This window comes from Sarcophilus harrisii, chromosome 6 (genome assembly GCF_902635505.1).
Source record: "Sarcophilus harrisii chromosome 6, mSarHar1.11, whole genome shotgun sequence".
In the NCBI taxonomy this organism is placed as follows: Eukaryota; Metazoa; Chordata; class Mammalia; order Dasyuromorphia; family Dasyuridae; genus Sarcophilus; species Sarcophilus harrisii.
In genome coordinates, this window is record NC_045431.1 from 175,507,817 (window position 1) to 175,651,995 (window position 144,179).

The 144,179-nt window shown below is 41.0% G+C and overlaps 2 protein-coding genes across 8 annotated transcripts; one reads left to right on the top strand and one right to left on the bottom strand.

The window, feature by feature from the left end:
• Window positions 1-2,342: 2,342 nt before the first annotated feature.
• WRN (WRN RecQ like helicase) lies at window positions 2,343-94,629 on the bottom strand. Of its 5 annotated transcripts, none has more exons than XM_023505646.2 (32): window positions 91,701-92,096; window positions 84,040-84,153; window positions 80,279-80,379; window positions 78,784-78,929; window positions 78,099-78,244; window positions 77,144-77,293; window positions 76,086-76,155; window positions 73,574-73,688; window positions 69,557-69,962; window positions 67,154-67,234; window positions 66,544-66,673; window positions 65,257-65,332; window positions 63,886-63,953; window positions 63,508-63,616; window positions 62,084-62,152; window positions 58,202-58,284; window positions 55,471-55,577; window positions 53,687-53,874; window positions 50,602-50,776; window positions 45,642-45,823; window positions 45,136-45,237; window positions 44,785-44,877; window positions 42,755-42,896; window positions 37,985-38,155; window positions 37,645-37,742; window positions 24,654-24,756; window positions 23,841-23,953; window positions 22,353-22,467; window positions 16,751-16,882; window positions 14,484-14,646; window positions 6,152-6,342; window positions 2,343-3,118 (listed from the first exon to the last, which is right to left on the bottom strand). In XM_023505646.2, the coding sequence occupies exons 1-32, from the start codon at window positions 91,938-91,940 to the stop codon at window positions 2,996-2,998; spliced, it is 4,302 nt and encodes a 1,433-aa protein (XP_023361414.1). In that variant the 5' UTR covers window positions 91,941-92,096; the 3' UTR covers window positions 2,343-2,995. The 5 variants fall into 5 exon arrangements, with proteins under 5 accessions (XP_023361414.1, XP_023361417.1, XP_023361416.1 ...); XM_023505648.2 differs by lacking the exon at window positions 91,701-92,096 and adding an exon at window positions 94,555-94,629 and having other exon boundaries at window positions 2,996-3,118; XM_012551920.3 differs by lacking the exon at window positions 91,701-92,096 and adding an exon at window positions 94,391-94,527 and having other exon boundaries at window positions 2,996-3,118.
• A 41-nt stretch (window positions 94,630-94,670) lies between these two features.
• PURG (purine rich element binding protein G) lies at window positions 94,671-121,144 on the top strand. 3 transcript variants are annotated; one of them, XR_004230039.1, is made up of 4 exons: window positions 94,671-95,052; window positions 96,776-97,642; window positions 108,112-108,207; window positions 113,869-113,957. XR_004230039.1 is itself a non-coding variant. In XM_031941658.1 (3 exons), the coding sequence occupies exons 2-3, from the start codon at window positions 96,782-96,784 to the stop codon at window positions 113,962-113,964; spliced, it is 957 nt and encodes a 318-aa protein (XP_031797518.1). In that variant the 5' UTR covers window positions 94,671-95,052; window positions 96,776-96,781; the 3' UTR covers window positions 113,965-121,144. The 3 variants fall into 3 exon arrangements, 2 of the variants coding, with proteins under 2 accessions (XP_031797518.1, XP_031797517.1); XM_031941658.1 differs by lacking the exon at window positions 108,112-108,207 and having other exon boundaries at window positions 113,869-121,144; XM_031941657.1 differs by lacking the exons at window positions 108,112-108,207; window positions 113,869-113,957 and having other exon boundaries at window positions 96,776-103,515.
• The last annotated feature ends 23,035 nt before the right edge of the window (window positions 121,145-144,179 follow it).

Below are 144,179 nucleotides of genomic sequence, written 5' to 3' on the forward strand. Positions count from 1 at the left end.
CTTCCCCCCTTCAGGTGCTCCCTCTCACTGAGTGTCTTTAAGGCAGAAGCTGAAAAAGGTCCTCTTGTCCAGGCAGACCTACAAAAAAAGCCAGGTAATATGATTCAGTGTCTGCATGAGATGAACTGATGGAGCTGTTAGGCCTGGAGATCCAATGATCAATAGGCGGACTAATGGACACAAGGCAAAGAAGCCTTTCTGAAGGCCCCTTTAAAAAGTTGCTTTCCCTAAGGTCATCTCCATTGCCCAAAGTACTGGTGTGCTGTCACACTTTGAGTTATGGGTGGGTAGGGGCTGTCTTCTGCCTTTCTTAGCACAGGCCCTGGCACACAGTAGGTGCTTGAGGAATGCTTGTTGACTACAGTGCAAAGTCACTCTGAGGACTGGAGCACAAAGGTTTACTTTACATTCCATCCCTGTCTGGCTGGCACTTTTCTTGCATCGTTTATACAATTCGCTATTGACAATTATCACTATTTCTCCATCAAACTTTTCTTTTTCTTTTGCCATTCTGGGCTGCTTGCTGCTTCTTCCATGCAAGGCCCCACTTGCTAGCCCTATGTACAGTCTATCTGGCCACACTTAGCCTAGGCCAGGTCTAAGCTCTCTCCTCCCATCTGCCTACTGGAATCCAGTAGGACTCCTAAGGCTTCCAGTGGAAGCCGGGAAGGGAACACCAGCCTAAAATTACCTGTATCTCTTTCATATAGATTGTCAACTGTTGTTTCCAATTGAACAAGTGAATCGAACTATAACAAAACCAAGAATCAACAAAAGGTAGAAGCAGCATTAGGATTAAAGTTGGAAGATCCAGATTAAAACCCCACCAGCTGCTTGTTGAGGTTGGTCACCTGGGGCTTAGTGCCTTCATCTCTAAATGAGAGAGCTGATCCAAAGTGGGGCTTCAAGAGGGGGAAGCCCTGGGCCTCCTTTCAGAATGATATTTGCAAAGGGATAAAATACATGGCTGAAATTACTGAGTACCAGTTCTACCTAAAACAGACCTCCAGTGATGTGCAGCCCATTGCATTTTTGGACAGTTCTAGCTGGAAGGGAAGTGTCCCTCCCATCAAGCTGAAAATCTGCCTCTCCAACTAACACACACACTACTGCTTCAATGTTATCTGTTCCTGTGCAAGTCTATTCGTTATTTACCCAAAATTTTCTGGAACATCATCTTAGGATTGTAAGACCATGATCACTTTAAGATAGCAGGCCAAAATGGATTTGTCATAAAACCCACAGAGGCCCAGAGAGGTTACTTAGCAGTCCAGCATCACAGAGGCACCAGGTAGAAAGACCAAGGAAATCCAAGCATTGATCTCCTGACTTCGTATTTAGCATGTTTCTCAAGCTACCACACTGATTCTTTGAGACCAGAGTGGTAAGGCAACTAGTTTACAGTCACATTAGCAGAGAGAGCTGGAGACCGTCATCAAAACTGCCTACTTCCTCAACATCAAGCGGATTCCCTTCCAAAACTAAATTCACAGTCTTTGGGCTATTCTCCATGATTACAAAGCCTTATCTATAAGACAGAATTGATTTCTTGAGAAAACTGTCTGGAGAGTAAGGTACAAGAAGCATTGGAGGAAGGATGGATGGTCATAGAGGCATCGCACCTCAAGCTATTAACAGAAGAAGCCAAGGGAGAACTGGCAGGCGTACTCTGGTAACTGAACCTTGAGCCCTGCTCTGAGGCCTGGGAACTTCTGTGTAAGGAAATCCCATTCACCATGTGGTAAAATAGAGATAACAAAGACGGTAATAGTAACAGATTCAGCATTTAGCAGTATCAGGCCTGAAAGTCTGTAAAAACATTTTCCTTATTATCTCACTGAATCTTCAAAAATAATTCCTTTCCCTCCTTACCCCACAGATTATTATGAGCAAAGTGTTTGGTAAATGGTAAAATAGGAACACTTATCAGTAGCTAATTCCCCAGCTTTTTCTAGAGAGAATCTATTATGACAGAGAATTAGTAAAAAGTTTCCCTCCTCAAGCTACTATCCTGAACTATGGCATCTTCAGCTTAACCATAATAATAAATAGCACTGCCATCACACTTGAGCAAAGGTATTATCCTCCCCATTCTATAAACAGGAAAACCAAGGCTAAGAGAACTGGATGAATCCAAATCAACTACCTCAAACTTTTTTCAAACTTTTTCACTCCAGAGGACTAAGACACAGGGTAAACCCAGAATGCACCAGTGAGGGCTATGTGGCCAAAATGGACTGGGCAAAGAGACAGTGAGGGCTGAAGCGGCGAGGGTCTGGGAGGTCAGGCAGAAGCAGCACAACCCCCCAAGCCCAGGAGGCTCAATATAAAACAATGGAACATTCAGAAACAAATAGGCATTTATTTTATGAAAAACTACCAAACAGCCTAAGTACTAAATGACCCTTTGAGGAATGAGACTGAACAGCCATAATGAGCAATTCCATCCTTGGACAATGTACGCCACACATCTGGAAGCTAATACCGAAGGGGGATAGTCCCCGAGCCCTCTGCACTGGCAGCAGTAAACAGGAGGGCAGCCTCATAGAAAATGAGGAAATCACAATGTTGGGTCCAATGGGTCCCAAAGAAACAATCTTCTTTAAAAATAAAAAAAAACTCTTGATCACTGCAGTTCCAATAGCAGCTCCAATAGAAAGTGCCTGTGTTGTCAGTGCCTCTGTGGCCAGAAGCAGCTTACAGACTTGCTCACCAGGCCAACAAGATACACTTTCTGGCTGGGTAAGGACCTGTTTCCACTTAAAAGAGAAACAAGAGGCCTTCCTCTTCCCTTTAATGCCTCAGAGATCCAGGTTGAGGCTATTGAATAAACAAAGGTCTTGGGAAATTCCCCTAAAAACTCTTCCCAAGGCAAGCTGGAAGGGAAGCAGTACAACCATGACATCCTAGAAAACATCCATGTGTCTGATGAGAATTCCTCCCCAATCACAAAAAATTAACAAATGCCCAAGCGAGATGGGGTGTGAACACCAGCTCAAGTAAAAAGCCCCTTCCTGGCTCCAGGCTTTGCTTTCTTGGAGGTGCCTCCTGGAGGCATGGGCCCCTGGACTGAAGAGAACCAGCCTGGGAACTTCCTCTTGGAGGTCTCTGTCACTGGCTGTGGGAAAAAGAAAGAGATACTGAGCAAAGAACACCTCAGGACATGCCCGTGTACACAAAAACCTCAAGCCACCCATTGTCTATACTGTGAACACCCTCCCTCCCTCCTTCTCTCTCTCTCTCTCTCACACACACACACACATACGCGCACGTGCATGCATGAACATACCTCCTGCCAGGCATTGCACTCATACACACAGGTGCTAGGGGTCAGTCAGGGCACTGGCAGAGGTTTGATGCAAGAACTAAAGGTCTCAAGAGGTACATCAGCAATGTGGACAAAGAAAACCCCCAGGGAGTCTGCAGAGTGCTCTCCCCATGTCACCTCATTCGGTCCACACAACCACCTCAGGAAGTAGGCATTCTTAGTACTCCCATTTTACAAATGAGGAAACTGAGGCAAACAAGAGTTAAAGCAACTTGTCCAGGGTCACATAGCTATTTGGTGCCCAAGGCCTGCAGGACTTAACATCTGATGTGGTCTTCCTGATTTCAAGTCCCCCAATCACGTGCTATCTCGAGAGTAATTTTCTGTCCAAGGGATTCTACTTATAAGTTCAAAATCATTTAGAGTAATGTGAATAACTAATTAATGTTATATTAGGGAACTATGTTTCCCCACTTCTATCCTGGTTAACAAAAGGGAGCCTGAATGTTGGGAAAGTGTAGCCATATGCTGAGCCATAAGGGTACCAGGGAGAGCACAGCTCCCCCAGCCCCACCTCATCCCTGAACCTATAAGTTCACGATGTAGAGGGAGAGTACGCCCAGGAGGAGAGAAGGTGAAAAACTCAGTTTATATTTAATTTGCTCAATAATTGGGAGTCTCTAAGGAAGTCTGTGTAGAAAAAACACATAAGCAAGTGCCTCTAATAGCCAGACTAAGTTAAAGAAGTGCAACTGTCAAAAAAAAAAAAAAAAAAAAAAAGATTAACCAATGAAATCTCATGTTGGAAGGTCATAGCTTTAAAAGGAGAACAAGGAAATCTTCCTGGATAAAGAATGAGAAAGCCCACTGGGGCAAAAAGCAGAGAAGGGTTTGTTAAAGGCTGTGGGTGTGATGAGAGAGCACTGTGGTCCTGAACTGATCTCCCTAGGTCAGACCACACAGACTAGATGAGGGCTTTCACTCAAAGAGGCACAGAAACTCTCCTTGAGAGGTGACCGGCTCAGGGTCACTTCACAGAGGTCACATATCCTTTTCTAGGAGCTCATCTCCCCCATTAGCAGGTCAGATCCTTAGAATAGGGGTTATTCCCTTCTTGGTACCAGTATACCTAGCACCTGGCCAGAGGAGTGGCTTAATAATTATAAGGGGATAGACTAAGGTTTTGGACTGTGGCCTGAGAGCATGACCAAATGGCCCAACAGCATGTATCTCAAGTAAAAATTGTCCTCCTCCTTTAACCCTCCTTTCATTTCCCTACTAGACCTTAATCCAGCAAGAGACAAGGCTGAGTCAGAAGCAGCCAGCGAGCCAAGAAACAGAATGAATAAAAAGCCAAGGAGGGAGAGTGGGTTGAGAAGCACTATGTATTACTTCCCTTAGAGTAGAATAGGTGACCCAGTGTGGGAGAGGGTGAAGCTATATAAATGAAGAAAGGAGTGATTCTGAGAGGGGGCATCTCACCCCCAATCAGGGTACAAAGTAGTAGGGATGCCCATGAGAGCCAGCAGTGGTGGTGGCGATGATGGTGGTACTCCTGAGGTCTCTACTTGCCCTAACCCTGTCATTCTCTACTTTCTAGAGAAGTCCCAGGATGGAGGGCAACAGCTCCTGGTTACAAGCAGTGCCCATACAACAAGAGGAGGAGGTAGTAGCATCAAGCCTGAGCTCCAGAGTTAGATGGATTCAGTAAAACTCACTGGGGCCACTTGGAAGTCATTCTCAGTGCTAACCCCATCACAATTTACCACAACAGTTAAGGTTTTCATTCTTTGTCGCGGAAAAGAAGGCCATGTAGAACCAACGCCAAAGAGAAAGAAAGTAAAAAAGAAGAGCCAGGTTTCATTAGAAATCTCCAATCCCAATAAGAAGGATCATGCTGGCCAGTTCCACTGCTTTGCTGAGTTGCAGAATTGGAAGGAATATCATTTCTTTGGATTAAATCAGAGGAATACTGTTCAACAGCAGGCAGAGCTAACCTGACTGAGCTCTTAAACCCAACAGTCTTCAGAGTTAGGGCTTTTCATCTTTGGGGGCCACAGACCCCTTGGATAATAATCATTCTGGTGAAGCCAGAACCATGTTTTTAAATGCATAAAACATAATTATAAAGGATGCCAATTAACCTGGAAAACAATGATAAAAAAAATTTTTTTAAAGAGTTGATGGACTCTACATTAAGAAGTCCTGCTTAGGGAAAAAGGGACTCCTTTGCCCACCTTAAAAGCATTAAGGTCCACTATGTGGACATCATAAATAGCTTTGAACTGGAATGGAAACATAGCCCCTAACTATCCTGTTGTCCATCCCTAGGATGACCTAAGAATGCAGCTCCAGTGACTTGGATTCACATACTAGAGGTACCCTCAAGAAGGAAGTCCAGATGGGCCAACTGAGAGTATGCAACCTTTATAGATACCTTGAATGCTGTTATACAGCCCCACAGGGACCAGAGCCAAGATGGACAGAGCTTCTATACACTCTACCATAGCCCTCATCTTTCCATCAGAGGCAAGCAGAGGGCACACTGAAGCTCCAGTTTCTTGAGGGAAGCCAATTGTGTGACAGGAAGTTTTCATTTGGGCCTTTAACAAGATGCTTTGTTCTGCTATAAAGTTTCCTCATATGAGCAGAGGATGCCTAGTGTGCTGATAAAGTCACTTTATATCAGAATTCATAGATGCTCAGGGTTAAAACTAAACACTAGTTATCAATCATTAATATTGAAAGCGACCTTGGAAATGACCCTGCTTAACCATTCCCTTGCCCACTGATATGACAACCATATTAGCACAAATGGTTTAGGCCTGTACCTGACCCCCTGCTGGGAAGGGGGAGGTCACATCCTGTGACTTGACTACTTACCTTTTTGGTACCCACACAGGGCTTCGAAGTGCTAGGCACAACACTCTCCACTTTGGACTCTTTTGGGGATGGGTCAGGGAGTGTGGTTTCTGGCTTCCTTTCCTTTTCTACCAGTGCCACCGCTATCTGGATGAGGTAGGTTTCAACTTCTGAAGGAACCAGTGTCCTGATGGCCTTTATTTTAGAAGTATCTGAAAAGAAATGCTGCTAAGTGACAGTGGAGGAAAATATCAAAGTTTTGAATCACATGCAACAGAACCCCAGACATGGGCATCCCCAGTGAGAAGGTCACGTCACATTAGAGAGAGCGTGTGAGGCACAAAACAGCGGAAGGAACAGCAGCATCCTTAGGTATCTTAGAAAGAAGCCATTAAGTACAAGCTTCTCCCTGAGACTCACTACCGCGCCTCATTTACAGGTGGTAGAAAAATTTACCTCAACCTTTACTAAAGTACACAGAAATAAGGCATCCCCTGACTCCCAAGTAACCTTCCCTGACCTCTACTGTTCTGAAGTGCCTGTCCCCATGCCCCACTTCTTTTTTTTTTTTAATTATAATAACTTTTTATTGACAGAACCCATGCCAGGGTAATTTTTTTACAACATTATCCCTTGCACTCACTTCTGTTCCGATTTTTCCCCTCTCTCCCTCCACCCACTCCCCTGGATGGCAAGCAGTCCTATATATGTTGAATATGTTGCAGTATATCCTAGATACAATATATGTGTGCAGAACCGAACAGTTCTCTTGTTGCTCAGGGAGAATTGGATTCAGAAGATAAAAATAACCCGGGAAGAAAAACAAAAATGCAAGCAGTTTACATTCATTTCCCAGTATTCTTTCTTTGGGTGTAGCTACTTCTGTCCATCCTTGATCAATTGAAACTAAGTTAGATCTTCTCTTTGTCAAAGAAATCCACTTCCATCAGAATACATCTTCATACAGCATCGTTGTTGAAGTATATAATGACCTCCTGGTTCTGCTCATTTCCCTTAGCATCAGTTCATGTAAGTCTCTCCAAGCCTCTCTGTATTCATCCTGCTGGTCATTTCTTACAGAACAATAATATTCCATAACATTCATATAACACAATTTACCCAACCATTCTCCAACTGATGGGCATCCATTCATTTTCCAGTTTCTAGCCACTACAAACAGCCCATGCCCCACTTCTAATGGGATGAATCATGGGGGAAACATAGAAGAGCCTGAGGGATAAAAGGTATGGAATTTAATTTAATTTAATAATTTATTTAAAAATACAGAATTTAAAAGGAACTTACTGATGCTTGCAGGACTCCTTGTGAATCTTGTCTCCCATTTTACCTACCTTATCTTCCCCTTTCACTGTTTCCTCCTTCATGGCTACCCAGTCATCCACCAAGATCATTCTACTATCTGTCCTATCATCTGCCTTCCCCCCTGTCCTGAATCTCCCTACCTGGACCACCAACATCCATGCCTCAAGTCCCTGGGGAAGCAAATCCACTGATCTTTGAAGCATCTCCCAGGACCCAATACAAGTGGTAAGTGAGTGTATACCAACAAAACTTGGACAATATATCTCCTGGCTAGCCCCAAATCAGACCATGGGGACCAAGTTTCCCCTTCACAATCTATGCAATCTTCTTCCTAGGTCAACTCCCTTCCCTAGACATAATAATCAAATCTACAGCACTACCACTTCTGGAAAGGACATGTCACTGGGAATATTAACCCACTCTCCAGATAAAAAACTACCTCTCTGACCACCACTTCCCTCCATATGGCATCTCCCTTATTAAAACAGAAGGTCCTTGAAGGAAGGGATCATTCAGCAGGATGATTTCAGAAAGGCCTGGTGAGAGTTACATGAACTGATGCTAAATGAAGTGAGTAGAACCAAGAGAACATTGTACATGGCAACAAGAAGATTATGAGATGATCAATTGGGATGGACTTGGCTCTTTTCAACAATGAAGTGATTCAGGACAGTTCCAATAGACCTGTAATAGAGAGCCATCTGCATCCATAAAAAGGACTGTAGTTCACAATATACCATTTCACTATTTTTGTAGTTATTTGCTTACTTTTTGTTTTCTTTATCATTTTGTTTCTTTTTGATTGGATTTTTTTTTGTGCAGCATGATATTTGTGGAAATATGTATATAAGAACTGCACTATTTAACATACATACATTGAATTATTTATGGAGGGCATGGGGAGAAGGGAGGGAGAAAAAATTTGGGACACAACATTTTGAAGTTATGAGTTGAAAACTATCTTTGCATATATTTTGAAAATAAAAAGCTATTATTTAAAAAATTAGAAAAAGAAGGAAAGGATCATTTCACTTTCTGTAGAACCCAGGTTTAACAAATGTGTTTTCATTCATCCTATAATAGAGTGGTGACTTTTTCCAAGCAGCTATTTGACATCATTAATGGGCTTCCAAGCACTGCCAGGCCAATGCTGAGGGCACTCTGGGTCTGAAAGGTCTGGAATTGATGCCCTCTAAACTCCTTTCCAATTTACAATTTATGATTCTCTGAAGCCACATAGGTGAATGGCCTCAGGCTAAATGACTGAGAGCTTGGAGATCTAGAACAGTGAAGTCATTTCAGAAATGTTTGCTTATTGACTTGACAAACAAGCAAGAAAGGTTTGGAATAGTTGGTGTGAGAATTAAGAGTAGATGACAAGAATGTTAGAGCGTCAAGAAAGATTCATAATTAAATCTTCATTTTAAACCCTCTTCTTTGGACAAACACAAACAATTGGAGACATTTTAATTAGTTTATGTAATGAGTCAAAAGGGAGGATGTACATCTAGTAATATAGTGGACAAAGGAAAGGCGCCAAGTGGGGAAGGGTTTTCGAAACAAACAGAAGAAAAGCCAAAGGAAGCCCTAGAACTTACTCATAGGGAGAGGAATGTGGTCAGACTTGGGCTTCACTGATGACAGTTTTTTGTTTTGAGCTCCAGAGGATCCCTATAACTTCTAGAAGCAAACACACCTTCCTCACTGGATCAATCAATTATTTCACAATTTGACTCTAACTTCCCTTCCCTAACTAATCTTCCATCACTCCCCTGCATTCTTTCTACAGCTAAGTTGGTTTACTGCTTCATAACTGGAACCTTGTCTGAAATACTCCTTCCCCTTCACTGTGCTTCTGGGGCAGCTGGTGGGGTTGTGCTGGGTCTGGAGGCAGAAAATCAGAGTTCAAATCCACCCTCAGATACTGTGTAACGTTGGGCACATTACTTAACCTATATTTGCTTCAGTATCTTCATGTGTAAAATAGTGGTTGAAAAGGTAGAGATATTCGCAAAGCACTTTAAAAACCATAAAGTCTAGATACATGCTACTAGTAACATTCTCTCTCATTCCTTTAAACCTCTGCTTACACTAGACCTGTCCCCACCCCTCAGCTACTGGCACCTCCTCTGCCAAATGACCCTGTATGTGCACTTGCAAAATAAATACAAGAGAATGTGAGCTGGGGCTCACTTTCATTCTGAGAGCAGGAACTCCCTTTGTCTTTGCACAGTGCTTTAAAACAAATACCATGTCCCACTCAAAAGTTTTTTCTTCTACCTAAACAATCTAAATTCTCTCAACCCCTTAGTAATTGACTTCTTAAGACCAGAGACACTAATAATTCTCATTAAAAAAAAAAAAAAAAAAAAAACCAGCAAAGAGGAAAGAAACTAACCATAGAAATGTACTATGGGCACAGGGAAAATCAGGGTTCATCTTCAGAAGAGGACACTGAAGTGAAAAAAGCTTCTTCCACTCCAAAGAATAACATTAGATGGCTCCCTGCCCAGAGAGAATTTATAGAAGAACTCAAAAATGAATTTAAAAGTCAAAAGAAATACACTGACAAAAAACTAAAAAATAAATAAAAATAAAAACCATCCAAGAAAAACAAGATTATAATAATAATAATAAAGGTTAACCAACCAGAAAAGGAAAGAGAGTCTTAAAGATGAAAATAATTCTTTGAAAATTAGAATTGGGCAAGGGAAAGCCAGTGAAGCTATAAGGGAAATAAAACAGAATATAAAGAATGAAAAAAAGAGAACAGAATGTGAAACATATTATAAGAAAAAACAACAGATCTAGAGATCAGATAAGAAGAGAAAAACATAAGAATTAAGTACCTGAAAGTTGTGACTAAAAAAAGAACCTTGACATAATAATCAAGAAACGATCTAAGAAAATTGTCCTGGAATGATAGAACATAAGTGAAAAATAGAAATAGAAAGCATCTACTGATTGCCACTTCAAAGTGATTCTTTGTGAATAACACATAGGAATATTATTGCCAAATTTCAAAACCCCCAGATCAAAAAGAAAATTCTGCAGGAAACAAGAAAAATACAATTCAAATATGCTGGAGCTACAATTAGAATTGTACAGGACTTAGTAGCAGCTACAATAAAAGACTGCAGGTCCTGGAATAATATATACCAACAATCAAAATAAGTAGGCCTACATCCCAAAATATCATGTTCCAGCAAAATTATGCAGAATATTGGACATTCAGCAAACTTGCAGATTTTCAGGACTTTCAACCAAAACTGAAATCAACAGAAAACTTAACATATAAGAGCCAATATCAAAAATCAATTTCAAGGAATTTAATATTGACAAGTTGTTTGTTTTTTATATGGAAATATGTTTAAGATTGATATCAGCAATTGGATTGTTCAAAAGAAAGATTGGGACAAAGTTGAGTATAATCTGATTCCAAAAAGCAAAACTGTCTTAAAAAGGTAAAAACGGTAATTATGTTAGACAAATGAGGTGGAGAGGAACCATAGACACAGAGGCAGTAGAGGTAGAAAAGGGGCTCATACCTGTGAAAACCTTGGGAATGGGTTAAATAGACAACCAACATATATACTATGAAGGGTACAGCACCCTCCAAAATCTATAAATAAATAAGGGAGGAGAGATAGGTGGAAGGGGAAGCAAAAAGTGGTGGAAGAAGACAAGAGAGGGATCCCTGGGTGGGGGGAGGTTAAGTAATAGCAAAGCAAGTTAAGGAGCAGAATTAAAGAAGAGATGGCAGGGACAGGAAAGAACTATACACAAACACTACAAGGATCAGGAGTAGAATTTATTAAGAAAAAAAGTATGGCTAGTAATCACTGATCTTAGACAAAGTCAAACTTAAAGATTCAATCAAGAGAGAAGTCTAAATTATGTCAGCCATCCTAATATTGTAAATGCGTGTATATGTGTTTGTGAGTTTGAATATATACGTATGCATGTTTCTCTGTGTGTGTGTATAGAAATTTGTATAAGTGAGTGGGTCTGTGGGTAGGTATGAATGTATATGTATATATAAATATATCTGTGCTTAACTGTAGCCTGCTTGAGGAAGGTGGGAGGTATTAAAGGGGGAAAAAAGAATAAAATAAAAAAAGTACACAGCAGAGAACAAAAGAATAACCTGGAAGGATGCAAAGATGGATACTCATGAATATAATTTCTTCTACTGTTACAGATCCTTTTCTGAACTAGTAATTTATTGTTATATGTTCTGAATTGTTCAACATTGTGTTGTCTGCTGGGCACATGACAATGTTCTATTCTGTTCTATTTTCCTTTTCTGTTTTCTTTTTTTTATTATTCTGCTTTTTTTAATAAAATTTTTTTAACAGCTCTGAAGAACTTTTACTAAAATGCAACTCGGCCTTCTGGTATCATCTCTTCAGGGCCTCCTGATCCCAAAGGGCTGATGAGAACATTATACAACTGTTAAAAGAGCAATGGGACTCAACGGCCTGCTTCACAGGTACAATTGATTCTTACACCTATATAAAGTCTGTTTAAACAACACAGAAAATTGTAACATTTTTAAAGGAGGACAGCAAATGAAATGTAGCCTGTTTTTAGAGACCTGACACTCGTGCAAAATTCAGCTTGGGCAAAGGAGAAATGAAAGTTTTCTCTATCCTGTTCTAGTCCATGCAAATCTGGTATGTCTGTCAGGAGGATACTAGAAAAACAGCAACCCAAGGAACACATAAGTACCTCTTTTAAGATGCAAAGAGATTGTTTTTACAAAAGTTCATTATCTTGAGTAACCCAGAAAATTAAACTAGACAACTTTAACTGTCTTAAATGAATGTGTACAGAGGAGACTCAAGGGGGATCAATCTCAGGAAGACAACATAATATTGAATTACTGTTTGTTGACTATAAAAACCCATTTGACTTGACAGGGGAATAAGCTACCCACGAGAGTCTCCCCTCCCCAAGGAGTCTCTCATGAGCACCTGAAGCTCACCAAAGAGTCAATGAAGGAGGTAACAAAGTGATCCTGGAGGTTAAAATTAACTAAGTCATAAAACAAGACAAAGGGACCTATCACTGTCAGAGAGGGTGCCCAGTGCTGAGTATCACTCACCCAAAGGAGAAGGGAATCACTATGGAGTAGAAGGGAAGTAGGAAGGAGTGGGGGGTCTTCTATAAGACTGTTAGTGGATCAAATAATAGACTACCAGTCACAAGCCCAAGAAGACAGGTCTCAGCAGAGATACCAACACACATGACCTAACTACTCAGTGAATGAAGAACATGTGCTACCCACACTAGGCTGCCCAACCAGCAGGCACCTCTCTTAGGGACTGGGCCCAAGAGATCAACTGGACAATGTTTGGGAATCTGAGCCCCACTTTTCTGAAACAAAAACCCATTTTTGTCTGCCCAACCTTTCCTTGGTAAGGGTTGAGATTTACAAAATCATCATTACAATAGCTAACATGTCTAACACTTTAAGGGTTACAAGAGTAATTTACAGCCATGATCTCATGTGATTCTCACAATCACAATCACTCTGTGAAATACGTGCATTTTACAGTCAAGAAGATAAAAGACTAAGCCAGTCTCTGGATTCCCCGACCCAGAGACATGTGATGTATTGGGAAGTAGAGAAAAGAGGGCCATCCAACCCACTGGCAGGTTGGGCAAAGCCTAAGAAAGACAGGGACACAACTGGCCTCAGATAAGAAGGGCTGAGGGAGCTAGGAAAGGAAGGGAGGAATACAAGCTGTCTGCTAACAAAAACTGAATACTTACTCTAACTAGTTTCATTCTTTCTATTTGCTACAGCATTCTAGGACAATTTAAGACATAAGCATTTTGTGCTTATGATGTCACTGACTTTAATGAATGTAAAAAATTATTCTAAGAACATCCAATTTGAAAAAATTTATTGATCTAGACAGACACTGAGGAGGCCACAAAGGAAAGTTTGAAAGAGAACATGGCCAGAAGAAAGGAAAGGCTTGGATCTACATCATATCAGTGACAATCATAGCTGACTCCCAAAGAACCAAGCCCTCAACGTGCATGGTTTGGTGTGGGGCAAGGGGATATCCAGCATCAACCATAAGAAAAGTTATGTGATTGTGACCTCCAAATGAAGAAATGCACCCAAGTTGCACTCAAATGCACCAAATGCACTCAAAATGGCTAGTCTATACTGTAAGGACATGGATAAACAGGAGGCTGCCCTGGAGAGTGAGGACAAACCCACATACTAGAAGCACATACAGCATCTCAGGCAATCCTGCCTGCAGCCTTCCAGTGTGAGCCTGCCTCCCCCAGAGGCCTGTGGCTCGGTGAACAAGCTGCCCACATAACCAAATAAGCTAAGGGCAGAATGCTTAGGCAGTGAATTAGCTCAATTTGATTGAAATGTTTTGGCCCAGAGCTGTAACATCACCAGTGCATCAAACTCTCAGGGAAGGTCATTCCTTCTACACCTGTTCTGTCCCTTGTTGTCTCTGAGAGTGGCCTGGGACACAGAGGGGAGGCCACTTGTCCACAGTCAGCCAGAAAGGAGGGCGTTGGGCCCAGGCCTCCCTCTGGACCTTCCTAGAGGCCCGTTCCTGACACTCTGGCCTCCCTGGCTGCCCCCATCAGTACTGAGCAAGGGCCTGTGACATGATCTCATGAGAAATCAGTACAAACGGGAGCCCTAAGAGAAAGAGCCCTGGACTGGGGGCAGGAGGACTTAGCTGCAGATCCTGACTTCCTCCTGCACTCCTGGAGCTGCCTCAGACAAAGCACTGCCCTCCTGCGCCCAGCTGATTAATGTGTAGACAAAGAGCCCACAACAGCTGCCGCCCTCTTGCTCTCTGTTCCATGCTTTATCCAGTGATGCGGTGGGAGCCCTTTCAGGCCCGGAGAAGGGCAGTGAGGGTCCCTTCTCCCAAGCCGCAGGGGGCGCCACTGCCTCTTCCTGAAGCACCACAGCCAGCAAGGCTGGCCTCTATGGCAGCAGGTGGGCAAAGGCGGGGGGGGGGGAGGGGAGGAGGGGGCTCACCTGAGTTGATGGGAGGTTTCTGGATCACGTCAGTGATCATCTTCCGGACGTGGGGAGTCAGGCCGGCTCGCTCGAGGTCCAGAGGGTAGCCCGCCTTCACTGCCTGGGATAAGTGACTGCCGACCACAGGGAGAGGCATCGTCCTGCTCTCAGCGATGCTCCACTGGGAAGACAAGCACAAAGATCTGCCACGGCTGAAGCACCGCCTGGGAAAAGAGCAGCCCGCGGGGGAACTGGGGAAGGGGCCCAGGCTCATGCTCTGGGCAACTTGAGTTCTGCTCTGCCCCAACAGTGATGGGAGACAGGGCTCAACAACGGCCAGGGCTGAAGACCAGACAGCCCCAGGTCCGTGCCCTCCTCTCCTGGGACCGCCTGTGGCCCGCCACACAAGGGTGAGCCAGCTGTTGGCCTGTCCTGCCTACAAGTGGTGGTCTTGGGGACTCAGGGTACACGGGACTCCATCACCACAGATTCTGAAAAGTTTCTGCGATCTATCACACCAGAAACTCTATGCTGGTGCTAAGAAGGGAAACAAGCCGTCTTGTGCCCATCTTAGTGCCCATCTTAGAAAGCCTGCCACTGCTTTCTACTGCCCACGTTGTTTACATGCTGGTGGTCCTTGGTCACGTGCAGGCTGTAACACGACGTACCGCCCTGGCCGTTTGCATCAGGAAATTAGGGGAATATTCTTTAGATAAGTTCGCTGGGTGACAGCTTCTCTCCCAGGGTCTTCTTTCACCCTACCTTGACCTGCTGACCTCACAAGGTCTTGGAAGATCCTGAAGTGGACTTACTGCTCATGGGAAAGCTGCTATACTCCCAGAAGAGGCAAGAGAAACCTTCAAAGGGAGGTTTTAAATTACTTCCATAAACTTTTCACCCTTCCCTGCTAGACAGGGCACCATGTGTGTGAGTCATAATACCAGGGTTATTTGATACAGGGCATCAAGTTACCTCACACTAATTGCACCACTGCTCCTAAGTAATCAGTCCTTGGACATTTTTAATTTTGTGATTAACTGACAAGTCCCCTTATTTCAGTCTCCTGGGAAGGAAAGCTAATTACACAGCCAAATATACCAAAAATAATAACAAAGAGCACTACAATGAAGGCCACACCCACTGAGCATGGAGAACCAACTGCCTCTGAAAGGCCGCAGGTCCATGAGAGGAAAGTGTTTTGGAAACCTTCCAGCTACCCTGGCATGGCTGGGACTGTGGTTGTCATGTTCCACACAACTGCTCAAGTCCACATATTTGATTTTTCAATGGCAATTCTTGGTTCCTATTTTTAACAGATTTCATCCTTTCTAAATGGCTTCCTGGGGCACAATGGCTAAAGTCTCAGATATTTACTAGCTATGTGACTCTGAGCAAGTCATATACTCTCTATCTGCCTCAGTTTTCTCATCTGTGAAATTAGGAAAATAACCCTGTGTCCCTCCATAAAGCATTATGAACTCTTAAAGTGCTCTGTAATTGCTAATTATTCATAATCAACAAAAAGGATGACTGGAACAAATCTTGACAAATTGTAGAGCTGTTCAGCTCTGTCTACACTAAGCCTTACCAGCACATAGTATCTGAAATAGTCAGAAAAAAGACTTTAACATATTTAACATGTATTGGTATACCTGCCATCTAGGGGAAGGGGTAGGGGGAAGGAGGGAAAAAGTTGGAACAGAAGGTTTTGCAAGGGTCAATGCTGAAAAATTACTCATGCATATATCTTGTAAATAAAAAGCTATAATTAAAAATAATAATAATAAAGTATTTAAAAAAAAAAAAAAAAAAAAGGACAGTCAGACCAGGGTCAGCAATAAAATCACTTTAAGGCACACAATGCCTCCTTTCCAAAAAGACTTAGGAAAGTACATCATTCTTTTGGAGGGACACACTCCCATGAAAGCAAGGAGGAATGAAAGTCTTTGAACGGAAAAGGATTTTGAAATTGCATTTAATTCTTTAATCTATGAGTTTCCATAAGTCTCTGCTTTGAACAAGGACCTTGACGAAGCTGTACTCTGGGGCATCTGCTTGTCTCAACAGCATGATGTCCATCTACATATGGTAGTTAGAAAGGCCGGTGATACTAACACAAGGAATCCAACCAACGCTGAACTTAGCAAAAATCAAAGACACAAGAAACCACAAATAAGACCAAAAGAGCAGCTGCCCAAATGACAGCTTGGAACCTTCAACATTGTCATGACATAAAGGGGCATGAAGCTTGGCAACAACCCCTCAGGATCAAAGGTAACACTCACCAAAGACATGTTCTTTTCCTGGAACAAAGAGTAAGTGATGGAAACCGACTTGGGAAGTGGAATGTGCTCACATTTCTTTGCTGAACTATTCTTCTCTTTCAATCCAGGTGAAGGGCTGGAAAACAAGTCTGTCTACAAAAGAAAAGAGAGAGTAGAGTCTGTGTTTTTTTGGAGGCAAACCAAGAGCTTCCCAAGTTTGTCCAGAAACAAAGACAATGTCATGGACGGCAAAGGGATTCTGGAAAGTAGGACTATGCAAGAAAGGGATAGATTCAGGTCAACCCATGTAAAATGCTCATGGGTGCATATGGATGTGGGAGCAAGTTTGCAGACTCACAAATGCAGAGATGGGCATCTACTCCAAATCCCTCATGATAAGGAAACAGGCCTCCAAGAGAAGAAATAATGGTTCCAAAATCCCAAAGGAGAGAAGAATTTGAACAGAAGTCCTGAGACTCCAAACTTTTCTTCAGTAGACTACACTGCCTCCCTAGAAAGTCTGAGTCTTCCCTCTGGCCAGGAAAGGCATGCCAAAAGACTTTTGGCTGTTCTCCTTGCTGTTAATCTAAATGCTAAAAAGCAACACAATTTTAGAAGGTTCAAAAATTGCAAACTTCCACTACTTATAATGGAACTTTTAAAACAGGAAGACTTGTGGAATGGAAAGGAAAACAAACTCCCTAAAGGGAAGCACCATCTTATTTCCACCTTTGTGTAACACAGGCACCTCACTCACAGTACTTATACTTCCCTCAGCTCATCTTTTTTTCAGATTTATTATTGTTATTCTTTTTTTCCCCAAAGGAGAACACATCTACAAGCAGGAAGGCCTCTTGGAGGTCATTAAAGTCAACATTTTACAGATGAGGAAGCTAAAGTCCAGAGAGTGAAGGCACTTATCCCACAGTCCAGATCATTTAGTGAATGACAGAGGCTGCATTCAGGAAGACCTACTCTTGGGGGCAATTAGGTGGCACAGTAGATAGAGCACCAGCCCTTTAGTCAGGAGGACCTGAGTTCAAATGTGACCTCAGTCACTTAACTCCAAATGCCTCAGCAAAAAAAAAAAAAATAATAATAATAATAATAAAATTAAAATCTAGTCTCAGACACCTTATAGCTGTGTAAACCTTGTTCAGTCCCTTCATTTCTCCCTGACTCAATAATCCCCATATCTACAATGGAGAGCATAGTACCTGGTGTATAACAATGACCTGGTACTTAATACACATTTGTTTTATGCCTTTTTCCTTCTTTGACTTGCATTACATCCTAATTTGTTTCCCATTTTTATTCTCCTTCATTTGTCACCTCCAATGGCGAATTACAATCCTTTGCCTTCATGTACTGGTGGGTCCATTCTCTAGTGGTTACATAGTGAAGGAAACCTCCGATGACATGAAAAACAGGGCTGGGATAATAGTAAGTTATCAGAAAGTGCTTGAAGGTATACAAAGCACTTTACAAACATTATTTCAAATATCAAAGGATTATTACTTGAACCATCCTGGGAGGTAAGTACTATAATGACTCCCAATGTAGAGATGGGGATCACCAAGGCAGGCAAAAGCTAAATGATGTGGCCAGAGCCAGAAAGGATTTAAATTCAGGTCTTCCTGACTCCTGGTCCACCATACCACTTAGTGAAACAATGATCCATGAGGATCTGTATCTCAATATATAGCTAAAGTCCATCTGGAGGGTCAGGTCAGATGTCTGAATTTAAGGTAGGAAGAAAAGGATGACAGTGGAACTGATTCTATACTCTCAGACTATGCCTAGATCCAAAACTCATGAACTTAAGGTTCATGAATCTTCATGAAAACATCCATCCAAAACTCATGAACCTAAGATTCATGAATTCATGAAAACTCATGAATCTAAGGTAAAGCTCAGGGCTTTTTTATCAGACAGAAGTATCTGCATTGGGAGAAAAAAAAAATTAGGGAAGACCATAAAACACAACCACTGCAGAAATGTGGAAGCCACAGCCCTTGTTGGCTGGAAGAAAAGGTCTCAAAGGAGGAGGGAGTGAGTAGCTCTTCCCACACATGCACATCTTCCCCCAACCTCACCACTTGGGCTTCTTGATGTTCCCACAAAAATCCTTAGTGTTAGATCTGTTCCAGTCCCCTTCTGGAATCTATTATGTTTATCTATTGCTCCCTCCAGCTGGGGGTCTCTAGGAATCCAAGCTGCTATTTGCACATTGGCAGAGAAAAGAACAATACCCTCTCTAGAGCATCTGAGGCATGCCCAGACTATTTAAGAAACTGACCCTGTTGAAAAAGGAAAAGAACCACACTTTGCAAGAGAACCTAGAATCATGATCTATACCTAGAGTCTTCAGGCTTGAAGGCACACTGAGGCTAGAGAGGAGAATCAAAAGCATTATGAGTAAAGGGTTCAGAGTCTAAGCCCCTGGGGTGGCACTTGATCAGGCCTTGACCCAATTCACCTATAGGGAACTTTCCAAGGTGTCAGTCTTAGGTCCTCTGGCAAGCATACCAAGTTGGTTCCAAATTTCACACTCCCTCTCTTCCCCTATCCACCTCCTCCCCCTCACCCCTGCAATGACTATCCAGAGTTAATCTTACAAGAGTTGAAGAGGAAATTCAACCTTGAAAAAACGTCATGAGTGAAACAATGGAGTTAACCCTTCTGTTTAGTGAAGCGCAATATAATGTCATTCTGACAGTCTTATGAATTAAAAATAATTCTCCTCAGGCTCTTCAAAGTTTTGGTCAGAAATACTAGTACATTCAATAATTTTGTCAGGCTTTCTTATGTTTGAGGATCTGCATTTCAATGAGCATCACATACAATGAAAAACACTATTTCTGCCTCACAGGAAGCTCTTTCAGGCCCCTAAAACTATGGAATTAGAATCTGCTTCCAGAGCTGGAGCTTATTTGAAAAGATTCTTTGCATTTACATTCATGAAATTCAATCAAACTATTTCCTCCTAATTCCTCCCTAAGACTTTGTAACCAGGCTTGTGCTCCTATCTTCAGCTACAGAATTGTGATTAGAAACAGAAGCACAAATGCTGTCATGAGGTTTTTCTATATATCTGCCCCTCCTTTTCCCTACTTCCATAAAAGAAATTTGGACAAACAATGAAATCTCATTTATAATGCCTTTAAAAACTCCTATTTTTGAAAAGAAAAAGCATCAAAGTTGTTATTTGTGCCCTTGGAGATATGATTGGTGAGGAAAGATCAGCCCTAATATGTAAACTAACTATCCCCAACCTATGCAGAAAATTCAACTCTAAATTAGATACTCATGAAACTCTCCAAACCCTATTTCCCTTCAAGATGGAGAAAACACAGTCTTTTAGAGGCATCTGGGACTAAATAGGGTTTTTTCCCCCTAGCATTATTTATAATTACAAATTTCTGAAATGAAGTATGTAGAGGGAGGAAAAGGGAACATGCTCTTCTTTAAAGGAAAAAAAATCACCATGAAAATATAACTTGGACTCTAGCTATTCTCAAATTCAATCAATCAATAAGCAGCATGTGCCAAGTATTATATTAAGCACTGGGTATACAAAGACAAAAGTGAATTAGTCCCTGTCCTGAAAAGAGATGACACCAATAGTACCTATAGCAATTAGTCCACAGAGAAGAGCTCCCAACAAAGATGAGGGTAATAGGGAGGGAGAATGCTCCCAGCTCCTGCAGGAATTTGCTCCTGAATCAAGTTTGAGGCACAGAGACGGAGGAGGTAGTGTCCTGTATGAGAGGGACCACAGGCCACAATGGTTTGGACTACAGCGCACATGAAGGGAACATCAAGAGAGTGATAAATAAGAACCAGGGAAAAGTGAGATAAGGACAAGCACAATTGGGGAGTTTATGTTTAATCCCAGAAGCAATGGGAAGCCGTAGAAGTTTACTGATCACGGGAGGACTATGCAGAGATTACTTTGTAAAGCAATCTGGAAGCAGGGAGTCCAGAAGAAGGGTGACATGGTCCTGAATCAGGGAAGATGACAAGAAGATTCTCCAAGACCAAACAGCTGATGGTACTAGCAGAGTGAGTGGAAGAAATCAAGACTAGAAAGGCCAGTGGTATCTCAGAGAGGCTCAGAGGGGAAAGACCCTGAGCTCTGCCAAGAGGACAACCAGTTCTAAATGCCCAGTAGGCACTGGCAGTGATCAAAGACTGGTACAAAGATATGTACCTGGAATCATCAGAGGCGATATGAATACTCACGGGGGCTAATGAGGTTACCTGCCTCATAGAGAAGTTAAAGTCCCTGGACCCCTGCTCAGGACAAGGCTTTTATATGACAAAAAATAAAATGCAGACAATTCCAAAGGAAAACAATTATCTTGAAATACAGTTATCAAAATATTTTAAAAGCAAGTTCACTAAGGTGAAACAGCCCTGGAGTAGAGGGAAAAGAAGATAATCCAGTTGATTCTTGATGAACAGTCAATTAATAAATAAGCATTTATTAAGTACCTACTATGTGCCAGGCACTGAGAACATAAAAAGTGACAAAAGACGGTCTCTGACTTCAGGGAAATTAAAATCTAATGGGGGAAACAACAAGCAAACAAATACACACAAATAACCTCTAGACCAGGGGTCCTCAAACTTTTTAAAAAGGGGGCCAGTTAATTGTCCCTCACACTGTTGGAGGGCCAGACAATAGTAAAAACAAAAACTTTGTTTTGTGGGCCTTTAAATAAAGAAACTTCATAGCCCTGGGTGAGGGGGATAATCGTCCTCAGCTGTCACCTCTGGCCCACGTCATAGTTTGAGGACCCCTGCTCTAGATAGAATAAACTCTCTTTTTAGAAAGAAGACCCTGGAATTAAGAGGGGTTAGGGAAAGCTTCCTGTAGAAGGGGGGATTTTAGTAAGGACTTAATGGCAGTCCAAGAGATCAGCAGTTGGAGCAGAGGAGGGAGAACATGGCAGATCTGGGGGCCAACCAGAGAAAATGCCCAGAACTAAGCAAGGGCAGGTTGTGTTTAAGGAACATCCAGGTGGCTAGAATCTCTGAACTGGAGAGTACGTTTTTTGGGACCAAAGTATAAAAAGATTGGGCAGGTCATAAAGAGCTTTGGAAACCAAAAAAAAAAATATTCTGTATTTGATCCTGGAAGTGATTGGAAGCCACTGAAGTTACGTGAGTAGGAAAGACAATATGATCAGACCTGGGCTTTAAGAAAATCACTTTGTTGACTGAAAGGAGGATGGACTGGAGAGAAGAGATACCTGCGACAGGCAAATCCACCATCAGCCATTGCACTAGTCCAGCATGAGGTGATGAGAGTCTGAACCAGGGCAAGGACAACATCAAAGAAGGAAGAGGGAAGTATTTAAGAGATGGTGCAGAAGTGACATGGACAAGGTAGAGAATGAGCAGTCCATGACCTTTTTGCAGAGGAAATACACCTATCAAGGAGAGCCCACCACACATCTGCCAACGTATGAGAAACCCAGTGTCCACCACAAAGGGCCACAGGTCATTTCTGTTAGGAGCACATTTGACTGCAAGAGCACTTGTTAGATGGCAAAGAGAGGCTGGAGTAAAGAGCAGGCCATAAGTGGGGAGGTCCCTTGCCTCCACTGCATCTTACCGGAAGGTTGTTTGTCTGGCTGAAGGCTCGGATAACCTCCACAAGAGGGGCTAACATGGTGCATTTGGCCTCTGACACACCATCAATGTTTTTCAGACTTTCCAGGGTACTTGGCCTGTTGAAAAAGATGAGATCTACATGAAAAAGGCACTCTACACACATCTAGGTAGGAATTGACTGACAATGGTTCCATTCTGATTCTCAACAAATTAAGGGGAAAAGGGGCCCAAATGATGAAACTCCTTTTTCCTAGAGATGACAGGTTAACTTGGGCTCTGCTATCACTTTTGGGCTATGTGAGGACCCAGGGTATAGTGTTGGCATTGAAGTCAGGTAGACCTGAGTTCGAAACTACCCTCACTCCCTAACAAGTCCTGGGACCTCTGCCTCAGTGTGCCCACTCTGTAAAATGGGGATAATAATGGCATCTACCTCCTAGTGTACTTGTGGGGATCAGATGAGTTAACATCTGTAAAAATCTTAGCAAACTTTAAAGCACAATATAAATGTCAGCTGTTATCATTAAGTAAACTCCACAAAGAATACATGATAGTTTCACTCGAAATATATCCAACAAATTAACAGGCAAGCAGCATGGGTCAACAATCTGAGAAATGTCTCCTTACCAGGAATCTTGATTTTATGAGGAATATCACTAAGGGACAGTATTTGGTCAAATGCTGTAATGACGCAACCCTTGCTCTGGAGCCCATTCAATCTGAGGGGACACAAGCATGGAAGCAAAGGAGCTGTGGAAAGAAGGGAAGGGCTTCCAGGCAATGATGAGAAGGGTAAACCAGTCTAGGCATGGATGCCCATCTGCAAATGGCCCCCAAACCAAGCAATAAAGGAAGTTGTCTAATATATCTACATCATTAGGTGAAAAATCTGGAACTGGCAGGGTCCCAAGAAGTTCCTCTAGATACCTCACTTTAGCAAGGAGCAAACCAGGTTCAGACAGGAGCAATGACTCACCCCCAGTACTCCGCTTGGGTCTGGGGACCCAGTCATATTCACACTCACTGATGCCCTGACTGTGCCAAAACTATACTGGGGACTTGGGGATGGGGAGACAACCCAGAGGGGAAAAATGGCAGATAGAGCTAGGGGCAAGGCAAAGGTCAAGGTTTCATAACAAATGGGGATAGGAGACAAGGACATCTAAGGCCCCACTGGGGTTTTCCAGCCAGGAGATTGGGAGGTTGACAGCACAATAGGGAGTAATAAAGAAGCTAGAAGAGTGAGCTGTAAGTGGAATGATCTCAGGTAGTGAATAAATCCTATTCTTAGCTCCAGAAAGAAAAAGTATCTACTGGATCTCAGGTAGGCAGGCTGGAGACCCAGCTATGGAAATTCCTTTCAGAAGTGGATCAAGGAAGTCAGAGGAACAAGCAAGGGATGAAATGCATCATATACTGTGGTCTAGGAGGAAAAGGAATTGATATATATAAGCATCCCTGACACTCATGTGGTAGTGCGCAGACTCACCTCATCTTGGCCATATCTACCAGCACCTTGTTGGTAGCCAATAAAGCTGGAGGGATGTCCTTTTCGCTGGCCTGCTTTTGCCTCGCTTCCATCAATTTGCAATATAGTGCAGTCTGGACAAAAGAAAATCACAAGCCCTACAAGTCTCAAAAAAGTACACTCAAATAAAAAAAAGTCTGCCCATAGAGTTGGGCCTCAGCCAGCACATGATTCCAGAATATGGACAGATAATGCAATAAATGAAGTTGTCTGATGTGTCTATATCATTAGGAGAAAATTTTGGAGCTGGCAGGGTCCCAAGAAGTTCCTCTAAATACCCCACTTTAGCAAGGGACAAACCAGGCTGAGACAGGAGCAGTGAATCTCAGATTTCCAAAGGGTATACGTGGGCCACTCCATGCAGAGCAATCTCTAGTCCACTTGAAAAAGAGTCACCCAGTCCTTGCCCAAAAATCTAGAGCAAGGACCCCAGCCCCCTCACATACTGACATGGTGGGATTGCAGAAACACCAATATCACATGGGCATAATCATGGACACATTTTGGTGAACACTGACATAATACTTTCCATATTGACAGTGGACCAGTCCCCTGACCCCTTCACACCTGTCTCCTCTAAATTATAAAATGAAAGGTTTGACTTTTTTATGACTCTTTAGACAATGATAGAAAATAGCAATGCAAATATTAGCAATCCTTTTTATTACAGATGATCCAATAGGCTCAAGGATTGTCCAATGTCACCAAGCCAGTCACAGCGGGACACAGATATTCTGTCCCAAGGAACAGCCTCCCTTCCTCACCCTGATTTACCTGAAACTGCTGCTCTTTAGATGAAATGGATTCTGGGGAGTCACAGGAACCAGGAAGAGGAAGAGGAAGAGGAAGAGGCTTCGCTGGTGATGTTGGCCAAACCCTACATGATTCAAAGGAAAAAAAAAAAACTTGAGGTGAGAGCAAGGTGAGGCTTTCATTTGTTTGGCAGCTATTTTCCTACCAATTCCATTAATCAAAGCTCCCTGTTTAGATACCACTGCTTTTTTGTGACTATGGAAATCCAGCAGGCAGGCATGTGGCTGACATTCAAAATCATGTCACCAAAAAGCAGGCTTTTCTATTAACGAATGATGAGCATTTCATTGTCAACTCCCTCACAGAGGAAAGAAAATGATGCCTTAGCAAAAGTCAAAGGAGGAGTAGAGAAATGAAGACCCAAAGCACTCAGGAAGAAATAAGGAAGAAGCTCAACATGAGTATTTAAATAAGATTCGCATACTTGAATTATCCTCTAGTCTGACATTTCAAGCAATTTGCTAAGCACTCAAGTCCATTAATTTACTCAATCTTCCAAAAAAAAAAAAAAAAAAAAAAAAAAAACCCTGGGAACTGATCTCTCTCTACAGAAAGGAATGTCTCCATTTTATAGAGGAAGAGTCTCAGAAGTAACTTTATATTATAGTGTGGAGACAAATAGAGTGAAGTCAAAATATACAATTCATGAACTTTAAATTTATGTAGACTTAGGGTCTTGAACTTGAGGAAAAAGTAATTCAATTTAAGGAATTCTGGGGTGTTACAGTACTATCACAGTCTACTAAGCGAAACCCAGGGACAACTAAAAATGAATTCAAACAGCAATTTTGTTCAGTGTGAGATTTGATTCTGATTGACTCTACTCCTTCTTCCCCTTGATATTCTAGCCTTTTTGTCCCTTTGGATGAATGTTATCCTTCCTTCTAACTCTGCATAGTCTGCAAGGTATTGCACAGATAAAGAAATGCATCTAGGCCCCATGGCCACAGGGCCTGGTCAAGAGGATGGCCTCTTGTTCCAATGATTCTGTAGGGCAGTTGTCCCATGATTCTTGACCTCTAAATGTAGGCTAATTTCCTTGGCCTTGAGACACGGCTCACTCCCAATTCTCTTCCCTTTATCATCTCCTTCACTAACTTCCTCCAAGAGAAGGCCTTTGGGTTCCTTGTCTAATCTCTCCACATTGCCCTGGTAATCTTGTTCCATCTATCCAACTATCTCTTAACCACTCTACACTCCCTCCCCTCCATCTTCCCCCAATCATCCATCTCACAGCTTCAAATGAAGGGTAGCCTGGAGCCCTCTAACCGGACATCCCAGCCGCACCTCACACCATAAAGAACTCATCATTTCCCCGCTAAGTTAGTCTCCTCCCACTTTCCTCACAGTTGGCAGGGATGCCAACATGCTTCCAGGTACACAGTCCTCTTAAGGGGAGAGAAGAGAAGGGCATGCTGTGGAGTCCTGGCCTCCTCCCTCCCATCAGCTGCCAGGGCATAACTTTAGGCTTCATTCACTCCCTCTTTCCTGGATGACTATAACAAGTGGTGACCCTGGCTCTCATCTCTCCTCTCTACAATCATCCTCTCTGCTGATGTCTCATCTGAACTTCCCAGATCTGGAGGGAAGCTGCCCCAGGCTTCCTAGGCCAGCCACTGAATTGTGTTCCCTCCCAAGACCCTCAGCTGTTTCCCACAACTCCACCTCTCCCAGCTGTCTTCCCTGGTTCTGCCCCCACACGTAGCCCAAACCCAACACTGCCATGACCCTGGTGCAAGCCTTCATTACTGAGTGCCTGAGGGTTGGTCTCCCTGCTTCAAGTCTGTCCATCCTTCACTCAGTGATCTTCCAAAAACATAGGCCTGGCTACTCAGTGAACTCTAGTGGGTCCCTGTTATCTCCAGAAGCAAACCTAAAATCCTCTCTTGGGCTTTTAAAGCAGTTCATATTCGGGCCCCTTTCTATCTTTCCAATCTTTTTACACCTTACTCCCTCCTTCCATATACTCTGCAACCTAGTGCTGTTCCTTGAAAAGGACCTTCCATTTCCTAACCCCTGCCATTTTCACAGGCCACCTCTCTGACCTGGAAGTTTCTGCCTCCTCATCACCCATTGCTAGCTTCCCTCAAGTCCCAGTTAAATACCACCTTCTGTAAGAAACATTCCCAACTCCTCCTCAACCTCAGTGCTTTTTCCCTCTGAAACTATTTCCAATTAACTTGCCTGTATCTTGTTTCTATGCAGTTGTTGGCAGGCTGTCTCCCCCATTAGTTTCTGAATGCCTCGAGGGCAGAGACTATCATCTGCTTTTCTTGTAACCCCAGAACTTAGAATTCTGCCTAGCATGTAGCAGGGATTCATAAATGTCAGCTTACTTGACATTAAAATCATTTTCCCAAGTCACAGGTTTGCCATCAACGTCACCCTATCCTCATAAAAACATCAGCTGTTTCCTCTTAGATAAAGACTAGAATTTGCCCCTCTCTCACTTGGTCTTCCAGCCATGCTTATACTGTGCTGCCGCCCCTTTCCCCATCTGCCCATACTAAATCAGAAGCTCATGAAGGACTCAAACAGCTTTCTATTCCTGCTTTTTGTTTCACAGTGTCCAGCAAAGTATTCTATTAAATTGAAAAACACTAAGTTAGTCAGAATAGGATAAGGTCAATCAAGAGACATCAGTGGTCCCATGATCAAAACCAGTAAAGGAGAACAGCTTTGACTGAAGTAGAATTTGACCTATTTATTTTAAAATGTTTATTCAATTCTTCTCAAATTAATTCGTCAACAGAAATGACTCAGCTACAGAACAAACACTGATTGCAGGATCTCCACCAAGTGAGACACTGCTCACAAAATCACAGACAGTCTGAAGGCTTCTCAGAGGCCTTCTAGTGCAGCCTCCTAATTTTACAGAAGAGAAAACTGAGACATAGGAAGTCAGGTGTCTGCCCAAGACTATACAGGAAACAAAGGGGGGAAACCAAGATTTGAAATCTAGTCCTCTAGTCCCCAATTCAGTGCTGGTACACTGCACCACCCCATGAAGGAAATTAGACCAGGGCAAGACCTTGCCCCTCATTTCAGTTTCTGATGGGTTCACAAGAAAGGAAGGGGAAAAGAAATGGTTATGTGAGAAAGAAAAAGTCACTGTGAATTTGGTGCTAAATAACTGAAAGTCGCACCTAACCAAAGAGTGATCTGTGAAATTGTCAAATCCCTCATATCAAGTCAGCAAGCAGTTATTAAGCATCTACTCTGTGCCAGGCCCTGAGATAAGTACAGGGGATACAAAGAAAGGCAGAATATACTTCCTGTAGTCAAAGAGCTCAAATTCAAATGAAAAAGACAACATACCAACAGCCATGAACAAATAAGCTATAGACAAGATAAACTGATAATCATGCACAGAGGAAAAGCGTTAGAATTAAGGGGATCACAAAACTACTCTGAAGGATTTATGATTAAAAATGCTGTCCATATCCAGAGAAAAACTGAATGTGTCTGAATTCAGACTAAAGCATACTCTTTTTTTTTACTTTATTTTTCTTGAGATTTTTTTTTGGGGGGGTGGGGGTGGGAGAAGACTATGTTTTCTTTTGCAATGGAAAATGTTTTGCATAACTTCACATGGTGCTTTCTCAATGAGGGAGGAGGAGGTGAGAAAGAAAGGAGAGAATCTGGAACTCAATGTTTTAAAAAGCAAAAGTAAAAAATTGTTTTACATGTAACCAGGGAAAATAAAAATCTTAAAACATAAAATTAAGATGGCTCCCAATACTCCTATAGAAGATGGAATTTTACCTGGGACCTGAAGGAAGGAACAGGGCAGAGAGGAGAAGAAAGAGCAGCGATGGGGGAACAACCAGAAAAAAATATGCCAGGAATCAAGAGATAAGAAGGTCTGGTGAGATGAGCAAGGTCAGTGCTACTGGATCATGAGTATTGGGGCAAAGAAAAGTGGGGGAAAGGGGAGAGGGGCAAAGTATAAGAAAATTGGAAAGGTGAGATGGGGGCAGGCTGTGAAGAGCTTTAAAAGCCAAAGAAGCATTTCATTTTTGATTCTAGGGGTCAATGGAGTTAAGTGAGATGGGAGTCTTAAACTACGATTGGTCAGACATTTGCTTGAAGGTTAATTTACCCAAATAGAGAATGGACTGAAGTGGGGAGAAGCCTGAGGTAGGCAGATTTCCAGCAGCTAGTACAATGATGCAGATATAGCAGCATCAGGAGAGCAGGGTATACATATGAGAGATGCTACAGAGGTGAACTCAACAGATCTTGGCTACAACTTGGATATTGGGGCAGATGGGGAGGGGAAGAATCTTTTTAATTGTCAAATAACGTGACTAATACTAGACCTTGGAAGCTGTTCAGTTAGGGATTCGTCTCTTAAACTCTGAGCATTAGTTTCTCATGTAAAATAGGACTTTATCTTACATAGTCTTTTATAGTTTGGGACTAACTGAACAGCTTCCAAGGTCTAGTATTAGTCACGTTATTTGACAATTAAAAAGATTCTGTCTCCAGACTTCAGCACCAAGGATCCTTCAAGATCCACAACTCCAAGAGAATAGGGTTTCTCAGCCCTGGAACCTTCCACTCCAATCCACCCCCTTTCCCCAAACACCTCCACCATAGTCACTGGACCCAGATCTGCCTGGCCTGGTATCATTAGCCCAGGAGCATTCACAGCCAGATTTGGACCTTCCTTCTCTGACTGAGAAGTCATCTCCTCAGTCTGTCTCATCCCTCACATTGCTGATGAGGTGATGGACCAAGAACCAAAAGAAAATTCCATCTTGACCTGAGACATGCCTTTGGATCATGACCCCAGGCTCCAACTCTCCATCATCTGTAGGCTCTCACTTGGTACTGCTGAAGGGATAGCCTACTCCAGATGCCAAAGCTAATGCTATCAGAGCGTTATCACAGGATCCCAGAAGGCAGGGGGTCAGTCTCAACCTAATAAGACTTTCCCCAGTCTACAGCTAATCAAATTCCATTTCATGGTCCCTCAGTCCTTAAGTTTCAGAGACCCTGTGCAACCAGGCCAAAATGTAGACCGAAGGCCCTGAGGAAAAAGGCTTGGAGACTTTTCTTCCCATGGATAAAGCTCTCTCTGGTGGTCCCTGCTCTGCAGCCAGCCCTCTGCCCCTTAGAGCATTTGACCATTTGATGGAACCTCAATTATTCCAGAGGTCCTGGTCCCAGTGCTTTGTCCCATTGGGGACCATAAGGCCTGAATAGAGTGGCCTCCTTGTCTCTGAATTTGCAGCCCTCCATTTACCCAGTATCTAGATCAGAGGAATGGTGTCTAAGCTTAACAAAGTGGACACTTCATCAAAAGGTTCCTGAATTAAGTATATCCAGTTTTCTGGCTTTCCAGTAGAACTTTACCAAACACAATTTTCATCAAAAACAATGCAGGTCCAGAACAAGGCATTCCCATTTGCCTATTTCCTAAATACAATGACCTCTTTAACATAATCCTAAAATTGGGAGCTTCCAGTTCTCTCTTATATAGTTTTTATGGAAAGAATGACAGAAGAAAGAAAAGATGGAAGGGAGAAAGAGAAGGAGAGAGGAAGAAGGGAAAGAAGGAGGAAAGAAAGGAGGGAAGGAGGGAGGGAGGGAAGAAAAGGAGGGAAGGAGAGAGAGAGGAAAGAAAAGAAAAAAAATTTTGATTACATTAAATTAAAAATTTTCAGACCACAATGCAATAAAAATTACATTCAACAAAAAGCCAGGGGTAGACCAAAAAATAATTGGAAACTAAATAATCTCATATTAAAGAATGATTGGGTGAAACAGCAAATCATAGACATAATTAATAACTTCACCCAAGAAAATGACAATAATGAGATATCATACCAAAATGTGTGGGATGCAGCCAAAGGTAATATGGGAAATTTATATCCTAGAGACCTTCTTGCATAAAATAGAGAAAGAGAAGGTCAATGAATTGGCTTGCAAACTAAAAAATGCTAGAAAAGGAACAAATTAAAAACCCCAGTCAAACACTAAACTTGAAATTCTAAAATAAAAGGAGAGATCAATAAAATTGAAAGTAAAAAACTATTGAATTAATTAATAAACTAAGAGTTGGTTCTATGAAAAAACCAACAAAATAGACAAACCCTTAGTAAATCTGATTAAAAAAAGGAAAGAGGAAAATCAAATTGTTAGTCTTAAAAATGAAAAGGGAGAACTCGCCACTCACAAAGAGGAAATTAGAGCAATAATTAGGAATTACTTTGCCCAACTTTATGGCAATAAATTCGACAACTTAATTGAAATGGGAGAATACCTTCAAAAATATAGCTTGCCCAGATTAACAGAGGAAGAAGTAAATATCCTAAACAGTCCCATCTTAGAAAAAGAAATAGAACAAGTTTATTAACTAACTCCCTAAGAAAAACTCCCCAGGACCAGATGGATTTATATGTGAATTCTACCAAACATTTAAAGAACAATTAACTCCAATGCTATATAAACTATTTGAAAAAATAGGGATTGAAGGAGTCCTACCAAACTCCTTTTACGACACAGACATGGTACTGATACCTAAACCAGGTAGGCTGAAAACAGAAAAAGAAAATTATAGACCAATCTCCTTAATGAATATCGATGCTAAAATTTTAAATAAAATATTAGCAAAAAGATTACAGAAAATCATTCCCAGGATAATATACTATGATCAAGCAGGATTTATACCAGGAATGCAGGGCTGGTTCAATATTAGGAAAACTATTAGCATAATTGGCTATATCAATAACCAAACTAACAAAAAACATATGATCATCTCAATAGATGCAGAAAAAGCTTTTGATAAAATCCAACATCCATTCCTAATAAAAACACTTGAGAGTATAGGAATAAATGGACTTTCTCTTAAAATAGTCAGGAGCATATATTTAAAACCATCAGTAAGCATCATATGCAATGGGGAAAAACTGGAACCTTTCCCAGTAAGATCTGTAGTGAAGAAACAAGGTTGCCCACTGTCACCATTATTATTCAATATTGTATTACAAACACTAGCCTTGGCAATAAGAGTTGAGAAAGAGATTAAAGGAATTAAAGTAGGTAATGAGGAAACCAAACTATCACTCTTTGCAGATGATATGATGGTACACTTAGGGGACCCCAGAGATTCTACTAAAAAGCTATTAGAAATAATTCATAACTTTAGCAAAGTTACAGGATACAAAATAAATCCCCATAAATCCTCAGCATTTTTATACATCACCAACAAAATCCAACAAATACAAAGAGAAATTCCATTCAAAATAACTGTCGATAGCATAAAATATTTGGGAATCTATCTACCAAAGGAAAGTCGGGAATTATATGAGCAAAATTACAAAACACTTTTCACACAAATAAAATCAGATTTAAATAACTGGAAAAATGTTAAGTGCTCTTGGATAGGCCGAGCGAATATAATAAAGATGACAATACTCCCTAAACTAATCTATTTATTTAGTGTTGTACCAATCAGACTTCCAAGAAAATATTTTAATGATCTAGAAAAAATAACAACAAAATTCATATGGAATAATAAAAGGTCAAGAATCTCAAAAGAATTAATGAAAAAAAAGCAAATGAAGGTGGCCTAGCTGTACCTGATCTAAAACTATATTATAAAGCAGCAGTCACCAAAACCATTTGGTATTGGCTAAGAAATAGATTAGTTGATCAGTGGAACAGGTTAGGTTCACAAGACAGAATAGTCAACTATAGTAATCTAGTGTTTGACAAACCCAAAGATCCTAACTTTTGGGATAAGAATTCATTATTTGACAAAACCTGCTGGGATAACTGGAAATTAGTATGGCAGAAATTAGGCATGAACCCACACTTAACACCGTATACCAAGATAAGATCAAAATGGGTCCATGATTTAGACATAAAGAACGAGATTATAAATAAATTAGAGGAATATAGGATAGTTGATCTCTCAGACTTGTGGAGGAGGAAGAAATTTGTGACCAAAGGCGAACTAGAGACCATTATTGATCACAAAATAGAAAATTTTGATTATATCAAATTAAAAAGCTTCTGTACAAACAAAACTAATGCAAACAAGATTAGAAGGGAAGCAACAAACTGGGAAAACATCTTCACAGTTAAAATTCTGATAAAGGCCTCATTTCCAAAATATATAGAGAACTGACTAATTTATAAGAAACCAAGCCATTCTCCAATTGATAAATGGTCAAAGGATATGAACAGACAATTTTCAGACGATGAAATTGAAACTATTACCACTCATATGAAAGAGGGTTCCAAATCATTATTAATCAGAGAAATGCAAAGACAACTCTGAGATACCACTACACACCTGTCAGATTGGCTAAGATGACAGGAAAAAATAATGATTGTTGGAGGGGATGCGGGAAAACTGGGACACTGATACATTGTTGGTGGAGTTGTGAACGAATCCAACCATTCTGGAGAGCCATCTGGAATTATGCCCAAAAAGTTATCAAACTGTGCATACCCTTTGACCCAGCAGTGTGTCTATTGGGCTTATACCCCAAGGAGATACTAAAAGAAGGGAAAGGGACCTGTATGTGCCAAAATGTTTGTGGCAGCCCTGTTTGTAGTGGCTAGAAACTGGAAAATGAATGGATGTCCATCAATTGGAGAATGGTTGGGTAAATTGTGGTATATCAATGTTATGGAATATTATTATTCTGTAAGAAATGACCAGCGGGATGAATACAGAGAGGATTGGCGAGACTTACATGAACTGATGCTGAGCGAAATGAGCAGAACCAAGAGATCATTATATGCATCAACAATGATACTGTATGAAGATGTAATCTGATGGAAGTAGATTTCTTTGACAAAGAGACCTAATTCAGTTTCAACTGATAAATGATGGAAAGAAGCAGCTACACCCAAAGAAAAAAACACTGGGAAATGAATGTAAACTGTTTGCATTTTTGTTTTTCTTCCCGGGTTATTTTTACCTTCTGAATCCAATTCGCCCTGGGCAACAAGAAAATTATTTGGTTCTACACACATATATTGTATCTAGGATATACTGTGACATATTCAACATATATAAGACTGCTTGCCATCTAGGGGAGGGTGTGGAGGGTGGGAGGGAAAAATCAGAACAGAAGTGAGTGCAAGGGATAATGTTGTAAAAAAAAAAATTACCCTGGCATGGGTTCTGTCAATAAAAAGTTATTATAATAAAAAAAAAAAAAAGAAAGAAAAGAAAAGAAAAACGATGCAGGTCCAGAACAAGGCATTCCCATTTGCCTATTTCCTAAGTACAATGACCTCTTTAACATAATCCTAAAATTGGGAGCTTCCAGTTGTCTCTTATACAGTTTTTATGGAAAGAAGGACAGAAGAAAGAAAGGATGGAAGGAAGGAAGAGAAGGAGAGAGGAAGGAAGGAAGGAAGGAAGGAAGGAAGGAAGGAAGGAAGGAGGGAGGGAGGGAAGGAAGGAAGGAGGGAGGAAGGGAAGGAGGGAGGGAGGGAAGGAAGGAGGGAAGGAGGGAAGGAAGGAGGAAGGGAAGGAAGGAGGGAGGGAGGGAAGGAAGGAAGGAGGGAGGAAGGGAAGGAGGGAGGAAGGGAAGGAAGGAGGGAGGAAGGGAAGGAAGGAAGGAAAGAAGGAAGGAAGGAAGGAAGGAGGGAAGGAAGGGAAGGAAGGAAGGAAAGAAGGAAGGAAGGGAAGGAAGGAGGGAAGGAAGGGAAGGAAGGAAGGAAAGAAGGAAGGAAGGGAAGGAGGGAAGGAAGGGAAGGAAGGAAGGAAAGAAGGAAGGAGGAAGGGAAGGAAGGAAGGAGGGGAAGGAGGAAGGAAGGAAGGAAGGAAGGAAGGAAGGAAGGAAGGAAGGAAGGAAGGAAGGAAGGAAGGAAGGGGAAGGAAAGAAGGAAGGAAGGAAGGAAGGAAGGAAGGAAGGAAGGAAGGAAGGGAAGGAAAGAGGAAGGAAGGAAGGAAGGAAGAAGGGGAAGGAAGGAAGGAAGGAAGGAGGGGAAGGAAGGAGGGAAGGAAGGAAGGAAGGATAATTTTGATTACATTACGTTAAAAAGGTTTTGCACAAACAAAACCAATGCAGCCCAGATTAGAAGGGAAGCAGAAAACTGGGAAACAATTTTTACAACTAATGTTTCTGATAAAGGCCTCATTTCTAAAATATATAGAAAACTGAGCCAAATTAAGAATACAAGTCATTCCCTAATTAATAAATGGACAAAGGATATGAACAGACAATTTTTAGGTAAAAAAATTAAAGCCATTTTTAGTTATATAAAGAAATGCTCTAAATCACTATTGATTAAAGAAATGCAAATTAAGATAACTCTTGATATACCACTTCACACCTTCCAGTTTGTTTAAGATGACAAGAAAAGATAATGATAAACGTTGAAAAACTGGGGCACAAATACATTGTTGGTGAAGTTGGATCTCCAGATCCAACCATTCTGGAGAGCAATTTGAAACTATGTCCAAAGGATTATCAAACTGTGCATACTCTTTGATTCGTCATGATCAGGTCTGTATCCCAAAGAGATCAAAAGAGGGGAAAAGACTCACATATGCAAAAATGTTTGTAGCACCTCTTTTCATAGTGGCAAGGAAGTGGAAATTAAGTGGATACCCATCAATTGTGAAGTGATTGAATAAATTATGGTATATGAAAATAATGGAATTGCCTATGGTCACAGTTAGAAAGAGTTAAGTGCCTGAGCCTTGATTTGAAATCAGATCCTCCTGACTTCAGGTACTCTATCCACTGCACCATCTAGCTGCCCCAGTTTTTCTGATTTTTCTTGAATAACATGACAAATATGGAAATATATTTTAAAATATTATACATGTTTAACCCATACCAGACAGCTTGCTTATCTGGGATAGTAGAAAAAGTAAAGTAAAGGAGGGAGAAAAAATTTGGAACACAGAATATTAAAAAAATGAATGCTGAAAACTATCATGTATTTGGGAAAAATAAAATATTATTGAGAATAAAAAGACTATTATCTCTTATTTGGATTATTTTTTCCCAGACAAAATATTATCAGTAGTTTTACAAGAATACATACTCTACAAGATTTCCTGGTTTAAATATGTTCAAATCCCATAAAAATATAAATTATGAAAGTATGAAGAAAATAACTAAAAAAAATTTTTAAATGCATTTAGAAACACACACACACACACACACACACACACACACACACACACCCAGTACCAGTTAACTATGAAGAATAACAGCCCACAACACTGGAACTCCAACTGTTTGAAACTTTGAATCATTTAGATACCCTTTCCTTACTCACTGCTCACCACCTCCATTCCCCAAGAAAAGCTTTTTCTGTTGTTTCAACTTTCTATGTATAAAAAAGCAGAAAAATCAATACTTTACTCAGGAGAGCTCCTATCAGCCTGACCTCTCCAAGACTGGCCCAACCATGAAAACTGATGCCACCAGCCTTGGGAACAAACTCAACTAATCAAAGTCTCTAAAAATAATTTCAAACAGGATAAAACATAATAGAGTTCTAATGAAGAATAAATTGAGCAAAAGAATTCACTGATTCCACATTTAAGTTAATCAAGGCTAAGGCTGTAATTAAACGTAGAATATATTAATGAATTTATTAAGTATTACTAAAATTAACCTCTAAAAATTATAACAAAAAAACTCAATGCCAAGAGGCAAAATGTGTATATAGCTTCTCAAAAAAAAGTGTAATTTGTATAACCTGCCTATCTATAGCTTTTTACCATGTAAATATGTTGAAGCTTTAAAGCAATTTATGTTCTAATTAACTTTAATTAATAAGACACTTCTAAACTTTTATTCAGCCTGAGACTTCTGATAACAGTATAGAACTGGAAGGAACTTTAGACATCACGTCTTCCCAAAGCCCAGATTACAATTGATGGAAACAAAAAACAGGGTGGGAGGCAGTACTGCAGAAGACTACACAGGAAGCAAGCAGCAAAACCAGCACTTGAAGCCAAGTCCTGTTTTTCCAAATCCTGAACTGCCGCATTCCATGACAACAGACTTCCCCTCTTGTATTTCCTCAAGAAACAGTGGGCCACCAACACCCCACAAGACTCCAAGAGAAGGAGAAGACATGCTCTGATGCACCTGCTTCAAATCACTACTACTCTACTTCCACCCCATTCGTTCTCCTCCTTGGAGAAAATCCCAGATCACAGAAATACAAATTTAGAGAATGTTCCCTCTGGATTTCAAACTTGGTTCTTTCATGTCACTTTTCTCCAATCAAGACGAATTACAAGTTTTGTTCCAGAGCTAATTTTCTCAATGGATACAAAGAAAGCGCCAAAGAGAGAAAAACCTCCCTCTGACCCCTTTAAATAAACTTCCTTCAAGGAAGTTGACCTTCTAATAGAGGAACTATGAATTCTATGAATGCAAATCTTATTGTAAGATTATTCACAATAAAACCTGTTAGGTTAAGTGTTAAAATAATTCTGATTTCAGACAATCAGCTTTGAGCACTTCACAAACTCAACAAAACCCAAACTTCAATATCATCTTCACAGATGACAGCTTATACTCTCCTCTCAAGGATAATACTTGCTTTTTTTTTTTTTTAAGCCTATTCAGCCAAATCTCTGAAGAGCTCAAGAAGGAATTGAATGAATTATTACAACTGATAAAAATGGTTAAAAAGTGACACCAAATGGTCTCCCTTTCACCATATGAAAAAGAGAAATATATGACTTCCCCACCATCTGAGTCTTTTTTAATGGGAAGATGTTGGTATCAGCACTATACTCAGCCATTTGTCATGCTATCGATAGCTTCATCCAACTACCTCTCCCAACCTATATCTTGCTTTCCCATCCCTTGCAGTCTTATTTAATAAGTATACAGGTTACAACCTAAACATAGCAAAAATAGGCATTTCACAAACTGTGAAATGATAATGTTGAAATGACTTATTAACAAGAAAACTAATGAAAATTTATTTTTAAAAAATGAACCTTAGTTTTAGTAATTTCCTTGGACACAGGTCTTCATTGGCATGAAGGAGAAGCGTCTGGGATGACTTATCAGTGGCTTTATCCAGCCAGATTCTACCCTATAAAACAAAATCTCCAGTCAGACAATAAATATTTAGTATATGCCTGTTGTTTGTAAGGTTTTGACAATAAGCGTGTATTGTATGCCTACTATACATAGTGTTCTGTATTAAGTAAACAAAGATTAAAAACAGTCTCTGCCATCAAGGTGCTCATATTCTAATAGAAGAGGTCCATTTAATATATTTTTGTGTGAATATAACATAAGTATAACAGAAAGGTCAACTTCTATCCTTCTTACCTTCTTTGTAAGAACACAAATTTTGGCAAATTTCTTGGATCCTGACTTTTCTTCTAAAAAACCCTCTGAAATCAGCTGCCGAGCCAAAGCCTTCCACCAGCTCTCCAAATGGTCCTTGCCACCACCAAAGAGACAATGATGGCGGAAGTTATCAGGAAGACGTTGAGAATTCTGAAATTAGGAGGAAAAAATCAACATCTACACATTTTTCTTTACTTACAGTAGACAAAGTACTTATTTCCTCAAGTAGACAAGAGAAGCGGCTAAAATTCTCTTGGGGTAGGTGACTTGTCTTAAGTGGCTTGTGCTCACTTGTGACTCTGGCAGATTCCAAGAGTATACTCCCAGCACTACTGTACATCACCTCCAAGCCAGTTTTCTGACACATAAAGGAAAGATGATTGAAACCCACCATCTGGCCAAAGTCAAGAAGTTTAAAGTTCACTCCCATAATATTTTATTTCTATTTTCCTTTGTGTTCAGAAGTTAAACAGTTAAACTGACCAAGCCCTATAAGCAGTGAGGGCTCCACATAAGCCAGCTTAGAATAGTGAAATATAAGATACCAAGAATAACCAAACAAAGTTCTAAACTACTCCAAGAGAAGGATGGGGGCAATGACCAAGGAAGGCAAACAGAAACCAGAATGCCCAAACTCATATTTTTCTTCTGTCTTCCATGCCAAGGAGAATAACCTTTGGACCACAAAGTATAGGATAAAAAGGGCTGAGAAGAAAATTCACAGCCAGCAAGGAGATAATATAAGCATACCTAGTTGTCCTGAATGAAATCAAGTCATCAGCCCCAGACTGTTGACTGCTAAAACACCCGTGGTTAATGATCTCAAAAAGACTGGGAGACAAGAACTCAAAAAGCAAAATGTTGTCCCCAAGACTCCACCATCACCTGCCTTCCCCATCAGGCAGGACAGGGGACATAAACCTTCTGCCCAGCCAGCTGCAGCTTGACCTCTCCATGATCTCACACGGTCCTTGTTACCGCTCACCTGGACTATTAATGAATTGCTTGCTCTCCTTTCATCACATCTCTTTATTCTCTAATTCATCCTTTCCCAGCTAGTAAATAAAATTTCCTAAGACAGAGAGCTAACTAGGTCATTCTCCTCAAAAAGATCCAGCTACTCCCTAGTGCCTCTACTTAATAACACAGTAGTATTAAAATTCCTTCACCTTCACTTAGTATTTAAAATTCCTCTTAAGTCTGATTCATCCTCCTATTCACCATTCACATTATTCCTCTTCGTATACTGGGTACTTTAGCCAACCTGCCTCACCAGCTTTTCCCTAACCATGATAGTCTATCCTATTTCCACACCATTTACATGGAGGAGGGGTCCTGTTCCTATCCCCCTGTCCCCTGTGCAATACCTTCTCCTTTTTGCCTCTTACAATCTTACTTCAGGTTTCAGTTCAAGCCAGTTCAAGCTGATGCCCTCAGTTCACGCCAGTGCTCAGTTGCACTCCAATAACCTTGAGCTTACTCACTGGCTATATTCCTCAAGGGCAAGGTTGCTCTGCTCCCAGAGCTCTGTGCAGAAGACCTCCTCCAGGCTACAGCTCCCAGCCTGGGTGACAGGCCATCTTAAGGAAGGCTCTTGTGGATTCCTAGAATTGTAGGTTCTTCTATTATCTTTAGTTCTGCTTGGCCCAGCTCAGTACCATTCTGATCCCAGACTGATCCAGTCTCCTGCAGTGATTGCTATGTCTCCTTGACCCACTGAGTAAATCTCTTAGCAAGCATCCAGATAGACTGCTGATGAGACCATGTTTTTGTTTTTGCTTTTTTTTAAAGCACCACTTTCTCTTTCCTTTTATTCTTTCTTCCAAGGTGCACAGACATCAGGAGTCACCAGCATTAGGAGCATCAAATGGGAAAGAGCACTGCACTCTAAACTAGATGATCCAATCCTAGAGTTCCAATCAAGCTAACTAGCTGTTGTGATCATTCACATATTCCTAAACTTCTCTAGTCAAGTTTCATCATCTGTCAAATGAGGCTTATGAAGTACCTCAAATTCTCCCATACCTACTGACCGTGGGCAACCATCTTTATCTCAATTTCTTCTTCTGTAAAGTGAGAGGGAAATGGAAATGACAAATCACTTCAGTATCTTTGTCAAGAAAATCTCAAATGGGATCACAGAGTCAACCCTGATTAATCATCTGAACAACCACTACCACCACCCAGAGGTTTTTCTAAGCAATATTCAGCAAAAGGCTACAACTTCACCCACCATCTCACAGTTGAATGAAAGAGGACAAGAACAGAAGAACTCTATTGGCTAATTATTTATGGACTATGAAAAAGCTTATGATTCTACAGCAGAAAACTCTCCCAAAGACAGAAATAAAAACTGAGATATATCCCTCAATTTATTCATCACAGTTCCAAAGTTCTTTCTGCATCCTAATTCTGTCATTCAGCATATTGGTGATTCTTCCACAATTTGGGTCATCTATCAGTTTGATCAACAGGCCAATTAAGCATTCATCCATATCTTTGATAAGATTGAACCAAGCAGGATCACAGACCAAAGCCTGCAGCAATCTACCAGAACTGGGGTTCATGAACTTTGTTTTGTTTGTTAAACAGCATTTTAATATATATGATTGGTTTCCTTCATAAGCCTATGTATTTTGACTTATGCATTTAAAAACATTATTTGAAGTTGAAAAGACAACAAAAGTAACCCAAGAAAAACAGGTTAAGAATTGTACTTCAAAAAAGTTTCCTCTAATTGTCTGGGGCAGTATATGAAGCAGATTTGTTTCAATTTAATTGTACTAATAGAGGGTTTCTGTACAAGCCAAAAATGAATAATACTTAAAAGAAAGAAAAGAAAGGAATTCACACAGTTGGCAAATTATTTAAATCCTGAGGAAAAAGGCAAACAGAGTTCACAACATCAAACAATTTTATTTATCTAAGGAGGTGGAATGTGCACTATTGGAATCATAGTGGACACTTGGTATCATCCTCATAAGGTATAAACAAATATAAAAGATTTGACAATTAACTTATGTTTCACCATTAATAATAGTCTACAAAGACAGGTGTGGTCTTATCTATCAAAATAATACATGTATACACTCAGATTTATTCTAATTAGGAAGACAATTTCTTGAATTCCCAAAGAATTAAAAGTTAAAATTTTAAAATAACCATCCAAGCTATTATGGCAATACTTTCCAGAGAAATCAAACTTGCCTTGGTTTTGCAGCAAACAGTGGGTTGCTGCTGATGTGACATTTGCCTTAGTTATTAAGTGGCTTTTTAAAAAAGATTTTAAATGTCTAGCAAGGGTGGTATAAAATTTCACAGAGGATAACTTTTTAAATTGATGACTCCCAAAAGGACTTGTCTGACTCCGTTTTCAAATAACAGGTGAAATCTGATCTCTCCTGGGAGCCCTTTCAGTTTTGTCTAGGAGCCCACTTACATTCATCAAGGACACAATCAGATTATACCAAATTAAAACCAAGATAATTTAACATGTCATACTCCATCTAGGCTATGTGGATTTTAAGTGTAAAATGGACAAGTGGGCCATTTAATAGGATTTTTCAAAGACACCAAAATCTTCTCAAATCTTAATGGTATTTCAGAGACAGAATAAATTTCACATAAATTAAAATGAAAACTAGAAAGCTACAAATCTGTGACACTCCCACCCTGTTCATCCCCTCATATAGTTCCCTGGATTACCACCCAAATAGACCTGGACTAGGACATCCAGCGCCCATTCCTGCAGACTGTAAGCAGAAAAAACTCTGAAGGCAAGTCAGCCTCAAATTAAAAGAAATTCTTGTTCAAATGTTTAAGAAGGTGGTATGCATTCAGAGCAAATGCTTATAAATATATAATTTTTCTAAAACACAAACAAAAACCTATTGCCTTGCATGACCTCATGTTAGGTTCTCTTTCCCACTTTCTTGAGAAGAAAAGGAAAAGGAAACACGCATGTGTTAAGTTTCAAATGTGTGCCAGGCATTGCTTTACAGCTATTATCTCACTTGATCTTCACAAAAACTTGAGAGGGAGAAGCATTATATACCTAAGTGACTTTTATAGCTAAGTGACTTGCCCAGGGTCAGATGGCTACTAAGTGTGAGAGGCTGGATTTGAATCTAGAGCATCTTCCTGACTCCAGGTGCAGTACTCTATCCACTGCATCACTTGGCAGTCTAACATTAAAATAATCCAGTTAACAAGGACTACAAAATGTTCACTTAGTAAAAATGAAGAATAACTCTGACGTTACATAACAAGGAGAACTAACTGTCTCCGAGTTGCCAAAGAGTGCAAAATTACATTGGATAGGATCAAGTTTTTGCTAAAAAGTGCCAGGTACATACTTACATATTACTGACCTGACTAACATATCCATTAATTACTACCTTTCAACAAAACACACCCAATAGTTCTCAATCTAACAGTGCAGATTGCACCAGTCCCTGGACATCCTGAGAGTGAACTTTTCTTAATAGTCCCAAGGAGATTGGCTCTGGGGATTCCTCCATCAGCCAGAGATCAAGGTGGCAGGAAAGGCCCCAGGTGGGGGCAGAGACTGAAATCTCCTTGGCGATGAGTCACAGGAGCACATGTGCCAGGGAAAAGCAGGGGCCTGGCCAGAAAGACAAGCCCTCCCTCGCCAAGAATAGGCCGAATGACAACATGCCAAGCCCCTCCAGGGATGCTGAGGGATGGTAAACAGCACATGTGATGGTGACCCAAGAGGCAGGTACTCACCGATCCCCGAAGAAATAAAACTGGGACCCCAATTCCAAACTTCTCTCCTAAGCTGTACACTGCAAACAGCAGTTTGTAGGCCTGTGGCCCAAAGTCCTGCAAGTGTTCCTCAGAGTCATCACTGGAATGAGGATCATTCAGTCTGAAGACAGAGACACTTAGTGAATTCACACATCTAAGACATCCAAAACTAGATTCAAACTGAATTAGGGAGGACAACAGAAATTTTAGCAACTGCCAAGGGAACATGGTAGCACATGTCATATGACCAAGGAACAACAATGATGATGAAGACAGTGATATTGATGATAATGATGATGATGATAGAACTCTCATAGAAAATTCTGAGGCTTTCAGAGACCTATCAGATGACCATGATGTGAGGGAGGCTGCCCCATCACTGTAGTCCCATTTTCAGATGAAAAAATTAAGGCTATGTGATAGTGGCAAGTACCCAGAAGTAACAGCCAGAGCTTAGAGAGCATGTTGGCAGTTTGGGGACAATCATTTTATTTGATTCTCACAAGAGTCAGACAAATTTTGGCTATGAGCCTTCCCATTTTATAGAGGATAAAACTGAAGCTTGGAGAGGTCACACAGTGAGTGACATTAGCTAGGGTCACACCCAAGCTCACAATTCAGCTCCTGCACTCCCACAGGTTTGCCTTCAGCATCACCTCATGATCACTCCTGATGTATCCTTGATCTCCCAGATGCTGCTCTGTAACCAGGAGGCAAACTCCTGTGCATGCCCCACACTGGCACCAGTGAGGTTCTCCTGGGTTCAAATAGTCTCATCAGAGAAAAGTACTCAAACTGGTCCAGGCTTTTATGGCTGCCATAGTTCCTTAGTTTCCACTGTCTCAGACAGCTCTGAAAAAGTCCTCACTGGCATTCTACAGGATCTACCCACAGCATTTGAACCAAGCAGAAATAGGCTGCAAGGAGAAAATGTGCCTGCCTGGCAGGAATGGGAGCCAATGGGCAGGCAAGAAGCAATTTAGGGCTTCACTGGTTTTGCTGAACTACTGTCCCTTTAGTACATGGGACAGGTCTCTAGAAAGTAAAAGGGATATGTTTATAAATGAAGGTGAAAACCAAAGAAAGTTAAAATTATAGAAAAAAATATCCTTTTCTAACTACTCCCAGTCCTATGGGTGTCTCTGCTCAGAGCAGGGTCAACCTCCAATCTTCCTACAACTCCTTGGCCTTATTGATGGATGGCAGAGTGAGACTTAGCACCGCCTACCACCAGAGAGGACAAAGGCTTGTAATCAGAAAATATGGACTAGAGATTGAGCCCCTGCTAACTACCACCTCTGTGAGGCGCAGGAAATCAAGTCCTCTCTTTAACTCAGATTTTTCATCTGTTAAATATAAGAATCAAGTTCCATGTTCTCTCAGATCCCTTCTTCTGCAATAATAATTTTATCCTGCTCAAACGGCAAAAAGAACAGCTAGAGTCACTTTACACAACATAAGGTTTTCCTGAAAAGTAAGGAGATTTTAAATTGCCCCAAAGGGCTAAAGGAGTCTAATGGCCAACCTTCGAGAGACAGAAAAGCAAAAGGAATCATGACCAAGAAAGCTGGCTTTTTACAAGCAACATGCTGACTTGGAATGTTTTTTGTTTTTTTTTTAAATAGGCTATTTCATGTTCAATCCTCCTTCTGATCTACGATGAATATGGAAAAAATTCTCATCACATCTGGTGTTTATGAAGTCTAGAGTGGTTTTTATGAAGTGAAAGAGCTTAGGAAGGAAAAATCTGGGTTTCCAAATAAGCATTTATATACTACTCTAAGGTTTACAAAGCATATTCTGTCACTGCATCTGTGTTTTCAAAAGCTACATTTGTTTATTTTGAGAGTTAAAGGAGTTTAGATGTTTTTTAAGGAAATGAAAATGAACATTATGTTAAAGAGAGCCAGCAAGCCAACCAGCAATCATTAATGCCTTATTTCTTACTAAGCAGGTGATACTGGGACATGGGGATAGTATTTTCCAAACTGGCCAAGAGAAGCGCTCACCTGGCCTGACAGTTGTCACAACACTGCTCTGTTCCCATAATGCCCAAGGAGGCCTTTCGGAGTTGTCTATCTTCAAAATGAGACAAGATGATTCTACCCAAGAGGAAATAGAGAATTCAATGAATGAACCAAAACTGACATGTTGAATTCATTACTAAAAATGAGGTGAAATCACCACTGATTGACTCACAGGGGAGGTCATTATACAGCTCTGATTCACTAATAAATCAGTAAACCAGCTTAAGACTCTGATATACACAGAAGCATGACAACAATAATTCAGTGCAGCATCAAGGCTTATCCTCGTACATGCTGAGCACAGTGACCTTCGATATAACCCCACCCACTTACTTCCGCCTGCATCTGCTGGACTGAAGGTACTTCTCTAATTTTCTCATCATCTTCAATTTGTACTGTCGAAAGTCAACATTCTGTATTTCACCAATGAGGTGCCTGTCAGTTAGAAATAAAGGATGAGGACAAAAGAATGAAACCTGACCATTAATTTATAATGACAGGCAGATTCTATTCAGAGGGAAAAAGGAAATTTCTTTCAGAGTGTGCACTAAGTGATAATTGTCAAATCTAGTTAGATTATTCAAAAGGAGAGCCTTCATTTTATTTTTTTATCATCAATTGTGCCACCACCTGAAATGGGTTTCTATTTTTTGGAGGCAGTCAGGGAGGCAGTATGCCTTGAGTCATATTTAAATTTAAGTCCTCCTGATTCTGGGGCAGCCCCCATCCACTATACCACTTAGCTGCCCCATGGGTTTCCTCTTATAGACTTTATATGGCCCTTCAGGAAAAATATACAGCATGAAATCCATCAAACACACACACATCCTGCCCTTTACCTGTTGAAGTTTATGTCTGCAGGAGCCCAGAGTACATGGCAAGCACTGGGCAGGCCATCACGGCCAGCCCTACCCATCTCCTGGTAGTAAGATTCCATTTCCTTGGGAGCGCCATAGTGGATGACTTTGCGGATGTCTGCTTTGTTAATCCCCATGCCAAAGGCAACTGTTGCTATGACACACTGAGAAAAAGAACACCATAGCAATTAGTTTAATGCTGCTAACCTCACACAGGAAGGCTTCTGGGTCAACATGTTCGTGAACAGAAATGAAAGGGTTAATAATAAACCTAAAATCACCCATTTAAACTTCCTGCCTAGATGTCAGAGAGTTTCTGTACAATGGACAGCTCAAAGGCCAAACTGGAGGCTGCTCTTCCTGGCCCTCAACCCGTGTCAGATGGGCAGGTGAAAGACTTCTCAGGAACACAGACACCCTGTCCAGACAAGGACTGCCCTGGGCATGCCACTGACTCACTGGCCTGAATCAAACAGATGAACCTGTGCCCATCGAAAACTGGAATTAAGCTAATTATGATGCAGTATGGCCTGAGTAGTTCCGAGGAGGGTCCTACCAAGGAATGAAATGAGTTAGAAAGAAGAGAAAAAACTATGCAAGGGAACAACAAATGAACAAGTGGGGCCCAAAAAGCATATGGAAATGAGGAGAGGGTCTAGAAAAGGAGCCAAGATTTTTGCCTAGGCAAAGGCACATGTGGATTCATACGACACTTCATATTGCTCCAAAGTAGATACTGGATGACTGAGAGATAAGTGCTAAAGCATGCCATTACAGAATGGACAAATGGCTTTTTCTTGACTTCTCTTTTTTTTCTTAAATCCAATGCATTTAATGTTAACATCTGAGTGTTGAATCCTTGGGATACTTTCTTCAACAAAATGCAAAATTCATTTTAAACACATCCGGCTCGCAGCTCATACGTAATGACCACAGGATCTTTCCATCTAACCTTCCTATATGGGATGTTTCACAACATCATAAGGTGAGCTCCCTTACAACAGAGGCTGTCCTTTTCTCCTTAAATTCCCAGCACTTGGCAAATAGTGTTCCATTAAGGCTTTTTAATCTATTCTTGTTGTATTGTTATAACTCTCATTTCAACTAAACATAACCATAAACAAAATGTGGGTCCCTGATCACTGTCAGATTTTGGATATAAGTAATAAATATGCACACAAAAGGAAGAGGTGCTAACAACAGCAAGGATAGAAGAAATTTTTTTAAACAAAGGAGAGCTACAGATCAAAGGCAAATAAAAACAACCAAGTAGAATTACTTTATTAAAAGACAAGTTAATATAATCTTTCTAAAACTAAAACTTTGAGCACCTCAGCTTCCTCTCTGGCTTTGTAGAGCCTAAATGATGAAAAAAAAATTTAACCAGCTCTAATGAGTAAGCTCCAGAGAAGGCAACAGGAACCAAAGTAATTATGACCCAAGAGCACTCAGAGCTCTGCAAGCCCTGGAGTAACAGGCAGCCCATCCTGCCGCAGGGACAAGGGAAAAGAATGCACTGCCCAAAGAAGGACCCACAGGCCTCAACTGTCTTTCGCTGCCCCCAGGAGACAATTCTGCTTTCATGTGTTTCATTTTGTCCTCCAGAAAGGACTTCACCCAGAAATCCAGGGAAGGCTGGATACCTACTGTCCAAGGACCTGCCTTATTAACTCAGTCCAGAGGAACTCTTCTCCAGGGGGGCTACTCGGGAATTTCTCCACCATAGAAGTTCTCCAAATCCCTTCTTTGTTTCACAGGGATTGCAATCTGCAATGGAGGAGGAAGAGGAGCAAGTCTCCTACTAAAGTGATAAATCCTTGAAGCAAGAGAGTCAAGAATCTCCCCAAAAGTGCAACCTTAACTCCTAAAGGAAAATAATGGAAGCCCTAACTTCCCCCAAATAAGGAAGTTATCATGAAGGCAGGATTTATCTGGAAATATAAAGAGAACAAACAATTGCTATATTGGACCAAATACCAGAACCCTAATGACAGTCTTAAACCTATCCCATGACATCTTTGAGTACCAAGAGCCAAGAGGCACTTTGGACAAAGGATACCCCAAACCTTTTCACTTAACTAAGGAAGAAACTGAGGGACACAGACCCTAAACATTCTACCCAATATCCAGTATGCCAGTATGTAGCAGCACCTATCCTGGAAGCCACAAGGAGCAAGCTGGGCCAAGAGGTACAAACTCCTAATCAAAGCAGTTTTTAGTGAAATCAGGGTGGAGAATAGGGCACCAAAAGAAAGGAAGACACACAGCATAAAACTTGCAAGAGGAGGAAAATAAAAAAGAAAAAGACCAGAGCTACCAAGAATCAAACCAACCCTTAGCCAATCCAAAAGGTCCATTTCTGGTTGTTACATGCATTATAACTAGGCTTAGGAAGAGCCTTTCATCTGGGAGAAGTTAACATAATCCTAAGGTCCCCAACTCCACACCTGCAATCTCCACAGCCAACAAATCCTCACTCTCCAAGTAAGGAATATTTGCTTACAACAAGTGCTTAGGAGGCCATGCTCCAGTTCCCAAGACACTTTTGAAATGAGGGTGTCATAAAAACAGAAGGAAAGCCAGATTTCTGACACCTGTTCACATAGAGCTCTTGGCTAAGAGAGTAAAGAGTACTTAATACCCAAAGGTCTAGGTCACCTGCCTAAAGTGCAGGAGTTCAGTAGACCCCATCTCAGAGCCTCCACTTTTCCACCTTGTCCCCAGGATCTCAGAGGAAGGGGGGAATCAGGAGTGGAGCTGGGATTTCACTGACCTTGACCTTGATCCTAATTCCCCTTACCAGTGTCTATCAGCCTCTTCCAAGAGGTCAGGATAACATGGCAGGTCTTTGTCAAAGGCAGGACCTCTAAGTGAAACTAGAGTCAAGTTTCAAATATACTTCCTGGTGAAACTCAAGAAGAACATAATATGGTCACTCACATATTGACAGAAGGTTGGGGTTCCCCTCCTGGACAAGCCCTTCAGCTTATCAAGCTGGATGCCAGCCTCTCTAAACCCATTCTCAAGAGAAGAGGTAAGCAAAAACTGGACATCAAGGCCAGGAGCTACTCCATGGGCCAATCATGAGCATACACAAACAAAAGCAAGGCTGACCACCCTGACAACTTCTGGTTAGGAGACTTTTCCATAGGGGGCTACACCCTCTCCAGGAGGGATGGCAGTGTTGATCTGATGGTTATACCAGGCAGTGGGCAAGAAGATGGACACAGGCAAAGTATTAGAAATTGAGGAAATGCCCTTCAACTGGCGAACGGCTAAACAAGTTGTGATATATGAATGTAATGGAATACTATTGTGCTATTAAAAATGCTATAAGTAGGTAGATTTCAGAAAAACCTGGAAAGACATAAGTCTTGAACTGATGCAAAGTAAAGTGAGTAAAACTAAGAGAACACTGTACCAGAAGAATAGTAACACTGAACTATGATCAAGTATGATTGACTTAGATCATCTCAGCAACACAATGATCCCAGACAAGACAAAGGACCCATGACGAAAAATGAAAGAAAGAACTAATGAGTCTGAATGCAAATCAAAGCATACTATTCTAACTTTATTTTTTCAAAAGTTTTTCCTTTTGTTCTATTGTTTCTTATACTTATGTCTTATATGGAAATATGCTTTACAAGACTGCACATATATAAACTATATAAAATTGCTTACTGTCTTCGGAAAGGAGGAAAGGAAGGAGGAAGAAAATATGGAATTCAAAATTTTCTAAAATGTGAATAATAAAAATTGTCTTTACATGTAACTGGAAAAAATAAAATGTCATTTAAAAAAGGGAAAAAAGAGGAAGATGGCCATTGAAATTCTGGGTCACTGGAAGGGCTATTCAATTAGACTGGGTGGGGGGGATGTCATCCCCAGGGCAGGAGTTCAGAAAATGAAGAACAAGTTAATACAGATCAAAGACCTAGTCAACTCCCCACTTGAAAATTTGGAAACTTCTATTCAACTAAGCTTTATCCAAGAGGCTCAAGACAGAATTTAAAATTGAGAGATGAAATGAAGCTATAATAAACAACACAAGAATGGAATCAAAACTTAAAAAAAAAAATTCGAAGTCAAGAGTAAGAAGAAAACATCAAACAAGGAAAGATAAAATGATCAGGCTAAAACAACAAAAGTGAGCTAATGCCCTGTCTGTCAGACTCACAGTCTCTCCCTGAGAGAAGAGTTAGCCAAGGGATAGATACAGAACAGTGAAGTGAGAGTCTCCATAAACCCTATAGCTATCCAAAGCATCTTTAAACTGCATGACACCAAGAAACAGCACAAGTCCTCATTGAAGCTAGTCACAAAGCACTAAGACCTGAGAGCGGCTGCCTCTGCTGCTGCTTGGCTTCCCAGTTCCCTGGATATATAGGTGGATCTGTCCACTGAGGGTCGGGGGGATGACTGCGTCTCACCATTTTCCCCAGTTCTTCAAAAAATAAAAACATGACCTGAACAGAGAACCTAAGAAGTAAACCCTAAAATCTTGGCCCAAGAGACCTTTCTCAGGCCTCTGGTTAGGCCTGAAACAGAGAGAGACATGTAAGATAGGAGCAGTGTGATAGGCTAAACTACAAAGGAACAGAGGGGCCAGTGCCAGAGGGCAAACCCCCTCAGATGACATTGCCTCTCACCACTCCCAAATGCTCCAAGCAGAAAGGCAGTAGAGATAAGCAGACACACCAAAGACCATGGACCAGTCCAAGAATGGGCCAAATCAATTCCCTGGCTTCTCACCGAGGACTACTTTCTAGCTAAACAACATCAGAATTATGTAAATTAGTAAATTAGTAAAAAGTCTCATTCAAATTTTAACTGGAGATGATGGGAAAGGACAAGATCAGCTCAAACAACCAAATGACACGTGTGTTATATGTTTCCCCATCTGGCTTTTTCTCAGAGGAACAGGATCCAGCTTACACACCTGAATTTCATCACGCATGAACTTGTGGTGGATCTCTCGCCTCAACTTGATCCCCAGGCCCGCATGGTATGTTCCACAAGCTAAGTTCAGTTTCTGGAGCTCTGCAGTCACTTGTTCAGAGATCTTTCTAGAAGGGCAATAAATGATGGTGGGGCCTTCAAATTCCCAGGATGAGCTGAAATAAAGTAAGAAAAATATAGAAATAGGATACACACACATATACCATAAGACAGCTAGACTAAAATTTAAAAAGAAGTTATGGGGAAAAAAAAAAATACAGTGAAGTCACTCCTTGGCAATGAAAGCCAAAAAACTTTCATTCACCTCAAAAACTTTAGCCAAGGAAATGAAATGACAGCTTCCATTCCTGCTCAACCTTGAACCAAGGGGCCTCAGCCACTCCAAACAGCACACTGGGTAGCCTGAAACACATGGGGCTCTGTGCCCCCTTGTTCAGATCATTTATTTCACAGTCAAAGCTAATTACAGGTGTGACTTGGAGAAGCACATTATGATTACTCTGACCCTAAGGTCTCATCTATAAATGGGATGTGATCTGTAGCATGAACTTCACAAGACTGGCACAAATATCATTCTGCAAAATATGTCACGTACTGGGTAACTCTCAGTAACTATGATTACTTACACTATATAGTGCCAAGTAAAAAGGCACTGACCACTGCCGAGGCTTCTATCTGAGAGAATCACCTTTTTCTTCTGTGCTCTCCTCAGACTACCATTTTCTCCTATGGCCCTGGAGCAAAGTGCTGAGGCTGCCAGACATGCACCAAGGAAGCCCAAGCTGAAATTCTGACCAAAACTTACTTAACTCTACAACCCTGGGCAAGTAACCCAACCTGAGTGAACCTCGGTTCTTTCATGTATAAAATGGAGATACCCAAGCTCGCAGGTAGATGATCAGGAAAGCGATATGCCAGCCTCAATATAATGTCCATAAAGGTGATCAATGACAATGTCATTTACTTCCAGCTGATTGGACAACAAGCCCCACCTCTAAACACCAGACAGGCCTCTTCTCCATAACAGGCCAGTGACCAGGATCAGGAGAATGCAAAAGAAAAAAATTCTGATTTGAGTCCAGCACACTCTCATTTCCTGAGGTTCCCATGCATGTAATCTCAATTCTCTTTTCCCATTCACTTCTCCAATCCAATCAGTGACCTCATCACATCATTCAGTCTCTTCCATGTCTCTTCCCCATCCCTTCAATTCTCAGATATGGAGATCATCAGACAAGAGCTTTCACAGGTTTCTGCACCATCACTCATTCCTCCTAAAACTGCCTGAATCACCACAACCTGATATTATAACTCCTTTCCAGGGGCTCCCCATTTTTCTTATTTACAGGCAAACCGCAGCTGGCAATATGAAGCTTCTTGCCCTGCCTTCCAAAGGGAAGCCTAAGGACAAGCCATAAGGGAGTTCAGATATGTCACTTTCCTGTTTCCTTGCTGACCATATGCTGGGTCCTGCCATTGTCCATCAAGTCACTGGCCTGGTGGCAAGGTTCATCTGACATGCCACAACCTGTGATCACGTAAGTGGATCCCAAGGTACTATGCCCACAATCTCATTGTAGTTATTACTACACAACGTGCCATCTAGATAAGTGTGTACTGTCTGGACCACACCAATATGAACATTCCAGGAATCAGGAATTTAGAGGGATAGGGGGAGGGAGAAAAGATAAAAAAAAAGCCACTTGATTTTTCAATGTAATTGATATTTTGACTAAGCTCCAACTATAGCTTTTCCTTAAAAAAGCATATATTTCCAATTAATCAGAAGCTTAAATGATGTCAGCACATTAAGAATTTTTTTTTTTTTAAAGTAACAGCGGCTAGAATTTATATATTACTTTGGAGGTTTGCAAAGCACTGTCCATGTGCTACCTCCTTTAAACTTCATAGCAATGCTGTGAAGTAGATGGTATTAGCATTCCCATTCTACAGCCGAGGAAACAGATACAGAGATTCAGTCATTTACCCAAGGTCACACAGCTACTATCTGAGTAAGGATTTATTAACTTGTGTCTGAATCACAATCCAGCACTCCATCTGCTAGGCTATCTAGCTGCTTTAATCTTTTCTCTATTAAGAAAAGTGTGGGTTTCCTCAAACTAAGTCAAATAAATAACATCAGTTAGAACAACTAATACCTAGAACATAAAACATAAGACTAATAAAGTGAATAACTGCTATCAAATGTCTCCATCTTGGCCTGTGCAGTATGGAAGGTCCTAGGAAAGGAAGTCATTCCTGTTTTTGCATTCTTACTTTGCTATCATGGCAACTACTTAGAAGTTGCACGAGCCTGTGATCCTAACACAGGAAGAACTAGGCACAAGGTGACTACCTTAACAATAATAAACAACCAGAGACAAAGCAAGTTAACACCAAGGATGAGAAGAATCTGTGAAAAGACAAGCATACTGATAGATTATTGTGAACTGTGAATGTTCAGCTGTTCTGCAAAGTGATTTGGAACAACTACAAAAGTAAGTAAAAAATTCCTTAGACTTCACATAAATTCCACAGGGATCAGTGATAAAAAAAAAAAAAAAAAAAAGGAAGCCCCCTTTTCTATCAATCAACACCTCTGTAGCAGTATTTTTGGTGGTGGGAAAGGAATGGGGACATGGCAGATAACCCTTTATGGAATGGCTAAACAAGCTATAGTAGGTGATGGTGAGGAAATATGACTGACTGCATTTTGAGAAATAAGAAGTACTGAGAGCACATGGAAAAGGGAGAGCACTTCTGGGAATCAATGCCAAAGGAAGTCAGCAGGACCAGGGGAAACACAGACATCACTGGCACAGACTACAAAATCCAAGCTGACACCTGAGTCAGTGTCCTGGTCAAAAAGGACCAAGGAGAAAAGCTGGCATGACTAGGCAGGCAGCAGCCCAGCCCCACAAAAGACCCCTGATGAGCAGCTTACCAGGGTCAGCTCTGTAGAGAGGCAAGGCAGGCATGCACATGTTGGAAAAGGAAGGGACAAGACCAATCAATAAGGTACCAAGAGAATCTTCACTGAACTCAACAAGCTGATGGCTGCTCACCCTGTCTTTTTCACAAGAAACCTGTCCAAATCCTGAAGGATATTGCCCGTCTTCCGCCCAACTTCCAGATAGAGGTTGGGCCGGTCAAAGCTGGTGCAGGTGACCTGAGGGTTCCGCAAGTTGAGGCAGTGCATGATGTCTGTTCGAATGGAGGAGCTTGCAGTCGCCGTCAGCGCCAACACAGGCACCTGGAGGAAACACAGACGGGACCCTAATACAACCATCTACTCACCCACTGACCAGCATCCACTCAACATCTACAACGTGCCAGACTCCAGGGGCAAACACGGTGTTGAAATGGGCCCTGATCTCCAGGAGCTGATGTTCACGGAGCAGACACTGATAAAGGGAGGTATGGAGGAAGAAGGCACTTCACCTGAGATTTGGAGGAAAGCAGGGACTCCAAAAGGCAGGAGAGAGGTAAGAAAGAAGAGCAAGAGCAAAGACATGGAAGACAGAAGATGATGTATCAAAGGGGAGGATAAGGAAGCCCATATGGCCAGGAAGAGATGAAGGGGAGGAATGTGTGAGGAGCACAGAAAGGCAGAAAGGGGCCAGGTTGTTAAAAGGAGCTGATTTCTGATTCTATAACCCATAGAAGGTTAATGGGAGAGGAGGTGACATAGTCAGACCCGAGCTTTAGGATCATCACTTTGGCAGCTGTGAAACAACCCATGAATGAGGAGTGGACAGAGACCTGAGCAAGGAAATGAGTAAGAAGTCTCCCCTGCCTCCAATCTAATCACTAAAGTGATTTTCCTAAAGCACAGGTGCTACCAATTACTTCACCACTCAATAAACTCCAGCAGCTCCCTACTGCCTCCAAGAACAAAACTCTCTGCTTGGCATTCAAAGCCCTCCATCATCTACCCCAGTACCTTACACCTCATCCCCCACTCTTCCATCCAATGGTGCCGCGCCTCCTGGCTATGATACCAACAAGCCCTTCTGGGCACTCCTTTTGGCTGCCCCCCCAATCCTGGAGTGCTCTCCCTCCTCATCTCTGCCTCCTGGCCTCCCTAGCTTCCTCTAAGTTCCCAATAAAAAGCCACCTTCTACAGGAAGCCTTCTTCAACCCCTCCTAATTCCGATGCCTTCTCTCTGTCAATTATTTCCCATTCATCCTGAACATACAAATATACAATTGTATTGTATACAAATATACATATGTATATGTTTGTTATGTGTTATCTCCTTTATTAAACTCTAAGTTCCTTGAGGAGAAGCCTGTTTGCCACATAGTAGGCACTTCGATAGTTACTGAATGAAGACAGTGGTCAGCAGTATGCAAGTCTACAAAGAGGTCAAGAAGGATGTGAGAAAAATGAGAAATAGCCCAAGATTCAGGGTTTAAGATGTAACTGAAGACTTGAAGGGGCAGGGAAGGGGAAAGAGGGAAGATGCAATGATTAAAGGACCCTCAAACAAGCATGGCTAGTTTTCAGTCCCAGGGCTAGCCCCAACAAGTTTGGACATGGTCACTGTTTCCAGTTCATGATCTTTTGGCCATAACAAGTCACCCAAGGAACAGTGTCCTGGGCCATTTGGAAGGACCCTTGTGGTGGTGAGACAGTGACTTGGAGGGAAGGTAAAGCATGTGACACATGGGGAGGTGGGCTTAAAGAAGTAGCCAGCCACCAACAAGTACTGATAAACAGGAGTTTCAAAGACAACAGCATTAAAGGCTGTAACATCCCTACCCCAACGCTGGGCCACCCTCCCACAGATATGTTCTTTGGCAGGAAAAACTGTTTCTTCCATCCTTGAAGCGGAGAGTGGCTTACCAATGGCAAGGTGGTCTTCAAGGAGCCCAAGTTTCGGAAGGAATTTCTGAAGTCATGCCCCCACTCTGATACACAGTGAGCCTCATCCACAGCAATCAAGGTGATCCCTAGGGAGAAGAAGAAACTTATCAATGAGGGAACCTCAACATGGAGCTAGCCAGTCCTCAACACTCAGCCATTAAAACCAAAAGCAGAATCAACACCTCAGGGACCAAATGTGACAGGAAGAGGAGAGAGACAGTTCAAGCCTAAGTCGTTCGAATAAAACTAAAGCACTATTCCAGAGGAGAAGAAAATGAAGAGACCCCAAAGTAAACTGGACTGGATGGCCCCTTCCCTCCTCCAGCACAAAGCTTTCATACCTTATTGCTCTTGGAATCCTCCAGCCTCCCACTCTGCACCTGCCAACTGGGCTGATAAATTCCAGCTCCATGACGACGCTGCTGGCATTTGGACCAGTTATCACGAGGCAGGCATCACTACCCTGCCCTTCACATGCATCACTATACAGCCCAGTGAGATCTGCCTCCAGAGGCACAGAACAGGGAGCCTAGTGGGACACACAGCCAGATGACAGATTCCCCCCCCAGTTGGAGAGCACCTGCTGGACAGGCAAATAGGGAGGAGCAGGGGATTTAAAAGCCAGTTTCTGTCATTCTGCCACAGAATACAGACTTTGAATAATTCAGAACAGAGGCCTCATGATGCTTGGTAATGAGAGGAGTGATGGATCTGGAATTTGAACACTTGGGTTCAAATTCCACCTCTGACTAAGCCTCTCTAAGCCTGTTTCCACAAATATCAGTTTAGGGGATCAGAATAAATGGGTTCTTGGCTTCTTCCTGATCTAATTCAAGGATCCTATAAAACAATTTTCTTACTTGAAGTAGCAATAACTGTTACTTTACATATGTGATTAACACACAACCAAGTAGGTGCATAGCTTTTCTCAACCCTGTACCATTCATCACATCCAAAGAGCTGAACATCCAGAGATAAGAGTGCTGCTCCCTCGACAACCAAGAAGGAACTTTTTGGTTCCAAAAACCAGTTGTCCTAAGCAAGACCCAAAGAGGCAGCAGGGGAGACACTGAAAGTCCCTTCAAATCTGGGTCTCCTCCCAGTGCCTTCCCTTTGCTAATTATTACCTGTTTACCCTGTATATGGCTTGTTTCCACATATTTGTTTACATATCGCCACCATTGTTAAGACTAAGCTCTCTGAGAGGCACAGTGTTTAGATATTTTCTTACTGACTAATGACATCTCTTTTACTTCAGATCTGTCAGAATTCTTGGTTGGTAACATCACAACTGTGAAGTGCCCCTATGCCTCAGCACTGTCTTTGAAAAGTGGGCCCAGAAAAGAATCCCCTCAATAAGTGGTCACCCAGACACTATTAGAAAAGGCTGGAAACTGCTCGTTACCCTCTAGTCCAGGACACCTCCAGCCAAGTTTCCAAATCCCTTTGCCATCCTGCCTGCCTCCATTTGGATATAAACTCCTTAGGGACACAGACTGGCTTGTATCCCAGCACTTAGCACATAATAAGCACTTACAAAATGTTTCTTCTAATCTTTAAGTATCATAAATGTTCATCCACTAAAATTCAAAGTAAGATTTTCAGTAGGCTCAATCTTAACACATTTTGTATATTCTGTATATATTCTGTATACAAGACTATCCTCTTGGTCAACACATCAAGCATTTAATGAAAGCATTTTACAAACTTTTTCAATACATAAACACTAGAGTCCCTTAGGGACATGCATAAAAAGATCACTTAAAAAAAAAAACAAAAACAGAAGATGAAATCATAGTTCTTACGTGGCTCTGAAATATTGAAGTGAGGAGACCTAAAAGTGACAATTCCCCAGCAGCCAGCAAATGAAACAGATTAGAAGTCAAGGGTGACAGGGGCCCTCCTGGAAGCAATCTCCCTCAATGTTCATTTTCTTATATGTAAAATGGGAATAATAATAACCCTTGTTCAAATGACCTTTCTGCAAGCAATTAAGAGGAAAATGCTCCATTAGCCACAGAACCATGTGCCCCACTAGGCAGACTTCTCTCAGCATCTAGAATTCCTCTGGCAACTGATGGAAAAATGACAAAGGATGGGAAGATCTGTACTATATTTCTGCTGCTTGTGGCCAATGTGACTCTGGGCCAATTATTGAGCCTCTTGAACTTCACTTTCCTGATCTGTAAAATGAATGGGTTAAATTAGTCAATACCCGAGGATCTTGCCACCTCCTAGTCATGATCACAGGAAAAAAAAATAAACAAAGTTAGGAAAATATGGCATCTGGTTGACTCCCATTCATCATTGTACTTAAATATAGGTACTAACACAAGAAAACTTGACCAAAAAGGTCTGTTGGAAACTTGACTGAAAGTAGCCCCAAAAAAGGAGGGAAAGAGAGAAAAAAACTACAGCCTCTAAAAGAATCTTCAGAAACATCAGTTCTTGAACAATTTTATTCATGCAAAGAAATCCATTTTTCAGAAACACGGTGCTTCTCTCAGTATTTTGATTTCATCATGAAGTATACCTGAGAACTATTACCTGAGTCTCAATGTCATTTGGACTCTCAATTGGAAAATCCTAACCTTCTTAGCCCCCAAAGGCATTAGAAACACTAAGCCACACATACAAGACACAGACACAGAGCTCATTACCCCCAAGAACATTAGCCACAGAACACAGGCTTGGCACCTCTGCCACTTACCCAGGTCAGCATCGAGCTGCTTTAGTAGGTTCAAGTTTCCCAAGCAGAATTCTGGGGTGATATACACAACCCTATACTCTCCCCTATGACAGAAAAGAGAAAGGGAGAGTGAAAAGTTGGCAGGCTGAGTTCTGAAGCATATGCCTACCACATCAGTCATGATCACTATGACTGATTTATTAAGATACCATTACTAATTACATCTTTTACTCTTGATGCTGTCAAATAATGTCACTGAGAATTTGAGAATCCTCACCCATTTGGAGCCCATTACTATCCCTCCTTGTCTAAGGAGCAAAAGAGAAAGAAAGTGACAAAATCCAACTCATCCAGGGAGTCACCTCTTAGGCCATGAAGCAGAACCTAGAGGGTCAGGCAGTCTAAATCTGTCTGTTGCTCAGGGGCCTTTATCAGTCTGCAGAACAGAAGCCAAGCACAGTCTGCCAAGGTTTAACCTATTATTACTCAAGACTACAGAGAGCTATGCCCTTACTAGATGCCCCGTGGACCACACAGATTCCTAACCAATTTTGTTATTCTTCTCTTCTCAATGGTCACAGGAAAGGGGATGGTAAGGGGGAGAATTTAGAACTAAAAATAAAATAAAATAAGGTCTCCCAGAAGTCCAGAATAGTGATGGGTTCCAAGCAATGGATAGCTACCATAGGAAGATGGTAGGCAATATGTTTCACATCCCCCACCCCAGGGAGACCAAAAACCAAGGAGCCAGGGAGGAAGTAGGAGAGAGCTGGAAATCAGCCACAAGGAAGAAACAAAGGAAGAGAATAAGAGCTCATGAGGTAACAGCCTCTAACCTCCTGTTAAAGAGAAGTGAATAAGAAGTAGTTCTGGCCCTAACCCGAATGTCACCAGCCCAAGGGATGGCTGGTTGGGCTTAGGGAGGGCCATGATGAAGGCAGAAGCCCAGGGCCAAGGCTTAGGCTCTTGATCCTTGGATCAAGGCTGGGCCTCATTCTGCAAGGAGTCTTGCAGTCCATCTGGGTTTCTGATAGTGCCAAGGAACACATACCTACAGACCAGCATCAAGGTGGTACCGTCTCAAGAAGGTGGGAAGGGCTAGGGAGAATGCAGGTTAACTCCCAGAGGAACAGGACAGAAACAAAGAACAAGCATGGGAAAGTGTTCAAGGAAACTGGGTCTCCCATGCCAAAAGCAAGAAGAGAGGAAGATGATGGCAAAAGAAAGAAGAGTGAGCAGGAAGCTGGGAGAAAGTGACCTCCCTCAATGGACAATGTCAATAGAAGAGTGCCTTCAGGTGAGCATCACATAGCAATATTTAGGAGGGAGGAGGAGGTGGCCAACAGAGTTAAATCCCCCTTGCCAAAGCATCATGGCAACTCACTATTAAACGGCTGTAAGCCAAGGGAGGAGCTGGCTGTCTTCCTGAGTACGGCTCTCTGGGTGGAATGAAAGCCTCCCAAGACTGGCCCAACCTATGATCAATCTCTACTTAAATGTGCCTGAGGAGGACTCAATGAGAATCCCAGAAGGAGCTTTGAGAGTACACAACTAAGTCAAAGTCCTGGGAAAACTGTTGGTGGAGTTGTGAACTGATCCAGCCATTCTGGAGAACAATTTGGAACTAAACCCAAAAGGTTACCAAACTGCATATCTTTCCGTCCAGCAGCATCTCTACTGGGCCTGTATCTCAAAGAGATCATAAAAGAGAAAAAAGGACCCACAAGTACAAAATTGTTCATAGCAGCTCTTTTAGTGGTGGCAAGAAACTGGAAACTGAGTGGATGCCTATCTGATGAGGAATGGATGAATAAGTTAAGTTATATGAATGTAATGGAATATTATTTTTCTATAAAAAATGATGAGCAGGATGATTTCAGAAAGGCCTAGAAAGGCGTACAAGAACTGATGCTGAGTAGAGTGAGCAGAACCAAGAGAACATTAAACACAGTAATAAGATCATGTGACGATCAACTGGTTCTTTTCAACAATGAGGGGATTCAAGGTAATTCCAATAAACTTGGGATGGAAAATGCCATCCCCAATCAAAGAGAGAACTGTGGAGACTGAATGTAGAACAAACATGCCATTTTCACTTTTTTGTTTTTTCTTTCTCATGGTTTTCCCCTTTTGTTCTGATTTTTCTTTCACAACATGACTTTTATAGAAATATGTGTACAATTATTATACATGTATAACCTATATCAAATTGCTTGCTGTCTTGGGGAAGGGGGAGGTAAAAGGAGGGAGAAAAAAATTTGGGACTCAAAATCTTAAAAAAAATGAATATTAAAAATTATCTTTACATATAACTGGAAAAACAAAATATTATTGGGGGAAAAAAAGTTCCAGGCAAAAACCCAAAGGCTCCAGGTACACAGGCCATAGCTTTATCACTACAAAAGCCTGAAGTCAAAGAACTCATCAGAGGCCAGGCCAACCTGGAAAAGATCACAGCTAGCCAAAAAAAACAGGGGAGAAAACTATGGATAGTTTTAATCTCAGCCCATGGCTGAAAATATAGAAATGTGGTAGTACTAGACAAGGAAAGATTCAATGACACAGAACAAGAAGAATAACAGACATTCAGCAAAAGAAGCAGAAAACAAAATTCAAAACAGAAACACTCAATAAAATCCATGGCCTCAAGCAGTGCCTTGTCCATAGTAGACATTTTGTATAAATGTTTGTTGGACTGACCTGTACTATCTACATCCAAATGCACAGAGAATGAGTAATTCATTGAGTAAAAAAGTAATCCACATGCCAGGAAGCAAAAGAGACTTGAAAGGTCTCCCAGGGACGAGGGATATGGAACTGGAAGAAGTCTCTGACAACAGACACATTACTAAAAATGAGTAAAAATAAAAAAGTTGTGAAACAGCATTAAATACACAAAATACTCTTGCAAGGAAAGCCAAGCACCTGAAAGAGAAGGACAGAGCACACTCAAGGAAGATTCTGTAGTGTCCTACTCATGTCATCATCACATGTGGGCCCTTGTCTAAAGGGCAGTGGCTCACTCCCTTGGACTCCCCACTATCACTCCTCACACACAGTAGGAATTCAGTTGACATTCTAGTGTTTGTAGTTAGTTAGTTAGTAGTTAATAGTCTAATTATTCTATTCCCCCCATTCTTTACTCTTCACAAACCCATCCTGTTTTGGTTTTGTTTTATAAGTTAGTGAAAAAAATCTTGATTAAGAACACTACAAGTTTTCCCCCTTTTCCTCTGAGGGCTTCTCCAATTTTTTACTCAAGAGACAGAAAGGTGATATTACTTGTGACCATTGTTCCCATTACTACTGGTAGCACAGCTTAATGGAATAAATGCTGGACAACAAATCTGAAGATATCCTTTCTCAAGCAAGACTCTATGAAGGCAATAGAATGAGATTGGCCTAATGTCTTGAAAGGTGATATCATAAATATTAAAATCTTTAAGAATTCAGAGATGTGCTAAAATGCTAATAAGGAAAACTACAGATTACACATGGTCCAACTCTGAGCAGCTCTTCATCTACCACAAGGTCAGGTTGGTACTTCCAAGTGGAGTTGGGAGGGCAATGCCATAGGATCCCACAGGCCGCCACGCTTAAATAGCACAGATCCCAAGCCAAGAAGACTTCAGGGAAGGTTTGGGTTCAAGCAGGGTTCACCACATCAGCTCCAGCTCCATAGAGATTCAGCCCTTACAACCATAAAGAATCCCTTCTAAGGGAAGGAGGATGAAGGGTTACAGCAGGAGGGTCAAAGCACTACCATCAATGTACCCCAACTCCCAAAGGTTATTTCAAAGGCTACTGAGATATTACTGCCATGGAACAAGAACACAGGATGCATTCTATATTACCCAGGTTTTTCAAACGAGAGAACTTAGGAACAGAAAAGAGACTACTTACGCTTTAACATGCTTGATGACATTTTCGGACTGAGCTGATCCAAGGAAACAAGCTTTAATGTTGGACATTCTGAAAGAAGAAAATTTTGAGTTTATGTTCAAGGATGTGCTCAAAGGCCTCCTTCTTTTGGAGAGCCTTCAAGAGAGAAAACAGAACCAATGACTCATGAACTGCTCATTTGCTATCTCAATCAGACATGCTCCAAGGATCTTCCCCGAGCCAGTCATTGAGGTGCTCCGAAGACAAAGGGAGGCAAAGGGATGATGCAGGTAAGTTAACCATAAGAACAACTATATAGATAACAGGAAAAGAATAGGCCAGAGCCCTCAAGAAGACTGACAATGACAGCACAAAAGTATACACTGCCACAGGCTAAGGAACTAAGAGAAGCCACAGTAATGTCACAGAGGATGAAGCCTGAGCAAAGATCATTGGACTCAGCAGGCAGGCATCTACAGGTGGCGATGGAGAGAGCAATTTCAGGAAAGCCAGTTTGCAAGAGGCTGGTTGGTTTGGGGGGATTTTTCACTTTACACTTGAGTCTCTTTTTCACTTTACACTTGAGCCTCCCATAACCTTCCCCCCAAAATCCTCTGAGTTCTAAGAGAGACCAAAAAGGGTGGGGAGCAAGTTGTTTAATTAAGAATGATAATAACCATTCTAAAAACGCATTCTTAAATGTCACAGTTTACCTAAAAATAAATGTTTTAAAACGTCCTGCACTCTAACAGAGCAGAACAGAAGCTCCGTGAAATTAGTGGCTGCTTTGCCTCAGATTCTGCATCTTCAGCACCTTGCCCAGGGCCTGGAGCCCAGAAGGTTTGTAGCAACACTTCTTGAAACACCAAAATCCTATTTCCAAGACACCTGAAGAAAAAGCAAGGAACAAGATGGCAGACGTCCCACCCTACATCTTTTATGATTCTGTAACTGCCCCTAATCCCTGCTATGTACCCTGAAGACAAAAAGGAACACAAACATTATGTTCTCTTCAGACAGGCCTTGACAGAAAGAGCCCAAAGCCATTTACCAAGGATATCATTTTTCCTCTTTCAAAGACCTTCCTAAAATGAACACTCATTCTGTATCCAACTAAATTCCAAAGGAAAAGGCCCATGAGAAAGAAGAAAATCTAACACATACGACTTCAAAACTGCATCTAATACATTTACTAGGACAAATGCAATAACGAGATATTCCTTAAAGAGGTCCTAAGATACAGGGCTTAGGGAAGGATAAAGATCCTGTCCATACTAGAATTGTCATTCTACTTTAAATGGAAAGGATCACCCTTTATAAAAAAATCTGTCAGGAGCTCAGATTTAAATGGTAACTCACTCTGTTCAGATGCTTCATTCCTGAAAGAAAACAGAACTCCAGAAGGGCAGTAAGACAAGGCCACCGACAGTCGACCTCCAACTTACTCAAGTTGAAGCACCTGGTCTTCCATCAGAGAAATCAGAGGAGAAACAACAATGCTGATTCCACCAACAAATACAGGAGGAAACTGAAAGCATAAACTCTTGCCGTATCCTTCAAATGAAAATAACACAAGACAGACAAGGACAAGAAGAACCAACATGAAACATTTTTCCAGTAGCATTACTGACCCCCAACCTAGCACTTCCTATACCAGGGCTAAAGGAGCCTAGGCCTTCTATTCTCCAGACCCCAGAGCAATCACCATGGTCTGTTTCTGAGCATCTGAGTTCAAAGACTCAATAAAGGAGGAGCTCTTATTACACTATTGTTTCAATTAAAAATACAAATTATATATAGACACACTGCTTAGCATGACATACCAGTAGCCATTACTACAAGATTATCTCTTCTTTCTTCTAAAACAGAATGGATCACTTTCCACTGCATCCTTGCAAAGGAGAAAAAAAAAAATTGGGAAAGCAGATATTAATTAGATGATAAGGAACCTCAGGAAGTCATTTAATACCTAAGTCGCTTCTCAACATTCCCACATCTGTCTTCCTGGTCCTGGTCCTGGACCTGGACCAAGATCCTGTCTAATAATGTTTAATAATGAAGGTCCCTTCAGCTAAGCAATTGAATCCAAGCAATATTCATCATAAGTAGACTTTCTTGTTAAAGCATCTCTTTATTTGATAAGAACAGAGAAAAAATGTGATTCAAGACAACTGGATATCCAACAGAAAATAACTGGAATTTAGGGAAGAAGTCCTAAAAAAAACCTGAGGCATGGGTTAGAATCAATAGACCTGGGACAAGAATAGAAGAGAGCAGAAACACCTCTATCTATCGTCTGGAAATTCATTAGTGGGCCACCTGCTAGAGATCCTTTCCCAAAGGGAAAGATTTAACTTAGCAGAGCACTCAATACATAACCTCAGGGTAAACTTTAATGCATTTTGAGTTAAGTGACAGAGCAAATTGTAGCAGAGAGAGGTATACTAAATGAATGTATTTCACAAGAAACCTCTGAGTATGCTCTAAAGTGACTGGCCATCCCACACTTCATGAAGAAACCTTCCCTCTAAGAAGAGCAGCCCTACAGCAAAGACAAGATCAAATCTAGAACCAAGCAGAACAGGCATGCTCCCTGACCTGGCTCCATTGCAAATACCCACACCATGGATGCTCTACAACATGGCTGTGGTTGGTATATTCTCCCCATAGGCAGGCCCTCTCTCCAAAAGCTACAGTCTACTCCGTGTGTGTATGTGTATGTGTGTGTGTGTGTGTGTGTGTGTGCGCATGTGTACATGTATTAGATTTAGAGCAGGGTGCATCAAATCCAATGCCCTCAATTTACAGAAGAGGGAAACTAAGGCCCATGGAGATAAAGTAACTTGGCCAGCTAACATATGGTTAGAGTGTATCTGAAGTGAATTTGAACTCAAGTCTTCCCGACTCCAAGTTCAATGATCTATTTACTACTCCAAGCTGCCTCAATAGCAGACACTCAATAAACATTTGGTGAACATAAAAGCGAACAGAAATTATTTCTCCATTTAAATTAATATCTGTGACTGCCCTATCTTCTTACTAGCAACAACCACAATTTCCAAAATCCAACTACACCAGAAAGCATCTCCATTAGGAAAGCAGTTCTAAGAAATAAATCATATTATGACTATGAAGTTTCTCTCTGCATTTTTCTTCATTAAGAAAAAAACAAATCAGTTAACAACATAACTCACGGTTTAAAGCTGGAATGTCCAAAGTAGGTTTTCAGGCAAATTATTTGTTCTGCAGTAGGTATTGGGAACGAAGGATCTTAAAACAAAATATATGAATTTAAGTTCAAACAGAAGAAGATTTTAATGGGGAGGGAAAATGTAACTTTTATCCTTTTTTTAAAAAGGAAAAAAAAAATTGAGTCTGCTTCAAATCTCCCTTCCCTCTGGACTTCATACCTTACCCAATTAGCTACTGGATGACTTAATCAGATGTTGTTTAGAGCAATATTTTCAGATACTACACAGTGTCTTCAGGTCAAAATCAAAATGTTCCAAGGCTCTCTATCCCAGAGCCTCAACCACTCCCCAGGCTTCTTTCCCAAGTCCTCTCAGTCCTCTCCAGCCTCAACAAGAGACCTCCAAGTACTTCCTAACCCTGGACATGTACAAACGTCAAGGCTGCTCTGCCACCCCTCTCCAGACTTAAACAATGGCCCGGTGTCTAACACAGGCCCATACTTGCTGCTTGACACTTGGATGCTTCCTCCTTCCTCGGAATTTTTTTCTATTAGTTATCTATTTTTGCCCTTCTCTTTCTCCCCTCATTAGAATTAAGCTGAGGCTCTAAGGGATAAACTAATATAATCTCTCCATTTCACTAAAGAAAGAAACCAGGACCCAGGGAGATCAATAGGTCAGACGCAGAGAAGTCTCACTCCCACAGGCTGCTTTATCCTTTACTCTTGTGTGGCTTGTCACTCGCTTGACAAGAAGCTCCTTGAGGTCAGGGCAATACCTGGGAATTGCTGGATGCCCCTTGACCTCCCACTGATCAGCACAGCGCAGAAGCACATTTCTCCAATTATTCAGGAGGCCTGATTCACAGTCAAGCCTACGAATAGGCAACCAGCCTGTGGGAGCTTCTTCACCATGTTTCATTCAGCACACACTCCCCCGGGTAAGAGGTACAGGAAGCGTGGGCAACCAGCATGTGGCTCTGACCAAGCATCGCATTTCTGGTACAGTCCATACAGTAAAACAGAATCTGACACTCCCCCTGCAGTTCATCCCCCGCCCCTCAGCTCATCTACACAATCAGTCTCCTGAAGCCAGTTAGGGAAGGTTTCTCATCTAGAAGCCCAAGATATTAAAGCTGTCCTTCCTTGATGTTTTATTCACCTCTCAAACCAAGAAAAGACTCAGGTAAGGAAGCCTGTCTTCTAACTGAGGGTGCACTCATACCCACACACCCAGTCTAGAGTAAACATCAATAATGGCAGGTACTGGCAACCCCACTCTCCTTTTTACCCCATTCATCTTCCTCTTCTTCAATAGCTTCCTCGTCCCCCTCATCAGCAGTGATCCCAGCCTTGCCTTCTGCTTCTGGCAACTCTGACACATTCAGCTTCAATTTTCCACGATCCAAATCTTCTAAAGACTGAAAAAGGAAATGCAAACCAACCTTGTGGCCATCTCATTTTCATCCCCAGATCAAAGGGAAACTCTTCAGATGGTGCACAAGCCAACCCTGATCCCTAGGAGTCTAGGGGCCACTCTCCAATTAGACTTCAGAGCCACCAAGAAGGAATGATTTCTAACTATGCCTAATACACAGCATAAAAATCCCCAGAGAGGGGAATTAAAATACATTTTGTTTTCTGTGACTAAACTTTGCTTTTGATGAAACTTAGCAAATATTTAAAGTGTCCCAATTAATTTTTTAAAAAAATAAGTCACTATCTCAAAGAAGGAAAAAATTTAGATGAAAATACTAGAATAAAAACACAGACAAAATGAGATACAGCTTTTCCTATGGCTGCTACACTAATGGGCTGGTCTCCTTTTAGGACACTCTTAAATAGGTAATCAACATCCTTCACAACAATATCCATTTCTAGTATCAGAACCAAAAACATACTTTAAGCATCTGCATTTCCAGATCTTCGTCACTTTCAATAGCATTAGAAAGATCATGAGCATCCATCACAGAAATTAAGTCCTGGGAGAGAAAAATAAATGATTCTATGGTTTGAATTTATAGCATTCTTTCTTTTCTTCTACAGAACCCATTTACTATTTGTTTTGTTGGAGGCAATTGGGAATAAATGACTTGCTCAAGTTCACACAGCTAGTATCTGAGGCCAGACTTCAACTCAGGTCCTACAGATCCCTATCCACTTAGTCACCTAGCTGCCCCCAAACCCATTACTTTACTACTTAAAAAACAAAAATCTATACATAGTCTCATTCTTTTAACATATGAAGTAATCAAAGTGTTAGTGGAATGATAAGGAACTGATTCTTCATTCAATAGACACATATTAAACAACCACTATATGCCACCATAGTGCCAGGCACCAAAATAGGAAAGGATCTAGATGAACCATTTCACTGAGAAGGAACTGGCAGTCATGGGGAACTTTGAATTTTCTGCCTCAAATAGGGGGTAAACAAAAAGAGGGCAAACTGACACAGAGCCTGAGGTTAAATGCACTTTTGTTGGGACCTGAAGAATGGATTTGAAGTTATGAACCTGGGTTCAAATCCTGCACCTGCTACTCACTGGACCTAAATCTCTCATCTGTTAACTTGGAGGGATTGGAGTCACAGCTGTAATCTATGAGCTTTTGACTCCATCATTTCTATATTTCTATCTCTAGTACCTTGAACAGAGCGAGCACACAACCACTTAAAAAATGCCTGCTGACTGCTATGTGTAGCTCATTAACAAAAACTGAGCCTATAGATTAATATTTATTACATAGAAATAACATCCATACCACTCCCCCTTTGACATCTTAAATCAATCCCTTACATTGCTCAAAGACATGTTAGCATCACATATTTGTCATGTCTGCCATCAGAATAACAATCAAGATAAGTCTAAACATAAAAGACAATTTTACAACAGAAATTTTGTTGTTTTGTTTTGTTTTCGACTTTTTAGTAAGTCTTTTTGATAAGTTACATCAATGAATAATTATACAAACAACTGAAGAGAAACAAGAAATGTCAGGATAACTGGCGTGTTAAGGATTCTGTATTTCAAAAAATGAAGGCTCCCTAACAATCGCTATTAAAATTCCAGCAAGGGCAAAGTTTGAAAATAGCAGAGAAATCCCATGCAGTTCAGTAAGACAAATAGTAAATATTACTGTAGCTTATCAAACCACTTGTAATAAACTGTAAATCCACTGAAGTTTGAATTTTTAGTAGAAAACTGAAGGGGACAATATAGTTCAAATAACCTAGTAAAAATACTGACTGATTTTCCAAACCACTAAAAATATAAACAGAAAAAATATTAGGGGGAATAGGGGAATAGAAAGACACTCTAGGAATAAAAATAAAAATTAAAAAACCTTATAGAGGAAAACTCAGAAAATCAGACTGACTTTAAGATGAGATTTTTTTTTTTCTAAATTAAAGACTACAACATAGTGATATCTGGAGCCTGAATTTCACAAAATAGGCTTGTGAACCCTGGAAGCAAAAAAAAAAATCTCATCCTGCATATTACCTAGAAGCTGAAATTCCTTGATTAGGGAGAAAACTATAGGCAGCAATTATAATAAGGAAAAAATATGAATATCATGCATGTTTTCAGGGAGACAAAAAAGCCAGAACATTTCAGACAAAACTTAAGAAAAGATGACATCAGTGTTAACAAAAGTTTCTTGGGGCTAAGACAAAGAACCTCTCTATCTTTGTGTGATATTGTCATGACAAGTGCATTGAATAAACTGATCACAAAGATTAGGGAAGCTGCCCATCTGGGTCCAGCCAGGCCCAGACCCTCTGCTCAGAGGAACTCCTGGGGAAAGAAACAACGGTCAAGAAAAACACCAAAAAGTAAATACAAGTGAACAACCAAAAGGGACTTTGAAGGGATGATGTGTTTTCATGTTAACAGAGGGAAGAGATTCCGCGGTCATCATTAGAAGTCATAGGACTCAAAAAAGGAAGAGTACCTAGCAAGGACTCAATTCCATCAGAGTGAGTAAAAACGGGCAGAAAATGGGAGGAAAAGAAGAATATAGCCCATCACCTCCCTATGTGCAGACATGAGGAGAGGGCTGGGAGGACTTGGCCAGGCCTTTCATCCCCTTACTGCCTTAATCTTAGAAGCCAAAGGCTTCTAACAGAGGTTCAGATGTAGACATACAGTCTACATGTCTTAATTTCATATCCACTAAGAAAGATGCTACACAAGGTTTTCACCTATTTTTCCCTTACTGTGTAAGATGATACCAACTAACATCCATGTGGATCTTTGTGGAGGACCATGCAAACTGACCTCAATGATGATAATAGGAAGTACCTGATCAGACACTTGTGCGGCTTCATTCACTTCTTCCCGTGCCTGCTGCTCCATCATCTGAAGTTCGTATTCAGTAATATCCAGTGACATTAAACAAACCCTTTCCCCGACTTCTTGGGGTTTTTGATCCTTCCTTCCACCTTCAGACGCATCTTTGATCAGGTCCACCGTATTGCCCATCCTACTTCCTCCACCACATTCAATGAAGTCACCATCATTTGAGTCCCTTTCACCATGTTTTGATGTGGCCTGAGGCCCTTCTCCAAGTCTTTTCAGTTCTTTCTTAGTTGCAGGGCCATCATCTGATGGGGTGTCCCTGAGGAGCCTCTCCGAGTCAGGAGCTCCAAACAGTGCAGTCCTTAAGGCCCCCAGGTCATCTGAAAGATTCTTCAGTAACTCAGTAACTCTAAAGAGCAGGCCAGGGGAAATAAACATCACAAAATTAACAGCATGACAAAATAACTATATGGACATGTATACATATATTGTATTTAACATATACTTTAACATATTTAACTTGTATGGGTCTGCCTGCCATCTAGGGGAGGGGATGGGGGGAAGGAAGGGAAAAGTTGAAAAAGAAGGTTTTATAAGGGGCAATGCTGAAAAATTACCCATGCATATATTTTGTAAATAAAAAGCTATAATAAGAAAAAATTTTTAAAACTAACTGCACAGCCACTATCAAGGTTCTATGCTAACAATGAGTCCCTTGAAGCTCTCCCAATCCCTTATTTGTTTCTACAAAGACACAAGGTGCCAACCCAAATACCACAAAGGCCATACTATTTTGCCAAGTTCTTTCATTACCAAACCACAACATGCTTCTAAAAAGGTGGATGAAAAACTAGGAGTAGAAAGCAAGATATTTAGGGTCACAATAGAAGGAAGAAGCTCCTCCCATTCAACCTAGGGGTGGGGTTTGGTAAAAATGCCAAGTGACTGACAGCTGGCAGGGCCAATAGAGCTCAGATCTCTGGAAAAGTTTGGAATATGCATCAGAGACAGATGATTTGGCCATTCAAAGACCAACACAACTAACACAGAAATTTGCTTTTCCTAAGAATCCTATCATTTTCATGAATAAAGAATCACCCAATTCTGATGAGGTACCTAAAGAGCCACCCAAGAGTCTGCAAGGCTTTACTTCCTGACCGGGCAGACCAGGTATCTGATTGAAGACAGGAAATATGAAGTGACCTGGCAGCTAGGTGCTATAGCGGTTAGAGCACCAGCCCTGAAATCAGGAGGGCCTGAGTTCAAATTTGGCCTCAGACACTTAACACTTCCTGGCTATGTGACCCTGGGCAAGTCACTTAACCCCAATTGCCTCAGCAAAAAAAATAATAAAATAAAAATGAAATGACCTACCCACCTCCATGCCTGCATGGGGCCATGATCCCATTCCATCTCTGGGCTCTGTACCCCTACCAGGCTGTTGCCCCTTACACTTCTGTCCCCCAGATTCCTATGCTCTTTCAAGGCAGCCCAGAGCACCTTGGGCAGGAAGTGCCTGTTGGTTCTTCACAAATATTTCGCCCTTCCTTCTCCACCCTTCAAAGTACAGTTTCTTTATTTTTGTTTAAACCTAGATGTGCAAATTCCCACAAAAGAATACAAGCAATTGCAGTAAAGAGATTATTTCACTCTTACCTCTGTATCCCCAGTACCAAGCACATCATAGGTACCTAATAAATACCTTGACAAAGTAGTGATATTAACAAATAAGCAGCAATTTGTTCCTATCCTAAGTGATAATTTTGGAATCATGAGATCTGCATTCTGACTGTCACATTAGCTCATGAGCCTCCTGGAAGGATATCTTCCCCCTCTCCTTTAAATTGCTACTCTGAAACTCTGGGAGATAGGAAAACAGATCTCCAAGTATGCAAGAAAAATGTCTAAATTAAGAGTAAGGTTCTAAGTACATGTGGTCAATTTTCTCCTCTAAAAAATACTTTATGGTATTTTTTAATTTCTCTCCTGCTTGAGGACTCTGCTCTATCCACAGAAGATTACTGCAGGTGAGATATTAGGCCCCAGATCAATTAAAGAACAATAGGATCCTGGCATTATACCTGTATCTTCTTTTAATTTTTCAGTAGAAATGAATCTATTACATTCTCTTCTCACTGTAATCAATGAACCTGTACATTAACCTACACTGCATTCAGGGATTCTAAAAGATAGAGACAAGAAGGAAGAAGATTTAAGGCCCTAGGGGCAGATACCTTATACAAAGGTAGGAGATGGAACAACACACACACACATACATACACACACATACACACACACACACACACACACACACCAATCAATAAAATAGAATAAAAAAGGTTTGAGAAAGGGAGGAAGGGGCTACTGTGGACTATACATTCTAAAGACAGGAGTTTCTATTTCATTCTAGAATAGGGAATTACTAAGTTTGATTAGGGAACTAATAGACAGATCTAAGCTTAAGGAAAATTATTTTGGCCACTATGGAGAACAGACTAAAATGGGAAGAAATTACAGATAGGAAACAACAAATAAGAAGCTATGGCTTAGATGAGGCAAGACGGCCTAACAGGGTCTGAACCAGCATTGTGACTTCATGGAGAGAAAGAGAGGAATCTCTCCAAGAAAGGACACAGAGGGGAAGATCTGGTAGCTGCTTAGGTATGTAAGGTGAGAGAAAGCAAGAATGACACCAAGATTGCAAATGAGCAACCAGGGGAATGGGAGAACCCTCAGTCAGGCAATAAACATTTACTAAGTCCTTCTGTACCACAACAGTGCTAAATGCTGGAAATACAAAAGAGGGCAAAAGACAATCTGCCCTATAGGAGCTCCCAGTCGAATGGGGAAGAGATCACATGAAAAAAAGCTACAAATCAGTAGGGAAGGTGCTGTGGACACGTAACTAACAGAGGGCTTCCCTGAGCAAGCCCATTCTCCTAGGTAAGAAGATCTGGACTCTGAGGGTAGAAAGAAACAACCAGGTGTAAGTATCTGGAGTGCATAATGAAATCCAGAGGAGTACCGCCTGATGTTGGGTTTGGGAAGATGGACTTATTTGAGAAGAAAGAGAAAGAGTTCATTTGGGGATACAGTGGATTTGAGATATAAGTGCTTTACTGAGATTGTATTCCTGAGTAATAAGAATTAGCATTTCTATAGTACACTAAAGTTTGAAAAGTACAAACATTCTGCACAACTACATATGTGTAATCTAGATCAATTAACTGTCTTCTCAAGGAGGGGAGAGGGGAAAAATAAAGGAGTATGGAACTCAAAATTTTTTTCAAGTGTTTAAAAAAAATTGTTTACATGTAATTGAGAGAAAAAAAATTTCATTTTCTTTTTTTTTTTAAAGTCTGCAAAGAACTTTATAAATATCTCATTTTATCTATACAGCAATCTTAAGGTGCTATTGTAATGCACACAAATGAGGAAACTGAGGCAGAAGTGTGCTGATTTGCCTAGGATCTGCCTGTTAGTACCCTAATCAAACATTCCAATGGTTCCCTATTACTTCTAGGATGAAATAGAAACTCCTGTCTTTAATATTTTAAGTCTTCCACAATAGCCACTTCCTCCTTTTCTCAAACCTTTATTGTGTTGTATGAGAGTGGATTTGAACTCAGGTCTTCCTCATCCAGGTCTAATGCCACCCAATTGCTAGAAGAAACTGTATTTAAATGATGAAACCAGAAGCCAAAAAGCTACTTATTCTAGGCCAGAAGGCATGACTCTTCAATATGCTTTTTTAACACCCCCAAGGCACAAACCTAGAAACTCTTCCCAATTTCTTTGTTACATAAAAATCCTAAAAGACTGAGCTTCTTTACTCTCTCTGATTAGAGACATGCAAGATGACAATCTCTCATCTCTTCACAAATCAGAGCTTAGTAAGCAAACCCTCTTGCAGATCATCTTGTCCTGACAAACACACTTTTAATGAGATCACCTCCCCATGTCAGCAACACACAGACCCAACACAAAGAAAACAAGACAGAGCAGTAAAAAAGAACATGCCTCTGTGGCTTGCTGCAGAGTCTCCAAGGATGGGAAAGACGCTTGGTCAGATGCAACATCTCTTCAGAGAGTGACAGCATCTGCTTCTTCACCTCCTCAGGAAAGCAGTCCACCCCTGGAAAAATCAGGGTTATGTGCATCAGCCAGAACACCACATTGACAACCCAAATGTTTCCCAACACTGCGATCTTTGCACTAATCCAAGCCACACGCACACCCTCTTTCTCTTCTCATTTAACAGGAGCGATGTTAAAGGCAACATTTTTAATATTGTTTAAAAAACACCACTTTTGGACAACAGACCAAAATGAGTGCAATGGACATGAGAAAGAAACAAGAAAGAAGAAAGGTTCTTTTTACCACCCAAATACACACATTCTCTCTCTACAGCATTCTTGAAGAATTTTAGGGTACACTTGTAACATGATTTAATCACTTCAACAAGTATCTGTGTAGCCCTTACTGCATAGAGGCCGATATGAAGAAAACTGATTTGAATTGGTGGCTTGGGACAAGATTTATGATTTCATGAATCTGGGGGCCAGCTCATGACCTGTCCATACTTTCCAACATTGGCTCCTGGAGCTACCACACTTCCAATGGTATTCTAATCAATGACCCCAAAGTCCCTCATGCTCTGGGCCACTTAGATTAATAAGACCATTGGTTTTGGACAGAGGATAATATTCAATTAACTGCCCTTAGAGGTAAGGGACACCTTCATTACGGTATCTATCTCCCCAGCATTTCATTTACATGGATTCCAAGACTTCCTAACTGGAAGACCAACCTTCTATCTAGCTCAGGGATACAAAGATAAAAGAATACTAAATGATGAATCCTCTCTCAATTTATCTCAAATTTAAATCTAAAGAAAGATATCAATCAAAGAGAGTTTCAAGTCTACAGCTCACTTAGCTTAGTTTCCTATTCATGACTTACCTTCTTAAAAGTTTTTTAAAAGTTAGAAATTGCTTATAAACAAGCCCTCATTTCCTAAGTTTTCTTCTCTATATCACAGTCTTCAAAATAAAGGTAAAATATCACTTTAAAACAAGGAAGAAAAGGTGCAAAAATGACACTCATGTTAATCAAAGGAAAGTAACTAGTTTCTCACACAAAATAGATATAAAAGATGAATTCTAATTGAGACTATTATGACTGACACTCTGGGCTGCCCAGTCCTTTGACCAGTCATGTGAACCCTGGTTCACATGTTTGTGAGCACAAAACTAAGACTGAGGAAGTACAGCAAGGGCATACATCACCTGGCAGGTTCCAATGCTCTTGGAGTACGGGCCCAAAGCATTCCCTCCCTCACTCCTGTCTCTGGTTTGTTGTACCAGAGCACAAAACTGCTGGTTTCAGGATAATGGGGTTTAACTCATCCAAAAAAGATGACAAACCCTAAATAGTCTATAAAGTCCCCCTGTTTTCATGTAGGACAGGATAGAGTATAGTCCATAAAACACAGTCTTCTTAAGTGCAGCCAAGCGGCAGTTGTTAGTGCGGGCCCACAGGGATCTAGCAACAGAGGAACACTGTTTTCCAGGAACCCTGCTCCCCCATGGTGTGGCGTGGCATGGTGAAGACCCTGGGCTCAATAATGCCAGGCCAAGGCAACATCAACCCCACTGAACAATCATGCCTAACAGACCCAACAAAGAAAGAATTTGGGTGGGATCGGCATTAGAGCCACTAGCAATTGGCCAATGAATGACAATGTGCTTCTACCAAGGGGATGGGAATAGGCATTTATTAGGCACTTCTGTGCCAGGCACTGTGCTACATACATTCCCAATATTATCTTACTTATAAGGTAAGTACTGCACACACAAGCACTGAAAGAGACACAAAGGAAATGGGCCAGAAGATCCATCCAACTCACAGCTTAGGTTAGTGGGAACATCAAGGTGGACCCAAGTGATATCCCTGCTGGCATAGCAGGAACATTCCAGACAGGTGGTCAGTCATCCCAGCAGGCTCCTGCTTAAATGGCTCAAATGGAAGCAGAAAAACTACTAGGTCTAGTTAAACTTGGAGGAAAATTCCACATGAAGCCAATTAACTCTGTGCCTGGCATATTGATGGAGGGAAGCCTAGGCAACCATTCCAAGTTGGAGAAGATAAAGCAGGCAACTCCCCTGGAGACCCTGGAGGACTCTGTCCTGGATGGTCTTTTTAACTGTGAATGGCCGGGGTCCTTCCCTATTGGACCTAAGTTGCTCAGGAGTAGGGAGTGTGCCATTCAAGGTCTCTGTGCCCCCAGGGCTTGGGACCAAGCAGGTGTTCTATAACTACTTGCTGACTGATCAGTGTGATAGGCCTCTGCCAATCTCTCCATTGATACCTGGCAGTGCTGGAATGAGCTGAGTCACAGACACCATCTCCAGGCGGCACATCACTGTGCCACGTGAACTGCCAGCGGACCCTCCCTTATCCCCAGGGACATGTCAGTGTTAATTTTCACAGCACTTCCCATTTTGCCTCATGGAACTCAGAAAAAACTCACCAGTTGTTGTCAGCAATATCTGTTCAGTTCCACTCATGGTTTCCAATTTTTGGTAAACTATAAGACTAGCCTACAACAATAAAATAAAAAGATTATAAAAATCTTCCCCAAAAGCTGAATGTCACTGGGGCTGTACTGCCAGGTGAAAGGACTGACCAAGGGTCCCCCAAGCCCAGGTGATTCAGAGGCAGGCCTTGTATCCTGGTCCTTTCCACTTCAGAGCCAGCTTTCTTCCCACTGTTCTACCACACTCAGCTCCTGGCACAACACATCACCCTTTTTAGAGGCTATGCCAGTGCAGGGGCTCAGTCAGAATCTACAAGTTCAGCAATCAGACCAGTCACCAAGATAATATCTGATGCCCCAGGGCCACCCCATGAGCCAACTGCTTATGTGGCTACAAAGAGAACCCTTGCATTTCTTCCAGTGTATGTAGCATGTGGCTAAAGAGTTCGGCTGACAAGAAGAGCAGTCCCACAGAACCCAGGACAGCAACTTGACCTGCAGAGTTATGGCACCGAGGAAGAAGCATGATGACACTGGAGGGAGGGAAAGAGAGAGCTCTGCAGTAACCTGGGTGAAAGACCACTAGTGTCCTTTCCACTGTCTCCACTAGGGTTCTGTGTCTATATGCCCACTCTCCTGTCTTGAGACAAGAAATGCTTTGTTACCACCATTCATGCCAAGCTATTCAGTACAAATTTCTGATATTGAGCTGTCAGGGTCACCTGGCTGACTATGACAGGTTAACATGCAAGCAAGAGGTCCTGAGCTCCAGGTCTATGAGTGTGGGTACAGAGTGTTAGCCTGGGAGGGGAGACAGAGAAAGTTTGAGTGACAGAAGCCACAGACTAATGCTCCAACTGAGCTTTCCTTTAACTTCAGATGAATAATCACAAGAGTTTTGTCATCTGTGAATGGGCACCACTTGATAACCAACAGAAAAAGTCAGCAGTAAATGCCTTCTGCAGTCTTTTCCACACTAAGATAGGCTGAATTTGTGACCAGTGTGGAGAGCTCCAAACCAAGGCAATAAAACTTGTCCCCTGAATACATACGTAAGCGTCAATGGCAGCGTATTGCTTCTGGTCCTCGGTGAGTGGGAAGTCCTCCCAGCGACTGCAGCGGAGGGACTGCTCCTTGAGAAGCCGCTTACTGAAAAGATGCTTAACCAAGCTGTCCAAGCTCCAAGTCTCTTTACATCTGAGCTAAGAGCCATAAAAGAGGAGCACAGAACAGTACTTACAGACCTTGTCCAAGTGAGGACTGTGCCTGCCTGCAGCTTGAGCTTGGAATCATTCATGTAATCCCTCCAAGAGTCCATCCAGAGAGATAAGCCCAGACCCCAGCCCAATTCAATCCCTCAAGGCACAGGAATCAAAAGGGCACCAGCTCCCAGCTAGACATTTTAGAGGTGGAAATGGGAGCCTAAAGAGATGGCAGGGACCTGTCCAAGGTTACATGGAAAGTAAAAAGAGATGCAAGCTGGGATTCAGAACCAGAACTCCAAACACAGGACTGGATCACCCAATCAGTCACCAGTTCTAATTCTGCAATTTCCCTGAGACATTAAAAACTGCTTTTTACAACAAAGAAGTGGAAATGGTCATAAGTAGTTCATATTCTCCAATCAACTATTTGATAAGCGTATGAAGAAGGGAAAGGACAGCACTATAAGCCCAAATCCTCATACCCGATATTTATAGACACAGTGGGGCTTATGGTATTTTTCTTGAAATAACAATGGAAGAGGGCAGGACATACAGGAACAGGGGCATGCCCTCCCCACCCCAAAAAAACCCACAGGGATTCTTTTTATTAAAAAAATCTCCAAATAGCTGTTTCACAAAAAGCAGTAAGTGATTAAAGAGGACTGGTTGAAATGAACAGTCATGACAGTAGGTGCCACAAAGACCATCTATAACCAACAAACATTTAGTAATGTCTATCCCCCAAGACTGGCCCTACTCTGTTTCTACCAAGGAGAAACATCAAACTTAAGCGTGTCTCTACCTTCTCATTGGCCATACTGGCCAACTCCACAAAGCTCTTCAGGTGGATATCAAAGTCTCGGAGAAGTTTCCACTGGTCTGCAATTCCCATACCAGCCTTTTTAACAGCTTCATTCTCGAGTAACATCTTTAAACCCTGAGGGAAAACTGAAACAGATACTGCAGTTAGTTCTCAGCCACTCTTATGTTTGTTCCCCAAGAGCTATACTTTGTCCCCTCCCTATGTTCTGCTCTCCTATCCATCATCACTCTCTATTTTATCAGGAAATCACCTTGTTTTCTTAAAGTGGGAACACATTACTCTGGGAGACCACTCCTCTTATTGTGAGGTCCAGATCATTAGTAACTATTAATTTAACAAACATTTATTAAGCATTACTACTAGCCAGGCATCATGGTAGGTACTGGATATATTTTAAAATATGTGTGTGTGTGTGTGTGTGTGTGTGTGTGTGTGTGTGTATGTATAAAGCAGTCCCTGCTCTCAAGGGGTTTACAGTTAACCGAGGAAAAACACATATCCGTGAAGAAACCTAAAACAGACCCCAAGAAAATTCAAGGTCATGTGGCAAGAGATGGGTGGCTAAGCAGCTGAAGACAGAAGGAAGAGCCTCCTGTAGGCACTGACAAAAGGAGGAGTCCTAAATGATACCTGGGATTCTCAGAGGCAAAAGAGCAATACCAACCTGACATAGAAGCCACGTGAAATAAATAGCATTTGCTCTCGGAAACACATAACTGAACAAGGGCAACCTTGCCTGACTTGCCCTTCCAAAAGGGTGGAGGCCATTCGATGTCAAACCCTACCACAGCTCCATCAGTTAAGTTCATTCTGAAGGGGGAAAAAAAGCCACATTATTCAGTCCAAAATTTTCATTTCTATACCTCCCTTGAAAGCAGAGCTTTTTAAGTCAACATTCTAAGAGTAGTAATGGTGCAGTGTTACCTTTGAGGATGCCCAAACTTGGACTAGAACTTGCATGAAATGAACTCGATAGGAGCATGTACAAGTCCCACTGTCCCACTAAGGCCAGGTCTCCCTGCCAGACTGGCTGGCACCATATGTGGACAATTTACATTGACTCTAAAAAGGCCTCCAAACAAGTAAAGGCTCAGCCAGCCTTAAGATTAAAGAAGGTCATAGGGAAGGGAGAGAGAAAATTTTGGAACACAAAGTTTTGCAAGGGTGAAGATTGAAAACTATTTTTGCACGTATATATATTGAAAATAAAAAGCTATACATTTTGTTTTCTTTCTCAGTTTTTCTTTTCCTTCCTTCTTGATCTGATTTTTCTTGTGCAGCAAGATAACTGTATTAATAAGTATACATATATTGGATTTACCATGTATTTCAATATATTTAGCATGTATTGGACTACCTGCCAGCTACGGGAGGAAACAGAGGGAAGGAGGGGAAAATTTGGAACAAAAGGTTTTGCGAGGGTCGATATTGGAAAAAGTACCCATGCATATACTTTGTAAATAAATAAAAATTAAAAAAATAAAAAGTTATTATTTAAAGAATTAAATCTTCTGTCTCCTCTTGGCATGTGCTACGTATATAGCCAACACAGTATTCTCCAGTCCCCACCAGTGTTCTGTGTTGTGGAGCAGTATACCTGGTCCAAAGAGGCATAGGAAGGGAGAGAGTACTGCCCTGGGAATGGGAAAGACCAGGGTTCAAATGTGGCCTCAGAGACTTTCTAGCTCAGTGATCCTGGACAAGGTGTGTCATTGGTCACTGCTTGGGCCTGTTTCCTCCCTAAAAACCATTCCAAAGTCACTCTCAATTCTCAATCTATGACTGATGCTATGAGTTTGTAAGGAGACAAAAACAGAACAACTCACTTATTAATTCAATACAAAATGCAGGTTTTGTAGATACTAAAAGACTAGATAGAGACTTGGTGAAATCAGGAAGGCTAGAATTTGAGTTCTGCCTCTGACATAGACTGAAGAAGTCACTTGACCTCTTGGAGTCCAGTCTGCTTCCAACATAACAGCCATTCAAAAGACTAGATAAAGTCAAAGGACAGACCAAATATGCTTAAACACACAAAGCTGTTACCTGACTAGGGTGTCTCTGCTCAGTCACCTGCTGCCCCTCATGGAATTCAGAACATTAGCAACTACCCTTTAGAAGTAGAGATACAGTAGTCCTAAAGCATTCAAGACTCTTACCTAATATCTTCTGCTAGGAAGGAACAATCACTCGCTTCATAACTATAAATGATGGAGCCAGGGAATTCCAGTAGGGGAAGATCATCTTCCAGAATACTCCTCTGAAGAGAAAATCCATGGGAAATAAAAAATCAGTATTCAAATGACGACTTTGTATTTTCTCCACTGACTTTCTCTAGATAGCTCTAATTATACAGTCAATTCAACCAACAGGTCCCTGAGCACCTCCCAGAATGCTGAGCTACAAAATAAGATTACAAAGGCAAAAACGGAAAAAGGTCCTGCCCTTGAGGCCTTCTCCATCAGTGGGAAAACGGAAGAGGGGGGAGAAGGAAGAAGATGGAGAGAGGAAGGGAGGGAAGGAGAAGAGAGGAGGGAAAGGGGGAGAAGATGAGAAGTAAGAAGAGAGAGAGTAAAGGAGAGGAGGAAGAGGGGAAGAAGGGAAGGGAAGAAGAGAAAAGGGGGAGGAAGAAGGAGGAGGAGGGATAGAGAAGAAAGAAAAGGAAAGTAGTAGGAGGAGGGAGGAGAGATGGTAAGGACCCTTGTACAAGGCAGCAGTGCGTGCCCTGCATTCAGAAACTAACTAGGAATTCTGGAAAGCAGAGACAATTACAGAGGGAGGGCCTTCTCCTGCCATCATTCACCCCCCCAAAAAAGGCACAAATCCAAATATGTCCCTCTACCATCTTCCTTCTTGTATCTAACTTGGGAGCTGCTGACCACCGGACCCACTGGGCTTTAGAAGTGCATGCTCTTGTCTGAGCTAGTCCTTTTCTGCTACAGAACAACCAAGCCCCCAGCTCCCCATCAGCCATCCTCTCCACCAGGCCAAAGTGGGCCCCTCTACCTCTGCCCTCCACCCCTCTCCACCCCCCTCTCTCTAGGCAGCCTATGCACATGTTCACATCTACCCCAACCTTAAAAACACTCACTTGAGCAAGCTCACCTATCCCACCACTACAACCCTACTGCAAGACCCTGGAAAGTGTTAGGTGACTGCCTCTATTTGTTTTGTCTTGTCTCTGGATTCTAAAGTTCTCCAAGCTCTCCCGAGTTCTGTATCATGGCTGTCTTTGGTCCTCCAGACAGGCTCTTGCACTGATTCTGGTTAGCCTCAGGTCTCAGCTCGCTTCATCCTGGGCCTTGCCCTCCTGGCTCTCCTCTCAGCTGTCCCATTCCTCCTCAGCTACTCTACAGGAATAACCCCAGCCTTCTCATCCAAGGTCCTCTACTCTTCTCCCTATACATACAACTCCCAGAGCGCTCTCTCATCAATTATATTTCTCTACAGATGATACCCAACCTCCATGCTTCAAGTACTAATTTTTCATCATTAATTAATTGTCTGCTGGAGACTTCCTGTAGTAGGTCCCACAGATCTCACAGCTCCACAAAGCAAAACTCAGTATGAATTGATCCCCTTCTCGAAGCTATTCTCCAATCTCCTCCCTGTTTCTACAGAGGAACCAAGCATCCCACTTCCCAGTGACCTTGGACTCTTTCCATCTCAGATTGTTACATATCCATAATCTCTCAGGCCCTTCCTTTTCTTTCTTTTTTTTCCCCTGAGGCAATTGGGGTTAAGTGACTTGCCCAGGGTCACACAGCCAGGAAGTATTAAGTGTCTGAGGTCACATTTGACTCAGGTCCTCCTGACTTTAGGGCTGATGCTCTATTTACTGTGCCACATAACTGTGCAGGCCCTTCCTTTTCTAGTCATGTGCTCACCATGTACCCCAGGTCTTCCTTCCTATCCTGTCCCCTGAACCACCTTAGCAATCTCCTACTGGACTTCCTGATTCCAGTCTCCCTTCTACTCCACCAATCCCCCACATAATTGCCAAGATTATTATATAATAATCAGGAGAATGTAAGCTTTTGTGTAAATTGTCCCAATCATTTTTTATAGAAATTTGGAATCATGCTAAGAGAGTGATCTACCCTTTGACCAAGGGAGTCCTATGTAACACACCTACTTACCCAAAGAGCTCAAAGATCAAAATAAAAATATATAAGCCCAATTAGCAAAGTAGCCTTTTTATATCAGCAAAGAATTAGAAACTAAGTAAATGCTCATCAATCTGGATACATGGAAAAAATGGAATTCACTGTAAGTAGCACCAAAGAACAAGAATTTAGAAAAACAAGGGAAGATGTATATGACCTGGTGCAAAAAGAAAAAAAAAAAAAAAAAAAAAAGGAAAACAATATAAGCAAAGACCATGTAAATAAAAACAATGAGGAAAAAAATTCTCCTAAGCCCTGTGTAATTATCAAGATCCCACCAGGCCCCAAAGAGGACAGGAAAAAAAAAAGAACCTCCCTCCCATCCTTGACAGAGTGAGGACTTCTGGCATAGAATGCATTGGTCTATACCACCAGGCTCCATTGATAAATTAGTTCTGCAAAAAAGCTACAGGATTTATTTATTTTATTATAAAGGATGGCTCAGGGCAGGAGGTAGAAGGAAGATAATGTAGAGAAAGGAAAATGATACATAAAGAAAAAAATGACAAGAATGAAAAACTAAGCAAAGCTTTTTAATCTGAGACCTTTGAAAGTAAGGGATGCTTTACCATCTTCGCACTCCCCGGATCTAGCATGATGCCCCCCAACAATGGACACATGATCAATCTGGGCCAATTTCAGTGACTCATGATCACTTTCACTATGAGGATTGCTTACAAGGATAACTGTCTATAGTATCAAGAGCAGAGGAGAGAGAATTCTTTATAAAATATTACTTGCCAATAGTTATTTCTCAGTCATCACACAAACCTAAAATTACAAGTGAACAATGACTTATGAGAGATAGATGCTTTCACAGATGATCAAATTCAAATTTCTCATGGGCCTGGTTTACACAGGAGCATCAAATAATCTAGATTATCAACAACAAAGCTGAAGCCAATTACAGAAAGGAATTACAAACAGGAATTACAAACTAAGGAAGAAGCTGTCCATGCTGAACACAGCACATTTACAAGAGAAAATACTAAAAGAAAAAAATCTCTTGACAACCTCATATAAAAATCATTCTTCTAATGACAAATGTTGGAGGAGATATAGGAAAACTGGGACACATGCATCACTGATGGAGCTATGAAGTGATCCAAACATTCTGGAGAGGAATTTGGAACTATGCCCAAAGGGCTATTAAATTGAGCATACCCTTTGACCCAGCAGTGCCATTACTGGGTCTATATATCAAGGAAATCATAAAGGAGGGAAAACGACCCACATGTGCAAAAAATGTTAGTAGCAGCTCTTTTTGTGATAGCAAAAAATTGGAAAATGAGTAGATGTCCATCAATTGGGAAATGGCTGAATAAGTTGTGGAATTTGAAGATAATGGAATATTATTGTTCTGTAAAAAATGATGAACAAGCTGATTACAGAAAGGCCTGGGAAGATTTACATGAACGGATACTGAGAGAAACAAGCAGTATTGTACACAGCAACAGCAAGAATGTGGGATCAACTATAAACTTCTCAGTGGTTCAATGATTCAAGTCAATCCCAATAAACTCTGGATAGAAATCACCATCTAAATCCAAAAGAACTAAGGAGATTGAATGTAAATCAACACATGCCACATTCACTTTTTTTTTTCCTCTTATGGTTTTTCCTTTTTGTTTTGATTTTTCTCTCCCAACATGATTCATAAATAAATGTGTATTTTAAAAGTTAATATACATGCATAACCAGAAAAAAAAAAAAACTAATGAAAAATAAAAATCGTTCATCATGAGTTAACAAACCTTTTTTTTATCTCTATCACATCCTTTATGCGGTGTAGACATCCACTCAGGAAGTTTTCGTGCTTGGAGAGTCTTTGTCATTGTATTTTCATTCATTCTGAGAAATCTCCAGTTCTTAAAATGAGAAAAAAACAAAAATTCAGACAGGATGGGGAAGGACCATGAGAGAAACTCACAGGAAGCTTAGTTGGAAGAAGAGGGCAAATCTAGCCTTCAAGGAACAAGACTGGGAAAGGTAATGAAGGGTGAAGATGTGGTTATACAGACAAGAAAGAACATTCCTTATGCTTCATGAAGATCAAGAGGGATAAGTTGCACCACAGAAGACCTGGGTTCAATAGAAGAGGAACAACTCCTAACAAGTAATGCTGACTGTAGAATGGACCATCTCAGAGGGCTTCCAGTGAAGGCTCAATATCTATCTTGATAGGACCTATGAGATCCTTTCCTACTTTAAGAGCCAAGATTCAACAATTTATAGAGTAAACTCACCATGTAAGCCTGGGAGGAGAGATGTCAAAAAATGGAAACAGATATAGCCATGCATTAGCTCTCTAAATACCTGCAAATACCTTTATCCTGTTCCACACATATGAGTTGGGGTCTGAAAAGTAGCAGCAACAGGAAAACATTAAACCTCAAGAATATAACTTTTAAAATATCAATCTAAACTAAATGAGCTCTAAGGTCACTTTCAATACTAAAAGTCCGTAATTTTGTGAGAGTTCTTCCTTCAAAGAATACATTCAACTCATCAACAATGTTTGGATATGTAAAGAAATTCTCTGATGGAGGTAGACATAACTTCAGTGTTCTTTAGGAATTAAATATTACAAGCAATTCATTACTTGGTTCCATTAACATGTTCTCAGAAAAGTTCAACAAAACTATATCTATATGTGAACATTTCTTTACAAACCCATTAGGAGACTAGATAGCAGACACTGCACTACAGGTCATTCCCTCACAATATCACGGGGGGGGGGGGGGGGGGGGGGGGTAGGGTGCGCAAAACAAAACAAAAAATCAATTCATTGACTGAGTTCATTGGAATTCTGTTTCTGCTTTCCAAAAGTAAATTTGAGTACTTTGAGAAGGGGGTGGGGAAGGAACCTTTCCTTTTCCTTTCCCTTCCCCCTCATCCCAATTAAGAATGCAAGAAAAACAAAACCCCCATTACAAATATGTTTAGTCAAATAAAACAATTACACCGTTGACCACATTAACAGAAACAAAAAAAGGCTCCATCTGCCCTCTGAATCTATCATCTGTCTGAGCAGCATGAGATGAAATGGAAGATAAGAGAGGCTCTCCTCACCATGAACTGCTACTCTGCAAATATATGTAAACACACACACACACACATACACACATTCTAGTCCACTTATCATCTCACTTGAATTACTGTTATAGGTTCCTCATTGGTATCCCTACGTCGATTAAGTCTACCACTAAGTAGATGCCAGGATTCTCTATTTCCTTGACTAAATTCATAAGCATTTTATTGAAACTTACTATGATCATGCCAGCACTGAGAATGAAAACTAAAGCAGCAAGAAGCCATCCTAGCCTTTCAGGAGTTTCCATTCTAATGTAGAAAAGAGGGGCGGGGGATGAAGGTCTAGCCATGGCAGAGAAAGTCTGGCATTAGGAGGGTAGCAACTTGGCAAAAGAATCTTAACTTCCTCCTGGACTTCTGAAGACTTTCCTAAACTGGCTCCACCATCCCTTTTCTTCCTCATTAGATAGTATCACCCTTTCCATTCTTTAATCTAGTCAAAATGACCTCTGCTGTCTCACAGTACTTTCTCTCCTACTTCATGTCTTTGCACTTGCTAAATCCCCTGCCTAAAAAAGCCTTCCGGGAATTTTCGACCAAAGAAGAACTAGAGTTCATTATTGATAACAAAATAGAAAATTTTGATTATATCAACTGAAAAGATTTTGTACAAACAAAACTAATACAGACAAGATTAGAAGGGAAGCAATAAACTGGGAAAACATTTTTACAGTTAAAGGTTCTGATAAAGGTCTCATTTCCAAAATATATAAAGAATTGATTCTAATTTATAAGAAATCAAGCCATTCTCCAATTGATAAATGGTCAAAGAATATGAACAATTTTCAGATGAAGAAATGGAAACTATTTCTAGCCATATGAAAAGATGCTCCAAATTATTAATCAGAGAAATGCAAATTAAGACAACTCTGAGATATCACTACACACCTCTCAGATTGGCTAGGATGACAGGAAAAGATAATGACTAATGTTGGAGGGGATGTGGGAAAACTGGGACACTGATACATTGTTGGTGGAGTTGTGAATGCATCCTACCATTCTAGAGGGCAGTTTGGAACTGCTCAAAAAGTTATCAAACCGTACAAACCCTTTGATCCAACAGTTGTTACTACTGGGCTTATATCCCAAAGAGATATTAAAGAAGGGAAAGGGACCCACATGTGCAAAAATGTTTGTGGCAGCCCTTTTTGTAGCAGCAAGAAACTGGAAACTGAGTGGATGCCCATCAATTGGAGAATGGCTGAATAAGTTGTGGTATATGAATGTTATGGACTATAAGAAATGACCAGCAGGATGACTTCAGAAAGACCTGGAGAGACCTACATGAACTGATGCTGAGTGAAATGAGCAGGACCAGGAGGTCATTATATACTTTAATAACAATACTACATGATGATCAATTCTGATGGATGTGGCCCTCTTCAACAATGAGATGAACCAAATCAGTTTCATGTGTTCAATAATGAAGAGAACCAGCTACAACCAGCAAAAGAACTCTGGGAAATGAGGGTGAACCACTACATAGCATTCCCAATCCCTCTGTTTTTGTCCGCTTGCATTTTTAATTTCTTTTTCAGGTTATTTTTACCTTATTTCTAAGTCTGATTTTTCTTGTGCAGCAAAATAACTGTATGGCTATGTATCCATATATTGTATTTTAAGCATATACTTTAACATGTTTAACATGTATTGGTCTACCTTCCATCTAGGGGAGGGGGTGGGGGGAAGGAGGGGAAAAGTCGGAACAGAAGGTTTGCAAGGGTCAGTGCTGAAAAATTACCTATGCATATGTAAAGAAAAATCTATAATAAAAAAAAAAAAAAACGGGAAAAAAAAAAAAAAGGCCTTCCCCATCCCTTCCAGCTTGTTGAAACTCTTGCTTCCTCAGCTGCACTTAACCCTCTCTAGCCTTTCCAAACTATCCCCACCCCAGATTCCAGGAGCATCCTCCTTCCCATAGTTGCCTTCTATTTATCCTGCACATTTAGAGATATACATACCTCTCCACATAAAATGTTAGCTTTTTGAAGGCATCAAGTTTCACTTTTTATCTCTGAATCCCCTAAGTGTTATGAACTCTGCAACAAAGGATTCTTACAAGGTGTTAGTTAAGTCAGAGGAATTGATAAAGACAATGGTAGTTCAGTGCTTGTACTTAGTACTCAATATTCACACCAAGATTCACACCTATGATAAGAGAGCATATAAGCTTAGACAAACCCAGCCAGAATCAGAACTAGGGAAGACAGAGAACTGATGGTGGTCCTCCTCCCTCCCCCATAGAAACCAAGACACATACAGGAGGAGTTCAAGAAAGCTGCACCGGGCCCCAGGCAAGGAGACAATAAAGGATTTGGACTTTTAACACTTGGCTGTTTGTGTGGTGATTACGCTGAACTGAAACAAAGGCTGTTCCCAGAGACCCGAAGAAAACCCAAAAGAGAATATTACAACTAAGGGTCTGAGCATTCGCAGGCACTTAATCAATGCTTGCTGATCAGCTGACTGTTTAGATTCTTATATCTCTATATGCTTCTAGTTTGCCTGAAATTCAAGTAGTTCAAGAGGTCCAGAATATTTAAGCCTTTGATGAATCCTCTATTTCACCAGTACAGACAAACCCACTATGTTTTAAGTTAGGCAGGCCAGAGTAAAATCCACATTGCACCTAACAGTGGTTTTTTAAAATGTAGTTACTATAATGCATTCAGAAGTTATTCCAGGCAGCTCTGAGACTCAATGAATTTTAATCAGCTAGCCTCCACTTGAAGCATTCCAATGGAAAAAATCCACCTCTGACACAAGACAGCCCCTTCCACATCTGGACAGCTCCAATTTTTAGCAAGCTCTGGCTTACACCAAGCAGAACTGTGCCTTTTTTGCAGTCTAGCCAATGTCCTAGGTCCAGCCAATGGACTTGAAGGCAAGTCAAATTCTCTCTTCCCACAGATTTAGCCCTTTAAATAATCAAAGACAACTTTTATCCACCCTTAGCCTCCTATCCATGGTCTTAACTATTGGCCAGACAGAAGTGAACACAATACTCCAAGGGTGGTCTGAGCAGGCCTGGCCCCTCCCCAGAGCCAAGGACCTCATAAATCCAGATGCTCTTATTGTAGCCAGAGAACTAATGAGGATTCTTGGCTACTCTACCATACTAGTGAGTCCATCAGGATCCCACATCTTTTAAAGTCCTATCTAGGTTTTCCTCCTTTGCTAATTGCAAAGTTGATTTCTGAACCCAAATGATGTTCAGTAGTGTCGGATTCTCCATGACTCTGTATGATATAATGTCCACAGGGTTTTCACGGCAAAGACACTGCAGTGGTTCACCACTCTCTTCTCTCCACTGACTTAAGACAAACAGAGCTATGTGACTTTCCCAGGATCACCCTGCTAGTGAGTGTCTCAGGCCACATCTGAACTCAGGTCTTCCTGACACTGTCTTGGCATCATTCCAAATTGTTCTCCAGAGTGGTGAAAGAAAAAATAGAAAAAACAGGAAGGCAATAAGATGGAGAGAACAGTTAGCAACTGTTAACTATGGGAAAAAATTTTGAAGCATGTTTCTCTGATAAAGGCTTCATTTCTCAAATATATAAGGAACTGAATCAAATTTATAAAATTAAGATAAATAATCAAGATATAAATGGTTTTCAGATGAAATAATCAAAGCTACCCAAAGCCATGTGGGAAAAAAAAAATCTAAATACTCTAAATCATTATCAATTGGAGAAATATAAATCAAAACAATTCTGAGGTACTATTACATACCTATTAGATTGACTAATAGGACAGAAAAGGAAAATGATAAATGTTGGAGGAGATATGGGAAAAATGATGCATTAATGCACTGCTGGTAGAATTGTGAATCAATTCAACCATTCTATAAGATCAATTTGGAATTATGCCCAAAGGATTATAAAATCATGCATAACCTTTGACATAGCAATACCAGTACTAGGTCTGCATCCAAAAAGATTAAAAAAAAGAAAAAAAAAAAGGACCTATATGTACAAAAAATATTTACAGCAGTTCTTTTCTAGGGGCAAAGAATTGGAAATTGAGGTTATGCCCATTAACTGGGGAATGGCTGAACAAACTGTAGTATGAGGCTGTAATGGAATACTGTCGTGTTGTAAGAAATGAACAGGATGCTCTCAGAAAAACCTTGAAAAAATTATATAAGCTGATAAAAAGTGAAATGTACTGTGTGTAAAGTAACAGCAATATTGCTATTCTTAGCAATATAATGACCCAAGACAACTCTGAAGGACTTAAATCATGAAAAATGCCATCCATCCCCCAAGAAAGAACTGATAGTGACTAAAAACAGATTGAAGCATACTTTTTTTATTTTACTTTTCTTGAGTTTGTTGGAGGGCAGTCAATGTTTTCTTTCCCAACATTACTAATATAAATGTGTTTCACGACTACACACATATAATCTATATTGAATTGCTTGCCTTGTAAACAAGGGAGTAAAGAAGGGGGAGAGAATTTGGAATTCAAAGTTTTAAAAAGAAATGTTAAAAATTATTTTGACATGTAATTGGGGAAAAATAAAAAGCTAAATTTTTTAAAAGCACACTTGTAGCAGAAAAGAATTTTAATATAATAAAAATGTCTATCTATAAAAGCTATCATTATTTATGTAAAATCAAAAGCCACACTTTTTATAACTGGAAAATGCTAGAAATTTGATAAGCATGGGAATAAAAGCTATCCCCTCTCCAAATTTTTACAGTTCTAGAAAGTAGAAACTGCTATTTAGTGATAGCAATACCAAGACACAGAAATAGAAGAAATACTGGAAAAGAAAAGCAAATCTCTATCTAGTGGTGACATGACTTTCTTAATATGACTTCCATGACTGTGAATCCAGACCCTCTCCAATTTGAGAACCACTCCATTTTGTCTACTTTATCTTATCTATCCTCTCCCATTGATGCTTTCAATTACAAGTAACACAAAATAGGTTGTGCCATAGTAACCTACTATACATTTGTTCTGATAAATATCTTAGATGCCCTTATCCTCCCATCCTAACCGTTAAACTAAGTAAGAGTTATTATTGCATCAGATCAGCCTTGAGGCCCAGGAATTAACCAATCAACTTGCCTCATCCCCTATCCTGTTAACAAAGAGGTTAACAAAAAAATCCATTAAATTTGTATAGCAATAATAAAGTCCACTTAAATAGAAAAGGAAATTCCATTTAAATAACTATTAAATGCATAAAATATTCAAACTATACACTCTAGACAATTACAAAACTTTTTAAAGAAATTACAAATGGCTTTATAATTATAAATATAACATTTATTGTCAGATGCAATGTATTGGTTTTAATATTTTTTTCTTCTTTCATTTTCATTACAAGAGTTCACTGGATAACAGGAAGCTATGTATGTTATATACATATATGCTATAAACATCACTTTTTTTTTCTGTCAGAATCATGGTAGAAACAACATCTACCAAGGTCCCTGCCAAGAAGGGGACATTAATTGATCCCCAAGACTCAGATGACTAAAACTTGAAGCACTTAAAAACTTTCTGGCTCCAATTGTATGATAAACCTGCGGGAGTGCAGATACAGACATGGCACACTTCTAGATAAGTGCATTAATCAAGAAAATGAAGAGGGAGGGGAACAACGTCCAGCTGAATTAGTGTCACACCCTTGCTGAAGATCCCTTGTAGGATGAAGCAGCTAGGTAATGCAGTAGATATGCCTCAAAATTTAGGGTGAAGATGACCACAGTTCCAACTTGGTCCAACACCTATTACTACCTCTATGACCCTGGGCAAGGCATAACTTGTCTGATTCAGATTCTTTCTCCACAACATAGCTATAACAATACTTACCTTGCAGTGTTTTTATGAGAATAGAATGAGATGTTTGTAAACCTTAAAAAAAATGCTATATAAATTAGCTGTTATTATCAAACCTTTTGTTAAATGTCCATGTGGTATGACAGAAGAATTATGTGACATTCAGGCTAGGCTGATATTTCCTTAAAAAATATTCAAACTGTTCTCGACTCATTTGGTTCAGGAGACTGACACTTTGTTCCTTTCATATAATTTCATGAGGACCAAAGAATTTCATGCAGAACAGTAAATGTTCCATTCTCAGATTTCTAACTAGCAGACCAAGAGAAAGGCAGGAGAGCTGAATCAATGCTGTATCCTTGCTAAGTATCTTTTTCATCCCTGGCTAAGGATAATTCCTTTTGGAAATTAGTTATGAGGTCTTAAATGCCAAAATGGGAATTCTTTGGATCCCTCCCAAATTCCCCTCCAAACAATTTAAAAACCACCTTAGAACTGATTTAGGATCCGGGAGGCAGCTTACCAGCTCTAAAGGAAAGTTCTGTCTCACTGGAGTGATAGGGGAGCCAGGTCCTAGAGCAGCAACAGCCAGCTTCCCAGTGGAGGGCTTACAACACAAGGACTCTGAGCTCTGGGGCAATCCAACAACTAGACCCCACCCTCCTGCAAACCAGCCACAGAGACAAGCCAGCAGTTTGCACAGTATAGATAGGCCTTCCCAGCAGCCCAACTCCCAAGCATAAGGCCACAAGCTAGGCCTCATCTTAGTCAGATGTAAACTGAAAAAAATATTAATTGCTCATGAGTAGGCCAAAACAACATAATAAAAATGACAATTCTACCTAAATTAATTAATGGTGCCATACCTATCAAACTAAGAAAATATTATTTTATAATGTCAGAACAGATAAAAAAATTCATCGAAAAAAAAAAGGTCAAGAATATCAAGGAAATCAATGAAAAAAAAGTGAAGGAAGATGGTTGAACGGTCCTGATCTCAAACTATATTAAAAAGTGGTAATTATCCAAACAATCTGATACTGGCTAAGAAAGAGTGGTAGATCAATGGAATAGATTAGATACAAAAGACACATTGTAGTAAATGGCCATAGTAATCCAGTAATAAAGGCAACGATTCAAATTGCTCCGTGATCTAGGTTTTTCCCATTTTTTGATAAAAAGCCTAAAGAACCAATCCTGCCTAAATCAGCCTACAACATAGTCCAATCCATGAGTAATTCATTTCAATTGCAGTCCTGAATCTCTCTCTCAATGTCCAAATTCACATCTCCAGCTACCAGAACTTATCTAATTCTCTATTTAACATTAAAAGGTCATATCTGGTCCTACCCTTCCAATACTTTTATTACACCTTTCCCACCCATACAAGCAAGACACAGTCGCTTGATTTCTGAGTGCTCTGTCCAAAAGAAAATAAATTTTGGTTGCTCATAATTTGCAAGGTATCCCGGGTTTGCAGGTTGAATTTTTTCTTCCCTATTTATTCTATTTTGTCTCATGTAATTTTCACTTAAGATTTCTTGAAATAAAGCTCCTTTTTTATGCCTTTAAACCCAAAAGTCTCAGGCTGCTACTAATTGATCAATACTAGGTCTCAGCCCAGACCTCACCAGCTCATTGTTTGGGGTTTGATGGTTCAGTAAGTGTAAATAGCAAAAGTTTCCATTCTAGCCTGAAAACAAGAGAGTCTTGCTCTCCCAAATCAATTTTTTTCTGAAAGTGAATTTTGGCCATTCAATTCTTACATAGCCTTAAAATATTGAATAGATGTGGTCTTTAACAGAAATGGGAAAACTTCAGCTTAAAATAGCCAAGGTCTCTTACTGCATTCAGGGCCATCATAAATGGTCCTGATCTATGTCTTGCCTCTGATGACTGGAGAAGACAGTCCAATTTACTTGCAAGTCAAGACATCCTCCTCCTGTCACTGGGCCTCTCTGAAAACGGAGGACCAGCAAGGGCTGAGCAGTGCCTGAAACATAGCAGGTGCTGAAGAAGTATTTGCAAAATATGCACAGCCCTGGAGACATAAGGCCAAAAAAACAAGAAGGTACATCCTGTCCCGTGAAACGTGTGTATGAGCTTAAGAAAACACAAAACGCAGCCTGTGCAGAGTAAACACAACATTATTTAGAGGAGGACATCTCAAGTGCCCAGAAATTCTGGAGAAATAGTGACGCAGTCTACAAGATTATTCTTTCCATCCGTCCTGCAGAGGAGTTTTCTAACAGTGATGCTATGCAGCAGCACTTCTCGCTTTCGCCTGATTCTATCCCCTACAGTATTGGGTAGGTAGGTAGTGCGGTGGATAATGCTAGGAATGAAGTCATCTTTTGAGTTCAACTCCAACCTCAAACACTTTCTAGCTCTCTGACCGTGGATTTAAACCCTGTTTTTGCCTCCGTTTCCTCTTCAGTAAAATGAGCTGGGGAAGGAACTGTCTCTTTCTCCCCAGTGCCAAAAAAAAAAAAAAAAAAAAAAAAAAAAAAAAGGCGTGAAGAACTTGACTGAACAAGATTCCTGCCGCTGCTCGGACCGAGACCACAGCGGCTCCTGGGGGCCCGGAATGGAGCATCATCGTTGCGTCTCTTCCGTGACGTGGCTCACCCAAATGCCCCAACCTTATCTCATCACTGACCTCGAAAACGCTTTAAGCTTGCCTCAAACCAGGCATCCTGGCGGTACCTTACGTCTCAGGTTACTCAAGTTACTCCCTGGGTTCTTAGCCTGCCCGCGAGGGGCTTCCCCTCTCCCGCGTGAATGCAGCGCGCTCACGGGGAGGGCCCCACGGGGCCCGTGCCGTATGGGGGAGGGGCGAAAGGCGCCGCGCTTCCAGAGACCCGGACGGGGGGAGGCTCGCGACAAAGGGGAGCGTTGCGGCCACGCACCTCGCTTGGCCTCTCCTCCCAGGGAGATCACACTGGAACCCGGACCAGGCCGCTAAGCAGGGGCCAGAGGGGATCCCGTGGCCAGCGGAGGGAGGGGAAAGGGGGGGGCGCCCCAGAAAGGAGAAAGCCTGAAGCCGCTCATTCACAAGTGCGGTCCCCGGTGCCTGAGCCTCCGCCCCGAGCAGTCCAGCCTTGGGGCGCCCACGTCGCGCACGGACAACGTCATCGACACATGCCCGAGCGGCAGGAAGGGCCAGTCCGCCACGTGCGCTGTACAAAGCTCTACTGGGCGCCCTGTCCTCACCCGGATCTTGCAGCTGCCAGACCCTGGGATTTGTCCTCCTCCAGCGGGCCCTGAGCTCGGAAGTACCTCACGTCACCCCGGGATTTCCCTCCTTGCACCGCCCCCTGACCTCCTTCCTGACCTTATGCGCACCCGCCCGCTCGCCAGCGTGCACCTCCCCTCACCGGTTCCCCCAAAACAGCTGCCGCCTGACGTCACGAGCGTGCGCGAGCCGCAAGGGTTTCCTCGCCGCAAGGTACCCTGACGTCAAGCGCACGCGCACGTCTACGGGCCTACCGAGCCTTCAGAGGCGACTGAATCCGGACGTCGTAACGTAAAAATCATGACGTCACGCGCACGCTCCCGCCCGCGCGTTGAGTTTTTCCCGCCCTTCCCGTAACGTCACACGCACTCCCCCACCTACACGCGCAGCCCGGGCTCTCGCGGAACCTCCTGTCGCCCACCCCCGCACGTAGGCGTGCGCGCCCCGGCTCGAGGATCCGTGCGCGCTCCCGCCCGCCCTCCCTCCCTCCGGGGTTGAGGCGGCTCCGGGGCCCGCCCGACATCTCTCCATCCCCGACGGAAGGAGCAGAACGTCAACTAGGGATGCTCCCGCCCGGAGGCGAAGGAGCGGCGGCGGCCAAGGGCATCCGCGCAGAGGAGGGCATGGCGGCAACGCGGACGTGAGTGACCGGCACGGAGGGGGGAGGGGGAAAGGAGAGAGCGGGGAGAGAAGGGGCGGGGCTGGGGAACTGGGAGGGGAATGGGAGGGCCAAAGGGAGTAGGAGGGAGCGGGAGGGGCGGGGCTTGGATCAGCGGGTGTGGTCACCTAAGGGAGTGGCTTTAGTGGGAGGGCCAAAGGGGGAGGGGAGGGGCTGAGGTGGTGGGTGTGGCCGTGGAGGGCGGGGCTACATTGGGTGGGGAGGACCGACAAAGGAAAGAACTGGACCAGGCTGAGTAGGTGTGGCCAATGAGGGAAGGGTCCTTAAGGAAAAGGGGTGGAAACAGGTTGTATGGGAATAAACCAATAAGGACAGGGGGCGGGGCTGTTGTAAGGGGAGATGACCAATGAGGGGGGAAAGGTGGAGCCAAAATGAAAGTGGGTGGGGTGACATGGTGGGGGCAGGGCCAATGATGAGAATTGTGGCGCTTGTCTGGGTGTATGTGGCCAATGAGGAGAGAGGGCGGACCAGGGAGGGAAGAGGGTCAGAGTCTTGGATCCCCTAGTGGCGGGGTAGCAGCTGGCCTTGGGAGTAGTTCATTCTTTAGGCATTGCGAGAGCCACCATTGATCAGGGCACTAAACCTGTTTCGATTCCTTGGATTCTCTTGGCGCTCTTGAGAAGCTGGGGCCATCGTTATTCCCATTTTACAGATGGGAAAACTGAGACACAAGGAAAAGTGGAATGGCTTGTCACATAGTTACTGAGTGCTGGCTTTGAACTCAGGTCCTCCCTCCTCCCCGTTTAAGGCTGTATGCATTAGGCGATCCGAATGTGAGAGTCCTAAGTAATGTTCTAAATGTTGCTAGAGATACAAAGAAAACCCACCTACCCACCTAACCTACCCCCTCCCCAAAAAAAGAGCCTGCCCTTAAAGAGCTCCCAGTTAATAGAAAGAAAAAAAAATAATAACACGCAAACCGCCCTGTACGTACAAGGGACAGACAGGCCGGGCTGGGGGTAGCTTCGGGGCTGGTGGGAAAGGGCCATCTGTAGAAGATGGGATTTGGGCTAAATCTTGAAGGATGTTGGAGATGCCAGATGAGGAAGTGTGCTTTCCAAGACTGGGGGGCCTGCCACTGAAAAGCAGAGGATGGGTAGGTGGAGCAGAGGGTCATGCTTGGAACAGGCGGGAGGCCAGTGTCGCTGTGTTCAAAGAGTATTTGTGAGGTAGAAGTAGAAGGAGACTTGAACGCCAAACGGCGTTTCCTATTTGCTCCCAGACACAATAAGGAGCCGCTAGAGTTTATTGCGTAAGGAAAGGGGTGGCGTGATCAGATTTGTATTTTAGGAAACCATTTTGGTGGCTGACCTGGATGGAAGGTGAACTGGAATAGGGAATTTTGAGACACCCAGACCCCCTCCCCTCCAGCAACTATTACAGTAGCCCAGGTGGGAGGTGATGTGAATTTGCCTCAGCATGGGAACAATGAAGAAGGAAAGAAGAGAGCGTAAGAGAGATGGAAAAAGAAAGGAAAAGAAGGTTTTTCAGGGGAATCTGGGACAACTTTGACCATGAAAGGGAAGCTAAGGGGACAGCCCTTACTATGGAGAGGAGACTGGGGTATCTCTGAGCACAGAGGGCACGCTAACCCTGCAGAGCTCAGAAAGAATTGAGGAGGAAGATTAGGGAAGCTTTTTCTCATCCCAAGGTTTTGCTTTCTTCTCCCTTCTTCTTCTTGCAGCTAAAGATGGAAAGATCTGGGAGAGGAGGTGGAGGTGGAGGCAGGAATGCTGGAGGGGGCTCCAGTGTCAGCAGAAGTGGCCTTTATGCCCAGGCTCAGCAGTCCCCGTGTCCACACTACCCCCCACCCACCGGCACTCCCGTCTGCCAAACTGGAACCGCCGTGGAGATCCAGGAGCTGGCCTCAAAGCGGGTGGACATCCAGAAGAAGAGGTTCTACCTCGATGTCAAGCAGAGTCCCCGCGGCAGATTCCTGAAGATTGCAGAGGTCTGGATAGGCCGCGGCCGACAGGACAACATCCGCAAGAGCAAACTGACCCTCTCGCTGTCCGTGGCGGCGGAGCTGAAGGAGTGCCTGGGGGACTTCATCGAGCACTACGCCCACCTGGGCTTGAAAGCCCACCGGCTAGAGCACGGCCACGACCGAGAGCATGATGCCAGGAGGCGACCACAGCCCTCAGCACCGTCCCCGCCGGCTTCCGTGGTGTCTGAGGAGCACCCTCACAGCGTTCTCAAGACAGACTACATCGAAAGAGACAATAGGAAGTACTATCTGGATCTGAAGGAAAACCAGCGGGGACGTTTCCTCAGGATTAGGCAGACCCTGACCCGAGGCCCCGGAGGGATGGGTTACTTTGGACACACTTTGGGCCAAGAACAAACCATTGTCCTTCCAGCCCAGGGAATGATTGAGTTCAGGGATGCCTTGGTCCAGCTCATCGAAGATTATGGTGACAGTGACCTAGAAGAACCCCAGAGAGGAGGGGAAGAGGAGCCCCTCGAGCTCCCAGAGGGTACATCCTTCAGGGTGGACAACAAGAGGTTCTACTTTGATGTGGGCTCCAACCGCTATGGCGTTTTCCTGAAGGTAAGTGAGGTGAGACCCCCTTACCGTAACACCATTACTGTTCCCTACAAAGCGTGGACACGGTTTGGGGAGAATTTTATCAAGTATGAAGAGGAGATGAGGAGAATTTGCAGCAGCCATAAAGAACAGAGAATGGATGTCAGAAGGGACAGTGGCGAAGAGCAAGAAGGTCTCGACTAGAGGACCAGTGAACTGTCTGTCTGTCCTCCATCTGTCGTGATTTGGAGAAGCGTTCCTTCCTTTGGGGGCCCCTCCTTGCCCTTTACACCTCCTGTCCCTCCACTTTCAGGAATCTGGCTATCCTAGTTATACTACATAGAACCCAGTAGAAGCCTCCCAGGGAGGTCATGGGGGAATTCCAGCCTTCCCAAAGCTGCATCCTTGGCAGCTTCAAGCGCTCAAGACTCTTGACCCAGGCAGGTCAGCACAGTGGTGACATTCTGACCTGTAGGTTAGAGGCAAGGCTTACATTGATTGCACTATTACCCAGTCCCAAGAAGATACTTGAGCCTGCTGTGGAAGGCTGGGCTTTCTACCTGACAGGTTTCCCAAAAGGAGGATTTAGGGGAAAGCTGCTAGGATAAATTGTAGGGAATTTGCCACCAGAACAAAACTGAACTACCCGTAGTCTGCATTGATGCTTTCAAGGAAACAGAAATCTTAAAATGGTTCATTGGCCACTAAGTCTGAAATGTTTATACTACTTAAGGGTAGAGATCTTGTGAGCCACCCAACTCTTTAGGAAGTTCATTGACATATTATACTGGATGAGTTTGAATGCTGTAGTATTCTGTGATTGCATCATTCTGGGCTCAGCGTGCCCTTGACACACACCACCACAAAGCCACAGAGGAGAGGGAAAGTGTGAGCCCGAGCTGGTGGAAACCAGCCCAGTAGTCAGTCACAGGATGGATGTCTTTAGAAGGATGCCCTTCTATGGGAACTGTGTAAGATGAGATGGATATTTTTAACGGTTTTCCAAATTACAAAAAAATATTTTTATATCCCCATTGGGGGTGGAGGAACACTCCAGCTCGTGGCTTTGTGGTGGGAATGTAGGCATTGAGCATTTTGTGCTGGCCCGAGGAGTTTGAGGCTTTTCTTCTCAGATGTTAGCTAGCCGATGGTTTCAGGTAGCTTTTTAGGCTTCTCCTTAGAAAGAATAGTTAAGGGTTTGGGCAAACCACTTAGCTGAGAGATACAGAAATCCATATGTGATTACAGACTTGAGTAGCACCTTAGTGATTCAGCTGATGAGGCTGTCTCAACACTTCCAATAGAAACGTGTCGTGTACAGGCTGGCTGCATCCAGAAAAAGGATTTCCCCAGACTGTGTGCCACAGTGGAAGAAGGTTATTTAAAGCTTGGTTGTAGGCACATTTCAAAGCAAAAAAATGAGGTGCTTTTTGTAATTCTTTAAAAGGTTTCCTTTACAGAAGATCTATCCTTTTATCTATTTTTAGTATTAATTTCGAGAAAGCAACTTTTCATCACCTAATTGATTTTTTTCAACAAGTGAGAACACAGTACATGTGTGCTCCAACCAGCTTTTTTTTAATTGAAGGAAATTCCATCTCTCAAGCTGCATTTTCTTGTGAATGAAATGATTGCCTATCATCTTGGCTTTATTCTGCTCCCACATCATCTAAGAGCCAAACACTGATTTCAATCTCCAGAATCAATTCTCCCAGATCTCTGTGAGAGCTGGTTTCAGGGATTAAAAACAGGACATGGCTTTTAGCATATGTGATTTTTTAAAAATCTAAAATAATGTAACAAAAAAAGTTTTGCACTAAAGTTGCCCCAAAATGCACTTCAGTAAATGTAATCAGAAAATATCACAGTTCTGATGGAAATAGGAGAATCGAGAGGGAAACGGAGACAGTTCCTTTCTGTGACCCAGCAGTGCTTTAGGGCACTGGGGATCGGGGACAAATACTGTCTGTTGCAAAGGGACCTTCATGAGCTCAGTGCATGTCACTGGACCGTCTGGATCTCTTTGAAGCTGCTGACAATTAGAAGGTAATAGTAGCACCTTGAGCTCCTGATACGCATGGTGGAGGTCGAGGATCTCCAAGGAGCAAGGCTGTTTTCAAGAAGCCGCAAATGTGAGTAGAAAGATTCCGTGGCTTTGCTTAAAGTCCAGTGCTGTACACTTGGACCCTTGGCTACGCAAGGCCCCATGCCGCTGGGACAACTACTTGTCAGATTGCAGCCCCCTCCGCTGGGGGTGGCCCACCACAGCGGGAGGCCTGGGCTGGCCCAGCCTGGCAGGCATTCCTACCTAAAGTTGTCTCTTTCAGTGTTCCAGTCTAAAGTGTGTGGTGTCGACTGATAGTAAACACTTCCTCTCTTGGTTTTCATTAGTCTGATACAGAGGAAGTATCTGTGCACCAATGCAAATGCTTGTAATTAGTGTTCTTGTTGGCATCATTTTGCACCAGGTTTTTCTTTAGGATAATTATATAATGGATTAGTTGAGCAAATAACATTCCAACATGGATACATCCTATACAAGGAAAAAGTCATCTGAGAGCGTTCAGTTGGACTGCTGAGTTTCAACTGTCATGGTCTAGTTATAGCCAACTTATTGAATATTCTGTAAACTAAATAATGTGTGTAACTATTTAATCCTTTTATTTCTTTTTCCCATAAGTTATATTTCTTTGAAAAATGAAGGGAAATGGTGTTTTTATAAGGAAGACCTAGGAAGTCATTAGCCACAGGCTCACAAAATCCAACTCAGAATTCTGATGCCAAGGCACCTACCTATTGCCAGGTATCTCCTAAAATGAGCTATTACATTGGTGTGTGCAATACACATTTTATTTCCTGTCATTTATCATTTTGACATGGATTTGTACAAAAGAAGGGGAACCCCTGCCTTGAAGACATTCAGTTTTAAAGGTGCCTGGATTTCAGAGGGCCCAAAAGCGCATTTCTGTTTGGAACCTGCTGCATTTACTCTTTTTCAAAACCAAAACCACTTGTTCTCTGTGCAGTCCAAAAGCACTTGATAGTTATTTGCACATTGGAATCCAAGGAGGAAAAGTCCAAATGTAAGAACATGAGCTTATAGGGTTAGATTTGAAAACGGTTCTTCCCCACCTCTGGTCTATGGTATGGTGGCAGCAGCAGAGGAAGGAGCATTGCCATGTCCTGGGATGTTCAACTTCAGCTGTTTTGCAAATCGTTTTCATTGTTTAAACCCCCAAGTCCATGTCCCTTAAACTTGAGTAAAACACAAGCGTATTTGCACTAAAGAACATGGCCAAAAATGAAATCAAAGCTAGGACAGGGTGGAGACAAGTAATTGGAACCTCTTGAAATAATTGGTTCTTTAGAAAAATTTCACATTCAATCCCCCACCTCTATTTTAAATCTGTATGGTCCAGGCAGAAACATCTGCCCTTTCACTGATTTAACAATTTAATAATGATAATGCACTTTACCTTTTGTATATAATGTGTACATTGCTGCTGCCTGATGGATGGAACGTGCTTTGGTAGAACTATCTAGTTAGTATCTATGTAGAGTGTTTTTTTGCATGTAGATGTTTTCTTAGTACTATTGTAATCACTTGAGCCCAGTGAATTGGTGTCATAGAGAAGGGCAGAAAAAAAAATTACAAACAAATCTCAAACTATTTATAATGAATTTTAAAGTAGTCTTAATATCTGTATTCATAAAGGCTCAGAACCAATAAAAAACAAATTCTTACTCGGTTTAGTATTATAACATTGCTCATTAAGGATTCCCCCAAATTAATTTTGGTGGATTTCTCTAAGCCGTCCTAGCATTGATGATCATTCCAAGTCAGGTTGTCCTTCTTTCCCCTTCTGGTGAAAATGCAAAGTTTATTAACAGTGTTCTTGTTGATTGTAACTGGAGGGAACTGCTGCCAGAAAGGTACGCTGTGCTATATTAAATTCTTAAGGTTATCAGTGAAGCAGTGTCCAGAAAAACACAGTGTCCAGACAAACTTTTGTCAGAAAAAATGAGTGGTCACATTCAAGAAATGCAAAAACATAGCTAAAATTGGTCAAAATCATTCCACGCTTTTTCCAAATTGGCACAAATTGGCCTTTGCTTCAAATCCCAGTGCTGGGGAATGCCCCAAGGCCCCTTTCCATTCTGATTTCTGTGTGAAATGTACTGCTGAAAAACGGGATAAATGTTACTTCACAGCTATGTATGCTTCTGAGAAAGAAACAGCGTTTCTTCCTGGCTTTTGATCAAAGGGGCGTTACATGCCTACATTTGTTATATGTCTATATGTATATAAGTACATATTTATGAATAGGCATACTATTTTAAACTATATTTCTATGTGTTTATATTGTAGTTTTGCAAATTTTTCAGTGAAACAATCAATTTAGCTGAGCTGCACAATTTAAAGATGAGGAAACAAAACCTCTTAGAGATACTTAGTTTTGAAAAACAGCTTTATATCACAAAAGGTCATACATATATTATTTGCCATCTCTTTAAAATTTTTTTGTAATTCATTTGTAATTTGGGGGGAATGGAACTTCTTTTGGAATTTGGAAAAGGAATGTGATGGTTTTCTAAAAACAGTTTTTAGTGAGTTTTTTTAAACTTAATGTCTACATATCTTTCATAGGAAATACAGTTTTAAAACCCTTTTCCTAGCTTTATAAATGAGGGTTTGCTGTAGCTCCCCATACTGTTCCAAGTCTGTCTTTATATGCCAAAAAACTGTGAATATTTGGCAGGATAAAGTCATTTCAAGATCCAAAACAAACTAGAGAGTTTTAAACTGGGCTTCATATCTATACAATACAATTCAACAAAACTAAAAAAATTCTGTTACCCTTTTGTCACTGCCAGAACAAAATAATTGCACCCTTTTTCAAAGTGTATTTACTCATTACTTGAATATACAAGGGAGAAAACAAAGGGCTGTAGAGATACAGAAAGCAGCCTAGACTCTGGATTGTAGGGAGATGTCAAGGAAAAGATATCAGCAAGGAAGGAAGTGGTGGGGATACTGCCTGGATGCTGGTCTGGTCCTCTTAAGTCAAGAACACTTCTTGAGGAAGTGTTTCTCCTCCTCACCTCACCCTTACATCATTGTAGTATGGGAGGCCACTTTGGCATGGGGAGAGAGAATACATGGTCCATCCCCCACATCTGTCCATTGATCTGATTCCTCTATCTTTGACACAGACTACAAGATACAGAATTCTTCCTTTTTAGCTTATGGAACTTTGTTGCTATCTTACTCATTTTTATCATAGCCACTTTAGATGCACTATCTTCAGTAACATTTCTAATTTTTTTTTTTTTTACCAAATGTATAGCTGATGCCGACCTTATTTACACTGCACTTTTGCACATTAGTGATATTGACTCTACATATTCCCTAAGAATTTTGCAAAAGAAAAACACATGTATAAAAGTACATAGAAAAGTACTGGTATAAATAAAAAACCAGGCTCCTGTGTTCTCTATTTAAAAGTGCTTAAAGAGTCTTGTTAATTCTGCTAAAAATTATCCATTCATCATATTTAATTGTTACCTTTGAACAATGTCACTCAGAAAATGGTTGAATCATAGAGAACTTAGCCCAGAATCTTTATGTAATTAGTCCCCTTCCATAGGCTTTATATATCACGTAAGAGGTCCTCCATTTTTGTCACTGACACTACTAAATCATAATTGTCTTTCATCTTTAGCACAAGGCCCCACCACATTTAAAAGCAAAAATCAACTGTTACTTTCTATAAAAAGTAAATTAAGATTTCTACTGGAAGATTTTGATTTATCAAAATGAAGCCTCTTTGTTGTTCACATGTTCCAGTCCTTTCCAACTCTTTGTGATCCCATTTGGGATTTTCTTGGCCAGGATATTGGAGGGATTTGCCTTTTCCTTCTCCAACTCATTTTACAGATGAAGAAACTAAAATATACAGGATTAAGTGACTTGCCCAGCGTCATCACAGCTAGTAAGTTTCTAAGGCCAGATTTGAACTTAGAAACATGAGTCTTCCTGATCCCAAACCCAGCACGTTAGACATTGATACTATTTTTCAATCATTTCTTTAATACTAACATATTTACATAGCTCACAAAAAAATCTACAATATGTGTTGTGCTACAAGTACTCCTACTCACTCCCTCCCCTACTTTACAGATGAGGAAACAGGCTCTAGAAAAGTAAGAAACCTGCCATCAGGTCACCCAGGGAGTGAAACTCTGAGATAGAACCTAAACCCAAATCCCCTCCTAACTCTTAAATTTAGCTTGCTTGGGGCAGCACCAGCCCTGAAGTCAGGAGGACCTAAGTTCAAATTTGACCTCAGACACTTAATACTTCTTTTTGTGTGACCCTGGGCAAGTCACTTAACTCCAACTGCCTCAGCAAAAAATAAATAAAAATTTAGCCTGCTTCCTGCTAGACCATGCCCTAATTTCTACTGTTCAACAGATATAAAGAGTTAATAGTTGGGCCTAGCAAATAATCTCATTCAGAACAACAGCATATATTCAGAGGGCCTAAAATTTGTTTTGCTATCTTTTTTTTTTTTTTAATGGCTTTCTAATATGTGGTCTAAGGGCCTTTTGTGATGCTAGACACCAGAAGGCGTTACTCTTAAGTTGGAAGAGAATGAGGTGTCTGAGGTCATCCAACTCTCAGGAACATCTCTTCAGCTTCCAAAGAGCCCACCCCCTTATAACTGCAGATAGATGGGGTAGAACCGAGGCTGGAGGAAAGTCTGGAACTCTGATAAGAGACCTTTGCCAAAGTGCCCTTGGTAAGAATATAGCAGCAGATTTATAGAGCATGAAATGGCATCCAAATTTCATAAAAATCAACCAAGTTCTTTGTAATTTAAAGGAAGGAAACAAATGTGCTTTTTTTTTAAGATGTTAAAATAACATACTTATGTAGTAAGAAGCAAGATTTGTTCTTTTTTTGTGAACTGCACGCCTGTTCAAAGATACTTTAAGAAAGGCAGTCATGAGATAGTCATCAGTATGCTGATTTTTGAGGTTTAGGCCCTGAATCAAATCCTAGCTCTCCTAGCTTTGTACCTGTGTGAACATAAGCAAGTCACTGAGTCTCAGAAAATGGCCTTATAAAGCCTGAGTTTGCTTATCTGTAACCCTCACATGAGACTAGCTGAAGCAATCTCCTAGCTCTTAAGGCTATGATCTGTAGAATAAAGTCTGTACTCTGAGGGCTTTCTGCCTCAATGACTCTACGACCTCTCTGAGCTCATCATTCTTGGTGAAAGTATAGGAAATGTGACAGTGCCAGGTGACTTAAGCCATGTGTTTAGGGGTAAGGTAGATATCTGAGTCAAAATCCAAAAGGATCCCAGCAGGCAAGACCATTGGACTGACTCTAGTAAAATGCAATTCATCGGGGTTGCACAAAAATTAATTCTGTATATGAAACTTGGGGCATTGTTCTGAAAAGGCTCTGGGGGTCTGGAGGGACTGAAAGCTTAGAATCAGTCAGCAGCAGGATGTGCCCAGGGAGATGCCCAATTTTGACTCAGCTGAAGAGGGGCAGATCTTCCAAGCATAGGGAAGTGGCAGATCCTCTGTCCTTTACTCTGGCCAGACCTCAGCTGAACCACACTTCTGGGCATTGCAGTTTGAGAAAAACATAGAGGAGTATCCAGAAAAGGGCGCATCCCAAGATGGTCAACGGCCCCAGTCCATGTCTAGTGAAGATGAGCTGAAGAAGCTGAATGGGTTTAGCCTGGAAAAGAAAAGCTTCAGGGATGATGTGAGCACTGTATTCAATTGTCTAGAGAGCTATTATGTGTAGGAGATGAAATATGTTCTACTTGGCCCCACCAAGCAAAACTGGGAGCAGTAAAGGGACGTGGGGGGTGACTATTAGGACAAATCTTGTGAGCTGTCCAGAAGAAGAATGGGTTGTCTCAAAAGGTAATGAGCTTCTCCTCCTTGGCGATCTTCAACCAGAGCCTGGACAGCCATTTGTCTGTCCGTTGCATTGGCAATTCTTTTTGTGTACAGGTTGAACTAAGTAGCCGTGGTTGTTCCTTTCCCCTCCAGTTCTATATCTGTGTGCTCTATTGTTAAAAGAAATTTTTTTAAAGAAGAAAAATTCACTTTTAAGGAAAAATTTTGCTTCAGTCTAGCATAATAAATTTTCTGGTAGTACTTTCTCAGTTTGTAAGGATGATTAGAATCATCAGTGGTGACATCTCTGGGAGATGTGTATTTTCTCTTCTTTCTTGAAGTAGTTATTTCCTCAGAAAGAATAAATTCCTGTTGGCCAGGATGAGCTTTAACCTCTATCAGTGTCAGTTATAGTATTTCTCCACAGCTGAGGCTTAAATCTGCTATACTTAACAGGCTCAGGAAGGGAAGGACAAGTTTCATTGGGAATTCCTGTTGGCTGATGTTTTAGTTTTCACTCCACTGCTAATCAAGCTTTTCTCTGGAAAGATACAGATGTGGAAATAATGCTACAAAATGAGTCTTTATGGTATTTAGGACCAAAACTATCAAAGGAATAGGACTGGAAGGAACTGACTTCTATGGTTTTTTTTATTGGGATAATAACACAAATCTTAATGTTTAGCTTAGTGTTTCTTGGTTATGTCCACCAAAAATGATGGAGATGTTAGGTAGCTTTAAGAGCTTCCAGAATTAGGGAAGTTACCAGTTGACTGTACTCTGACCTGGAATTTAATAATCTGGGAGAGTCCAGAAGAGAGAACAATGATGATGGTCAAGAGTTTTGTATTTCATTGTCTTTCTCCCTCTTCTCTCCCTGCATCACCTAGTTTGGAGAGGGGGTCACTCTTGAACTGATGTCTTTCTTTCTTGGTTTCATTGTCTATCCAATTCTCTTCTTCTTTTTCTTAGACACCAGCCCAATAATGTTTAGCAGACAGAACAGTCTTGGGCTTATTATATTTGCAGAAACTTCCTCTGGGATGTGGGGGTCTTTTCTTCATTAGACCTAGGCTAGGGGAGCAGTAATCACACCAAAAATGTTGCCACATCTTGGGGAAAGAAAACCCCATGCTCACAGAGGCCCATCCCTGTCAGAACAGCCCTCTGACAGCCATTGAGATGTGAATGATGTTTCCAGAATATTTTCTTTCTTTTACCCTTAAAACTCTTTTCCATCATTTGATCCCTTCCCTGTATCAGTGGTGAACATTCTCTTCTGTCTTTTCTTTTTGAAACAGATCCAGATGGAATGGTTTGAAAGCTGGCAGGCAAGGCTTCCCTTTCAAGCTCTTGGGAATTGCTTCTGATTTATAATGCTCAAGCAAGGTCTTTAATTTTGTACTCATATTTCTGCTCTGCCTCTAGTGAGCTCCTCTGGCCTCCATCTTGGTTAAGAATTCTTCACTTCACCATCCATGATTCTAAGATGGGTCTGTCTTTTCTTCTCCTGCATTTTATTTTAACGATGTAACTTTTTATATTCAGGCCTAAATCTGAGCTACAGAAAACATTTTAATAACTTTTATGTTCAGAGAGTAGGAATAGTTATAATGAACCAGGCTCAAATGAGATAATAGAAAGCATTTTGCCAACTTTAAAGGACTCTATGTGGCCATAATCATTCTCATGAAGTCATGAAGACCTCAGAAAATGAGTCTTCATTTAATGCTTTCATTCTTGACTTCCTCAAGAGGCTCCAAGGTTGCTGCTGTCTGGTGAAAATCTGTGCTTCTTAACATTTTTATTTCAGAGACAGCGTAGGTGTGTTTTTTGGATCTAGCTATTAGAAATTATATTCCAGTATTTCAGTGCTCCTATCTGGCATTCTCTCAGTATGTGTGTGTGTGTGTATTACTGGTGAGTCAGAACTGACCAAAAGAATAAATCCATTCATCCATGAAAATGTGATGTTGGAGTAGTGTTCATGAATCTCCCCGGCCTGGACCTGCCACTTAGTACTTACGTCACCCTCTTTTCTTCAAGGCACCAAGAGCCTTAAACTTAAATTCAAGGAACAGACTCCCCACCCTAAAGAATCTGCCCTTCACTGAGGAGACCTGAAATGAGAAGACCTGGGAGCTCCCGCTCTCACAGCCTGGCTTGAGCCGGATGGTTAGAGGTGACTTTAGTTGCTTCTTGGCAAAGAGACACCCAGAATTCGTTCATACTTTTCTCCTTTTAGCTGTGAGTTTGGTCACTGAGCTGTGTGCTGAAGCAGATGTGCTGTGGTGGGTATCCTGGCAAGGTGGGCCTTGGTTACGGCCAAACGAAAGGCCACCTGATTTGATTGGCATCCAGAAAGAAAGAAGAGTCCAAAGAGCCTCGGCTCATGTGCCTGGTTGGGAATCACGAAGGGGCTGAGCCTCGTTCTTCCCGCTGAAGGGCCATCCTTTTGGGTTCCTCCTTAGAGACTTCTGACTGGGGTAGCCTCAGGAGGTGTCCCAGAAGTCCCTTCTCACTCTGCTGTTCTGTGATTCGTTTAAAAGAGCTTATCTCCTTGGCAGGAGGCATGGCCTAGTGGAGCTAGCCCTTGAGTTGGCTTAAGAAGACCTGGGTTCGATTCCTGGCTCTGCTGCTTACTCACTGCCTGTGTGACCTGGGTAAGTCATTTAGCCCTTGTAAAGGCTCAGCTTCTTTAGCAGCACAATAAGGGGGCAGGCTTCCAGAGACCTTCAGGTCCTGCTCTTGATGGCAATTCTGTTTGGCTTTTTTCCCCAGGGATAGTAACATGCCTGTCAAATAGATGTGTCTGATTTAGGTGTGGCAATTCAGATAGAAACCCTGGAAGTTTTCTGTTTGCAAGGACCTAAGTGGGGGAGGACTTGTTGAATTGGGAAGCAAGCTGTAAAATGAAATACTGCCACAGCAAGATAGAACCAGTATGTGTAGAAAGGAGGCCATATCTGCATAAGCAGTAGGCCGCCTGCAATGCTGGGGCTTGCCATTTCCCCTCCATCTCGCCTGTAATTTAATTTCCAAAACAAACAGAAGAGGGAAGCATTTGGTTTCTAAGCCAGTCTTCAGTACTTGGTCCTTAGCAGGCCTTTTGCTGTGGTGATTGGATGTCTTCTGCAGACATTAAGTGGGCCTCGGGCCCCCAGAGGCTGGAATAGCCTCTGACGTCCTTGTGCTGAGAAACAGCCCCTGGGCATGCACCAGAGATGAAATGTTGGGCCAGCTTACCACTGGCCTCTGTGTGTCTCAGCCACCCTTGCAATTGGGCTAATTGAGCTTAAGGCCTGGGTTTGAAGCCACTCCCTTTGTTCTCTCTCATAATAGCCTCCTCTCTAGTTATATTAAACTTCTGTTGTCAGATGGTTCTGCTCACATCCTTGTAAAAGAGCCTAAGCATATTAGGACAGATCTCCGCCAGATCTTTCTAAATCCAGAACCCTAGTATACCTCTTCAAAAAGCCCAGAGGGCAAGGAAGACGAGGCCTGGAACTCCCTCAGACCCAAAGACTTTGCATCCATCTGTCTAGTCCTTTGTTTTATAACTTTCCTCCTTGGGAAGTTAGCCAAATATATTGTGTTTACCTGGTAGCCACCCAGCCACCTAGGACTTAGCATAGTGCCTGGCACATAGTAGGTGTTTAGACCATCTGTCTGCTGGACACTAGTTGCTCACAACCAACATCTCCAGAATTCTGTTCTATCTTGAAGCCAGTCTGTTAGTATCTTTTCTTTCATTGACTTCATTTCTACACTCGGTTATTTTGGTGATTTTTCTCAGTTCCCTTTTTCTTAAAATTTCATCTTCTCCAGCCCCATCAGTCATAACTTCTTCCTCAGTTTACATTTCCTACCATTCAGTCTTAGAAATTCCAGTCCACTCATGTTCTGTGAATTTATAACTACAAAGCAACTACATTTCCACAGATAAAATTTGTGTACAGTGGAAGGAGGTGTCATCAGGATGGAAGCTTGGAGCTACTGGAGATCCCAAATTTCCTTGGACTGTTGTCCCTAGGCCTTCTCGTCAGTAGAGATACTCCTTCCATCCGAGTACCATACATACAACATAAAATGAGCTCAGGTTAGAGATGCAATAGCTGTTTGTCTCATGACAGTTCTTATCTGGAGAGATTTGGCAGATTTTCTTGGATTTCATAGTCCTGATTTTTCTAAGCTCTTTCACAAGACTTTCTTGAACCAGACTGAACTTTAAATGACTCTGGAAAGTAGACTGCTGAAGCTTTGTGAAGAAAAGACTTATCCAATAACAAAACAAAAATGCATTTTCCAAGTATCACCAAACAAAGTACTCCCCAATTCAAGGCAAAATCTTCAGAACTTTTCCCCTAATGTTGCTCATAAGGAGAGATCTGCAAACACTGTAGGACCTGGGGACCTGAGGGCATTCACCTTACTCATGCTCAATACCAAGTTCTCCACAGAAGCAGCAAAGTGATGTTGCCCTTATGAAATGTAATCCTTGTGGCCTTGATCTTGGAATAAGCTGCCTTTGCCTAGCCTGAAGGCTGCCAGGGGACTCTAGCATGATGAGGCATTGACCATTTTTCTTCCAGTTTACCAAGTGTTTCAAAGTATTAGATTCCTCTTTAGACATTCTGAAAGCATTGAATACAAAGGCCAGGAGCCAAACTCCATGAATCCTTAAAAGAAAATATCATTGGATTTCTTAAAAATAATTTCTGTAATTAAAGGCAGCAACATGGTGTCTCAGATAACTAGTCTCAGAGGCAGTGTGACCCTGAGCAAGTCACAAATCACTCCTCCTGGGCCCAAGATAACTGTCTCAAAGTATCTGAGCTGCTGTTCTGCAAAAGTGGATGTAATTCCTCACTAGAATCTCCTAAAATGTAGGGAACACAGATCTGTTTAAAAATCTACAAATTCTTGAAAATCCTTTCTGGTTTTTCAAAGACATTGAAAATCTTATTTTTGTTTTTTGAAAACATAGACATTCTGGCATTTTTCCTTTTGATCTTTCTTAATTGATTTGCTTCTCAAGTTCATTTTCCTTTGGTTGCGAGAGAAAACTGTAGATTCAAAGATCTTAGCTGGAAGGGACCCTAGAAGTTATCTAGTCAAACCCTTACTTTACTGCCAGGGAAACTGAGACCCAGAGCAATGACTTGACAGAAAGCAGGTGCACAGTAAGTGGCATAGTCAGTATTCAAGGCCAGGTCCTCCCCCTTCCAGTTTAGCCAATTTCCCAACGTGCCATGTCCCCATACCCACGCTACCCAGCCATCCAGATTAAGCCACGGGACCAAGGGTGTAGAAGTAGAGGATTTTCTCATGTGAGAAGATGCTTACCTTTCTGTAGTACTTCAACACAGGTATCTCTTTGTTGCTTAAAAAAAAAAAAAAAAGGAATTTGACAAAGTTGCTATAACAAAAATCTTCCCAAAAAAGAATCCTACTTCCCCATTAAACTTCATTATAAAAAACAAAACTATTCCTTTTAGAAAAAATTCTCCCACTAAGAGGGAGGAACTCCCCTCCCCAACAATGAATGTCCTCTTCCAGGTACCTGGTTTGTGATCTCCCCTCCTCGGATAGATTTTGCCTTGCCACTGCCCCCACCCCAGATCTGTCGATTCCTTCCATGCTTTTAGGTTCCTCAATCCTCATTACAACAGAAATAGCTGCTCTTTTCCACCTGAAATGTCCCACTACCCACCTTTGATTCAGATGCAAACACGAAACCTCCCTCAAAGCCCTGTTCTCTTCTGTTTTTGCATTGGGCCTTTCTTGGTTAAAAGAAACAACATAGGAGAGGGGATATAATTCCTATTTATGTGATGCTTGTGAAGTGTACAAAGTCCTTTCTTCTTCTCAACCTTGTGAGAAAGGTCAGAACAAGTAAATGCTTTATACCCATTTTATAGGTGAGGAAACAAGCTCATCAAAGTCAAGTGTTTTGTTCAAGGTCTTGTTTGTTGTTGAACAGAAATATCTCAGCACAGGGAAATGTGTAAAAGCTTGACATAGCTTTCCTGTCCTTGAGCTCATTGGTTGTGAAGGGCTTGTAGAATATGGATAGTCTTTGGCTTCCTCTTAAGTTCCCCAATAATGCTTGAACCTCTCACACTTTCCCTCCTACATGTAGGCTCTTTCTTTCTCAGATCACTTCCCCTTGCTCCCCCACTGGGGGATGCCCACTGGGAGGTTGTGTTTGATCCTGCCTTTGTTTAAGAAGTTATGTCATCTTATGGCCCTTTAAAAGAGTGCTTCTCTTAATCAGTTTGTCTGTCAATAAAACAGAATTGTAGTTTCTTTTTTGAAGTAACCCTTTAAAAAACAATCAAATGAGATAACATGAAAAACTTTTAAATTGCTAAGTAAAAGTTAGCTATTACTAACAATTCTGAATTAGTGTTCCATATACTAGTAGGTGTTTAATAAATATTTATTGATAGATGAGGCCTATGAAGATATGGAGACACTAATTTTTATTCTATTAGAATTAGTTTGGAATTGTTCGATTAGGGAAAAAAAAAAAAAAAATCCATCAGTCAAAGATAAGATTAGAGGGCTTGGCTGGACCGCAGTTTGATGAAAAAGAATGGGGGGGAGCAGTGTTGAATGGAGTTCACATGCAGCCCAGTAGCCATACAGGTTGATAGAAGGCTACATTCAGAGATTTTAGAAGAAAGGAAATAACAATCTCAATGTACTCCAGATCCCACTGGAGCATTGGGTTTAGCTCTCAGCAGAAGATTTTAGAAAGGACAATGATCAGGAAGATGAGGGATCTGGAGACCAGACCTCACTAAAGTCACTGGGAGGAAATGGGAATATTGGACACAAAGAAAAAGAGACATCAAGGGGCCATGCTGGCTGACATGAGAGAGCTTGTGTCTCCTCTCGTGGGCCTTGCAAAGAAGCAGAGGAGCCCCCCTCTGGAACTTTCCCAAAATGCATAGGATGGGCCGCCTCAGGAGCTAGTGGGCTTCACTCTCCTTGAGGTTTGTCTTGAGTCTGGGCTAGAAGGCCACTTGTTTACGATTTCACACTGAGACATCAGTTGGGATGCTCTCTATGTGCTCCTGAAGGATTATGCATGAGATTTATAAGTGCTCACATTGTTTATAGTCTAAAAGATGTGCAAATAAATGATAGTGATCCCTGTTGCTATGAATGATAGTTAGTGTGCAGTCTTTAAATCTTACTGCCTGGAACACCTATAGTTTTGCAGGAGCTGCCACCTAGTTCAGAGTTGAGCTTGAAAAACCACTTGTATTATAGAAGTCCACAGTAAAGTGGATGTGCACAGTTAGGCCCCAGAAGAGGGCACTTTGTTTTGAATTTCCTGTTAATAAAGAACAGGATGAATAATATATCTCAGATAATACTGGATGAGACACGTTTTCATTAGTGCACACATTGAGAACATGGCAGTACTATTTCTTTAATTACAAGGACTATTAAGTAATTGAACACATGAAAGATTACATTTCTTTAAACAAATTGGTCATACCTGATTATCAATAATATAGTTTCTAATACTTTCTAACAGATCCCTATTGTGGTGTAATGTAGAGGGTACAGCCTGGATTGAACCCTACCCCTGACCCATACCCGCAATGTGACTCCAGACAAGTAATTTCGCTTGTTTCTGTTCTAGGCAACTCTTTTTTGTTTTATCTGTTCTGTTTTCTCAATTACATGTAAACAAAAAAATTTAACCTTTTTTTTTTTCCATATTTTGAGTTCAGATTTCTCCCTTTCCACCCCGCCCCAATCCTTGAAAAGGCAAGCAAATTGATATAGATTATACAAGTGCAGTCATGCAACACATTTCCACATTAGTCATGTGGACAACTCCCTTAAAACAGGTTCTTAACCATTTGGGGGTCGAGGTTCCTCTGGCATGGCCCATCAAGTCAACAAGTTATTTATTAAGCAACCCATATATGCCAAACACTGTTCTAAGCACTTCGTGAAACCTATAAATCTCCCCACCCATCCACCCATCAGAGTAATATTTTTTGATATAGAAAATCCAGTTTGACAAAGGTAACCAATGATTTTGAAGTTCAGTTATTATCAAAATATTTAATAAACTAGTTCTAAGACCCTCTGCAGTTAGGTGACAGAGAAGGCAGCAGCCCACAGTGGTGGAGGGAGAGTTCTTATTGGGAGTTTTCTCTGCCAAGGAAGTCACCAGTCCAGTTCACAGTTTCTGAATTAGTGACATATAAACCTGTACGTGAAATTAAAAATAATACTTTGCATACACTTTCAATGTTTTTCAGAGCTTTTTCACCTTTTTTATTTTTGTGGTATAGCGAGCAGCTTTGGAATCAGAGGACTTATGTTCAAATCCTGGCTCCAAAACCTTCTTTATGGTAATCGAAGCCAAGGGCAAACCTCAGGATCATTGAGAAAGGTAAACGAATGTGACTTTGTAAGCTCACAGAAAATCATTGCCTTCCCTAATAAACACTAATTGCTGAGTGAACTAGGCATTTCTCTTTTTTCTGCTATGGTTTGGCCCAGGAAATTGATTGGAGGTTCTAAATTAGCTATAGTTTATCTACTCTATAGTCATCAAGAGTCTGTTTGAGCAACTTGGAGCTTTTTAAACTCAAGGGAAAGTGGCTTCCCTGCTGTCTGCTCAGGACACCATTCCAAGAAAAAGCCACCCTCAGTTTATACTGAATGTTGGTATTATAGATAGGAACTCAGGCCTAACCAAGAAGCCCCATTAATTCATTGTTCTCACATTTGTCTGTCTGCCCACGCATAGCTTTCAACCCACTAGGGAGATTAGATCCATGCACGACCCATTATGGCTCCAGAGTCTCCCAGTCTGATTTCTGATCCCTTCCTAGACAGATCTTGGGCTTAATCCCTTGATTTCCTTGACTTTTACTATAACTAAACTCCTTAGGCTGGATCACCAGCTTCTCCCATTCTGCTTACTCTCGGGCCTCCAAATTGCCTTGTCCTTCCTTCTCTAATATCTGGCTTGTTGCCCTCACTAATCCTGGACTACCACTTTACTCCTTCCTAGGCTTTATCTTGAATCATGGAGCTGGCCTCCAGATTCTGCAGGCCAAATTCACTTCAAAGTTGAAAACATTTTATAAAATGCATACTTTTTATGTGCTAACTACTGGGGAGCACAAAGGTATATGATTAACTCTCCCAGCCCTAAGGAAATTTAGACTTATGCACATTTTAACTTCTTTCCATCCCAAATTCATTAGGATTAGAATAAATCAAATGAGTGTTATATAAAAAAAAAATAATAATAAAAATGTCATTTAAATAGCCTAATATATATAAATATGTGAAATAATGTAATATTAATTAAAATGTCATTTTAAAGATTATAATAAATTAGATCTTGCTTTCTACAAGAACAAGAAGGAACCTTAGGTCTTTTCCACATCTCAACCCATGATATCATAATATTCCTTCATCTAACCCCTTCCCATTTTGCACATAAGGAAACAGACCCGAGAAGGTTAAGTAACTGGTTATTTGCTCAATGATAGGAGAAAGACTGGAATTAACTTCACTCAAGGCAAGACCAGTTTTCAGATGTATTTGAAACTTTAGGTTCTTAATGTCCACAGCTACCAAGATTGATCCATGAAAGAAAGACTTTTCCTATCCAAAGGTATGTTGTGCAGGATCAGTGGGGCACAGTCCTTGGGCCCTGTACCCTTCTTTAACTTTGTTGGCTAAGCCTCCAAGGATTCATAATGAATCTCCTAGCATGACCTAAGTAGGTTATGACAAATTGTATGTTGAGTGTTAAGACAGTGACAGTCACAAAATAGCTCCTGATCTCAGGAACTCCCACTCTATGGGAGAGACAACATATACACATTTAAATATATAGAGAAAAAAAGAATAAAGATCACCAAAGACCCTTGCAAACCTAGGAAGATAGTATTGTTCTAGCCACATTTCACATCAGCATCAATTTTTTGATGATGAAATCAATTTGTTGCCTTTTTTCCAACATAAAGAAACTGCATGAGGGACTCAGGCAAAATGGTGGGTGTACTTTAAATTGTCTAATAGAACAGTGGAAAGAAGTAACCACAGCTGCCTATTTAAGTCTGTTTATTAGTATCAAATGAGGGACAAAATGGGGGTACATGATCCCTAATAGTATTGAGCATTGTCAACAAGGACTTCCAATGAAGATGAAAGAGCTAATTCCAATTTATTGTGAGGTCTTCTCCTGAAACTGGCTTTTGGATGATGGGGTGCTGACTACATCAAGTCTAGAAACCCTATAGAGCATCCCAAGTGAGACTTGTAGTCACTCAATAGAGTTTGAGCACAATAAGCATATGGGAAAATCCAAATGGTTGAAAAATGCATCCCAAGTATGAAATGCTATAGAATGGACAGCCCATAGAGCTTGTAACTGGGGCAGACACTGCAAATGGATAGTGAGAAGACCCAGGATCAAAAAGAAAGAGAAGGACAGACAGAACTATCTTTGATGGATTGCTATATTCTTTTAAAGACCCCAAGATTTCCCTGAAACAAAAGTCCATCTTTTGAACACCAGTGTTTCTCCAATGACATTAGATAAATTATGGAATCCTTTTTTCAAAAAATTGGAATTGATGATCATTCAAAGAGCCATGGAGAGGCACCCATGGGGTGTGTCTCCAAGCTGCAGTATAATAGAAACCAGGTGTTTTGCCAAAAAAAAAAAAAAAAGTGCCATAGACTGTCATTAGAGGGATTCAGAGCTAGAGGCAACCCATAAACATTCACATACTCTCTTGGTCTCCATGCAACATCACAAAAACTGAAGGAATGACCCAAGCATATTACATTTACCCCTATGGCAGATTCATGGGAATATATGGACAAGAATCACCCAGGATGGGAACCCACATGGATAGAATCACAAATCTATTGTGAAGGAAGGGGGCTAGAAAAGTAGAATAGGCTGTTCCTACATTTAGGATTTTTAAAAGTCTGCCTTTGACAAGTTTTTTGTTGTCCATAATTTTCATTTGCTTCCCCACACATTTTATGCATGCCATTTCAACTTGTTCACTGATACTAATGCCCACGATCCCAGAGACCCATCCATCACACGCTGCACAGACTTAACCCGCTGTATGGGTTTGTATGCAGTCTCATTGCAGAAACTTGAAGAGCCTGCTTATGGAAGGGTAACTGTGGCCTTTCTCATGCACACTTTCTCATCCCAAGCAGGAGCACGATCTCCGGAGTGGTCAAGAACCACAGGGGCTCTATCCATTGGAGCAAGCTCTGTCATGCTTCTCTGGTCAGGAAGAATCCTGGTAAGGTCTTTCTCTGGAGAGAATGCACCAAGCTTTCTAGTCACAAGAATAGTAGAGTTTGGCATCCTAGGATCCCTGTTTTTAGACAAACATAACTATTCTAGTTTCTAAGGGTCTTCAGAGGTGCAACACTTCCCCCAATTACATGTAAAAAAACATTTTCACATTTGTTTTTTTAAACTTTTGAGTTCCAAATTCTCTCTCCCTCCCTTGCTTCTCTCTCTACCAATTGAGAAAGCAAGTTGATATTGATTATATGTGTGCTGTCATGTAAAACATTTATATATTAGTCCTGTTGTCATCACTGTTTTTTTAGTCATTTTAAAGAACTGTTGTCCTCATGGTTTGAGGAGCTACCAGACCAGTAGCTAAAGAGATACTAACTACATTCCACCTGTGCTACTGGTCTGTATTTTGTTAGTGCCTAACTTGTAATGACTAGACAATCCATAGACATCTGTATCTGAATTAATGTGTGTTAATATGTGAATTTGAAAGCCCCAAAATGGATGGCTGGTGGTAAATGTGTTATGTATGTGTGTACCTACATGTATATGTATAACACACTTATGCAGTACCTACCATGTGCCAAGTGCTAAGTCATGGGTGCAGAAGCCAATTAAATTCCAGGAAATAGCCCATGAAATGAAAGATGCCCCATAGCAGTTGTATGAAGGTTTACCAAAAATTGTCTGCTCACGTTTGTGTTAGAACTTCTGACAGTGTCTGTTGGATTGAAGAAATTCTAATCAGTCTTTCTTTCTGTGTCTGATCTTCTGATCACATAGGTGATCTATATATACTAGAGATAGAGCTTGCCTGCTGAACAGCCATACTCTATCTCAGTCCAAAAGTAGCTCCTCTACTTTGACAATTGAGCATTGTCAACAAGGACTTCCAATGAAGATGAAAGAGCTAATTCCAATTTATTGTGAGGTCTTTTCCTGAAACTGGCTTTTGGATGATGGGGTGCTGACGACATCAAGTCTAGAAACCCTATAGAGCATCCCAAGTGAGACTTGTAGTCACTCAATAGAGTTTGAGCAAAATAAGCATATGGGAAAATCCAAATGGTTGAAAAATGCATCCCAAGTATGAAATGCTATAGAATGGACAGCCCATAGAGCTTGTAACTGGGGCAGCCCATGTTTAATAATCTCTTCCTTCTGAATAGTCAACCATACTTAACTCCACTGGGCTCCAACATGCTCTCTACAGCACGAGACATTTTTCCTGTCAGTAATCTAGGCCTGAATTTGACTTGAACCAAATCTTAAATTGTGTGAGTAGATATCAAGGGGCATGTGAATTTGGGTGGGAAAATAGATACATTGTAATTTCCACTGACCTTTAGTGAACTTAGATATTTTCATTTATAAATTAAAAACATGATTATAAGAAGAGATCCGTAGGCTTCATTATTGACCATCCAAGGGGTCCGACACATAAAAAGGATGAAGGACTCCTGCTTGCCATCTTCACAAGACTCCCCTTCCTGAGAGTGATGGCCAAAAGTTCATGACAGCCCTTGTGTGATTCACCTGCCTGGAGAGCTGTGGTCTCCCTCAGGAAATCAGCACGACTGTGGGGTGGAGACATGTCCTCCACATGAGTCATCAGCAAGTGTACTTTTATGAGGAAGAACTAACACAATGAGTGTCTTTGCTTGTACTCTTGGAGGGAAGATGCAATTTCAAGGGACTAATGAAATACTCAGCTCAGCCATAAGCAGTTGGTATTAGTAGAAATATGAAAGGGAAAGAGAGACCATTCTGCCCACAGCCATCAAGGATTTTTTCACATTTAACTAGGAATGAGCAGCCCTTTAGTTTCTTTATTGAGTAAGTGTACACATTTATCATTTTAAAATTGTATTTTAAGAAATATAAGGGGTACAAAGGAGAAAAATTAATTTTTGTTAATTTTTTAAAATTATTTTTTATTAAAAGAAATATTCCTAGTTCTCAACCTGAAGAATACCAGAGTTATAAACATTTTCTCCAATACCTTTGCAAATTAACGTGGTTCATTCTCCCTTCTTTAACCAATTTCCCAATATGATCTTCATAATTGTCAGAATCCCTAGTGAAATCTACTTTGAAAAGACAGAATTTAATTCTGAATGAGTCTTCTTCATTAGAAATATGAATATCACTAGTTCTTATTACCAGTGAGGAACAGGTTTTATTCACTAAGATTATCTTAGCCTTCAGCGGTAGGGAATTAGCTCTTTTTCTCATGGGTATTACATGTTAGAGTCAGGCTGTGCCATGGTTAATCATCTGAGGCAGAAGACAAGTCGTTTCTGAACACATCTCCCAACCAAGCACCCCAAATGCTCTCCCTGTACAGGCCAGGTTGTCCTTTCTCTGCATTAAAGGACTGTTCAGGATTCTTTAGTTCTGTTGAGTGTGGGTATTCCCTTCATCAGCCTTCCCATGCCTTGGTCCACATTGAGTTAGAAGAATGCCACAAAAAGCTTATCAAGAGGGTGCAAGAAATATTTGGTAAATTACTCATTGGTGTGTTGAAATCACACTAGAGATTTGCTTCTCATCCTCAGTAATATCCTCTGAAATGTCTTTAAATTTCAGTAGTGAGACTCTCTCTCTCCTTGAATTTATATTTTGTTTCCTTAAGTTTTTAACATGGTCACTTTGGCCTGAACTGATTTCCTTTTGAGTTCTAGTTCTGATCTCCTAAGAACAAAGCTATCAGGCACTATGTCTATTGTTCTAAATTGTATCCAGCTTTTGTACTTCATAAAGTAAAACAAAGAGGGTGCCTTTGCAGTAGCATCGAGCTCATTTTTGCCCTTCTGCCTTTTATGTAAGCATTGCTCATGACCTCTTGCCTTAACTGTAGTCATAGCCTTCAGGCTGGGGGTCTATGCTTATCTCTCTTCTCCAGTCTGTCCTTCTGAGAACCACCGAGACGTCTTTCTAAAGCACATCTGTAGTCATATCCCTCCCCTAGGAACAAGAATTCATAATACAGATTCTTCTGCGCCATAGCTGTGACCAATTTTTCCAGCTTTCTTACTCTCTAAACCCAATCATTCTTCCTGGGCAGTAGCTGGTCCCTGATCCTCTCCTAACTGGTACAAGGCATCCTTCATGCCTGTAGGGCGCTGACTTACCATCTTCTGCGGTTACTATAGGCAGTCTTCTCCCTCAAGAACTAGCTAGGGGCTTCTCTAGGAAGCCTGCCCTTCTTCCTTCCCCAACTTTCCCCGAAAATAAGCTCTGCTCTCCTTGCCCTGATCTTGTCTCATCTCAGGAGGTGTTGGCCTTGCCACCCAGTCAGATTAAGGTCAAAAACTTGGCAGCCAAAGGGCCAGGGCCCGGCCGGCATTCTTAGGGTTTTTGCTACCCAGTGCACATTCTGCTCGTGAAAAGGGGAGCCACTAGGGACCTGGCAGGCTCCTAGTTTGTTCTACAAAAGAGTCGTCTGAATCCTAAACTCATCCCAATCCTCTCCTCTCCAACCATGTAACAATCCCTGGACCATTGCTTTGAAACCCACACATCCCCTCTTCCTCCTCAGAACCACAGTTAAGTGTTGTGCCCAAACACCTTGTATTTGCACAATACTTATGAGTGCCAATAATAATTCTTTGAGAAAGGGACCTTTCATTTTTGGCCTCTTCCCCAGTTTCTAAGATTCATTCACATGGAGATTTCCCACACAGTGACATTTATCATTTCCTTTGTTCCCATTCTTGTGGCTTGGTTCCCTAATGTCCTATGATATTCACTCATTGTAACTTTCCACTGGTTATCTATGTAAATGCTTTGCTCATAAAGACTAATAACCAATATTTTCAAAAACATTGATTCCATTACCCTTTTTAGGAATGAGCTAGAGTTAAAAGGCTCATGTCTGACCCTGCATCTTACAGCCTTATTTTATTTATTGTGTCTAATCTGCTAAAGATTTTTTAAGAGAGAGAGAAAACACAAGCATAATGTATAATCAGAATGCTAAAAATTGGCTATCTGTAAGCCATTGTGAAAAAGGAGGTCTTTTATGAGCCTCTTCTAGGATCTCTGTGTCAAAATATTCAAGAAGCTTGCCAAAACAGCTCTTAATGATGCTTTTCAGGCCTTACAGGGATGCAGGAGCTAAATTAGGAATTGAATAATCACAGTTGCAAAGATCTTTAAATGTTATGAAAAGCTGTGTTATTTTTTGAAAGTTGTAATTATTTTCTGGAAATTGTCTTATGCTAGATTTGTGAAATTCAGTGACCTTAAAAAAAAAAAAAAAAAAAAAAGGAATGTGTAAACCACCTGCTTATAGACAGATTTGTCATTGCACAACTAAAACATGTAGCACGAGCACTGTGGCACCTTGGTTAAGGAATGTGTAATTATCCCTCTAGTCTCATATCTCCTCCCCTTGAGTCAAGCTGACCAAACAGCCATTCAAGGATCCCCTTTGTGCGTGTGCGTGTGCGTGTGTGTGCATCTATGCTGCTGCCGACATTAGACCAGGAATCTCTTCTTCTCCATCCCCTGAAACTGTGCATCCCTTTGCTGTTACCCAAACATCCTTCCCTTTTTAATATGTGTGTCCCTCCCTTCACTCACATCCCAGTTTTTCAACATTGGACTTAGGGAGGATTTAAAATCCATTTATTTACTATGAGAGAAGCTCTTGAAATGAAATAGTCTCTTGCTGGTGTCTGACTTGAAACACTTATTGGGAAGAGAAAACCCAAACGTGCATTTTCTTAGTTCCATTTGTTGTAACTGAGTAGTTGGTAATCAGACAGCCTGAGTTTATCTTAAACTCTGCAGAGACCAAGAAATCAAACCCACAGGCATGGTCCAAAAGGAAAATCTCATCAACACCAAAGAAATAGAGGGACCCTAGTAGGAATTACTGCAATCTGTGGTTATAGATAATAAGCCCTACTCGTTACAGAGTAGGAAAGGACCAATCTAGATTTTTTTTAAGTGGGAAAATGATATAGTTTTGGGGGGTTGGGGGGAGAGGAGGGGAACAGGGACACAGCTTTTCTGTGATGCTATGGTTGATGGTGCTGAAAACTGGTATCAGTATTGAGTAAGCGAGGTCGCCATTGAGATTATGCACAAACTGTTGCAATAAAAAACATTCCTTGTGCCTGCAATTAAACATTTAATGTCATTTTACTCTGGGCTTTTTCATTTAAGAGGACACTTTCTTTTCAAATGATATAACATTCCTACAGATTGTTTGAATGACTGGAATGATAGACAAGTGGCAATAGCAGTAAACGTTTGTACTTTGTGGTGAGCAAGAGGTTGTGAGCAAATAGCTTTTTTACATGGGCATGTATGTATGAGGTAAGCTTCCCATTTAGAAATCAACTCCCCTTTCCCTCATCATTCTAGAAATTACATGGAGAATTACAATCCTATCAGGTTTTAAATTACCCAGTGTTTTATGTGACTTTGATGTGGACCAAAGGTTCCAAAAACAAAACAAACAAACAAACAAACAAACAAAAAAAACCTTCAAAACTATGCTAGTTAATATATACCCTGGGAACTACTAACCCTGATTGTTTAATTTCCTATCAAGCCTTAAAATAGTTCTTTGGTTTAAAATAAAAAAAAATATATATATATAAAACAAAATAAAAAATTTACCAGGAAGAAAGGTCACTTTGTCTTGTCCTAAAACTGTCTAGATTCAATTGAGGTATTCTTTATTCTTTGATAGCTTTATCATACTCTTTAACTTTTTCTAAAACCATAGAATTATAGAAGCATATGGCCAGCTAAGATTTCTAAACATAAAACAAAATGATTATGTAGACCTTCATGGGTGGCTAACAGGAATGCATGTGTCAAATGGAAAAAAGAGAGTGAAGGGGAGCAATAGAGGAAAATGGAGAAAAGTCAATGACATTTCATTACCTTAACCCTTTTTAGAATTGTTTGCTAAGAAAAAAAGTCAGTAATTGAAAAATGATGCTATACTATCTTGAACAGCTGACCAAGTACTAAGGCTGTCAGATCAGCCCAATCTAAGGACATTTTCATTTCCATTGATGCTTTCAGTGTAAGCTTTAAAATATTAACCATCCAACTGTATTTTCCATCCAACTCAAATCAGTGATGCATTCTGAATTGTAGACTCCCAGCTAACAGTGTGGAGCTGCAGCAGGAATGAGTGGGTGGCAGTTTCTGTCAAGGTCATACTAAGGAAATTAGGTGGGTGCCCATGAGATGAATTTGTATGAGCTTCGCTCCATTCAGGGAGAAGATGGAGGCATTTGTTTGCTTCCCCCTTCAGTTAAGCCTCTTCTTCTTTCCAGAAGGAACAGTTAACTTTTAGCCAAGAATTTTCTTGCTAGAAGAATGTTCCAAAAAGAAAAAATCCGGTTGTTTTCATTTGGTTCTGTTCTAGGGGTATTAGTTTAAAAAAAAATAATATTAATCCTATGTAATGTCCCAGAAGTGAGCTGTAGCATTAGAACTGCTGTTGTCTTTGACTCTTCCCTTGTTTCATGGTCATTGTTCCCTACTCTTTTTCATTCCTTTATTAAAAGTGAAAACAGTATTATAGTCACATGGTTTATTTAATAAATGATGCTGAAGTGTGTCAAGTTTATCACACAAGAGTCTGCCTGTTATCCATTGGGCAAATTCGTTGGCTTTTGGCTCCATTTGGTTTAGTAGCAGCAATCTCTGGGAATGCTTTTGATTGCTTTTAGGAGAAGAAGGAAGGAGGCTATATTAAGCCAAAGGTGTTAAGCCATTGTATGATCGATATTTATTATAAGCTCTACGGAATTTTTTGTGATGCTAAGAAACTTCTCAAATATATGTAATGACATCCATTTTTCTTAGTAAACTTTGTTTATTGCTCATTATTGTGAAGGTTTGGGTCCATGTAGAACTTAAATAATGTCAGGAACTAAACTCTGTTAATGATAGAAAATTGATAAAGAAATCATTATTAACTTCATTGTCAAATTGGTTTTCATACAATATCTTTCACTATGTAATTAGGATATAAGAATGCAACTGTCTTGTAACTTAGCACTTTTTCCTATTAAGCCCTGTTCTTTTCCAAAATTATGGTATTAATGCAAAATTTATATACACATGGTCTCGGTGTGTAGGTATATGCATACCATATACCTGGCATTTTTCTTTGAGATTGAAATATACCCATGTGTATTCAGAGAAGCGCAGGATTCAGAATCAAAGACCTGAGTTTGAATCCCAGCTCTGCCACTTATTTCCTGTGACTTCTGACAAGGCACTGAACCTTCCAAGGCCTCAGTTTCCTCATTTGCAAAGTTAGGGGGTTAGTCTGTGTGCCCTTTAAGTTTGCTTCCAACTCTAAATCTATTATCTTATATCAATCTCAGTTCCCCATTTCTCATGCTGTATCTTTCAGTATGTTTAAACTGGACAAAAGTATTTAAGTCAAGACATATATCATTTCTTAATAGAAATTTTATCTGTAAAATTATAAGTTGTCAGAGTCCAGTGTGGCTATTACTCTCTTTAACGTACTATACCCTCCTTTAGATAACTGTTTGTCCCTAAGCCGAGTAAAATGACCACAGCCTTTTGGGAAAGAAAGGAAAGGTCTTGGACACTCAGCAGAACAACCCTGGCCTGGCTCTGATCTCTTGCAGTTAATTATAAAGACCTTCAGTGAGAAGACAGAACCAAAGCTGATCATACCCCATCCCATCTTTACTTATCATTTTCCCCCAAAAAAGGCAAATTGAATGGTCCTGTTGACATTGAGCTTGGCCATGGTCACCAATCACAAGCCTTGTCAGCCACAGTGAAGTAGCCTGGGATAGAGGGAATAGTTTTATTCCATTTTTGTTTTCCCGTGAAATATTTCAGCTTTTGAATGGACACCTAGCAGCACAAGGAGGGTGAAAGAGATTTGAAAAAGCTTTCTGAAGAGAGTCTGTAAAAATATCACCTGCATTTCAGAGGAATGAAATAATCTCAGTCCTCCCTTCTGAAGGAGGGGCATTAACTCTGGGGTTCTAAGGGAGTATGCTGCCAGGTCTCAGCTGTCGCATGCCATAGGTTCGCGTTGGTCAGAGACTCTTGTACTGAATGGAAAATGCATCAGTTGCCTTGTCTCGTTTGTACAGGGCTCTAGGCCTTGTTCTGCACCCGTTCCCATAGTCCACGTGTTTCGATGATGCCTGTGAACAGTTAGGTCCTCAAACTGTGGTGCTATTTACTCCTTCTGTAACCAATGGTGCTTTTGTGGATGCTAACTGTGTACTTGTGGAACAGAGCTTAAAATTTAAAATCCTCCCATTATCTGTTTGTATGATGTAAAACAAGATGTCAGACTTGAATTTGTTTTGGCGTGTCATTGACAATCGAATAAAGTGTGTGTGTGTGTGTGTGTGTGTGTGTGTGTGTGTGTGTGTTTATGTGTGTGCTTGCATGATCTGGAGTTTTGAATTGCTTTTTCAGAAAACAGCCCAGCTCCTGTAACAGGCTGGGGCCCTTATCTCAGCTGGAGAACGGCCGAGTCTGCATTCTTTCATCTTCCCAAGCACCCTCTGGGATGTGCCCTCTGCCAACCCTTAGAATCTGGTGGGCCTAACTTACATTGCAGTTCACTGCACCTCCTTCAGCTTGCAAAGTAAGCTAGAGAAGAGGAAACAGGACTGGGGCCTTTGAAACTCAGGGACCTGCTCAAGAGGCATCCTGTTAGCATGGGGACAGCAGCAGGTGGCGGCTGTCTTTGGACATGAGAGCCACCGAAAGTTGCCCTTAGTCTAAATTATGGCCAGAAAAATAACCAAGAAAAGCCCATCAAGGTCTTGTGTTGATGTAGAAGAACTGAGCAGGATCAGTGCACCAGTACACACGCTCTAGGCTTGGAGCCACTACGGCAAGGCAGGGAGCTGCTCCCAAATAAGCCAGGCCACAGCACGAGGGTTTGGGTGATTTTCAGAGCAAAATGAGAGCTGGCATTTAAGTGGTGCACCTGGAAAAGCTAAGGTGTACCCAGGTGCAGAGAATGGTCAGGAAAACACATTCCCAAGGTGTTAAAGGTTTTTTCCTTATATTTGTTTAAAAGAACTGCAGACTGAACTTTAAGGAGCCATTTGGATACAGGCCTGTCTTCTTGCAAGGCCAAGAGGAGAAATGGGTTTGTTTTTCTGATTTCAGCCTTTAAAAAATGAAAAATCCAGAGTGTCAAATCTCCACCCCACCTACAGGCATTTTATTTCCACAGTTTTATGTGCACACACACACACACACACATATATAGAAGGTCAAAGGGCTGCTAAAGAATTGTAGCTTTCTTATAGAAGACAACTCCACAGCAAGATGGTAAGCAGAGATTGACGGGAGCCTTGTGAGTGGTTACCCTTAAGGCAAAATCAAATCTATTCCTAGGGATATTGGAGCTGCTTTTTTTTTTTTGGGGGGGGGGGGGAGAATACATATAATTACCTAGATTTGTATCTAATTGAAATGGAATCAGATAGTCACCCCTGCTGTCAACCAAATTTGCATATTCTTGTTCTTCACAATATTTGTCCTGTCAATAAATTTGCTTACCTGTGTAGTCAAACAGTGTGGGTTGTTCATTTATTTTTTATAATATTTTTATAAAAACATCTTTCAAGGAGATTATTTGGAAAGCTGCATCCTTATTTAACTATATATATATAATATATAACTACATCCATAATCCTGACTATAATTAATGGAATTTTTGACCTCAGTCTTCAATGTGAATCATTCTCTTTCCCCCTTGCTCCCCATCCCCACCCCAGTCCTATTAGATTCAGCCATACCGATTTCTCAGGGAGTGTCTAAATGTCTTGTGCCCCAACCCAGTCTTTCCCTTTGGGGAACAAAATTTCCTCCTGTATGAGTCTCACCAAAAAAAAAAGAAAAGAAAGGGGGGTTCCTCTCTGATCCCATGAAAACACTCAAATAGAACATCAAATAATAGCATTGGAACCCAAGAATATTACCAAAGACTCGTTTTTGAGTCCATAAACAGTGAAAAAAACAACTGTTCTCTAGTTGGTTCCACCTTTCCTAGAGGCCTGCACCGTCCTCATGAGTCATTACCAACAAAAGGATAGGTCACTCTTTTAGACCCCAACTTCTCAATGGGGAGACGGGTGATGCAGGGAGGATGGAGAGAGGGAACGGAGGGACAGAACTTGTTAGGAAGTCTGGTTCATCAGGATCTAGTGGATGGGACTATTACCTGGCACTTTGAGGAGGTAGGTAGGCAAGGAGGGTCTGTCCCCCCTCTTTCTCAGGTGAAGACCTTCCCAAGAGCCAGCATGAGGGTATCAGGGCCTTCATGCCATGGTGCCAGCTCACTGGCCAGAAAACTGCTCCACGTTCTTAACTGTGAACTCATCAGGAGCTCACCACAGCCAGCACAGAGGTCCTGAGGACAAAGCCAGGCCCCCTTTGTCAGAGCTGGCCTGGTTCAGGAACCCAGCCAACTTGCTCTGGAGGAAGAGGATTAAGTGCTTCCCCGACTCTTCTGCACTTTTAATTCTGTGATGGCACAATATTAGGGACTTGAATCTTACTGGGACTGTGCCTTCTCTGTTTCCCCTAGAGAGTTGAAGCATGAGGTGACAGGAGCCTGTCCTAGGATCTGTCCGGTGGATACTAAAAATCCAGCATCTATACTCTGTTTTGGAGATTGAGTTCTATCTCAAAGTTCACCTTGGCCATTGCTGAGCTTGGCCATGATCAACTGAATGGAGCTCAGTCCATGCCCTGGGCTTTTTGAAGCTTCCTGGGCCTTCAGAATGCTCCTCTGCCCTGTGCGTGGACCCCAAAGCACTGCCCCCAAGTCCCAGCACTCCTCAGTTGTTCTCCTTCACCCAAGTTTTTGTCCATCTTACTTCCTAACCACTTCCCCCTTCTTTCTGCTTCCATGGTTTGATCTTCATCATCTGCCACAAGAATTATTGCAGGGGCCTCCTAATAGGTGGTCTCTGTAGATGAAATTTCCAATCCATCCACCAACAAGTGGACAAATTTGAGTGAATTATTTTGTACTTAGTATGGGTTAAGCACCAAGGATACAAATACTCAAGAGAAAGCTTCCCTGCCCTCCAGAAACTTCCCTTCTATTGGAGAGCCCAGCTGCAGAGGGAGAGGTGACCAGGGCATCTGGAGGGAAGTCATGGGGTCACTGAATGAGGCTCTTTGGACCAGACAGCTCTGGAGGCTGGTGATTTTGCACTTAGATAGGACTCGCTTGCATGTCAGGGTCCTCTTCAGAAGGACAAAGAACTTCACCAGAAGGAAGGGGAGTACTGACTTGGTGACTTCCCTGCCAGGTGGGGAAGATGGGAGATGAGGTGAGCTTCCTCATGGCCCCAAGGCAGGCCAGGAAACTCAGCAGTGGTGGCTTAAGGCTAAGGCCACCTGGAGTCATTATTGCTGCTGATATTTTTTATTTAATGCATTGAAATCATTTCCCACTAAATCCCCCCTCCCCATAGTACACTTGCCTACAACAACAGCCTCCCAAAATCATAATGATATGGTGACCCTAATTGGAAAGCAGTATTGAATAGCCTCCAGTTCTTCGTTATATAGTGGGTGAGGGAGGCTAGCCCATTAGGGCCACAGTGAATCAAATTAAAGAGCAACCACACTGGAGAAAGAAGGAAAGAAGCATTGATTAAATGCCTACTATGTGCGAGGCCCTGTGCCAGGGAAGCACTTTCCATAACTCATTTGATACTCAGAACAATCCTGGAATGGTTGGAAGGTAGGTGCTACTTTTCATCCTGTGTGGAAAAGTGAAGAACTTACAGATTAAGCACATATTGATCAGAGACTGTTAGTTAAAAGTAGATCAGGCCTATAGGCCCCAGTCACATGATTTTAGATAAGGCCTGGACTGCATTCCATTGTCCACAAAGAAGGGATGAAGGCCGAAGAAGCTATACATCACCTTGTCTGCTGCATTCTACTGACCAACTAGGGGAACAGTAGACTATGTGACTAACCACAATATATAGAAGTTGGGATTTTGGAGGTTTTTTTGTCTGAAATGTATAAAAGCTGTAAGCATTTTCAAGGCCCTGCTCTATCCTGCTGTGAAATGTGGCTCACAGACCAGGATGGGGTCCACTTCTCGAGATTCTAATAAATAATTCTGCTTTCTATGAGTGATCTCTGAGTGGTCAATTTGGATAGGTCTTTTTGTCCCAAACAATCCCCATTTTACAAGTAGGAAAAACTGAGGCAGGTAGCCATGAAGTGACTTGTCCAGTAAATATCTGAGGCTGGATTTCAGCTTGAGTCTTCTTAGTCCAGATGGACTCACCATCTGTTAGCTTAGAATAGGTAAAATTTACTTAAAATTGAAAGGGTGTGGAATGGAAACTGAAATACTTGGGAAATGGGGAAGGGTAAACAGCTGGCTAATTGAATGAAAAGCACCTGCAAGTGAGACTGATCAGAGATAGGGTTCCATGTTTGAGATGTGAGATGAGAGGAGCCTAGTCCCTTTGGCAAGGAATCCCTTCTCTCTCAATGGGTAGTTCTCTAGCCTGGGTCATAGTTTCAGGAGGGGCCCCCACCATGTTCACTGCCCTCCTTCTGTAACTCACTCTCCAAAGGGTGGTACAGCCCTGGAGCCAGAAAGACCTGATTCCAAGGCCTGCTCCCATTCCACCTGACTCTCAAGTCCCACCTCACACTGTGCTACATCCCCTCTTCCATCCTTCATCCCCTTGTAGATCACGTTGCCAAATCCCAAACCAGAGTTATCTCCACATTTTCTTCCTCCATCCTTTGTTCACCAATCTCTCCCCCTTCACTTCTTTCCCAGATCATCACTCCTCCACTGGCTGCCCTCCAACCTTTAGTGAATTTGTTCACCACAACTATCCCCCCTCTCAAATCTCTTGGCCCCTTGTCCTTGCACTAACTTGAGGAAGACTAAGATGGAGGTGTAAAAAACAGTTCCTCAGTCACACCATTTTTAAGATGAAAAATAAAATCTAGCAATGAAGAGGCTATTTGAAATCTCAGTTCTCATACCTTTGATTATAATCATTTGTCTTTTGGACAAGTTGACATGAAACAGACGGAAAGTCTCATTAATAGATTGGGCAGCCGTGCCGGCTCTCAGCACAGAGGGACTGGAGGCGGCAGATCCATTTTATAAAACGTCTCTTCCATAGAAAAGACCGTCTGTGTCCGGCCCCACTAGGCTGCTGACAATGAACTGATCCCCACCCAAATCCATCCAATGGCACCTCAGGGAATCTCCGGGGCTCTCTGTCTCCATTTCCCCATAGCCCTTCTCCACCCATGCAGGGACCAGAATGCCAATCTCTGCCAGTTAAGCACTGCCAGGTGCCCTCCTCTCTAGGAGTTTTTACCCAAAGAATGCAGCTCTGAGCCTGGAAGGACAAGGGCAAGCTGGTGTCACTGTGCTGGCCATGGACTCAGAGATCTGGCTTCGCTCCCTCCTCCCAGCTCGGTGACCCCACTGAGGAGATCTGCCATGGGTACTCCTGAAGGTAGCACAGGTCATTCTAGAGGGAGTTGTGAGCTCTGTCCCTCCTACTGACTTCCCAGTCCTTGCTGCCGACCTGCCAGGGCTGGACCATACTGCAGTGGCTGTACTGTGGCCCTCACCGGGTCCTTGCCAAAGAGGAGGACTTTCAGGGCAAGGAGCCAGGAGCCAGGAGAGGGGCCCAGCCCTTCCGTCCTGGTGCTGGGCTCAGGTAACCAAGCTTAGTACTACACTGGCCAGGGCCCTGGGCTCAGATACAGAGCATTCTTTGTCCTCTGCTGCTGTGGAGAGCATGAATGCTTTCGGAGTGAGCCATTCCTGCCACAACAAAGCTTCGGGATCGAAAGGGAAACTGTTAACTACTCTAATTTGGGGGGCTTTTATGAGCAATTTGGGCCTGCTGAATCCCAAGCCAAGGAGACTGTCTGAGAAACAAAGAGAACTAGAACACTTCAGTGCTCCAAAGACGTAGTTTCCTCATCTCCAAAATGGGCTAATTTAGAATTATGCCCAAAGAGATATAAAATTGTACACGCTCTTTGAACCAGCAGTGTCTCTACTGGGGTCTGTATCCCAAAGAAATCATATATTAGGAAAAGGCACTCACATGTGCCCTTTTAGCGGTGCCAAGGAACTGGAAATTTAATGGAAGCCCATCTGTTGGGGAATGGCTGAATAAGTTATGATATATGAATGTTATGGAATATTATTATTGTATAAGAAATGATGAACAGAAAAACCTAGAAAAACTTACATGAATTGATCCTAAGGAAGTGAGCAAAACCAAGTTATTGCACACAATAACAGCAATATTATGTCATGATCATCACGAGAATCAAGATGGCAGAGAGTAGCCGGGACATTACTTAAGCTCTCCTCAGCTTCCCTCAGAATCAATGCTGAATCAACCCTCTGAATGGATTTTGGAGTGACAGAACCCAACAACATTTGGAGGGTAAGGCTTTTCCAGCCCAAGATATCCTGGAAGGACCTCAGGAAAGATCTGTCTCAATTGAACAGGAGAGAATGCAGGCCGGGCACAGGGAGCCCAGCAGGGAACCTAGCCGGAGGTCCATAGCCAAAATGCAGCAGTGTGGCTATTTTATCCTGGTTCAGAAGCCAGTGCAATTACAAAAGACAAATTGGAAGTCCCCAAACCCCAGCACAACAGGAAGGACTTGGCCAGGCCCAGCCAGCCTAGTGGGGAATCCTGCAGCAGCCCCAGCCCTACCTCAGTTAGTGGGAGCCCCCTGTCTCCCTACAAAGGAAGCTTGGTACAATCTCCCCTGTGCTCCAGGAGCAGAGCCCAACTTCTTAAAATGAGCAACAAGAGCTCTGACCATAGAAAGCATCCTTGGAGACAGGGAAGATCAGAACGCAAACCCAGAAAAGAACAGCAAAGGCAAAATGCCCACAGGTGAAGCCTTAAAGGGAGTACAAACTGCTCTCCATCTCAAAAGGCTAGAAGAGTGCAAAAAGAAACTTAAAAGAGAAATAGAAGAAAAATGGGGGGAAGAAATGAGAAAAAATTATGAAAGTGTGGGTATAAAAGCCAACAGCTTGCAGAAAGAAGCACAGAAACTGAGTGACGAAAACAACTTCTTAAAACATAAATTTGGCAAAATGGAAAAAGAAGACAACTCCTTAAAAAAGGGAATTGGCAAAACAGAAAAAAAAAATCCACTAAACAAAACAAATCTTTTAAAAGTTCAATTGGCCAAATGCAACAGGTGAAAAAGCTAATTTTTTAGCTTTAGAAGAAAATAATTTGCCAAAAATTAGATTGGGGGGGGGGGGGGGGGGCAGCTAGATTGTGCAATGGATAGAGCACCAGCCCTTAAGTCAAGAAGATCTGAGTTTGAATTTAGCCTCAGATACTTCCTAACTGTATGACCTTGGGGAAATCATAACCCCAGTTGCCTCACAAATAAATAAATAAACAAATATAAATAGATAGATAGACAGATAAAAATAAAAACTAGAATTAGACAAATGGAAGTGAATGACTCAATGAAATGCCAAGAATCAGTCCAACAAACTCCCCAAAATGAAAAAAAAAACCAGAATAAAATGTAAAATATATCATTTGTATGTAAAATATATATTTTCCATAATTGATGTGGAAAATAAATCCAGGGAGACAATCTTAGAATTATTGAACTACCTGAAAGGTATGATTTAAAAAAGAGCCTATACAACATCTTTCTAAAAATCATCCAGGAAAGCATCCCTGATATCCTACAACCAGAGGACAAAATACAAGAATTCATTGATCACCTCCCAAAAGAGACCCCAATATGAAAACTCTATGGAATGTTGCAGTTAAATTGCAGAATTAACAGAATAAGGAGAAAATACTGTAAGAAGCCAGAAAGAAACAATTCAAATATTAAAGAGCCATAATCAGGATTACCCAAGACCTAGCAGCTTCCGCTTTAAAAAGAACCTGGAATATGATTTTCTGGAAGACAAAGGAACTTGGACTACAACCAAGAATCAACTACCCAGCAAATTTTAGCATGATCTTTCAGGAAAAAGATGGATATTCAATGAAATGAGAGATGAGAGATTCTCAGTCCTTTCTAATGAAAAGACCAGAGCTGAACAGAAATTTAGATCTTCAAATACAGGACTTGAGAAGCATAAAAAGGTAAATGGAAGGGGAAAAAGCTATGTTTTTAAAGGCTAAAATGTTTACATCCCTACATAGGAAGATGATACTTGTAATTCTCAAGAACTGTATCTTTGTCCAGGCATTTAGAAGGGGTATACTTAGAAGGTTTAGTTATAAGTTAACTTTAATGTGATGATATAAAAAAGAAATTGGGAGCTGAAAGTGGATTGTTTTGAGAGAAGTGAAAAAGATAGATAAAATGGAGTGAATTATATCATAGACACAAAAGACTTATTACAGTTGGGAGAGAGAAAGGAGGGGGATGCACATTGTTTGAACCTTAGGATATGTCTCAAAGTTTGATATGGAAATTAGTCTGATATAGAAATTTATCTCACCCTACAAAGAAGTAGAAGGGGAAAGGGGAAAGAAAAGGGGGGAGACTAACAGAAGGGAAGTCAGAAGTAGAAGGGGAAACGGATAATAAAGGGAGAATCTGAAAAGGGCAGGCAGATTGAGGGGAGTGAGGATCAGAAACAAAGCACTGGTGAGGAGGGAAAGGGTGAACGAAGAAAGAAAAGTATAACTTGGGGAAAATAGGATAAGAGAAAATACAGTTAGTATTCATAACTATGAAGGTGAATGGAATGAACTCTCCCATAAAATGGAAACAGCTAGCAGAGTGGATTAAAAGCCTGGAGATAGAGAGGGAGTAAAACTGAAAGGCTGGAATGGAATATATTATGCTTCAACTGAAGTTTAAAGAAAAAAAAAAAAGGCAGGGATACCAATCCGGGTCTCAGATCAAGCAAAAGCAAAAATGGATCTAATTAAAAAAGATAAAGAAGAAAACGACATCTTGCTAAAAGGTACCATAGATAATGAAGCAATATCAATACTAAACATATATGCATCAAGTGGTATAGCATCCAAATTCTTAGAGGAGAAATTAAGTGAATTGCAAAAAGAAATAGACCGCAAAATTATACTAGTGAGAAACTCTCAATCTCTCTTTATTAGAGCTAGATAAATCTAACCACAAAATAAATGAGAAAGAAGTTAAAGAGAATAAATAAAATTTTAGAAAAGTTAGCTGTGAAAGACTTTTATGATAAAATTGAATGAAAATAGAAAGGAATATAACTTTTTATCAATGGTATATGGCACCTACACAAAAAGTGACCACGTATTAGGGCATAAAAATCTCACAACCAAATGCAGAAAGACAAATACTGAAGGCATACTTTTCAGATCATGATGCAATAAAAATTACATGTAATAAAGGACCATGGAAAAATAGAACAAAAATTAATTAGAGACTAAATAAATTAATCCTAAAGAATAAGTGGATCAAATAACAAATCATAGAAACTATCAATAATGTCATCCAGGAAAATGACAATAATGAGACAACATATCAAAATTTATGGGATGCAGCCAAAGCAGTCCTTAGGGGAAATTTTATATCTCTAGATACTTACATGAATAAAATAAAGAAAGAGAAAATCAATGAATTGAGCATACAACTAAATAAAAGCTAGGAAAACAAAATTAAAAACCCCAATTAATACCAAATTAGAAATTCTGAAACTCAGAGGGGAGATTAATAAAATTAGAAGTAAGAAAATATTGAACTAATAAATATAACTAAGAGTTGGTTTTATGAAAAAGCCAACAAAGTAGATAATCTTTGGTTAATTTAATTAGGAAAAGGAAAGAAGAAAACCAAATTACGAGTATCAATAATAAAAAGGTGAATTTGCTACAATGAAGAGGAAATCAATGTAATAATTAGGAGTTATTTTGCCCAACTGCTTGCCAGTAAATCTGATAATCTAAATGAAATGGATGATTACTTACTGTTAAGGACCATGCCTAAATGGGAAATTCCGGACCCCCCCCTCCAGCTGTGAATCATAACACACTTGCAAGGAATTTCAAATCAGCCTTTATCTGATGCAGATGTTGCTTGTGAATTGGGAATGGAGGCAAGAGGGAAGAGGAGAGAGGTCAGAGAATGCAACTGTCTCTCAGTCTCCTTGTATCATTATCATCCTCTCACATGAAGGGATCAGAATTAGATCCCCAGCAGTCACTAGCAAGTGGCTCCAGTAACAACTTACAAAAATATAGATTGCCCAAATTAACAGTTAAAGAAATCAAATACTTAAAAATTCCATTTTAGAAAAAGAAATTCAACAACCATAACTCCCTAAGAAAAAAAATCTCCAGGGCCAGATGGATTTACAAACGAATTTTACCAAACATTTAAACAATTCATTGCAATACTATATAAACTATTTAGAAAAATAGGGGAGAAAGGAGTCCTATTAAATTCGTTTTATGATACAGATATGGTGCTGATACCTAAACCAAGAAGGCCAAAACAAAGAAAGGAAATTATTTTTTAAATTTTCCTAATGAATATTGATGCAAAAATCTTAAATAAAATAGCAATGAGATTATAGCAACTTATCACCAGGGCAATACACTATGATGAAGTGGGATTTATACCAGGAAAGCAGGTCTGGTCCAATATCAGGACAACTATTAGCATAATTGACTATATCAATAATTAGCCAATGGAAAAATATGATTATCTCAATAGATGCAAAAAAAAAAGCTTTTGATAAAATACAATGTGCATTCCTATTAAAAACAAACAAACAAACAAACTAGAGAGCATAGGAATAATTAGAGATTTCCTTAATATTATTTAAATAGTGTCTACCTAAAACCATCAGCAATCATTCTATGTAAAGAGAATAACCTAGAAACATTCCCAATAAGATCAAGAAATAAAACAAAAGTTGCTCACCATCACTACTATTATTAATATTATTAGTACTAATTAGTAGAAATGTTAGCTTTAGCAATGGGAGAAGAAAAATACATTGAGGGAATTAGATTATTAGGTCATGAGGAAACAAAATTATCAGTCTTTGCAGATGTTATGATAGTATATTTAGAGAATCCTAGAGAATCTAAGAAAAACTACTGGAAACAATTAGCAATTTTAGCAAAGTTGCAGGATATAAAATAAACTCACATCAACCATCAGCATTTCAACATGTTACCAACAAAGCCCAGCTATAAGAGATAGAAAGAGAACTACCATTTAAAATAATGGTAAATAATATAAAATATTTGAGATTCTACCTGCAAGATAAATCTAGGAACTGTACGAATACAATCACAAAATCCTTTTCACACAAATAAAGTTAGATATAAACAACTGGAAGAATGCCAAGTGCTCATGGATAGGCCAAGCTAATATAATAAAAATGATAATTCTACCTAAATTAATCTATTTTTTTCAGTGCCATACTAGTCAATGTGACAAGAAATTACTTTATAGAGCTAGAAAACATAGTAATAAAATTCATCTGGAAAAACAAAAGATCAAGAATTTCAAGGGAAATAATTGGGGGGAAAAGTGCAAAGGAAGATGGCCTATTACACCTAAAACTATATTATAAAGCAGTGGTCATCAAAACTATTTGATACTGGCTAAGAGAGTAGTGAATCATTGGAATAGGTTAGGTTCACAAGACACAATAGTAAATGACTGTAGTAATTTAGTGTTTGATAAATTCAAAGACCCTAGCTTCTAGGATAAGAACTCACTATTTGACAAAAATTGCTGGGATAAGTGAAAAATAGTGTGGTAGAAACTAGGCATTGAACAATATCTAACATACTATACCAAAATATGGTAAAAATGATTTCATGATTTAGACATACTATAAACAAATTAGGAGAACAACCAATAGTATACCTCTCAAATCTGTGGAAAAGAAAGAAATTTATGACCAAAAAGAACTAGAGAACATTATGGAGTACAAAATAGATAATTTTGATTACATTAAATTAAAAAGGGTTTTCACAAATAAAACTAATGCAGCCAAGATTAGAAGGGAAACAGAAAGGGTAGGGGAAAATTTTACATCCAATGTTTTTGATAAAGGCCTCATTTCTAAAACATGTAGAGAATTGATTCGAATGTATAAGATTACAAGTCGTTCCCCAATTGATAAATGGTCAAAGGATATAAACATAATTTTCAAATGAAAAAATTAAAGCCATTTCTAGACATTAGACATAAGCAAAAAAATGCTCTAAATCAGTATTGATTAGAAAAATGCAAACTGAGACAACTCTGAGGTATCATTTTACCTCTCTCAGATTGGCTAAGATAACAGGAAAAAAATGGCCATAGACGTTGGAGGATGTGGAGAAACTGGATCATTAATACAGTGATGGTAGAGTTGTGAACTGATCCAACAATTCTGGAGAGCAATTTGGAACTATGCACTATAAAACTGTGCAAACCCTTTGATCCAGTAGTATCTCCACTGAATCTGTATCCCAAAGAGATCATAAAAGAAAAAGGGACCCACATGTGCAAAAAAATGTTTGTAGCAGCATTTTTTTATAGTGGCAAGGAACTGGAAATTGAGTGGATAATCCTCATCTGGGGAATGGCTGAATAAGTTACGGTATATGAAAGTAATAGAATATTATTTTTCTATAAGAAATAATGAATAGGATGATTTAAAAAAGCCTGGAAAGACTTACATTACCTGATGCTAAGTGAAGTGAGCAGAACCAAGAGAACACAGTAACAAGATTATGTGATGATCCACTGTGATGGACTTGGTTCTTTTCAATAATGAGGTGATTCAGGCCAATTCCAATAGACTTGTTTGTTGTTGTTGTTGTTGTTGTTTTTTACGATTTTATTTTTTTTTTTAATAATTATAGCTTTTTATGGACAGAACCCATGCCTGGGTAATTTTTTTTTTTTTACAACATTATCCCTTGCATTCACTTCTGTTCCAACTTTTCCCCTCTCTCCCTCCACCCCCTCCCCTAGATGGCAAGCAGTCCTATACATGTTAAATATGTTATAGTATATCCTAGATACAATATATGTGTGCAGAACCGAACAGTTCTCTTGTTGCACAGAAAGAGTCCAATAGACTTGTGATGGAAAATTACATCCACAACCAGAGAGAGAAAAATAAAAACTGAATGTGAATTGAAGCATAATATTTTCACCATTTTTGTTGTTGTTTGCTTGTTTTTTTCCACTCTCTTATGTTTTTTTCCCTTTTGATGCGATATTTTTAGACAGCATGACAAATATGGAAATATGTTTGAAAGGGTTGTACATGTCTAGTCTATATAGGATTGTTTGCTGTCTTGGGAACAGGAAAAGGGAGAAGGAGGTAGAAAAAAAATTTAGAACACAAGGTTTTACAAAAGGGAATGTTGAAAACTATCTTTGCATGTATTTGGAAAAAATAAAATACTATTTTTAAAAGGGGGGAAGGGAAACAAATCTGGGGGGGGGGGAGCATTTACAGCCAGTATTTCTGATAAAGGACTCATTTCTAAAATGTATAAATAAGTGATTCAAATTTATAAGAATACAAATTAAAAAGTCATTCTCCAATTAATAAATGGTCAAAGAATATGAATAATTTTCAGATAAAGAAAAATAAATCCATTTCTAGTCATATAAAAAATGCTCTAAATCACTATTGATTAGAGAAATGCAAATTAAGACAATTCTGAGGTACCACTTCAAACCTCTCAGATCAGCTAAGATGAAAGGAAAAGATAATGATGAATATTGGAGGGGATTTGGAAAAACTAGGACACTAATGCATTGTAAACTGTATGCATACCTTTTGATCCAGAAGTGTCTCTAGTGGGTCTGTATCCCAAAGAAATCATAAAAGAGAGAAAAGAACCCACATATGCAAAAATGTTTATAGCATCCCTTTTAGTAGTGGCAAGGAATTGGAAAATGAGTGGATGCCCATCATGTGGAAAATGGCTGAATAAGTTATGGTATATGTAAGTAATGAAATATTATTGATCTATAAGAAACGACCAGCAGGATGATTTCAGAAAAGCCTAGCAAGACTTACATGAACTGATGCTAAGTGAAATAAGTAGAACTAAGAGAACATTGTCCACAGCAACAACAAAATTATGTGATAATCAGTTGTGATGGACTTGGCTCTTTTCAACTATGAGGTGATTCAAAGCATTTCTAATAGACTTGTGATGGCACAAGCCATCTGTATCTAGAGAAAGAACAATGAGGACTGAATGTGGAAGGAAGCATAATATTTTCACCTTTTGTTGTTATTGTTTGTTTGCTTGCTTGATCTTTTTTATTTTTCTTGTTCTTTTCTATTTTTTATGCAGCATGACAAATATGGAAATACATTTAGAAGAACTGCACATACTTAACCAATATTGGATTGCTTGCTGTCTTGGGGAGGAAGGAAGGGGAGAGAGGGAGAAAAATTTAAAACACAAGGTTTTGCAAAGGTAAATGTTGAAAACTATTTTTGCATGTATTTGGAAAAATAAAACAATACCAAAAACAAAGATTATGTAATGATCGAATGTGATGGATTTGGCTCTTCTTAGCAATGTGGAGATTCAAGACAATTCCAATAGACTTGGAATGAAAAGTGCCATCCGCATCCAGAGAGAGAACAATGGAGACTGAATGTCCATCAAAGCCTAGATAGTATTTGTACCTTCTTATTGTTGTTTGTTTGCTTGGTTGGTTTTTTCTCATGACTTTTCCCTTTTGATCTGATTTTTCTTATGCAGCATGATGAATATGGAAATATGTTTAGAGGAACTGTACATGTTTAACCTATACTGGATGGTTGCCATTTTAGAGAGGGGGTGAGAATGGGAGGGAGAAAAATTTGGAATGCAGGGCTTTGAAAAGATGAATGCTGAAATGTATTTTTGCATGTATTTGGAAAAATAAAATACTATTTTAAAAAAAAGAAAATGCTAGTGCTTTTATTTGCATTTCTCTATCTCCCCCATCCAACAGTGAGCTCTTTGAGGGCTGGGACTGTTGTTTGCCTTTCTTATATGCCCAGAACTAGGACCTGGCATGTAGTAGGTATTTAATAAATGCTTTTGGTATTTACTCTTTTTAAAATTAAAACATCTTGGCAGCCCTTTTTGTAGTAGCTAGAAAGTGGAAACTGAGTAGATACCCATCAAGTGGAGAATGGCTAAATAAGATGTGGTATATGAATGTTATAGAATATTATTGTTCTATAAGAAATGACCAGCAGGATGATTTCAGAAAGGCCTGGAGAGACTTACATGAACTGGTGCTGAGTGAAATGAGCAGGACCAGGACATCATTGTACACTTCAACAACAAGACTATACAATTATCAATTCTGATGGACATAGCCATCTCCAACAATGAGATGATTCAAATCAGTTCCACTTGTGCAGCAATGAAGAGAGTCAACTATACCCAGAGAGAGAACCGTGGGAACAGAGTGTGGAACACAACATAGCATTTCTACTCCTGTTATTGTCTGCTTGCATTTTTGTTTTCCTTCTCAGGTTTTTTTTACCTTTTTTCTAGATCTGATTTTTCTTGTGCAGCAAGATTACTGTATAAATATGTATACATATATTGTACTTAACATATATTTTAAACATATTTAATATGCATTGGACTACCTGCCATCTAGGGGAGGGGATGAGAGGAAAGAGGGGAAAATTTGGAACAAAAGGTTTTGCAAGGGTCAGTGTTGAAAAATTACCCATGCATGTGTTTTGTAAATAAAAAGCTTTAATAAAAAATAAAATAAAAAAGAATAGACAAAAGACCCGGAAGGACCTGCGGAGCCCTGGAAGGACACAGTGGTTTTGCCTCAGTTTCCCAGAGGCCTCACTTTCCAGATGTGGTCATGTTTCCGTCTGGTTGGATATTCTAATTTCTTTTCCAAATGGAGATGTGTGCCCTTGTCTAAGCCGGGGCATTTTCCTGTTCCCCCAAGCTCTCTTCAGCCCAAGGTACCCACCTGACTCAAGGTACAGGAAGACATATTTTCGATCTGATCAATGTGGTGATGCAAGCTTGTTACAGGCAATTAGATCTTCTCCTCTCCTGATTTATTTTGGGTTTTTATCCCTTTTGGCCATTTCTGTAGTGCTGCTCAGACCTGAATCTCTTCGGTATTATCCTCGATAAGTGGTTGTTCTGTCTCCATTTGAATACCTCTGGGGATGAAGAACATGACCTCTCAAAGCAGATCGTGTGACTTTAGGACAGTTTTAATTGTTTGGAAGTTTTCTCTTATGTCAGTCATGGCTTCAGAGCCCCTCCAGGACTGGAACTATGTGGACTCGGGTTGACTCTTGGGGGCTGACTCCAAGAGGACACTTTTTCCTTCTTTGGATAATTGCCCCTACTTGGAATTGCTTGGGGAGAACCTCCTCATTAATTTGGGGTATAGTGTGTATCTGGGCTTTATGTCATGCAGGTAAATAAGGGAGCTCCAGCTCCTACATAAGCATTCAAGGTATCACATGAATATTAGATATAGAACAGCCTTTATTTTACTCCACAGAAAAAGCTTCTGATACTCTGTACAAGTTACCACTGACTGCTTCTGGGAAAAGAAATGGTGTTTTTTTTTTTTCAGTTCTTCCTGCATTCGGGAAGATACAAGGAAAAAACAAAGAGAGAATCCTGAAAAACGAGGGAGTATGATCAATCAACAAGTATTTCCTAGTGCCTACTAGCTGCCAGGCTCTACTTGAAGTTCTGGGGATACAGATACATCACAGGACATCATCCTACTTGTCCAGAGGTGATATTCTAATGGAAGAGACATACACATATATAGATATAATTACTGAATATAAAGGAAACAAATAAAAATACATTCAAAAATAGTTTTAAAAAAAGTAGTTGCAGGGGAAGAGTGCTTGGAAAGGCTTTACATAAAAGATGTTTACATGAGGGCTAAAAGAAACCCTTTGAGATGACCTGGAGAAGGAGGGAGGGAGAGAAGGAGTACATTCCAAGCACGGAGATAGCCAAGATGAAGACACAGGAGAAACTGCCTCTCCTGGAAACTGGAACCTGAGGGGATGCCCATCAATTGGGAAATGGCTGAATAAATTGTGGTATATGAATGTTATGGAATAATATTGTTCTGTAAGAAATGATCAGCAGGATGATTTTAGAGAGGCCTGGAGAGACTTACATGAACTGATGCTGAGTGAAATAAGCAGGATCAGGAGATCATTGTACATGGCAACAACAAAATAATATGATGATCAATTCTGATGGATGTGGCTCTTCTCAACAATGAGATGATTCAAACCAGTTCCAATGATCTTGTGATGAAGAGTCAACTGCATCCAGAAAAAGAGGATTATGGAATTGAGTGTGGATCACAACATAGCATTCTCACTCTTTTTGTTGTTGTTTGCTTGCATTTTGTTTTCTTTCCCATGTGTATCTGGCCTAGAATCCTATCTCCAATGTTGCCATAGCTTCGGTTCAAATCTAGGAATTCCAATATTTACTCCTAGGACAGAAAAGGACATACTAAACAGAACAGAATCAACTCTAAGATCATTCCCCAAAATCTTAGGTCTAGATCTAAGATCACGGTCTAAAAAGAGGGAAAGAAGGGATAGGATCCCTTTCCTCCACCCAGTTCAGCCATAGCACCCACACTGGTTGACCATGACCACCACACTCTTTGGACACCCAGGAAATTGAAAGAGTCCCAGTGCAGCAATTACAAAATGTGCAGCCTATTGTCCCGCTGCACGGCCAATCAAGAGAGGCTACTGCTGGCCCTAAAGTTGCAGAACACAGAATGTCTTCTCCCAGAAGTAGGTTGCCTCCATGTTTTTGTGTTTTATTTTTCTGATGATAGCTTTTTATTTTCAAAATACATGCAAAGATAGTTTTCAACATTCACCCTTGAAAAACATTGTGTTCCAATTTTTTCTCCCTCTTCTCTCCCCTAGATATCAAATAATCCAATATAGGTTAGACATGTGAAATTCTTCTAAAAATATTCCACATTTATCATGCTACACAGGAAAAAGGCAAACAACAACAAAGAAGGTGAAAATACTATGTTATGATCCACATTTCAGTTCCCACAGTCCTCTCTCTGGGTGCAGATGACTCTCTCCATCACAAGTCTATTGGAATTGGCCTGAATCACCTCACTGTTGAAAAGAGCCAAGTCTATCATGGTTGATGGACATAATCTTCTTGTTGCCATGTACAATAATCTCCTTATTCTGCTCATTTCATTTAGCATCAGTTCCTATGTAAGTCTCCCCAGGCTTCTCTAAAATCATCCTGCTGGTTGTTTCTTATAGAACAATAATATTCCATAATATTCATATACTATAACTTATTATGGAGCCATTCTCCAAAGGACAAGGGAGCCTCCATATTGGGTGATCTAGGCAAGTGCGGGAAAGCTCATTGCATAGAGCTCAAGTGAGGACATCAGGAGGATGCTCAAATTTTGAAGGGGGGAATTTTTGATGATGTATTCACCAGTTATGTGGAAGTTCAGAAGACAAGAGGGTTTATAGGGGGAAATAATGAGTATTATTGAATTTGATGCCTTAGCACACATCCAGTTTGAAATGAATATTGCTAAGTTAAGGAAGGATGGAAAATTTTACCTGTCATATCTATAGATAAGGGAAGAATTTATGATCAAACAAGAGATAGAGAAGATCACAAGAAATAAAATAGATAATTTTGATTACCTTAAATTCAAAAGATTTTGCATAGACAAAAGCAATGCAGCCAAAATGAGAAGGGAATCAGAAAACTGAGGGCAGATATTTTATAGCAAGTTTCTCTGATTAAGGGCTCATTTTGCAAATATATAAAGAATTGGATCAAATGGTCAAGGGATATGAACAGCAGTTTTCAGAATATGAAATCAAAATTATCCATAGGAACAATGCTCTAAATCATTACTGATTAGAGAAATGCAATTTCTGAAGTACCATGTTATGTCAGATTGACTAAAATGACAGAAAATGAAAATGACAAATGTTGGAGAAAATGCGAAAAAACTGGGACACTTTTGTTGGAGTTGCAAACTTATCCAACCATTCTGAAGAGCAACTTGGAATTATGCTCAAAGGGCTATAAAATTGTTCATACCTCTTGATCTCCCAGTATCACTACTTGTAATGTTCTCGGTTCCTTTTCTGTAGGTCTTGGAGCAGCCTTCATTTCAGCCAAGTAATCACCACAAGAATAGCCAGGTGTTGAAGTCTAAATCCTTTATTATCTCCTTCACAATCTAGTTTCCTTGCCTGGGGCCCAG

What these genes read in the sequence shown, in the direction of transcription:
- PURG (XM_031941657.1), top strand. Translation starts at nt 96,782, where the DNA reads ATGGAAAGATCTGGGAGAGGAGGTGGAGGTGGAGGCAGGAATGCTGGA.
- WRN (XM_023505646.2), bottom strand. Translation starts at nt 91,940, where the DNA reads ATGAGGCCTAGCTTGTGGCCTTATGCTTGGGAGTTGGGCTGCTGGGAA. An exon ending in GCAGCTCGATGCTGACCTGG is followed by an intron (nt 55,578 to 58,201) that starts GTAAGTGGCAGA and finishes TCTTCTCCCTAG; the next exon opens with GGATCACCTTGATTGCTGTG. An exon ending in TTTCTTGTGAAAAAGACAGG is followed by an intron (nt 50,777 to 53,686) that starts GTGAGCAGCCAT and finishes ACTTTATTTCAG; the next exon opens with CTCATCCTGGGAATTTGAAG.